Source organism: Jaculus jaculus, chromosome 3, assembly GCF_020740685.1.
Source record: "Jaculus jaculus isolate mJacJac1 chromosome 3, mJacJac1.mat.Y.cur, whole genome shotgun sequence".
NCBI lineage: Eukaryota > Metazoa > Chordata > Mammalia > Rodentia > Dipodidae > Jaculus > Jaculus jaculus.
This window is the reverse complement of record NC_059104.1, coordinates 98759718-98903896: the sequence shown is the minus strand read 5'-3', so window position 1 is coordinate 98903896 and position 144179 is coordinate 98759718. Positions and strand designations below refer to the sequence as shown.

Here is a 144179-nt window from a genome sequence, read left to right as displayed (position 1 = left end):
GCACACACCTTTAATCCCAGCACTCAGTAGGCAGAGGTAGGAGGATCACTGTGAGTTCAAGGCCAGCCTTAGACTACATAGTGAATTCCAGGCCACCCTGGGCTAGAGTGAGACCCTACCTCAAAAAAAAAAAAGTAGACATTTCAAAATTAGGTCTGTTTCACTCAAATCCCTCATCCTACAAGATGGGAAAGTTTATTATTTAAGGGAACTTTTGTGAACAAGTTCAAGCAACTAAATAACAATAACTGTTAGAAATAATTAAACCAGCACTTCTCAGGGCAAGGTGCCCTGTGGGTTTCTGACTCACTCCCTGAGCAAGTGTACCTAGGCTGACTTGACCGGCCTCCCATGAAGACATTGGGAAGATCCTTCTGTGGATTTTAACCACTGCTTATTACCTTCAGCATCATGTCTGGGAGAACCTTATAGATTTATGCTTGTTTCTCAGTGCAGAAACGTTGGAAAGGGTTGGCGGTGTTTCCAGTGTGTTCTGATGCTGGAGAGAAGCCCTTTGACATCACCTAGTGAAGTTGTTGAAAACCTTCCACCACACCTCACTGCCGGAGTTAGTGTGGTAGAGCTTTTCTTCTCTGGGAATCCTGGGAGAGAAAGAGATGTGGGCAAAACGACCTTTGATATTTTCCAGTAGTTTAGAATCATACCCCCATCCCCAGGGGCAAGTAGAAGACTAACATCTTAGTGTTCTTAATATACATATATATTTTGAAGCAGGATCTTGTTATGCAGCCCAGGCTGACCTTACATTTGTGGTGTTCCTGCTTCAGTTACCCAAGTGATGGATTTGCAGGCATGTACCACCATGTCCACCATGCCTTACCCCTCTTGTTCAGTTACTATTTCTACTCCCTGCTAGAGCGCAGGAGGTCAGAACTGTCCCCTAGACCTCAGGAGTGACACCACAGAAATCAGCCCAAGGTGGAACAGTCAGTTTACCAGGACCCTACCTGTGGGAAAGAAGGTCTTAGCTTGGAGATCTTGAGCAGGGATAGTGTAAGTCCTGAGCAGCCTTGGGCTGTGCCCCAGGGCTCAGTTCTTCCAGAGACCCCTTAGAGGAATCATTTTCTCATTACTGTGATGAAAAACAACTTAAGAAAGGGTGGGCTTATTCTGCTCACTGTTTGAGGTTACCAGTAAGCACATCATGGTGGAGAAGTCATGGTGGCCGGAGCTTGAAGCAGCTGGCCACCTTCAGACCACAGCCAGGAAGCAGACAGCAATGTCTGCTGCTGCTCAGCTAACTTTCTACTTTATATACAGCATAGCACCCCAACCCATGGAATGCTGCCCCTCACAGTTAAGGTGGCTCTTTCTATCTCTGTTAACCTAATTCAGATAATCCCTCATGGGCTGGAGATATGGCCTAGTGGTTAAGGCGTTTGCCTGCAAAACCAGAGGACCCTGGTTCAGTTCCCCAGGACCCACATAAGCCAGATGCACAAGGTGGTACACGTGTCTGGAGTTCATTTGAAATGGCTAGAGGCCCATTCTCTTCTCCCCTGTCCCCCACCTCCCTCCCTCCCTCTCTCTCTCTCTCCCTCCCTTTTACTCTCTCTCTCAAATAAATAAATAAAAATGAAATATTTTTAATTTTTGTTAAAAGATAATACCTCACAGGCATGGCTAGAGTTTATTTTCTTTTTTTATTCAAGGCAGAGTTTCACTCTAGCCCAGGCTGACCTGGAATTCACTAGTAGGTGTGCACCACTACACCTGCCTCTTACTTCTTTTTAAAAATTTAAATATACCTATATTTTTAATAATTTTATACATGTATATAATGTGTTTTGATCACATTCACTCCCATTAACCTCTATGACCCCCCCTTCTACTCCCACTGAACCTTTTCTTCTTCCCAAATATTTCCCCTCCAACTTATATATCTTTGTGCTTGTGTGTGTGTGTGTGTGTGTGTGTATGTGTGTGTGTGTGTGTGTGTGTGTGGGCATGCGCGCACGTGCTGTGCGTGACCCATTAAGAGTAATTAGGACTGGTTACATGAGTGTAGGTAAGGGGCTGTTCACTAGAGCAAGGGCTACTTACCACTGATGAAGATGATTCCCCCTCCCCATCAAACATTAATTGCCAATATTTCTTCAGGAAGGGGAGGAGCTTCATGAGGCCCCTCCCCACCCATGGTGGACTGTTGACAGGCACAATCTTCTGCGGTCTTGTGCAGGTAACACAGTTGCTGTGAATTCATGAGGGCAGCAGCATGTCATGTCCGGAAGATAGTGCTCCACAGCACTCCTCCCCATCCACTGACTCTTCCATTCTTTCTACTCTCTCTTCCATCATGTTCCTTGAGCCTTGGCGAGGCTAACATAGATGTCCCACTTAGGGCTGAACACCCAGCAATCACTTATTCTCAGTGGGGCTCTTTATTAACTACCTCCTACTGCAACAAGGAGCCTCTCCAACACAGGCTGAAAGAGCAGCACTAATGTATGGTTATAAACATAAATAAAAGATTGGAAGCTATGTTATTTACTCTCTCATTGCTGTGACCAATACCTGACAAGAAGCAACTTCAGGAAGAAAAGCTTTGTTTCAGTTTTCAGCTCCAGGTTACGGTCCATCACAGCAGGAAGGCATGGCAGCAGAGCTGGAAACAACTGGTCACATTCAGTCCACAGTTAGGAGGCAGAAAGAAAAAACAAAACACTGGTTTTCAACCAGTTCTCTCAGTTTCATACAGTCCACATGCATCTGCAGTTTATATGCAGTAGCAAGAGGTCCTGATGTGCCCATTCTCATTCCCAATCTCTCTCTCTCAAATAAATATATAAAAATAACATAATAAAAACACCCAAGTCAGGCATGGTGGCTCATGCCTACAATCCTAGTACTCGAGAGACTGAGGCAGGTGGATCACCACAAGTTCAAGGTCCACCTGGGCTAGAATGAGACCCTGCTTCAAAAGGAGGAAGAGGAAGAAGAGGAGGTGGATAAGCTGCCAGAGCAGGAGATGGTTGCAACATATTAAATACCAAAATAATTTTATATTAAGGCAACATCTCTACATATAGAATCAAATAAGACTAAAAGAACACATACACTACATGAGAATTTCCAATGCCCATGTTAGACTATCACATTTCCTCAGTCATCAGTCTATAATCTCAGCTCTTGGAAGGCTAAGGCAGGAAGCTCACTGAGAGTCCCAGGCCAGCCTGGGCTATAAAACAAGACCTTGTCTCAAAAATAAAAACTGGCCAAGGGGATGGCTCAATAGTTAAAGAGACTTGCTTGCAAAGAGTATGAGCCCCAGTTCAATTCCCCTGAACCCACAAAAAGCCAAGCACAAAATGGCACATGCATCTGTAGTTCATTTGCAGTAGCAAGAGACCCTGGCATGTCCATATGCGCTCTCTCACTCTGTCTCTCTCTCTCTCTCCTGTCAAATGAATAAATAAATTTTAAATAAATAAATGAAAAGTATGCCAAGGGGCTGGAGAAATGCTTTAGCAGTTAAAGAGCTTGCCTGCAAAGCCAAAAGACCCTGGTTCAATTCTTCAGGACCCATGTAAGCCAGATGCAAAAGGGGGCACATGTGTCTGGAGTTTCATTTTCAGGACCTTGAGGCCCTGGCATGCCCTTTCTCTCTCTCTGTCTCTTTCTCTCTCTGTCTTCCTGCCTCTTTCTCTCTCAAACAAATAAAATATATTAAAAAAAAATAAAAGAATGAAGGAGAAGCTCAGGAGGCAGAGGTAGGAGGATCACCATGAGTTCAAAGCCACCCTGAGACTACATAGTGAATTCCAGGTCAGCCTGGGCTACAGTGAGACCCTACCTTGGAAAACATAAAACAAAACAAAACAAAAAAAAGATGCCAAAGCTAGTGGATCATTCCTTTAATCCCCAAATCTGAAAGCCTAAGACTGGAGGATAGCCATAGATTCAAGGCCAATATAGGTTGCATAGAATCTTCCAGGCTACTCTGGACTACAGGGGGTAAGACTGTGTCACAAAAAAAAAAAAAAAAAAAAAACAAGGGCTGGAGAGATGGCTTAGTAGTTAAGGTGCTTGCCTGCAAAGCCAAAGGACCTAGGTTCAATTCCCCAGGACCCACATATGGCAGATGCACAAGGGGGCGTATGCATCTGGAGTTCGTTTGCATGCAGTGGCTAGAGGCTCTGGCTTGCCCATTCTCTCTCTTTCTCCTTCTCTCTCTCTCTCTCTCTCTCTCTCTCTCTCTCTCTGTGTGTGTGTGTGTGTGTGTGTGTCTGTGAGTGTCTACCTGCCTATTTCTCTCTCTCTCTCAAATAAATAAATAAAAATAAAATATTTTTTAAAAAGTAAACAAACAACAAAATATGTATTGCACAAGTTAATTTGGCTGATGAACAAACTTTATAAAACCTGCAGTCCCACATGTGGGCACAGACGCCCATCCAAGGAAGCACAGGACAGGCCTCAGTGGAGCTGGTGGGTACCTGAAGGAAACTCATCCAGCACCCTGCAACTCCACTCCTATAGTAGAAATCAATGGACATGCTCCCATGTCACCCAGATGGCCAGATGGGTCCATTCAGCAGCGCTGGCTCAGGGAAAGCAGGAAACCTTCACATCAGGCAGGTTGGGGAGCTGGTGCATTCAGGAAGCACGAATTGCCACTATGGTCTTACCTGGTATTCGGCAGGACTCAGCAGGCACTGGCCCACTACAGATTCAGTCTTGGTCTGCAATGTCACCTCCCCCTTGGTACCCAAATGTCCTTACAAAGACCAAGGGCTCCTAGAAGGGACCTATGGGTAAGAAACACTCCTTGAAGTCAGAATACATGTAGCGTCTAACAAGATGTCTAAGGCCTAGAAGCCTTGAGCCCAGAGCTGGTCTGGAGCTGCAGCTGTATCTGGGCTAGGTCTGAGGCTGGGCTGGGCTGGGGTTGAGGCATCTGCTGTTGCAGCTGGCGCTTGTCTACGCTGGATGCTCGCCTGGGCCCTATCTATACCTGTGACCATCCCAAGCCTACTCAAGGCTAGAGAAAGTGGGCTCTAAGGCTGAGAACATACCAAGGGACAGTGTTGAGGAACATACCTGAAACCCATGGGACCTAGAAATGCAAGGTCTGCATTGGCAGACTCAGAGACAGAGATGTGGCCTCTGGGGCAGGTAGGTGGGCCAGCATGAACTCCGTGACTGGTGAGAGTAGTGTGGACTCCTGAGTCCACAAGGAAGTCATTCTAGATGTTCCCGGAGATGCCACCGAGAGTATGTAGGCCAGTGGTTCTTGAATCAGACTTGGCCTTGGTGATCCTTCACATTAACCCTTGCCGCCAGGGCCACATAATCTGTGTACATTGGGTACTTGCACTTTTTGACGTGTTCTTTGAGCTCAAACCATAAAACTTGGTGTATTCCTGACACTGTCTCCTTGGGTAGTTAGGGAGTACTGAGTGCTCTGGAGACCATGGGCCAGGCTTCCTGTGTAGCAATGGCCTCAGGCCTGTGTCTTGAGAGGAAGCATAACAACTGGGCTAGGGTACTGTGTTCCCACCAAGGCTGGCCACCTTAGTCCAAGTGCCCCTTGGGCCTCAACATTCAGAGCCCATGAAACCACTAAGCTCTTGTATCTTGGTCCAACTCCATCATGGTGTTTGAGCTGGTTGTTTAGATTTGAGAAGTAGCATTTGGCCTCTCTGGTCTTTAATTTCCTCATTTATAAAATGGAATTTTAACTCCATACTCTTTAAGAGATGGTCCATGAGCATCCAAGAGGCCTTGAAACCTTTAACAAACTTTGTTGAGCACCCACAAAGTGTGAGACACTGTGTTTGAATAGAGGGGCTTAAGTGGAGTCTCCCTTAGAATGTTAAGGAAACTAGAAACATGCTCAACACATGTGGCACAAAGAGAATGGGACAACTGTTACAAGAAGAACATGGAGTTCGTTACAAGTGGTGGAACAGGCAGAAGGGATACTGGGCCTATGAGTTGCCTGTGATTTCTATGGGCAGTTAGAGGACAAGCGGTTGTTTCCAATCTGGAAGGACAGATGAAATATGGGATGAAGGCAGGGTATGCCCTACAGGCCCAAGCATTGATCTGGAAACAAGAACACTGTGGGAGGTTGCCTGCCCACAAACTAGAAAGGACCACGGATGGAAGTGGCAACCCCACAGGCCACCAGGGAGCGGGATGGGACAGGAAACACCTCAAGACTTGTCACAGAGACTCTTCAGGCTAAGACACCACACTCTCAGCAGGACTATCCACATACTAGCTCCCTCCTACCACCTCTCCTTGCCTCTCCAGCTGGGCCATGGTTCAGAGCTAATTAGCAGCAATCAGCTCAGCTCCCCATCCCCACCCCTCTGCCAAGCTGGGACTTGGGGATCTCTGAAGCTTCCTTTCCCTCCTGCAGGGAAGACACAGCCGGCAGCTGCAGGCAGGGGATGGGGGATGGAGGGGGTGGATAATAGGGAGGGAGCAGAAGTGTTTAGACCCAGTATCCTGTCATAAACTCAACAAACTAGACTTGGACTGCTTGGACTGAGCCTCTGTGAACAAGAACTCCTAGCAAGAAAGTGCTTGTAAAAGCTTCTTCACATGGGGTCTCATTAGTTTAGTTCCCAAACAACCGTGGCAGAAGGCTGCCACGCATCATCACCATCATTTAATGTCTTTCCTCCTTGGTCATCTCTCATATTCACTAAGGACAGGGACTGTGTTTGCCTTATCAGTGCTGCATGTCCTCAGTGCTACAGACAGGGCCCAGTATAGGATAGTATTCAACAAGTAATTGTGGCTGGCTGAGTGGATAGATGCAAGGACAGATGGGATAATGGATCAATAGGCAGAGGGACAGATGATGAATTATCCTATTTTACAGATTATGAAATTGAGGCACATTGCCAAGGCTCTTGGTTTTCCACCAGGAATAGATGGTAAGATCCTATTGCTGAAGACTCCACATGCTTGGGCTACAAGGTCACTAAGAAATCAAACAGGAGCTGAGCTGAAAACCTCTCCCTATAGAGCAGCTGACAGAAAGCTGGAAAAAGCTATGCTGCATGCAGCTCTATGGGAGAGAAAGAAGTCATCAGTGGTGATAAACAACAGTGGACACTGCAAGCCTCAAGTTGGGCCATCCAGGCCAAATGAGCCAACAGATGAAAGAGTGGCATGTCTGTTATGGGGGAAACCTACCCAATCACTCATTAATTGGACTAGAGGCCCACTCCATGGGAGGAAATACATGCCTGGTACTGAAAACCTATGACAGCCCTACAGGTGTAACACCTGTTGATGTCTGGCTAAATGTATGTATTATGCTCACCAAAATGCCCAGTAAGCAATTCTTTTAATGTTCATACTCCTATATTAATGCTAATCGCACTTTTGGGTTAGAGAAGCTTCTCTTCTCATACAGAAGTGACCTCTGGGATGACTCAGAAAACGCCATACTGTTGAGAAGAAGTGACCGAGGAGTGTTCAGCACTGAACCATCTCTATCCACCCTCCAAGGCTCAGCACTCTGAGACTACCCACTGAAATCCAGGTCAACCTGGGAAGAGGGAGACTCTACCTCAAAAAGAAAGTTAAAAATAAATAAGTTTTATTTTTAAAAAGCAAAGAAATTGAGGCAGGCCAGGTGTAATGGCTCACACCTGTAATCCTTGAGGCTGAGGCTGAGGCAGGAAGATCACTGAGGGTGCCATAAGATGAGTTCCAGACTGGCCTGGGCTAGAGTGAGACCCTATCTCAAGAAGAAGGCAAGAGAAGAGGAAGGGAAGGGAGGGGAGGGGAGGGGAGGGGAGGGGAGGGGAGGGGAGGGGAGGGGAGGGGAGGGGAGGGGAGGGGAGGAAAGGGAGGGGAGGGAAGGAAAGGGAGGGGAGGGAAGGAAAGGGAGGGGAGGGAAGGAAAGGGAGGGGAGGGGAGGGGAGGAAAGGGAAGGGAAGAGAAGAGGAAGAAAGGAAGAGGAGGAAACTTAGGTAAAAAGAAAAGGCAACTTACCAAGACCAGTGAGGCAGCTAGGGGGCAGTCAGGACCAAATCCCAGTTGACCAGCCTCCCTGTCTAGTAGACCTCTCAGCAAAGAGCAGGCTCTCTTCACTGGTTTCTTGAACATTCTCAGCTAAGACAGGCCCCTCTTTTTGAGGGTCCAGCTCCAGTCCTTCCCAGGACAGGAACTCAGAGGCTAAGCTCCCACCAATTCCACTTCCATCAAGAGTGGGGTTTCTAGAGACAGTAGCCTTGACATGTGCAAACCCTCTCCAGTTATCAATCAAGAAAACCCAGCTTCTGACTGATGGAGGGCGACAGCAGCCTTCTGCAGGAGCTCTTGCCTGGCCTGCCTCAGTTTCAAGGGTGTACCCTGTATATCTATGGTATAAGGTGCCCACACTGGCTTGGAGTCACATGAATGGACACATTAGCACCTCCAGATCCTTCACTTCTGCTCACACCTGCCTCTGTTCTCTTCTGACTTAGCTACCAAGAGGCTACACTCCTCTACTCTTGGGCTCCTAGTGACATAGACTAAGGTGATGTGGGTCACATCCATGCCTCTGAAGAATCCCGGCATGGGGGCTAAAGCCCCAGCTGTGACCCAGCTCCACCCAGGCTACCCACTTCCCCTCTCGCCCACCGTGCTCTCACCCACTGAGCTGTCTCCCCAGTCTATTTGCTTACTTTGGTTTGTTTTTTTTTTTTTTTCATTTCACTTTGTTTTATTAATATGAAGATGTGTGTGGTGTGCACGCATGTGTGGGTACAAATGCATGTGTGTGGAGGCTCGAGGTTGGCATCAGACATCTTCCTCAATCACTCTCCAACTTATTTTTTAAAACTTATTTATTTACTTGCATGATGAGAAAGAGAGAGAGAAGAGCCAGAGAGAGAGAGAGAGAGAGAATAGACACTCCAGGGACTCCATCCGCTACAAACTCACTCCAGATGCATGCACCACTTTGTGCATCTGGCTTAGGTGGGTACTGAGGAATCAAACCTGGGTCCTTAGGCTTTGTAGGCAAGTGCCCTAACCACTGTGCAATCTCTCCATCCCTCCACCTTATTTTTTGAGACAAGTCTTCCACTGAACCCAGAAACCACCGATTTGGTAGTCTGGCCAGTCAGTGAGTATCCTCGTGTTTCCGTCTCCCCAGAGCAGGGTTACAGGGGTGCGCCTCCACAGCCAGCTTTTGCCTGGGTACTAGATATCCAAACTCAGTTCCACATGCTTATGCAGCAAACATGTTACCCACTGACCATCTTCCCAAACTTTCATGTGCAGAAAAGGGCTTACCGTTAGAGGTGTTCTTGGCTTCCAAAAGCTTAAGACTTACTGCCTAGAGGCCCCATCCCATTCTGCCTGCCCAAGACAAGGTCAGTCCATTGTTGCTGTGAATTTCTCATTCCATTGCCAGTTTGACACCTATATGAACTACAAGGGGATTGCTACTTTAAACATCTTAGCATCACAGACTTTAGGCAACTTTCCCCTGACCCTGGCCTCGGCCCCAGGCCTTATCACTCCAGCAGACACTCAGAATGGAACCAGGAGCAGCCCTCCTACCAAAACAGAGCCTGAGGCCTGTGACCAGCAAGGGTGACCCTGAGCTCTACACACAGGAAATGTCAGGGCTGTGAGCAGTTAGAGGTCAGAGGGCCTGTGATTGGAGCCATAGAACTAGGGACCTAGAAAAAAGTAGATGCCCATAGAATCCTGATGTTAACAAAGGACAGATAGTCATTCAAAATACTTTACTCCTTCCATGTACCCAACACGGGAGACACGAACATAGACAAGATGCAGTCCATTGGGATAGTATTGTACTTTCCATTGCATAGAAGTGACCACTGAGGCCCACGCCTAATGCCTGTCTGTAGCTAAACAATAGGATTGAGGGTTGGAGAGATAGCTCAGCAGTTCAAAGTGCTTGCTTTCAAGGCCTGCTGGTTGGGGTTCGATTCCCCAGTACCCAAATAAAGCCAGATGCACAAAGAGGAGTATGCATCTGCCATTATTTTTTGTACTGGCAGGAGGTCATGGGGAACCCAGTTCCTCCCCATCCCACTTGCAATAAATAAATAAATAACTTTAATTAATTATAAAAAAAATTCAGGCTGGACAGGTGGCTTAGCGGGGTTGGAGAACTGGCTTAGTGGTTATAGCACTTTTCTGTGAAGCCAAGGGACTCAGGTTGGATTCCCCAGGACCCACGTAAGCCAGATGCACGGGGAAGTACATACATCTGGAGTTTGTTTGCAGTGATTAGATTCCCTGGCACACCCATTCTCTCTCTCGTTCTATCTGCCTCTTTCTCTCTCTCAAATAAATAAGTTCAATTAAATTTTTTTTTAAAAAAAAAGAGATGGCTTAGTGGTTAAGGGACTTGCCTGCAAAGCCTAAGGACCCAGATTCGATTCCCCAGTACCCACATAAGCCAGATGCACAAGGTGGCACATGCATCTGGAGTTTGTTTGCAGTGGTTAGAGGCCCTGGTGTCCTCTCTCTCTCTCTCCGTCCCTCCCTCCCTCTTTCTTTCTCTTCAAATAAATAAATTAAAATTAAATGAAAAGCCTTAATAGGTTGATATTGTATATATGTAATTACAATGATTGTAATGGGGAGGTAATATGATGGAGAATGGAATTTCAAATGGGAAAGTGTGGGGGTGGGGAGGGAGGGAATTACCATGGGATATATTTTACAATCATGGAAAATGTTAATAAAAATTAAAAATAAATAAAAAAAAATAAAAATGCACAAATTTTACTAAATGTTAAAAAAAAATAAATGAAAAGGGACTAGAGGTATGGCTTAGGGATTAAGGCGTTTGCCTGAAAAGCCAAAGGACAATGGTTCAATTCCCCAGGACCCATGTAAGCCAGATGTACAAGGTGGCACATGTGTCTGGAGTAGGTTTGCAGTGGCTGAAAGCCCTGGTGTATTTTCTCTCTCTCTCTCTCTCTCTCTCTCTCTCTCTCTCTCTCTCTCTGTTTCTCACTCTCTGTCTCTTTCTCTCTCAAACAAATAAATAAGGGCTGGAGGAATGGCTTAGCAGTTAAGGTGCTTGCCTGTAAAGCCAAAGGACCCAGGTTTGATTCCCCAGGACCCATGTTAGCCAGATGCACAAGGGGGCACACGTGTCTGGAGTTCCTTTGCAGTAGCTGGAGGCCCTGGTACACCCATTCTCTCTCTCTCTCTCTCTCTCTCTCCCTCTTTCTCTGTCAAATAAATAAATGTAAGATATCTTAGATAAGACTCAAGTGCTCCTATCTTGCCCACCAAGGCTCAGAGAACATTGTGGAAGAGGGGTGGAAAGTTTGTAACAGGGCTGGAGAGATGGCTCAGCGGTTAAGGCACTTGTCTGCAGATCCCACGTCAGACAGACACGTAAGGTGGCTCAAGCATGCAAGGTGGCACATGCACACAAGAAGGCACATGCATCTGGAGTTTGGCTACAGTGGCTGGAGTCCCTGCGGTGCCAATTCTCTCCCTCTCATAAAAAAACTTTTTAAAGAAAGTTTGTAACAGCCTCAGAGTGGGTGGACACTGTGCTTCCCCCACCCCTGCAGAGACTGACTATGGCCTCTAGGTCCCCACAATAAATACCAATAACCCCAGCAAAGAAGGCCCTCAGCAAAACTAGGGCCAAGGAGAGGGGACTCTAAGAGTACAGTTATTTTATTTATAAAGGCAATAAAGCCAGGCATGGTGGTGCACATCTTTCATCCCAGCACTTGGGAGACAGAGGTGCGAGGAATGCCATGAGTTCAAGGCCACCCTGAGACTACATAGTGAATTCCAGGTCAGTCTGGGCTACAGCAGACCCTACCTTGAAAAACCAAACAAACAAACAAAATCAATAAATAAAAACATTCAAGTGTACCGGTTTCATTTGTTGGGTTAAGGATTTGCCATACTTGTCTCCAAGGCCGTGGTACCATATGACCACCAGACCCCTGAGGCCAGCCTCCATGTGCTGCTCTAGATACCACTGAATGGCAAGGAGGGTTACCTGCCAGTGGGCAGATGCCTATGGTACCAAGTCTCTGCTTTTCCCAAGGTACATGCAGGGTTCCTGGCAAATGAGGGTACCTGTGGGAGGGGAGGGAGACTCAGTCTTGCATGCAAATGAGGCAGGTGCATAGTTAATTAGCATGGAACAGTTTCATTAGGAGATGGAACTTTGTGGCTATTTGTACTACAGGGGGGAAGAGTAAAACATCAGGAAGGGGACAGAGAACGGGGGCTGTGGCTGCTCAGGCCCAGCTCTGAAGCTGATATCACTGCCCTCTGCCAGTGGCTGCCCAGGATGGCTTCAGCCCCCAAATCATAGACCAGGGCATCCTGGAGATCCTTTTATCTTACAGATTATATTCCCTGAACTGGGAGTCCCCTGGAAGTTGCAGCAGCCACCCCTGGTTGCTCAGGTGTGGGGAGGGAGGCAGGCACCCCAGAGCAGGTTCCCCACATCTGAGCAGCCACTTCCCTATCTGATCTGATCTGAGATCAGTTCCCTTGTCTCCAGGATGGTCTTAAAGGACTCTGTGGCAGAGGGATACTACAGCTCCCACCCCTCCCCCAACACCCATTCTTTTTTTCTATTTTTTTTTTGTTCATTTTTATTTATTTATTTGAGTGTGACAGAGAGAGAAAGAGACACACACACAGAGAGAGAGAGAGAGAATGGGCACACCAGGGCTTCCAGCCACTGCTAACGAACTCCAGATATGTGCACCCCCTTGTGCATCTGGCTAACGTGGTCCTGGGGAGTCGAGCCTCAAACCGGGGTCCTTAGGCTTCACAGTCAAGCACTTAACCACTAAGCCATCTCTCCAGCCCCCCAACACCCATTCTTTTACTACAAAACTGAGCAAGGAAGACACAGCAAGGCTTCCAGGAGCCTCCATGGGTACCAGCCATGAGGTGTGCCCCAGCCCACCCTCAGCCCTGGTTACATTCCCATGGACAAGGGAAGCCACCTCTTGGGGCTAGAAAGATGGCTTAGCAGTTAAGGTGCTTGCCTGCAAAGCCAAAGGACCCAGGTTTGATTCCCCAGGACCCATGTAAGCCAGATGCACAAGGTGGCGCAAGCATCTGGAGTTCATTTGCAGTGGCTGGAGGCCCATTCTCTCTATATATGCCTTTCTGCCCACCCCCAACCCCCACCAAACAAATAAAACAAAATAAAGCTTAAAAAAAGAGAGAAGTAAACTCTCGAAGGAGTCCATGTAAGCCTTCCCGACCTGCCTCTGCTTCCCTTTCTACCTGTCTTCTGTTCTCCACATTCCCCTGTGCTCCATCCTCTGGGCACTTCCAGACAGCATGCATCCATGCCTCTCACACTTGTGCTGCTCCTGCTCTGATGGTTTGCTCATCTTCTGTCTTACCTGCCTAGAGACCTCCTGATCTGGGAGTGCACAGTTTAAATATTCCCTCCTCTGCAAAGCCTTTCCTAACTCCCACCTGCCCCACCCTCCCCTCTCCTATGAAGCTGGCGATTTTTCTTCTCTGTGCTCTGCATAACGTGTGCTATGATTATTTGCTCACCTGATCAACTCTGGCCATGAACAATGAAGCCTTTGAAGGCAGACACCATATCTTCCTTGTTTCTATATCATTAAGTTCTGGACTACATGTTAAAAGCTTGTCAAGTGAATAAATCTTTTGAACTGAACATGATCGCAGATACTCACCTGGACTAATCTCAACCATTCAAAACAAGACACTTATTCCCTTCCTAAATCTGTAGGTCAAATCTTTGAAGTGGTCTAGGGGCAGGGGTAGGAGTGATCACCAGCAGGTTGAGTTTGCAGGATCAGGCAGGCAAAGACAGAAGCAGGTTCTAACTGGGAGCTCACAGAGCAGCGGAACACAAGCCACAGCATAGGCCAAGAGAGCCAGGACAGAAAAGACACAGAAGGAAGGAGAAGGAAGGAGCAGCCTCACCCTCAGCTGCAATGCTACCCAGAACCTGCCAACTCCAAAGGTAAGACCCCAGATACCAAACTTTCCCAAGAGTGTCATCTCGGGCTGGAGAGATGGCTTAGCGGTTAAGCGCTTGCTTGTGAAGCCTAAGGACCCCGGTTCGAGGCTTGGTTCCCCAGGTACCACGTTAGCCAGATGCACAAGGGGGCGCACGCGTCTGGAGTTCGTTTGCAGAGGCTGGAAGCCCTGGCGCGCCCATTCTCTCTCTCTCCTTCAATTGTCTTTCTCTCTGTGTCTGTCGCTCTCAAATACATTAATTAAAAAAATAAAATAAGGGCTGGAGAGATGGCTTAGCGGTTAAGCGCTTGCCTGCGAAGCCTAAGGACCCCGGTTCGAGGCTCGGTTCCCCAGGTCCCACGTTAGCCAGATGCACAAGGGGGCGCACGCGTCTGGAGTTCGTTTACAGTGGCTGGAAGCCCTGGCGTGCCCATTCTCTCTCTCTCTCTCTGCCTCTTTCTCTGTCACTCTCAAACCAATAAATAAAATTTAAAAAAAAAAATAAAATAAAATAAAAAATAAATTAAATTAAATTAAATTAATAAAAAAAAGAGTGTCATCTCCCTTAGGAAACTTGCCTGAGTCCTATTGCTGAACCCACACAGAAGGGGCCCCAGGCCTGCAGAGCCTATGACAATAGCCTACCCAGTAGAAGCCCCTACTTCCCAGCATCCTCTCCCCATCAAGCTGGTTCCCATTCAGAGTAAGGCGGGAGAAGGAACAGATCTGAGAGAGCCCCAAATCCCTCTTCCTCCACAGACAAGTGGCAGGAGCAAATGATCACACTCACTGGCAAGAACCATCCTGTGGGCAACTAGTACGGGCACAGGGTGTGGCAAGAGGGCAGGCAAGAGGTGGCTAGGAGCCTGAGGACAGCAGCAGACCACATCAGGATTCGCTGATTCCTACCACCCTCCGACCACAGCCCTGCCCTGCAGCCTGCGCCACCCTGTGTGTCACCAAACCCCATTCCCTAACTCTAGTAACGCTCTCTCCTGCTGCTGCCTGACTCTCCTGAGTGGCACACAGGGCACTCCTAGGGCACTCTGAGATTTCAGAGGGCACAAGGATAAACTGGCACCCTGTGATGGTCACTGCAGGGCTCATATGGGCTTCATTAAGTGCTATACTCCAGATGTTTCTTCTCCTGACCGTGAGCAGGGGGCCTGGGGTGCCGTCTCTGGGAGCTGGAAGCAGAACCACATTCCCATGACATGGAAGAAGGATGACAAGTGTAGGTGCTCCAATCACAAGAGCCTCTGAGGAGCCATCCTAGTAAGGTTCCATGCTGCTGTCAGGCAGAGACTGCTGCCTCTTGTATTGCTTTGCATTGCTGTGACAAAAATGCCTGAATCTAAGAAGGGTTTATTTTGGCTCACAGCTTGAAGGATGCAGTCCCTCACAGCAGAGAAGGCTTGGCAGCAGGAGCTCAAGGCAGCTGGTCACATTATATCTGCACTCAGGACATAGGGAGAGATGAATGCTTCCCGCATTCTCCTTTTTATTCAGCCCCAGACCCTAGCCCAGGGGATGGTGTCACCCACATTCAAGGTGGTTCTTCCCTCCCCAGTTAAACCTTTCTGCAAATACAGCCAGAGATGTGTTTCGTGATGAGTGTAAATCTAGCCAAGATGCTAATAAAGATAAGCCATCACACCCCTTACCGTACCATGCAGAGGCATGTCAGGGAGAAGTCAGCTCCAAGGAAAGGGCTAGCAAACCCCCATTTAAGATCTGGACATGTCAGAACAAGAATGTATCAGAGGGCTGGAGAGGTTGCTTAATGGTTAAGGTGCTTGCAAAGCCTAAGGACTCATGTTCTGCTCTCCATGTAAGCCAGATGCACAGAGGTGCAAGCATGCAAGATCACACACGTGCACAAGGGGACAAACACATCTGGAGTTTGATTGCAGTGGCTGGAGGCCCTGGCATGCCAATTCTCTCTCCCTCTCTCCCGCTCTCCTTTCTGACACATTAAAGTAAAAGGCAAGCCTCTTAGGCTTGCACCAAAAAAAAAAAAAAAAAAAAGAGGGCTGGAGAGATGACTTAGTAGGTAAGGCACTTGCCTGCAAAGCCCTAGGACCCAGGTTCAATTCCCCAGCACCCATGTAAGCCAGATGCACAAGATGGTGCATGCATCTGGAGTTCATTTGCTGTGGCTGAAGGCCCTGATACACCCATTCATTCCCTGTCTCTCTCTCTCTCTCTCTCTCTCTCTCTCTCTCTCTCTCTCTCTCTCTCTCTTTCTCTCTCTCTCTCTCTCTCCCCCTGTCTCTTTCTCTCTCTGTCTAATGAAATAAATAAATAAATAATTTTTTAAAAAGGAAGTATCAGAGCTGGATAATTCAACACCAACTCACATGTAGTTAACACCTACTTGGAACCAAGTGACTTCCCCCAGTTGAGTCAGCCCCAAGAATCCCAAAGCATCACAGTCACCTTGGCTTCTTTACTGACTGTATCTCCTCAGGGGTGGCAACCCTCCACACCAAAGGCCCATCCTGTGCCCCTGCCTGCCCTCTGCCACAGTCACTCAGACATCAGGTCCTGCCTTTTCTTCTTGCAATCCCTCTCCTTCTATGGATCTGGAGTTATACCTGAGCCACAGCTCTTATCTTTCACAGGTTGCTATAGCAACCTCTGGGTGGGGACCCTGCCTCCAGCTGTGCCCATCTACACACCGTTGCTGAACGGGTCTTCCTAAAGTGTGCCCCCTACATAAAGTCCTTTCCTCTTCAGGGCCCGTAACTTAGTATCACAATTCCACAGAACGAAAGCTTCAGCCTTCTTCTCTTCAACACAGTCTATCCTCCAGCCATCCAAGCCCCTTGCCAATCTGCTCTTGTCCTTCATCTGGACCTCTGCACATGCTATTCCTTTGTCACTTTCCCAACACTCTAAAACTCTGTGGTGGTTTGAATGACGTGTCCCCCACAGCCTCATATGTTTTGACTGCTGGGTCCCCAGCTGGTAGCAGTTTGGGAGGTAGAGCCTTGCTGGAGGACGTGTATTACTGGGCTTTGGACCACATAGTCCAGCTTCCCCCTTGCTGCTTCCTGCCAGTTGCTGTGGTAAGGTACGATGTTCAGCCTTGGCCCTTGCACCCTTTCCCTGCCATGACAAGACTTCCTGCAAAACTGCAAGATGAAGTAAACCCATCCCTGCCAAAAGCTGCTTTTGGTTGGGTGTTTCAGAAATGTGACGAGAACTAGTATAAACTCTTTGAAACCATCTGAATCTTTGTATCCCGAGCACTTGGAACATAGACATGGTCTTAATTAATTAGTAAATGGATGAATGAAAATAAATAAGGGGTAGTGAAAATTCTCATGAAGATCATAGAATTTTCCCCACTTTATTTATCTGTGGTGCTAGGATTCAAATCCAGGGCCTTGTACATGCTAAGTAAGCACTCTATCACTAAGATATATCGCCAGCCCTGAATTTCCCCCATCTTGAAAATGAGGAAACAGATTCAGAGAGATGAGAAAACTTGCCCAAGGTCTTCCTTAGAAGAGCTCAGGAAGATCCAAGACAGAAGCAAGAACAGAACTCAGGAGGCGTCCAGGCAGCAGGGATCAGGAGCGAGCTGTGGCCAGAGCAAGGGCTGGAAAGGGGAGGCTTTGGAAGACCAACACGTGTGGTTGGAAGACAAACAGATCACATGGAATGAAACACCTTTAGGGCCTGGGGGTTCAGGCAGAAGTCAGGGGTTGGGCCTGGGGCGTCAGTAGGAGAGAACTATCCTCACTCAGGAACCAAAAGAGGATCCAAAACATGAGATGAGAGTGAAGGCAGGATGCTAACTGGGGAGGGGATGGGGACAGGGCTCTGGTCACAAGGCTGCGTGCAGGCTGTGAAGCCCAAGATAACTGAGTCCTCAAACAGGAGCAGCCTCTTCTCTTCCCTAAGGTCCACTAGGGGAAAAATGTTTCATTATTCAATTACAGTCTCTAGAACAGAAATTTGGGGATCTAGGCTAGGCATTTGCCCTATGAAAACCATTGTTTCTTAGCCCTCTAAGAAAGGGGAAACCTTTGCTCCTCCTTGGGAGAATAATAAAGGTCCAGATAAACTGTCAGAAGTGTGGTTAGCGCTTGTAATCCAAGCCCTGGGGAAAGGACAGGCCGGTCCCTGGGGCTTGCTAGTCAGCCAGGCTAGCCGGATTGTTGAACCAATAAGAGAACCTGTCTCACAAAAAGTGGTGCATGCCTTTAATCCCTGCACTTGGGAGGCAGAGGTAGGAGGATCACCGTGAGTTCGGTGCCACCCTGAGACTACATAGTGAATTCCAGGTCAGCCTGGGCTAGAGTGAAACTCTATCTAGGAAAAAAAAAAAAAAAGGAAAAACATATAAAAAATGTATGTTGTGTTTTTTTTGTTTTTTGTTTTTGGTTTTTCGAGGTAGGGTCTCACTCTAGCCCAGGCTGACCTGAAATTCACTATGCAGTCTCAGGGCAGCTTCGAACTCATGGCGATCCTCCTACCTCTGCCTCCTGAGTGCTGGGATTAAAGGCCTGCACTGCCACACACAACAAAAGAAGTGTAAATAGGGCTGGAAAGATGGCTTAGCAGTTAAGTGCTTGCCTGTGAAGCCTAAGGACCCTGGTTCAAGGCTCAATTCCTCAGGACCCATGTTAGCCAGATGGACAAGGGGTCGCACGTGTCTGGAGTTTGTTGGCAATGGCTAGAGGCCCTGACGCACCCATTCTCTCTATCTATCTATCTATCTATCTATCTATCTATATATATATATGCCTCTTTATCTGTCGCTCTCAAATAAATAAATAAAAATTTAAAAAAATTTAAGTGTAAATAAATAAAATTATGTAAAATACATTGAAAAGGGCTGGAGAGATAGCTCAGCACTTAAGGCTCTTGCCTGTTAAAGGCTAAGGACCAGAGTTCAATTCCCCAGTACCCATGTGTCAGGGTTCTCTAGAGGAACAGAACCAATAGAATGGATTACATTAAAAAGGGAATTTACTGGATTAGTTCACAGCAGTCCAACAATAGCAGATTGCAGGCCTGAGAGTCAAGGAACCTGGTAGCTGCTCAGTCCACCAGGCCGGATGCCTCAGCAGTCCCAATCCAGAACTGAAGGCCTGGAGGTGTCCTGGAGAGACGCTGCTCTTCGGTCCATGCTGCTCTTCAGTCCATACTTGGAAGCAGCAAGCAGTAGGCAGGCAGGTACAGGAGGGGAGAATACCTTCCTTCCCAGAGCTTCCTTAGATAAAGCCTCCCCGCTCCGAGAGGGCCGCCTACCCTGGGGGAAGGATTCCTCCTCAGTTAATCCTTCCTAGAAGCAACCTCAGAGACCCACTTATGAGGAATATCTATGGATTCCTAAACAGATCAAGTTGACACAAACTTAACCATCACACCACAGTAAAGCCAGATGCACAAAGTGGTACATGCATCTGGAGTTTGTTTGCAGTGGCTAGAGGCCCTGGCATGTCCATTCTTTCTCTGTCTCCCTACTTGCAAATAAATAAATAAAATAAAGTAAAAAAAGGTAGACAGTGACTGAGGAATGACACTGAAATTGTGCTTGGGCCTCAAGATGCACCCACACACACACACACACTTGCACACATGAAAATACATACACACATGCAAAAAAAGGAAAAGATAAGAAAAGGTCAGCCAGGCGAGGTGGCACGTGCCACCAGCTACTCAGAAGGCTGAGGAGGGAGGATCGCTTGAGTCCAGGAGTTCTGGGCTGCAGTGAGCTATGCTGACCCGGTGTCTACACTAAGTTTGGCCTCGATATGGTGACCTCCTGGGAGTGAGGGACCACCAGGCTACCTAAGGAGGGGTGAACTGGCCCAGGTTGGAAAAGGTCAGTGTCAGATGACCATATGCTCCTATTTCCCACCCCCTACCTCTGTTCTGAGTCCAACTCATCTTCCAAAGCCACCTCCCAACTTGACCCTTAGAGACCCCTTCCCGACTGCTACAATTTCCAAGCCCATTTCTCCTGGCCCCAGAAGAAGAAGCAGATGTGTCCGCTGATGCCCTGTTCTGCTCCAGCTACTGGGACCCCAGGGACCATCTGCCCTGGAAAATACTGACGCTTCTATGAGGCAGAAGGAGTTCAGCCCCCTTCACGCCCAGCTTTGCAGCCATCAAGCCAATGCAGGCCAAGCCTCTCAGGGGTTGCCTATGGTAGGAATCTTGCAGGTAGACTCACCCTGGAGAAGGGCCAGTCACTGGGCTCAGAACACTTCCTTGGCTCCACTGTGTCCCCAAAGACTTGGAAACTGGAACTCACCTAACCTGGAGGCTCCACACAGCATCTCAGGCCTGCGCCGCCTCACTGTGACATATGACACCCAACACCTGACTCCACGTGCCTTCAGTCTACCTTTGGGATCTACCTGGCTTCTGGACAAAACAGGACATACCCAGCAGTCCCACATCCAGGGGTCTTGTCACTGCCAGCCCCGGCCTGTCCGCACTAAAGAGCTTAGGTGACAGGTGACAGCTAGTCAAGGCCAGTGGAAAACAGCAGGGATGCTTTGAACAGTATCTGCCCTTCTTGGTGACAGTCTTCTTCCCCTCTTCCACCCCAGCCCTGCTGCTCAGCCAGTTCCAGTCAAGCCCCGGGGCGACAGAAGATCCAGCAGACAGCTGGGGCACTGGCCACATACTCCTCCACCCTGTCAGAATGCGCTCCGTCATTGGGTGCTAATTAAATCCCCCTAATGAGGAAATAAGGATGCTGGAGCTGGCTTTGCCATGGCCTCCCCGGCCCACCGCCCTCGTCTCTCCATTGGACTTATCACTCGTCACAGGATGTTTACAATAATTTTTAATTTGTGCAATTATTAATCACTTTTCTATCTGCCTCATTTGCATAATAATTAGTCATCTCACTGTTTGGCATGCCTGTGAATGACAGTGTTTTAAATTGAATTAAGATTTTAATATTCTATTTTCCTGCTTTCTTCCCCTCCACACGCTAATCAAACTCAGGTTTGGCAGCTAGAGGGAGGGTATCGGAGGAGGTTGGCAGGCACTGGACTTGGCCCACTCTGTGCTCCTGAGAACTTTGGGGAGCAGGTCCTGTGGAGAAGGCAATAGCAGCCAATCTCACCCAAGCCTGGTGCTGAGGGGTTAACCGAGCCATGGCTAATTGAGCAGAGGTAATGAGTGAGGAGTGGGCAGAAACCACCTAGGAAGGAGGGTTACACTGATTCAGCAGCACCAGAGATCAAGAATAATGCTTTTGTTTATTTTCTTTTTCCAAACAGGCTTTTTGTGAGAAGTTGGAAAATGCATTACAGACCAGTAATTGATCCCTGGCTACTAGTAGAGGTTAAGTGTGCTGACACCAAGTCCCACAGGTAGGGAAGGAAGCTGAAACAGTTTAAACTCATTGCAGTTCTCTCAATGTGCAAGATGACAAGTCTCTGTGCTTACTTTAATTCCCCTCCCACCCCCCATGCACCAACAGGCTCTCTGTCCAGGCTAGGTGCCTCATGGACATGCAGCAAGGAGTGCGAGGTTTGAGAAGGAGCAACAAGCAGGGGCACGTGACCCTGTGCTGGGGGCAGCCGTGATTACAGGTCTCTTTCAAACCCTCAAGTCCCTCTTCTGACCACCCCAGGACTTCAGCTCCAGCTTGGAAGACGGCCTGGCTCCATCACTGCCTCCCCACTGGTGCTGCTGGATTGCCTCACAGGTTGCCATGGCAATCCCTATGGCTACCAAGATACCCATTGCTGCTCCAGAATGCTCTGCTTGAACAGGATGGCCCTCCCCACCACCTGCTTAGAACACCTCCCTTTTGACCATGGTATGCTCAAAGGCTGCAGAGCCGGACCCTGGCCTCTCCATCCATGTGAGTCAGGAGGGAAGATAGGAGTCAGGGACTGGTGCTGGGCAAGCAATCCAGGGTCAGGCCATCCCTCACAGCACAGTGGCCAGGGACCACACTCCAGCTCAGCCACCAAACCTTTCCTTTGGCCAGAGTAAAGGAAGGACCTCCCGCTGGCACAAAAATGCCTTTTTCTCACAACCAGCAAAGTGTCTCAACTCTGCATATGGGGCAAGAGTGGCAAAAGTTCCCTCAAAGGGGAAGAAGGAAACAGCAGCTTGGGGACTGGCGGGGACGAAGGTGAGCTGGCAGGGCGCAGGCCTCCTCTCCTTCACATGACTCCAGGGCTGATCTGAAGTGCCCACCTGCACATCAGTGGGCCACATCAGGCAGAAAAGGTGGCAGTCTTCCTCAGGTCCTCTCTGGTTCAGGGTTTCCCTGAGCACACGAATCCTCCTGACAGTGTTTCCAAGAGCTCATCTAACAGGAAGGAACTGACCTCAGAGCTGGCTGACTCTGTTTGAAGAAGCAGCAACAAGAGCTGTCAGGGTTCAGGAAATGCACAGCCTCACCCAGGATTGACATGAACGCTGTGCGAAGTCAGACCCGGGGCTGTGAGCAGTGTCCCCAGGCCAAACACAACCTCTTAACCACAGCCAGAGTAAGGAAAAGAGGCCCAGGTGAGCCAGGATCTTGTTCTCTGGCACACTGGCAGTCAAAGGTGCCTAATCCTGTACAGCTCCATCGGCCACAGCCCCGTTCTTCCAGTCCCCTGAACCGGGAAGGAGCATCAAGGTAGCAAAATATATAGCTAGTGCCACAGCAGCCTCTGCTGGCCATCTATGCCTTCCGCTCCTCCCCTACCCTACCCTACACTCCACCAGCTACCCTGTTGGCCAGGCCTAATTATAAATCACACACAGAGAGAGAGAGAAATATCCCAGTTTGAACACAATTCAATCACAATCTACAAGTTCAGGGTCTCAGCGAGCAGAGAAGTTGGAACGCCAGAGCAAGTAAAAGCCCCGCCCCCAAAGTGAAGCCTCTCTCCTGGATCAGGGAAGAGGCTGCTTGACATCCCACCTGAGGAAAGAGGAAACCAGATGTTTGGGAGAAAAACTTGACAGAAGGAGCAGAAAGAGGATTGAAAGGTGTGGGTGATGACGAAGGGAATGACATGCTATTGTCCCATGTGTCCAGCAGATGGCAACAATGAGCCACCTGCAACAACCCATGGCTGTCTCCCAGCTGGGCCTCTGGCCTCCTACAAAGCCTCTCTCCCTCTATCCTGCATGGGGTCAGCTTTCCCTCAAATGACCCCCTAGGCTGAACTACAAAATCAATAAATGACATTTCATTCGCCCACACCTCCCCTCACCAAGAGCTGTGGAAGAGAGGCCAGACGATCAGCTCCAGGGCAGCAAAACTCCTGGACCTCTTCCTGTCGCACTGGTGCCTGCCTGGGTGATATAGGGTCCCAGGGAACCCTTTTTCCTTCTTCCACCCGGATCAAGAGTTCTGAGTACAGAAGTACAGAAACCAATATAACTTTTGTGGTGTGGAAATAAGGCTGTAAAAGCAGGGAAAATTTCTACATGTTCTGTCACTCAGAAATTTATGCAAACTAGCTGCATGGTGATGAACAATACCCACATTACATTAGGAGTCACAGTTGTGGGATTTGGGGTCCTAGAACAGCAGCCACAGCCCCTAATCCACAGAGCCCATTACACAAAGACAGAGCTGAGCTGCTGCCCACAGGTTTCCTGTGCTGCCTCCCCTCCGAAATCCCCCCACCCTGCAAAGCAATGGCCAGACCTGGAGAGGCCAGGGGTGGAGGGGGTCACATCCTGACTAGGAGTAGGCCTCAGTCCCAGATAGCCTCCCATTTTGTCTCTTCAGCACAATGCTAAGAGCCCTCCCTCAGGCACATGGCTGGAGCTAAATTGGACTCTTAAAAAAAATTTTTTTTTGTTTATTTTGGAAAGTGACAGAGAAAGAAGCAGATAGAGAGAATGAGCATGCCAGGGCCTCCAGCCACTGCAAGCGAACTCCGGACGCGTGTGCCCCCTTGTGCATCTGGCTAACATGGGTCCTGGAGAACTGAGCCTCAAACCGGGGTCCTTAGGCTTCACAGGCAAGCACTTAACCACTAAGCCATCTCTCCAGCCCTAAATTGGATTCTTTTTTTTGTTTCATATTTTTTTTATTTTCACAATTTTTATTAACATTTTCCATAATTGTAAAAAATATCCCATGGTAATACCTCCCCCCACCTGCACTTCTAAATTGGATTCTTAAAAAAAAAAATTACAGCCAGGTGTGGTGGCTCGTGCCTTTAATCCCAGCACTTGGGAGGCAGAGATAGGAGGATACTGTGAATTCAAGGCCAGCCTGAGACTACACAGTGAATTCCAGGTCTAGGCTACAGTGAGACCCTACCTTAAAAAAAAAATTATTTATTTGTGAAGGAGAGAGGGCACCAGGGTCTCTTGCCACTACAAACAAACTCCAGATGCATGCGCCACTTTGTATATTCTGGCTTTATGTGGGTAATTGGGAATTGAATCCTGGCCAGCAGGTACTTCAAGAAGTGCCTTTAACCACTGGGCCATCTCTCCAGCTCCTCAAATTGGATTCTTATATCTGCCCTTAGGCCCAGGCATGAGAAGGATTATTGTTAACCAATCCCTAGGAAGATTTGGTGCCCTCAAAAATGTGCAATTGTATTGGCACACCATCCGTAAATTAGCTGCTGAGTTTGCAAGTTCATAGTTGGTTGGTGGGCTGGTTGGTTGGGTTTGAGACAGTGTCTTGCTATTTATTCCAGGTTGATCTTAAACTCACTATGTAACTCCAACTGACCTCAAACTGGTGGTGATCCTTCTGCCTCGGCTTCCTGAGGCGTAGGAATTACAAGCATGGGCCACCATACTCAAGCTGCAAGCTCACATTTGCCCAGTTCATGCCTATAATGAAGTTCCAACCTAGCACTTGGTTGAATTCAGCAAATATTCATTAAATGTCCTATATAGGCTGGGCTTTGGGTTGGATGCTAGATTGTGGCCTCTGCCTTTAATAAACTCTTAAGTGCAGCAAGTCAAGAAAAACACATTAAAGGTCACTGTACTACAAAGAGACCTAACCTAGAGTAGGAATCACACCCAAAGAGGAGGCATTTAATTCTGCCATGCCACCAGTAGCAAGGGAAACTCCAAGAAGACAATGACATTTGAGCTGAGGTGTGATGAGTGAGGAAGTTTTTACTAGAGAGAGGTGGAATGGGGGAAAGTGGATCGTGGTGTTTGGCCAGTACATCAAGTCCAGAGTGTTGGGAAGAAAGGAAGATGTCAGGCTGTGAGGGCCCTGGAGGAAGGCTGAGAACACTGGACTCATCCTGTAAACAAGGGCTTTACCCTAAATCAACTTCCCACAGGCCCCTGACCTCAGCATCCCATCAGGATTGGGAAAGTTATGCTTCTTCCACCCTATTCCCACAAAAAGAATCCCTGTCAGTGGACTAGAGTCATGGCCCAGTGGTTAAAGGTACTTTGCTTGCAAAACCTAACTGCCTAGGTTCAATTCCTCAGTCCCTACATAAAGCCAGATACACAAAGTGGTGCATGCACCTGGAGTTGGCTTGCAGTGACAAGAAGTTCTTGTATGTCTATACTCTCTTTATGTCTGCCTCTCTCTCTCCTCCTCCTCCTCTTCCTCCTCTGCTTGCAAATAATTTTTTTTTAAGAAAAAGAACTGCTGAGGCTGGAGAGATAGTTCAGTGGTTAAAGGTGCTTGCTTGCAAAGCCTGACAGTCCAAGTTCAATTCCCCAGTACCCACATAAAACAAGATGTGCAGAGTGGCACATGTATCTGAAGTTCATTTGCAGTGGCAAGAGGCCATAGTGCACCCATTCCCTCCTCCTCTACTCTTTTCTTCTCTCTCTTCTTTCTTCTCCTTCTCCTCCTTCTCTCTCTCCCTCTCTGCTTGCAAATAAATAAATAAAAATGGTTTTTAAAAACCCTGTTACTGTCTCTCTCATATGTGGATCCTAGCTACAGATGATTGGACTTCTGTGTGAATAGGAAGAAAACTCAGTAGCAAAAGCCAGTAAGTTATAAAAGAGATATAAAGTGAAGAGAAAGGAAGGGAGGGGGCTACTTAATAAGATGGTATTGTATATATGTAAGTAGAATAGATTAATGGGTGTGAAAAGGACCAAGTGAGGTCAGGGGAAGAGATTGAGTAAAGGAAAGGTGGAGGGAGGGCTAATCAAAATCTAAGAGGATATAAATCATACGGAAACCTACTTTTTTGGACAATGGAACATTCAGGAGCTGTAGATTGTTACTAGAAAATATTCGGTGCCCAGGGACGGGATACCTTCCGGTGAGTTGTTGGCCAGGGAGGTCCCTGATGTCCCCAAAACATTACAGGCCATTGCTGAGGCCCTTGCTTTCCCACCAGGAATAAATGGTAAGATCCTATTGCTGAAGTCTCCACATACTTGGGCTGCAAGGTTGGTCCTGGACTCTTCTTTTGGGGGAGGATTTTTATTACTTTTTCAATCTCCATGAGTGTGAAAAATCCTGCTGGAACTGAGCTGAAAACCTTCTCCATGTAGACCAGCTGACAGAAAGCTGGACAAAGCCACACTGCATGCAGTTCAATGGGAGAAAGACATACCAGTAAAGATACTCAACAGTGGACACTGCAAGCCTTATAGTTTGCCAGCCAGGCCAAATGAACCAACAGGTTCCACAGTGGCACATCTGTCATGGTGGAAACCAGCTGCCCTCTAATTGGACTGGAGGCCTGCTACATGGGAGGGAATACATCCCTGATACTGAAAACCTAAAACAGGGGTAGTCATGAACCCTAGGGGTGTAATATCTGCTGCTATCTGGCTAAATGTGTATACTGTGCTCATCAAACTGTCCAGTAAGCACTTCTCTTAATGTTCATACCTAGATATTAATGCTACTCTCATTTTTGGTTAGAGAAGCTTCTCTTTTCAGAGGGTAGTGACCTTGGGATGACTCATGGTGCTGGGAAGAAGTGACAGGAGTGCTCAGCACTGCAATATCTCTATCACACCTTCCAAGGCTCAGGGTCCATTGTGGAAGAGGTGACAGAAAATTTAAGAGCCAAAGGAAGGGTAGGACTCCTTACAACATGCTCCCTCCAGACACAAAATGGCCTGGATATCCATGACCTCACAGTGCCTGACACTACCTACACAAGACCATCATAATAGGAGGAAAAGATCATGACATCAAAATAAGAGACTGATGGATAAATTCCTGGATGCATACCATCTATCAAAGCTAAACTCAGAGCAGATTAATCACCTCAATGAACCCATCACACTCATGGAGATTGAAAAAGTAATAAAAAACCTCCCCAAAAAGAAGAGTCCAGGACCAGATGGCTTCTCAGCCGAATTCTATCAAACCTTCATGGAAGAACTCAAACCAATCTTCCTAAAACTGTGCCACACAATTGAAGAACAAGGAAAGCTACCCAACTCCTTTTATGAAGCTAGTATTACCCTAATCCCAAAACCAGGCAGAGATGCCACAAGAAAAGAAAACTACTGGCCTATTTCCCTAATGAACTTAGATGAAAAGATCCTGAACAAAATACTAGCAAACCAAATCCAAAAACACATTAAAAGCATTATCCACCTTGACCAAGTGGGATTCATCCCTGGAACACAAGGATGGTTCAACATACAGAAATATGTCAATGTAATACACCACATAAACAAGCTTAAACATAAAAACCACATGATCATTTCGGTAGATGCAGAAAAGGCCTTTGACAAGATACAACATCACTTCATGATCAAAACATTAGAGAGAACTGGCATGGTTGGTTCATATCTTAAAATAATAAAGGCAATATACAAAGCTCCAAAGGCCCAAATAATACTAAATGGAGAGAGACTGGAGGAATTCCCATTAAGATCAAGAACAAGACAGGGATGTCCTCTCTCACCTCTGCTTTTCAATATAGTACTGGAAGTCCTAGCTCAAGCAATAAGACAGGGGAAGGAAATAAAAGGGATACAATTTGGAAAGGAAGAAGTTAAGTTAGCTCTATTTGCTGATGACATGATTGTATATGTAAGAGACCCGAGAGACTCCATCCCAAAACTCCTGAAGGTGATTAACTCCTATAGCAAAGTAGCAGGATACAAAATCAATGCACAAAAATCAGTAGCATTTCTATATGCAAATGACAAAGATACAGAGAAAGAAATACGGGACATAGTCCCATTTTCAATAGCAAGAAAAAAAAATACCTTGGAATAATGTTAACCAAGGAAGTGAAAGATCTATAAAACAAAAACATAAAAACACTCAAAAAAGAAATTGAGGAGGACTTGAGAAAATGGAAAGACCTCCCATGCTCCTGGATAGGCAGAATTAACTTTGCGAGGATGACAATCCTACCAAAGGCAATATATAGATTTAACACAATTCCAATTAAAATCCCTACAGTGTTCTTCACAAAGATAGAAAAAATGATCTCAAATTTCATACGGAAAGGCAGAAGGCCTCACATATCCAAACATATCCTCAGCAAAAGAAATACCTCTGGTGGCATCACCATACCTGATCTAAAGCTATATTACAAAGCCATAGTAATAAAAACAGCATGGTACTGGCATAAAAACAGGAATATAGACCAATGGAATAGACTTGAGGACCCGGACTTTGGGTCAAGCAACTATAGCTACTTGATATTTGACAAAGGCCCGAACAATATAGGCTGGAAAAAAGACAGCATCTTCAACAAATGGTGCTGGACAAACTAGATAACCACATGAAGGAAACTGAAACTTGATCCACACATTTCACCATATACTACACTCAAATCCAAATGGATCAAAGACCTCAATATAAGACCAGAAACTCGAATACTACTGGAAGAAAATTTAGGAAGTATTTTCCATGATATAGGAATGGAAAAAGACTTCCTGAACAAAATCCCAGTAGCTCATGATCTTAAACAGTCACTCAACCAATGGGATCACATGAAGCTGAAGAGTTTCTTTACAGACAAGCATACAATAAGCAAAGCCAATAGATTACCCACAGAATGGGAGAAAATATTTGCGGGTTATCCAACTGATAGAGGCCTAATCTCTAGAATCTACAAAGAACTCAAAAATCTAAACAGTAAGAAGTCAAACACCCCACTCACAAAATGGGGCAAAGAGCTGAACAGGCAGTTCACAGAGGAAGAAACACAAATGGCAAACACACACTTAAGAAAATGTTCATCATCCCTAATCATCAGAGAAATGCAAATTAAAACAACTATGAGATTCCACCTTACCCCAATAAGGATAGCAAACATCAAAAAATCAAACGAAAATAAATGCTGGCGAGGATGTGAGAAGCAGGAACACTTATACACTGTTGGTGGGAATGTAGGATGGTACAACCACTTTGGAAAGCAATATGAAGACTCCTGAAAAAGCTGACTATAGAGATACCAACAGACCCAGTTATTCCCTTACTGGGCATCTACCATAAAACCTTCAAACCACAGGCCAGAGAGATTTGCTCAACCATGTTTGTAGTGGCTCAATTCATAATAGCTAAGAGCTAGAATCAATCCAGATGTCCATCACTAGAAGAATGAATAACTAAGATGTGGTATATCTACACAATGGAATTCTATACAGCAGTAAGAAAAAATGACACAAAGAAATTTGAGGGAAAATGGTTGAGCCTGGAACAGATCATTCTCAGTGAACTTACCCAATCACAGAAAAAAAATTGCCAGGTAGTCTCACTCATCTACAGCACCTAACCTGAATCTACCCAAGATACCTTACATACCCAGCAAGCATCTCATGGACTAGACACTAGGATGGATGAGGAGGGAGAGGAGGGCATCAAAGGGGTGGGAAACACTAATCTAGACCCAAACAGCAATGGTACCATAAAATTCTACTTCCTAAAAGGCAGACCAAATGGCTGAACCTTCACCAGGCCCTTACAAGAAAGACCTGAACCACAAGACACTGGAGAGGGTAGGATCAAATCTAACCAAATCTTCTACATCTTCCCTCCCTCTCTCTCCCCTTCTCTCCCCCAACCCCCTCTCTCCTCTCTAACTCTTGGATATTAGTATTTTTTTTCCTCATTTTCTTAGTGGGCACTGACCTGTAAATCCTAGTACCAGCATGGGACTATCATCCACAATGAGCTTTTGATCAGAGATACCTACAAGGTTCCTAAAAGAATGACAGATTTCTGTCAGAGAACTTGATGACCCACCAAAAGTCAGTGGTAAGACCCTATTGCTGAAGACTCCATATACAGCTGACATGTAAAATGGAACAGCATGGCTGGAAGCCAGGAGAGAGTCAGTCCCCAGACAGTCAGCGTGTCTAGTGCCAGAAGGTATGCATGGGCAATGGAGGAAATGACCAATATCTGTCCAAGCAACTCATGGTCTAACCTACTTAGCAACAAATAACCTGTTGTGTGTGATGCCCACACAAGTGCAATAGTGGCACACGGCCATGGTGGGGAACCAAATGTTCTTGATTCAGCTAACTGATCCCCTCAATGGTACGGGACCCATAGCTGGAGCTGGGAAACAAGTCAGAACCATATCCAAACATAAGCCCACTCTCCAATATCAAGCTACCATCAATCATGGGGTACAAGAGGGCCTACACCTATTAAACTCTCTATAAAAAAAGTAAGGGTTATCTCATTTGTCCTGGTGCTAACTTACTCTCTGTTGGAGAATCTGTTTCTCTTTTTCAGATAGATGCAGATCCTAAGGAGAGAGCCACCCCATCATACCTCAAAAGGGCCCTGGCTGAAACTGAGGAAAATTGGCGAAACAAGCAAGAGTGCTGTTTTCCTGATGAACCAGATACCAGCACAAGGGGGAAGGAGACCAACACAGAGAAAAATCAATTCCTACCAAATCATAGAGCCAGAGCCTTAGAGGCCCCCAACACCTCATCACTGAAGCAGACCAAAAATGAACCCAATATGGTTCAGGGAAATTTTGCGGAAGAGGGGGCGGAAAGAATGTCAGAGCCACATGTTGGGGCATGATATGCAGAGACATTTATCATACCAATAACTGTGGGCTAACTCCACAATGCATGACCCATATACATCAACAAGGAGGGGCCATTGGGGAGGGGGTAGGTCAAGGATGAGCCTAATAATGGTACCAAACTGCCTGTATTTGCTGAATAAAAAACTAATTAAAAAAAAATAAGAGACTGATTGAGAGGGGGAAGGGATATGATGGAGAATGGAGTATCAATAGGGAAAGTGGGGGAAGGGAGGGCATTACCATGGGATATTGTTTATAATCATGGAAGTTGTTAATAAAAATTAATAATAATATTTTAAAAAATTTTAAACCCTGTCACTGGAGGAGTGCTCGGCCCTGAAATATCTCTATCGCACCTACCAAAGCTCAGAGCTCATTGTGGAAGAGGTGGCAGAAAGAATATAAGAGCCAAAGGAAGGGTTAGGGTTAGTACTGAACCAGGCAAAACCAATCTTGAATATCTGATGTAAATGCTCCATAGTTTACTTGGTCTAGTGAGTAGCTCTTCTCTAAGGAGCTACTGGCATGATTGAAACCCTACCAGCCCTCGAGTCTCCTCTCACCCAGTACAACCCTGACTCACTCACTCACAGGGAGGAAAAGGTTTTTATTTTTCATAGCTTGTGGTCTCCAGCCTCAAGCTCCTCTCCTGTAAACCAATGGTATTAGCCTTTAATCCCAACACTCTGGAGGCAGAGGCAGGACTGCCATGAGTTCAAGGCCACCCTGAGACGACATAGTGAATTCCAGGTCGGCCTGAGCTACAGTGAGACCCTACCTTGAAAAACAAAAAAAAAAAAAACAAAACAATAACAACAAAAAACAATGTTGCCAGACATGGTGGTGCACGCCTTTAATCTCAGCACTCAGGAGGCAAAGGTAAGAGGATTGCTGTGAGTTCGAGGCCACCCTGAGACTACATAGTTAATTCCAGGTCAGCCTGGACCAGAGTGAGACCCTACCTCGAAAAACCAAAAAATAAAAAAATGTAAGTATTAGCACTAGCTGTGTTGATGGTACAGAAAGTCCACCCACAGTGCCCAGAGCCATGCTAAACAAGCAATAGCTATTTGCTTTGAGGACTAGGCCGTGAAGCAGGGGCTGGGGATTTGAAAAGGAGAGTAAGATCCAGACCAGAGGACTTCACCATCACTAAACAGGATAAATGTTGTCTTCAGAGTGCCATGGAAACTCCAAGAAAGACAGACTCAGTCAGGAAGCAGATCCCATGCTGGGAGCACTTCAAGAGATTGCTAATTAGAACTGGGCAGATGGGGCTCTCTGGAGTCCTGACACAAAACCTGGGCAACTCCCAGCACCCCAGATGACTACTCAAGCAGTGCCTTTGTCAACATTTTCTCTCTTATTCACATGAAAAGACTTTCCAAGTTGTGACTCAGAAGCTAAGTGCCAATCTGAGTCTCCGAGAACAGGCCCCGATGACCCCTGCCCCATCGTCCTCCTCTCTGCACCAAGAAACAGGACAACATGTAGAAGAGCAAAGTGGGATTTCTAGAGACTCATGGTAATGTCACCAATGGCACAGGTAAGGGCCTGGGCAACATGGTTTTATCTCATCCCTCACATCTGTGTAAAGGAGACCTGGGAAGTTTTGACAATAGTGTGGTGAGAACCAAGGGTGTGACTTGGTCACCATGAAAGCTAATTCAATCTTAAAATACGGGAGATGGATCAATCGTTCAGAGCACTTGCCATACAAGATGAGGACCTGAGGCCGTCTGAGTTTGATTCCCTAGGACCCACCAGTCCTATGGGGAACAGAGACCAGAGAATTACTGGAACTTCTGAAAACTCCAGCTCAAGATTTAGAACAAGACACCATCTCGAGGAAATACACAGATGAACAATACTTGAGGATATCTGATGTTCTCTGGCCTCTACACACAAGTCCATGGGATACACACATTTGCACACACATGCACACACTACACATGCAAAAAGAAGCTAAGCTAGGGCTGGAGAGATGGCTTACTGGTTAAGTGCTTGCCTGTGAAGCCAAAGGACCCCGGTTCGAGGCTCAATTCCCCAGGACCCACGTTACCCAGATGCACAAGGGGGCGTACGCGTCTGGAGTTCGTTTGCAGTGGCTGGAGGCCCTGGGGTGTCCATTCTCTCTCTCTCTCTCTCTGCCTCTTTCTCTCTCTGTCTGTCACTCTCAAATAAATAAAATAAACAAAAAAATTTAAAAAAAAAAGAATCTAAGCTACAACTTTTATTAGAAATGACATCTACTCTTATCAAAGCACCCTGAGCATTACAGCCTAAGTTTGCTCATGTTCAAGTTAGAAAAGGGTTAATTTAGCTGGAAAATTATGCTAGAAAATGATTAGTCTTGGGCTGCAGAGATAACTTGGTGGTTAAGGTACTTGCCTGCAAAGCCTAAGGACCCATGTTTGATTCCCCAATACCCACATAAACTAGATGCACAAGGTGGTGCATGCATCTGGAGTTCGTTTGCAGTGACTGGAGGCCCTGGTGTGCCTATTTTCTCTCTCTCTCTCTCTCTCAAATAAATAAATAAATAGTTTTTAAAGCCGGGCGTGGTGGCGCACACCTTTAATCCCAGCACTCGGGAGGCAGAGGTAGGAGGATCGCCATGAGTTCAAGGCCACCCTAAGACTACAGAGTGAATTCCAGGTCAGCCTGGACCAGAGTGAGACCCTACCTCGAAAAACCAAAAAATAAAATAAAATTAAATAAATAAATAAATAGTTTTTAATTTTTTTAAAATTTGTAATTTGAGCATTTATTTAAACTCTCCAAATATTATACAAGGACCCTTCTATATAGAAAGTTTTTCTAACATATTCATTAAAATGGCAACTCCTAGGCTCCATCCCAGAGTTTCAGCATCATAATATCAAGAAGTTGGTCCTAGATGTTTTTCATTGACCCTAAATTTGAAGAACTGTTTTTTATTAACTGTAGTTAAAGGCTTTCTAAGGACAGAGCCATTTTGATAGCACTGTGTTAGTGACATTTAGCCTGCTATATAGCAATCCCAGGAGTGATTAAGTCCTTTTCAAGTGAATGAAAATTAAAAACTAATATCAAAGATAAATTATTCTGGTGAAGAAACTGAAAGATACATGGTTTAAGCATAACTTAATTTCAGATACATTTAAATTTGAACATAGACCTTTGCTGTTGATTCCATTTGCTTCTGATTAAAGAACTTAGAAACTTCTAAATGGGAACTCCTGCAAATAAACAGTTTTTAAAATAAAATAATTAGTCTGTTTTTATAATTCTTGGAATGGATAATTCACACAAATGGTAGAGGCACAGGAAAGACTATTAAAAGTGGCTAGAATGGGGCTGGAGAGATGGCTTAGTGGTTAAGCGCTTGCCTGTGAAGCCTAAGGACCCTGGTTCGAGGCTCGATTCTCCAGGACCCACACTAGCCAGATGCACATGTCTGGAGTTCGTTTGCAGTGGCTGGAAGCCCTGGCGCGCCCATTCTCTCCCTCTCCCCCCCCATCTCTCTCTCTCTGCCTCTTTCTCTATTACTCTCAAATAAGTAATAAATAAAAATGAACAAAAAAAATTTAAATGGCTAAAATGAAATATACATATTCCCAGGAGTAGTGACAGAGTAGAAAGTTTTCAAATGTGGGAGGAATGACACGTCTCAGATATATGATTTACCAGGAGGTCCAGGCACCTGGAGTGGGTGTGAAGAGACTCTGGTTGAAGACCCTCTCCTATTCCTCCAGCTCTGCTTCTAGGATTAATATAGTTAGCACCATAATTTCATGAACCAGAAAGGGGGCAGCCACTGAGCTAGTAAAAGAATGAAAAACATCTTAAAATTAATGGTTAGGAATGCATAGAAGTCCTTTATGGTATCTTCAAACTTCAGGTTTTTTATTTTGTGATTCCAGGTTCTGAAAGGGCGCCAGCTGCTGGCAAACCTACACAGTTTACAGAATGCAGCTCAACCCTCTGTCTCAGGACACCTGGTGGATATGGGTGGGGAAGGGAGGGCTGGAGATAAGGGCAGGAGCTTGGGTGCATGTGTGCACCCTCACTCATACATACACAAATACACACTGCACACACTGCACACACACACACACACACACACACACACAGGGATACACAATTGGGTATGAACTTGGCAACAGAGACAAAGCTCAACAGTCTTGAGGACTGAGTATTTCCACAGTCACCCTTTCCCTTCATGGCTGTTATAGTAGGCTGAAGATGGGGACACAGCTGCTGGCAGCTCTTTTCTCTTAGCCAGCACAGTGGCTTTCACATTAAGGAAAGGCCCATGGCAACCTGACACCAGAACCTCAGATCCAATACCCATGTGTCACAGCATAGGTGTCCACTTGGGAGCTGGGTCAAAGTGCTCCCTCTCACCATCTCTGCATGCTCTGTGGTTGTGGGTGACTGTCTTCTGGCCATCCTAAAACCTGGCATACCCCTTCCTCCACTTCTCTCTGCCTCTAGAGGACACAGGGTGCTTCCTGCCCTGGGCTCCATTCAGGCTTCCAGGAAGCAAATGCATCCCCTCCCATAAAGTTCTCTTAACCTGGTCCACACTACAACTGCAGCTGCCCATGTCTATGGCAGGTCAAATAGCTTCAAGCATAGGCTCTCTCCATCCTGCTGTATGCTGACACACCCACCTGATCTGCCTATTCCACCTGACACCAGTTAGTCAAAAATGCCCTTATGGCCGGGCAAAGTAGTGCACGCCTTTAATCCCAGCACTTGGGAGGCAGAGGTAGGAGGATCACCATAAGTTCAAGGCCAGCCTGAGTCTAGGTAGTGAATTCCGGGTCAGCCTGGGCTAGAGTGAGACCCTACCTCGAAAAACAACAACAAAACAAATGCCCTTATGGAGGCTGGAGAGATGGCTTGGAGGTTAAGGCACTTACCTAACAAGGCCAAAAGACCCAGGTTCAATTCCCCATTATCCACCTAAGTCAGATGCACAAGGTAGCACATGTATCTGGAGTCAGTCTGCAGTGGCTAGAGGCCCTCATGTACCCATTCTCTATCTGCCTCTCTCTCAGGAAAAAAAAAATGCCCCTTGTTCACCAGCCAAAACCCACCATCCTTATCCTAATTCCCACCCTTAGGCCACAAACACCAAGTTCAGCCTTCTACTTCTGTCCAATACCTGACTGGCTCGGAGACCGCCTTTTCTTCTTGTCCCTGTGGAAGTGGAGCAACTTCCTCAAAGTCCTGGGGTACAGCCTTGCAGCTTTGGTGTAGGGAGGGAACAAAGCCCCTGACACAGGTCTCCTGAATATGTGCTTAGAGATTCTCCTATCCCTGCCCCTTAGGAGACCAAAACACTCAAACCTGAAGGGCCTGGCATGGTGGTGCACATCTTTAATCCCAGCACTCAGGAGGCAAAGGATCACTGTGAGTTTGAGGCCAGCCTAAGATGAATTCCAGGTCAGCATGGGCTAGAGCAAGACCCTACCTCAAAAACAAACCAACCAACCAGCACACACACACACACACACACACACACACACACACACACACACACAAACCTTAAGTTCAGAATAACTTCTTTTGCCAGGCATGGGAGTGTACACCTTTAATCCCAGCACTTGGGAGGCAGAGGTAGGAGGATTGCCATGAGTTCGAGGCCAGCCTGAATGAGACTCCATAGTGAATTCCAGGTCAGCCTGAGCTAGAGTGAGACCCTACCTCGAAAAAAAAAAAAAAGAAAAATAACTGCTTTTGAAATGTCATGTACCCTTCAATGGGAAGACTACTCCATTTCACTCTAACCCTTGCCAGGTTTTTACTAACCCAGCCTCAAATAAATTCAAACCAGGTTCTCTCTGGAGACACCACTTATGCCCTCCTCGTGCCTTGGTGGGAGATGGGTAGCAGAATATTGTCTAAGGTAGAGGAGCTTGGCCGGCCCTCAGTCTTCTTCTCTACTCTAGGCAGCCCCTCTCCTAGGGATAGACAACCCACCTGCTTGATGACTCTTCATTCAGTCCCTAACAGCAAGAGACCTTAGCTTTTCCCACACAGCAAGAGCCACACTGGTGTTCAGGTAAAGTCAGGTGCATCAATAAGGCTGTGCATGGGCCACAAATGACGCAGGCACACTCTGGAAAGATCTTAAGCATTTTAAGAGAAGATACTATGTGTTATTAAGCACTGACTATATCCCATGTGCAATGCTAGATATTTTATTTCAGATTCCCTCAATAACCTGGAAAGGGATGTATTATCCTAATTTTACAAATAAGGTAACTATAGCTCAAAGGAATTAGTAGATGCTAGGGAGATAGCTTAGTCGGTAAAGTGCTTCCGTCTCAGGCATGAGGAACTGAGTTCAATTCCCAGTACCCATATAAAAATGCTGAGTGTGGCATCCCACATGTAATTCCAGCACTGAGGGGTAGATACAGAACAATACCTGAGGCTCATGGACCAGCCAGTCTAGCCTAACTGAGGAACTCTAGGCCAGTGAAAGACCCTGTCTCAAAGGAGGTGAGCAGTGTTCCTCAGGATAGACCCTGAGGTTGTCCTCTGGCCTACACATACACACACGTTAAAAAAAAAAAAGTAACTTGTTATAAGGTAACACCTGCCTAGTGTCTGATGAGTGGTTGCTATAGAAGATTGACCCCCACTGAGTTCCCCTACTTAGCCCCTCTAACCAAAACGAACTTCTCACTACAGGAGGCAGTAGCAAGAGGTTGCTTTTTAGAATCTGGCATCCGTGGCAGAAATAGCCCCAGGAGATACTGAGTACTGCCTGCAGCCCCTCGACATAGCTCCACTACAGACCCAAGCCTCAAGAATCTGCTACCAGCCTGGATGGCTCCCGGTCAATCCAGCCCACAGAGAGCGGTCCAAGCCAGTCTGTGACGTGCCAAGGGGACAAGCCCTCCCATTCAGGTGAGAGTTAATCTGGTGGATAATGAGAGAAAGAGAATAATTTCATTTCACATACCAAAAAAAAAAAAAAAATCTGAACCCTCTGCTTCCAACCACCTTACTTCATCCTACCCAGGGGCATTCCTGTCCCCCTAGACAGACCTCAGTGGTGGAAGCCACCAGCCTAGGAGAACAGAATACAGAGCAAGAACGTAATCCCCTTTCTTCAGCAGCCCTTCAGGCAATGTCTAGGTACAAGGTCAGCCAGATTGTTCTGGGAGAGTGCCATGCTACCCTCCTCACACCAGCCTTCTCTCCTTCCTCTTCTGGCTGGGTCTGCTAGTAGCCCTGCAGTTTAGTCTTTCAATATTCAAGTGCTTGGCTAGAGAGATGGCTTAGTGGTTAAGGCACTTGCCTACAGAGTCTAAGGACCCAGGTTCAATTCCCCAGTGACCACATGTATTAGTCAGGGTTCTCTAGAGGAACAGAATTACTAGAATGAATTATTTTATAAAGGGAATTTATTGGATTAGCTTACAGTAGTCCAATAGCAGTTGCAGGCCTGAGAATCACCGAACCTGGTAGCTGCTCAGTCCACGTGGCCAGATGCCTCCGCAGTCCCGACTGGCACTGCAGATGGTGCCGGAAAACCTGGAGGCCTCCTGAGGAGCCGGAAAGCCTGGAGGCTTCCTGAGGAGCCGCTGGGTTTCGATCCACGTGGGTCTTCAGTTGATGTTGGTCTTTAGTCCGCACTGGTCTTCAATCCACGCTAGAAGGTAGGGAGCAGCTCCCGCAGCCAAGTGGAAGGAAGGAAGGAAAAAAGGGAACTCTTCTACCCAGAGCTTCCTTATATCAAGTCCCTCTCTGAGCGGGACCGCCCACTCTGGGGGAAGGGCTCACCCTGGGAGAAAGACCTCCTCCTTTAGTTGATCCTTCCTAGAAGCAGCCTGTGGATTACTAAACAGATCAAGTTGACAACACCTTAACTATCACACCACATAAGCCAGATGTACAAGGTGGCACATGTGTCTTGAGTTTGTTTGCAGTGGCTGGAGGCCCTGGCATTCTAATTCTCCCTCTCTATCTGCCTTCTTCCAATCTCTCTCTCTCTCTCTCAAATAAATAATACAATATTTAATATATATACTTATAAAACAATTCAAGTGTTGATGAGGGTAGGCTGCTTTCCTAGTATGCATGAAAGCTCTGGATTCAATCCCCAGCACTGCACAAACTGGGTGTGCTAGTTCATGTCTGTAGTAAGCTAAGCACTCAGGAGGTAGAGGCAAGAATGCCAGAAGTTGGGCTGGGAAAATGGCTTAGTGGTTAAGGCATTTGCCTGCAAAGCCTAAGGACCCTGGTTCAATTCCCCAGGGCCCACAAGAGCCAGATGCACAAGGGGGCAGAGGCGTCTGGAGTTTGTTTGCAGTGGCTAGAGGCCCTAGTGTGCCCATTCTCTCTATCTGTTGCTCACTCGCTCGCTCTCTCAAATAAGTATTTTTAAAAAAAAAATAATAAGAATGTCAGCGGGGTGGGGGGAGGGAGGGAATTACCATGGGATATTTTTTTATAATCATGGAAAATGTTAATAAAAATTTAAAAAATTTAAGAAAAGAATGTCAGATTTTTCAGCTATATAAGTTCAGTGGAGACTAGCCTGGGTGACACAAAAGCCTATCTCAAAAATAATGAATAGTAAGCCAGGCATGGGGGCACACGCCTTTAATCCCAGCACTCAGGAGGCAGAAGCAGGAGGATCACCATGAGTTCAAGGCCACTCTGAGACTATATAGTGAATTCCAGGTCAGCCTGGACTAGAGTGAGATCCTACCTCTAAAAACCAAAAATAATAATAAGAAGAAATAAGAAATAAATAAATAACATACCCTCGGGTGATTAGCTACCTGTGCAGGAGTCGGGGTAGGGTCCAGATTAATCTCATGATTTCTCCTCACAGGAGAGCCCTCAGCATTCTTTCTTTTCCTTTTAGGTGACCACGTGACCATTATCCATCAGATTTCCTTCCATAGCCTTCCTTTTGATGTCAATATTTCCAGGCCACATGCAGGGCAGAAAAGCAGCACCAAGTGGCCACCTACACCCTGTCAGCCAAGACCAGCATGCTAACCAAGCCCCTGAAGGAAGCTCAGTCCTCCCACAGGGCCTAGACAAGAGCAAGCAGTCTGCGGATCAAGTGAGTAGCCAGATATGTCAGTAAGCAGCCTGGGTTGCCCAGAAAGAAACAGCAATAGAAGCAATAGAGCAAAGAACTTACTCCTCAGGAATCTCAGACCTCCCACTAGCTCGGTTTTATCCTGAACCTCTCACTTCACCTAAGATGACAAGCTGTAGGCTACAGTCCTAACTGGGGATTAGCCCTGTATCCTGTGCACCCATGGGAGACTGTAAACCAGGAAGTGGGGTAGCCAGGCTCACCCAGAGACTTGTCCATTCCTCTTGCCTGTTCCGGATCCTGACTTCTCCTCTCTGAAGCCTGCTTCTGCAGAGCTCAGAATGCCAGACAGTTAAGAGGCCCAGCTTGAGCGCAAACCAGCATCATGTGCTTCATAAATGTTCTCAAGTTGTGGATGAAGGGACGGTGTCCACCCCAAATGACCAGGATATCAGCCTGGCAACAAGAACTCTGCTCCTCACCAGCAAAGCCCCAAGCTCCGGTTTTCCAGGCCTATTCTCTAAGCTGTAGCCTCTAGCTGCCCGCCGGGAGGTTTTAGAAACACTCCCCACAGCCCTATCCTGAACTGCAGGTGTCTCGTCCTTTCTGAGTGTGATAACTGAGGAATGCGAAAAGAAACAGAGATAAAACAAATTAAAATTTTTCATTTCCAGAGAAGTAATAAAGGAATTTTAATTTGAAAACACCTGAAATACACTGTTTCGTTGAGACAAACCCATACAGGAAAGGCAAGCAGGCAGGCTGCCAGCACAAGGCCCTTCTGTCTGGTGTGACTGGGTTGGCTCAGGGGATTAATCTCCACCTGTAGATCATATGTTCCTCACCCAGCAAATTCATCCTGTGCATGCTGATAGAAATGGCCCCTGGCTGGCCCACAACTCATCCACCTCAGAAGCTGAGAAGGCAGAAACAGGAGACAGCCATTGTGGGGGCAAGGAGCACAGACAAGTGTGATGGCATCACAGTGCCCAGGGTAAAGTGCCCAAGCTTTTTGCCATGAGGTAATCAGGCGTGGGGATGCGGCTCGGTTGGGAGAGTGCCTGCCTAACCTGCACAAAGCCCTGGGGGTCTGCTCTCCAGTGCTGTACAACGTGGGTGTGGTGGGGCATGACTGTAATGCCAATACCCAGAGTTGAGAGCAGGGAGATTAACAATTCAAGGTCTTTGTTTACACAGAGTTTGAGGGCAGCCTATGCCACATAAAACCCTGTATCAAAAACAGAGTTTGAGGACTGGAGAGATGGCTTAGCATTTAAGTGCTTGCCTGTGAAGCCTAAGGTCCGAGGCTTGATACCCCAGGACTCACGTTAGCCAGATGCACAAGGGAAAGCATGCACCTGGAGTTCATTTGCAGTGGCTGAAGACCCTGGCGCACCCATATTCTCTCTCTCTCTCTATCTGCCTCTTTCTTCCTCTATCTGTTTTGCTCAAATAAATAAACAAAAAAATACTTAAAAAAAAAACAACAGAGTTTGAGGCCAGCCTGAGATTACATAGAGAATCCCAGGTCAGCCTGAGCTAGAGTGAGACCCTACCTTGAAAAACCGAAAAACAAATAAACAAACAAGCAAACAACAACAAAAAACCCAGAAAGGTAATCAGTATGAGGGTCCTAACCCCTCTGTCAGGGGACAGGAAACAAGGGAGTCTACCTCAACCTTGTCTTGGGAGACCCAGAAATGTAGCTTTCCCTGCTCTACAATCATTCACAGATGCTGAGCTACACAGATGACTAAAGTTTAATGTGTGCTTAATACATAGTAAGTAGTTAATGAGAGGCAGCAATAAGACCATTACTCTTTCCCCATACATGCATTTGTCTCTTCCCAGATGTCTTAACTACCTCCTCTGAAGCCCCTGCCACACTCAGGACCTTCAAAACCAAGTTCCAAACAGAAATGACCAATCCTTCCAGGACTGGAAAGCTCAGGCCCAAGGGTACTATAGCGGCAATAAGAAGCCCTAGGGAGGAACTGTGGGGGCAGCAGTCCCCCAGTCTTCCCCTCACCTCTTATCTTGTTCTTAAGGTGATCATGGGTGGTGAGCTGCTAGGAAAGAAACATGATGTTATATTCTGATTCTTTATCAACTCCGAGCAATTTGTGTTGTTTCTTTTTAGAGGAAGGGTTACATGTAGCCCAGATCAACCTCAAACTTGCTATGTAGATAAGGATGACCCCACACTCTGATCCTTTTGCCTCACCTCCCAAATGCTGGGATAACAGGCATGTGTCACCATGTCTGGCTTTCCAGATTTGGGGCAAGACTATCTTCCTACTTGTCAAAAGAAAGCAAAATAAAAATAGACCCAGCCCTGCTTACTAAGCATTAGTAATTGCATTTTTTACCCAGGACAGACTGAAGTCATAGTCCGCTTAATTCATCAGCTGATAGAGCACACAGTTGTAGTAGAGAGGAGGACTTAGACTTTTGTCAGATGACTGTACTGTCCCTTCCCAATGCCCTGGGCTCACAGGTACCACCTGAGGATCAAACTGCCTCCAGGGTCACCTATATGCCCTTGCTTTCTGAAAGGCTGAGACCGTGTAAGCCCCAGCAAATGAACATCAAGTTTGATGCAATTCCTCAGTTGAGTATTGGAAATTAGGAGACTGAGTTCTTCCCAGGTAGAGTAACTTAAGCCTGCCTGGCAAACAAAGCCCATGTCAGTCATAGGAGAGACTTGATCAGTTCCAGGCAGACCTCAAAATCTCTCTGCCTGTTTCCACAGGCCTGCTCCAGAACTTGGGCAGCGACAAAAGAAGACCCAGAGAAAGAGATTGCCTGAATAACCTCTGTAAAAACAGAACCAAAGCCAAGTGTGGTATTTCACACCTGTATTCCCAACATTTGGGAGGCTGAGGCAAGAGGATTGCTGAAAGCTTGAGGACAGCCTGTGCTTCAGTGTGAGACCAACTCAAAAAAGGAAAGGGAGCTGGAGGGATGGTTTGTTTAGTGGTTAAGGCATTTGACTGCAAAGCCAAAGAACACAGGTTCAACTCCCCAGGACCCACATAAGCCATATGCACAAGGTGGCACATGCGGCTGGAGGTCCTGGCACACCTGTTTTCTCTCTTCCCCTCTTTCTGTCAAATAAATAAATAAAAATACAATTTTTTTTTAAGGGAGAAAAGGGAAGGAGGGAAAATGGAAGAAAGGGAGGGAGGAAGGGAGGAAAAATCTTGGCAGAGTGTGTGTACAAAAGCATAATTCAAGCCTTGGGAAGTGGAGGCAGGAGGATCAGGAGTTCAAGATCAACCTCTGTTAGTGAGTTTAAGGCCAGCCTGAGAAACACGAGATCATGTCTCAAGAAAACAATGCACAAGGTAGTGCGTGTGTCTGAAGTTCGTTTGCAATAGCTGGAGGCCCTGGCACGTGCCCATTCTCTCTCACTCTGCCTCTTTCCCTCTCTCAAATAAATAAATTAACCTAAGTCTCCAGACCCCACTTCAAGCCTAGACTCAACTTTCACAGTGGTGGCTCTACCCCATCTTCACCCTGCTCGTGGTGCTACCCACGCAGAGGTGAGCTTCCTCTTTAGGAAGAATGATGACTTATGCATTCTATAAGGGCAGCATGTTCCAGGAGACCAGGGAGAGATGATCAGGGTAATTCTCTCTAAATAAAGAACCAAGCCATCAGTGAAGCAGCTGGACTTCTTGTCAGCACCACCAATGAATTATATTCTATTCAAGCCAGGAGAGTGTCTTCTCTTGTTTTGTTGTCACATTTTAAAACTGAGCTATAATCCACGTGCCATAAGTTCACCTTCTTCTGGATGTGTAAGCCAGAGGTCAGTGCTAGGTGTCCTCCTCAGCTGCTTTGAGAGAGGTCTTCACAGCACCTAGATTTTATGTGAGTGCTGGGGGTCCAAATGCAGGTTTTCATGCTTGTGTGGCAAGCTCTTTACCCGCTGAGCCATCTCTCCAGCCTAGACTCACCCTTCTGACATGTACAGTTCAGTGGTCTCATTCATTGCTTAAGTCTAAATATAAAGCTGGGCATAGAGCTGGTGGCTCATGCTTGTAATCTCAGTACTTAAAAAGCTGAGAAAGGGGCTGAGGAGACGGCTTAGCAGTTAAGGCACTTGCCTGCAAAGTTAAAGGACCTCGGTTTGATTTCCCAGGACCCATGTAAGCCAGATGCACAAGGTGGCGCATGCATCTGAAGTCTGTTTGCAGTGGCTGGAGGCCCTGGCACATGCCCATTCTCTCTCTCACTCTGCCTCTTTCCCTCTCTCAAATAAATAAATAAAAATATTTTCTTTTTTAAAAAAAAAGAAACTGAGAAAGGGGAATTGCTGCAAATTTGAGGGCAGCCTGGGCTAATGAAACCTTGTTTCAAAAAACAAAACAGGGGCTGGAGAGATGGCTTAGCAGTTAAGCGCTTGCCTGTGAAGCCTAAGGACCCCAGTTCAAGGCTCGGTTCCCCAGGTCCCAAGTTAGCCAGATGCACAAGGGGCGCACACATCTGGAGTTCGTTTGCAGAGGCTGGAAGCCCTGGCGCGCCCATTCTCCCTCTCCCTCTATCTGTCTTTCTCTCTGTGTCTGTCGCTCTCAAATAAATAAGTTAATTAATTAATTTAAAAAAAAACAAAAAACAGGGCTGGAGAGATGGCTTAGTGGTTAAGGCACTTGCCTGTGAAGGATACAGGCCCAGGTTTGATTCCCCAGTAACCACATAAGCCAAATGCACCAGGTGGCACATGAGTCTGGAATTCATTTGCAGTGGCTGGAGGCCCTGGCATGCCCATTCTCACTCTCTCAAATAAATATATTTTACAAAAGGGGTGGGGAAACTGGAGATGGCTCAGCAGTTAAAGGCACATATTTACAAAGCCTGATAGCCTGGGTTAATTCCATAATACCCACATAAAACCAGATGCACAAAGTGGCACATTCATCTGGAGTTTGTTTACAGTGGCAAAAAGGCCCTGGTGTGCCAGTTTCTCTCTCTTTCTCTGCTCGCAAATACATTTTTTAAAGATCTAAACCTGAGAGTACAGAAGGCATGGAAAGGAAGAGGGCAAAAGGCTCTGAATGTGAATCAAACAAACTAATAGAAACCTCTTCCAGGTACATAGAAAGGTTCCAAAGCCCATGAGATTCTAGTCAAAATCTACTTACCAGGTGAGTGTCTGGAAAATCTGTGCCACACTGGTTAAGACTACACTTCTGGATCTAGATGGTGATGGGAAGTGGGAGGATTCTGAAGTTTATGTAGGCCCAGGCACTGCTCTCAAATGCAGAAAACGCATGCCACACTGCCCCCTAGTAGCCAGCCTAGGCAGAGAAACTGGAGGAAGAAGTTTATATATTTTAACCAAGGCTGACTAAACAGAGCCTGCCTAGGACAGAATCTTTCTGCTTCCTCTACATGTGTCTCTGCTTGAAAACATCATAAACTCCTTTGTAGAGGGAACTGATCCAAGATTTCTAAAGCACCTGAGTCTAAAATGAGTTGTTCCTAACAAACAGTATAAGGCCCATAAACATACAAATTTAAAATGCCCCCATATGGCATCAAAACCTTGCTGTGCAGAAGGATGTAATAATGGGCTAGGAGGTGTTACTGTCATCTGGGTGCAAGGAAAAGGAACAGCTTGAAGACAAAATAGTCTACAAAAGTATAATTGCAGGTGCTGGAGAGATGGCTCAGCAGTTTAGACACTTGCATGCAAAGCCTGATGACCTGAGTATCTCTCTCTCTCTCTCCCTTTTGCTCTCCTTCCCCCCCGCTTCCTTCCCTGTCCCTCTCTCCTTGTAAATAAATAAAAATATTTTAAAAAGCATAATCTCAGCCAGGCATAGTGGTGCATGCCTTTAATTCCAGCAATTGGGAGGCTGAGGTTGGAGGTTCTCTATGAGCTCAAGGACAGCCTGAGACTAATTCCAAATCAGCCTGGGCTGGAGCAAGACCATACCTCAAAAAACAAAACAAAAAACAAACAAAAAAAAATTTTTTTTTTTTAAAGTATAATCTCCGAAGTCAAAGCCAGTGTCCAGGACCTATATTTTTGAGGGCTGGAGAGATGGCTTAGCAGCTAAGCGCTTGCCTGTGAAGCCTAAGGACCCCAGATTGAGGCTTGATTCCCCAGGACCCACGTTAGCCAGATGCACAAGGGGCGCATGCATCTCAAGTTCGTTTGCAGTGCCTGGAAGCCCTGGTGTGCCCATTTCTTTCTTTCTTTGTCTCTCTCTCTCTGCCTCTTTCTCTGTCTGTCACTCTCAAATAAATAAATAAACACAAAAAAGTTGTGTTTTTTTTTAAAGAGACTTTTTAAAAAAAATTTTTCGTTTTTCAAGGTAGGGTCTCACACTAGTCCAGGCTGACCTGGAATTCACTCTGTCATCTCAGGGTGGCCTTGAACTCATGGCGATCCTCCTACCTCTGCCTCCCGAGTGCTGGGATTAAAGGCGTGCACCACCACGCCTGGCTTAAAAGAGACTTTTGAAAACATCTTTTGGGGGGAATAATTTTATATTTAGATATTTGTAGGCTAACCATGTCCTGCTCACATATTTAATATAACAGTTATCTACTACTGTGTGACAAATTACCTATCCCAGGTGTGGAAGCAGCTTCCAAAAATAACAACTACCAGAATAGGAGGAATACTTACAAATTACATCTGGTAAGGACCTTGTTCACAAAATATGTCCTTTTTTCTTTCTTGGAGTGCTTTATGCACTGAGCCATCTCCCCAGCCCCATCCTTTGTATATTTTTATTTCATGTTCTCTTCCTGATTTATAATTTTTTCTTTCTATGTTCAATAGTTTGTTATGCAAGCCCTTATTTTGAGCCATTACAAATATTTCCTCCTAACTCCTACCCATCTTTAACAGTCATTCTGGGCTGCTGTGCATGAAGTGGCCAAAGCTAGCACATCTTACGGTTTGTACTTTGTGATCTTAATTCAAAAATCTATGTTGGGCTGGAGATATGGCTCACTGGTTAAAGGCATTTGCTTGCAAAACCTGCTGGCCTGGGTTCTAGTCTCCAGTTCCCACGTAAAGCCAGATACACAAAGGAGCATATGGGTCTAGAGTTCGTTTGCACTGGCAGGAAGCCCTGGCACACCCATACTCTACATCTCTCTCTCCCTGTCTGCCTCTTTTTCTCTGCCGCTCTCAAATAAAAATATAAAAATCTATCTTCACACTAAGATCACAAGAACACCCATCACTTGTTCCTGCTAGATTTTATTATTATTTGTTGTTGCTGGAAATTACAAACCCAAGGCCTTGAACATGTCAGGCATGTGCTCCACTACTGAGCCACATCCCCAGCCTTTACCAGCTTTATTTAGATACATTTCATTTAGGTCTTTAATTGACTTAAGAGTTTGTTTTTGTCTTACATAGCATGAGGGAGGGATCCACTCTATTTTTGTCTTTATATTAATAAACTATCAGCTGTATTACCCATCTTTTATCCAGTAATTTGTGATGTTACCTTTATCACACACCATGTCTCCAATATTCCTGAATCTGATTTAATATTAATTCTGTTTTCTCAGAAGAAAGACCTGTCACTCAAGAATTTTATTCACACAGCTTGCTGGATTACTCTCAGAGCCCCCAGAAGTTTATTAGCTGGTATTCTTCCCCAAACAGAATACTCAGGAAATTATTAAAAAAATAAATATGTATTTATTTTAAAAAAGAAAAAGAAAAGCACTAGCCAAGAACCAACCCAGGGATATAGAAACCACTGCTGAAGACAGTGTTGGCACAAAGTTAGGTGCTCAATCCAAAGGCCAGGTCTCAAACAGTCGTCCATGCCAGAACTGATTCAGAAACCTCTGGATGTGTGTGGGCCCTGCTTCTTAGTAATACAGCTGGTGTCTGGCTGTCCTGTGCCACCACCCATAGCACCAAAGGCCTTAGTTACATGTCCTCCACACTCCACTTGTAGGCAAGTTCCTCCACCGCTTTCTTGCTAGCAAGCCTAGCAAAGCGCTTCTGTTCAAATCCATTGGATCTGTAATAAAAAAGAGACACAATGATCAGCCATGTCCCTGAGTATTTATATTATGAACTATGTTCTTTCCTTTAAAATAATGAGTAGGAAGAAAAATAAAGCAGTTACGTGAAAATATTTCACCTACATGCAATAAAATCAAAAGAGCAAAACAAACAATGTAACCTTCTCTTAGGCCTCGTTCAGGTCCTTCGCCACTGTGACAACTATTTCAAACCTTCACCATTCTCTAAAATGGCTCAACTCAGCCAGGCCTGGTGGCACAGGCCTCTAATACCAAATACCTTCTCAGGCAGGTGGATCACAGGTTGTAGGGTCTGCCTGGGCTACAGAGTGAGTTCAAGACTAGCCTGAATAGCTTAGTGACACTGTCTCAAACAGTAAAAAGAGGTTGAAATACTCAATTCCCTATAGGAATTGTAGGATGAACCAAGAGTAAATATGAGGGCTAGGGATGCAATTCAGTGGGAGAGTTCTTGCCTAGCATGTACAAGGTCCTGGGGTCAAACCCCAGCACCACAAAACAAATAAATAAAAATGTAAAGAGATGTGCCGGGCGTGGTGGCACACGCCTTTAATCCCAGCACTTGGGAGGCAGAGGTAGGAGGATCGCCGTGAGTTCGAGGCCACCCTGAGACTACATAGTGAATTCCAGGTCAGCCTGAGCCAGAGTGAGACCCTACCTCAAAAAAACAAACAAACAAAAAATATATAAAGAGTTAAAAAACAGGAGGATATAGTGCTAGAGAGATGACTTAGTGGTTAAGTGCTTGCCTGTGAAGCCTAAGGACCCTGGTTGGAGGCTCGATTCCCCAGGACCCACGTTAGCCAGATGCACAAGGGGGCGCATGCATCTGGAGTTCATTTGCAGCAGCTGGAGGGCCTGGCACACCCATTCTCTCTTTCTCTCTCTCTCTCTTTCTCTCTCTCTCTCTGCCTGTCACTCTCAAATAAATAAATAAAAATAAACAGGAGGATGTAACTCAATGTTGAGCCCTTGCCCAGCATGGCAAGGTCCTGGGTTCAATCTGTAATGCTGTGGAGGAGGGAGTTTCAATTCACCCCTGGCTGATACCCACACATATTATAATTCAGTTGTTCACTAAAGAAACATTTTCTGACTTGTCATTACATATTAACCATTTATAACAGTCACCGACTAGCTCAGCACCTGTCCTGATGGACTTAGGAAGACATTTAGATAATAACAGAAATAAAAAGTGTGAACTACAGTATAAGTATGTGTGGGTGTCAGAGAAACAGAATCAAGATCATACCCAGCTTAGAGAGGATGGGAAAAGGTGATAGGGGCTTGAGAGATGGCTTAGCAGTTAAGCGCTTGCCTATGAAGCCTAAGGACCCCGGTTTGAGGCTTGATTCCCCAGGACCCACGTTAGCCAGATGCACAAGGGGGCACACGCATCTGGAATTCGCCTACAGTGGCTGGAAGCCCTGGCGCGCCCATTCTCTCTCTTTCTCTGCCTCTTTCTCTGTCTGTCGCTCTCAAATAAATAAAAATAAACCAAAAAAAATTAAAAGAAAAAAAGGTGATAGGAAGGATGGACTACAATGGTCAGAAGAGGCTTTATGGAAGTGGTCCCTAAGCTATGTCTGAAAAGAGGGAAGTCTTAACAGAGTGCTAAAGGTGAAGGATGGGACCAGGCCTTTGCTTACCTCTTCAGTCCATCGCATGAAATTCCATGTCACATTGTGCAAACTGTTTATGTCCCATGCCACCCCACAACACAACAAGGTTTGATATCCTATGACTTAGCACATACAAGATTCTCTTCCTTTAACAGCTCTCCTTTCCTTCCTGTGTTGGCTGGTTACTGGCATCCTGTAGCAATCAACTTCTAAGGGAAGCATTCCTGACCACATCCTCCCAAAGCTGAACTTATTCTTCCTTTGTGCTCCCCAAGCACCTTGAAAGGCTATAAAGTTGCATTGACTGACCACACAGTGTTAAAATGAGCCATTTCTCTCCTACATACAGTGACTCTGGGACACAGAGCCTGTCTCTCACTCACTGTGGAATTCCTGGCACCTAATACACAGCTATTTAAAGATGTAAGAAACATGCTAAGATCTTCCCAAAGGTATGATTGAATAACAGAAGGCTTTAGGAAGAAGAAAAATTATGAATGGTACAAATCAACCTTAGAAGCATGAATGGTATTCCAAAGTGTTCATGCATACACGTGTGGGAAATCAGAATTTATTGCTTACCAGATCTGAGTTTATTTATGGGTCTTTCCAACTCCACCATACTATAAATATTTAATGGGTCAAAAACAGAAAACAGTCCAGGCATGGCCTCACATGCCTGTAATCCCAGCACTCGGGAGGCAGAGGTAGGAGGAACGTCATGAGTTCAAGGCTACCCTGAGACTACACAGTGAATTCCAGGTCAGCCTGGGCTAGAGCGAGACCCTACATCGAAAATTTAAAAAAAAAAAAAAAAAACCCTGCCTGGACAAAATAAGCATCGTGAGCAAGTGAGCAAAAGTGGCAGAAACTGGATAGAAGTCTTTGAGGGTCTTTTTTGCTGGAGGGCAACTTCCTAATCTACACAGTTCAAGCAGGCTATAGGCTAGAAGCCACAGGCTAAGTAAGGGGCATGATGTCTTTGTGCATAATGGGAAAAAACACTGGAAAATTAAAGGGAAAACCCAGATAGGGGAAGAGGTGTAAAATGAATAAATTCACAGTATCTACAGACAAAGTCCACCCAAATACTTGATGAACCATTAGACTATGTGTGTGCCAAAGACACCTACCAGCCCCTGAAAGAGCAGCAGTCAGAAACTCAGAGAACTGAACACAGATGTTAGTTGCTGTCCACTGCAAAGGACAGAGTTCAAATTTGGCCATACTAACTGTCTGCCAGGATAAAAACAAACACATTTCAGAGGACTACAACAGAATCCATATCTACACAATGTATCATTTCATAATGTCTAGTAATAATTTAAAAAGAATCAAATATGTAAATCAGTAGGAAAATGTAATACATACTCAAGAAAACGCTGTTAGCAGGTGGTAGTGGCACACACCTGTAATTTTACCACTCAGGAGGCTGACACAGCAGAGTCTGAGATCTAGGCTACATAGAATATCTCCAAAAGAACAAAAAGCTGTCAATACAAACTAACCAGGTCTGTGTCATCTGGTTAATCAAATGTTGCAATCAGCCCACAGGACTTCAAAGCACCAAGGATACAGACTTTCCAATTCAAGAGTAATGTTCCATAATGAATGGGAAATCCCACCAGAGAAAACATGAGCCATTAAGTGGAAATTCTAGAGTGGAAAAAAATATCATAAACCAGCTGAAACAAAAAACCCACAATATGGGCTAGGGATGTAGTTTAACTGGCAGAGTGCCTGCTTACCTAGCATGCATGGAGCCTTGGAAACCATATAAAGCTGGGCATGGTGGTACACATGTGTAATGTGAGCACTTGGTAAGTGGAGGTGGGAGGGTCAGAAATTCAAGGTCATCCTGGGCTACTGGTTGAGCTAGAGGCCAGCTTAAACTACCTGAGACACTAATAGCTAGTAATTGATAAAAAATACAGTAAACAAATCAAGATACAGGTGATCTAAACAGTATTACCCATTTTAACCTAGCAGACAGTTACAAAACAGCATTGCAAGCAGAATATATTTTCTTCAAGTTCAAGTAAAACATTCACAAGTATACTAGGCCATAAAACACAACTTAATAAATTTCAAAAGTTCAAAAGTTCACAGAATATCTTCTCTAACCAAAATGGAATCAAATTGGAAATGAGTAGCAATTAGGTACCTAGAAAAGTCTAAATGCTTGGGATTAAACACATATTCCTAAATAACCTGTGAATCAAAAAATAAAGTATTTGAATTTGAAGCCAGCCATGGTGATGCACACCTGTGATGCCATCACTTAGGAGGTAGAGGCAAGAAGATCAGAAGTTCAAGGCCATCCTTAACTGTTCATAACTCAAGGCCAGTCTCTGCTATAGGACCCTATCTCAATAGTCAACTGGAAAAAAACAGGAGGAGGAAGAAAAGAAGAAAGGAAGATGAAGATGAAGAGGAGAATAATAATAACAATAAATATTATTTTGAAAAAAATCTACCATAAATTCCATAGAACACTCTCAACTTGATAAAGGATAACTTCAAAAAAGCCTGCAGGACCCAGGCGTGGTGGCACATACCTTTAATCCCAGCACTCAGGAGGCAGAGGTAGGAGAATCGCTGAGAGTTCGAGGCCACCCTGAGACTACATAGTGAATTCCAGATCAGCCTGAGCCAGAGTGAGACCCTATCTCGAAAAAACAAAAAAACAAAACAAAACAAAAAAACCCTACAGAACCAGACATGGTGGCACACACCTATAATCCCAGCACTTGGGAGGCAGAGGTAAGAGGATAACTGTAAGTTTGAGACCACCCTGAGACTACACAGTTATTTACAGGTCAGCCTGGGTTAGAGTGAGATTCTACCTTGAAAAACCAAAAAAAAAAAAAAAAAACAAAAACAAAAACAAAACAAACAAAAAAAAAAACCCTACAGGCTTTTACATTATTTGAAATAGGGTCTCACTATGAAGCCCTGGCCAGAGTACAAAAAAAAAAAAAAAAAAGAAAGAAAGAAAAAAGAAGAGAAAAAGGTCATGAAGCTGGAGGGATGGCTTAGTGGTTAAGGTGTTTGCCTGAAAAGCCTAAGAACACAAGTTCAATTCCCCAGTACTCATGTAAGCCAGATGCACAAAGTGGTATATGCACCTGGAGTTCATTTGCAGTGGCTAGAGACCCCAGTTGTGCCCATTCTCTCTGTCTCTCTCAAATAAATAAAATATTTAACAAAGGTCAGGCAAGTACAAGGTCACACATGTCCACTAGGTGGTGCAAGCATCTGGAGTTAGAGGGCAGTGGCTGAGGCCCTGGCATGCCAATTCTCTCTCTCTAAAAAAAGCTTGGGGACTTCTAATTAAGATGCTGGCATAGGAACCACGCCAAAGCAGCCTAGAGGAGAAAATTTAAAAAATAAAAAAAGCAAAATACTCTCTTCTACTAAAAAGTGAAGGGGTATTAGAAATTATCAACCACAGCAGGGAAGCAGGAGAGACTCAGATCATCTAGAGACCACAGAAGTAGGCAGAAATGGCTCCAGCAGCAGTGGTATTGGGTCTGGATGGCTGCAGCCGCCAGGCTTGGCTTGAGCTGGAGGAAAAGCCAGGGGAGGGGATTTTCCACTCACACCAGCCTCCCTGTGAAGGCAGGACACCAGGGACCAGCAAAGCAGCTTGTGAGGAAAAAGATCACCAGGACCAGTGGGAAAACATCAGCTACCATCCACAGCTTCCCCTCGACTCACCAACAATGCAAGTGCCAGCAAGCACCAGAGACCTTGGGAAGGGAGCTCACCTACACAGCATCCAGCACAGGCAATCAGAGCAGCAACCCAGTGACTCAGCCTACCTGAGCCCACAGTGCAAATAATATTCTATGCATCAAGGACCCTAAAGACTCTACCAGCAACTGTAGAGCTAATAAACACCTATAGACATGTAGCAGGATACAAAATAAACACACAGAAATCAGTAGCCTTCTTATATGCTAACAACAAATACACAGAGGATGAAATCAGAGAATCATTCCCATTTACAATTACATCACAGAAAATAACAATAAAGTAGTTGGGCATGATTGCACACACCTTTAATCCCAGCACTTGGGAGGCAGAGGTAGGAGGATCGCTGTGAGTATGAGGCCACCCTGAAACTACACAGTGAATTCCACGTCAGCCTAGGCTAGAATGAGACCCTCAAAAAAGCAAAAAATAAAAATAAAATAAAAAGTACCTTGGAATAAACCTAACCAAGGAAGTAAAGGATCTCTACAATAAAAACTTTAAAAACTCGAGTGAGAAATTGCAAAAAACACTAGGATGATACTGAAAACCTAAAACAGGGGTAGTCATGAGCCCAAGGGGTAGAACGTCTGCTGCTGTCTGGCTAAATGTATATACTATGCTCACCAAACTGCCCAGTAAGCACTTCTCTTAATGTTCATACCCATATATTAATGCTACTCTCACTTTTGGTTAGAGAAGTTTCTCTTTTCAGATAGCAGCGACCTTGGGATGACTCAGAAGGCACCATGGTGCTGAGAAGAAGTGACAGAGAAGTGCTCAGCATTGAAACATCTCTATCACACCTTCCAAGTCTCAGGATCCATTGTGGAAGAGGTGGCAGGAAGAATATAAGAGCCAAAGGAAGGATAAGACTCCTTACAACATGCTCCTCCAGATACAAAATGGCTTAGATATGCATGACCTCACAGTGCCTGACACTACACAAGACCATCATAACAGAAGGAAAAGATCATGATATCAAAATAAAAGAGATACTGATTGAGAGGGGGAAGGGATATGATGGAGAGTGGAGTTTCAAAGAGGAAAGTGTGGGGAGGGAGGGAATTACCATGGATTATTATCTACAATTATAGAAGTTATCAATAAAAATAAATCAATTACTTTACATTTTTTAATTTTTTTTAATTTGAAAAGGTCATGAATCACTACAATAATATGGAAAGTTCCTTGATATGGTTTCAGTTTCTAACCCTCAAACAAACAATTATTTCTCAAAATACATTTTCGTTTTCTACAAACTATGTGAGCTGAATTTACTTCCTACATTTTAATTTTTTAAAATTCATTAGAGAAGGAGAGAGACAGATAGAGAGAAGGAGAGAGAATGGGCACACTAGGGCCTCTAGCCACTGCAGACAAACTCTAGATGCATGTGCCACCTTGTGCATCTAGCTTATGTGGGTCCAGGGGAATTGAACCTGCGGCCTTTGGTTTTGCAGGCAAATGCCTTAACTGCTAAGCCATCTCTCCAGCCCACTTCCTATATTTTAGCTAAATATTTCAGAGTAGACAAATTCAGAACATGACTATCTCCTATTAAGCCAGACATTAATTACATTTGCTAAAAATTAAAACCATTTCATCCTGGGGTTTTTTTTTTTTCATCTTTTTATGTGGACAGTAGCTCTTTTCTTTAAAAAATAGTTGCATTAACATATAGTAATTTTATTCTTTTAAAGTTTGTTTGTTCATTTTTATTTATTCATTTGAGTATGACAGAGAGAGAAAGAGACACACACACAGAGAGAGAGAGAGAGAGAGAGAGAGAGAGAGAGAATGGGCGAGCCAGGGCTTCCAGCCACTGCTAACGAACTCCAGACATGTGCATCCCCTTGTGCATCTGGCTAACGTGGGTCCTGGGGAATCAAGCTTTGAACCGGCATCCTTAGGCTTCACAGGCAAGAGCTTAACCACTAAGCCATCTCTCCAGCCCGATTTTATTCTTTCATAGTGATTTAAATACCCTTTAAACATATCAGTTTTAATCTCTAATATAGTAAAGATCAACATAGATAATCCATATAAATGAAAGCCTCACAGGGTCCTCAATAAGATAATATAATGGGGTACTGAGATTTAAGTATCTGAAAAGCATTGTACTACATGTAAGAATAATGTTCTTTAATAGGCAAGAGGAGATAGGATCTAAGTAGGGTTGACTATAGACAGAAATAGATATAGTTCACCTATCATAGCAGACAGGAAGTTAGAGTACATAGGTGATGTTACCAGAGACTTACTCCTAAAATAGTAAGAGAATCAATGTTCAAGTACGTTTTTTTTTTTTTTTTTTGGTTTTTCGAGGTAGGGTCTCACTCTGACCCAGGCTGACCTGGAACTCACTATGTAATCTCAGGGTGGCCTCAAACTCACGGTGATCCTCCTACCTCTGCCTCCCGAGTGCTGGGATTAAAGATGTGTACCACCACGCCCGGTTCAAGTACTTTTTAAAGTGCTTTTCAAGACATTTTAAAGACACATGTACAAAGTTCCAGACCACAAACCATCATTCACCTCCTGTAGCCCTTAGAAAATATTAAATGTGACCAATGTTCAAAAACCAAAGTATCAGGGCAGGAGAGATGGCTTAGTGGTTAAGTGCTTGCCTGTGAAGCCTAAGGACCCCGGTTCAAGGCTCGATTCCCCAGGACCCACATTAGCCAGATGTACAAGGGGGCGCATGCATCCAGAGTTCGTTTGCAGTGGCTGGAAGCCCTGGCACGTCCATTCTCTCTCCCTCCCTCCCTCCTTTCCTTTCTCTCTCTCTCTCTCTCTGTCACTCTCAAATAAATAAATAATAATTAAAAAAAATAGTGTGTCCACTTCAGATGTTTACACAGAGCTTTTAAAAGTATTCTGGAAAGGAAACAGATGGAGAAATGTTGCAAACGTAAGAAATGGGATTTGTGAGCCTCAAAAGTAAGCAAAGTGCTTCTTGTTCACTTGTGGCTGCAGCAGAGAATGCAGATAAAGTGATATAAGAACAGTAGAGAACCAGGCATGCTGGCACAAGCTTCTATTCCCAGCATTCAGGAGGCTTATGTAGGATCTTGAGTTCAAGGCCAGCTTGGGCTACACAGGGAGAGCCCTGTCTTACCAAACAAAACAATAATAGGGAAGGTTTGGGTCAGGTGGAAAAGAAAACAAAAATATAGGAAACAGACTTACCTGTCAACTCCATCCCAGCGATATCCAGGCCAAATATTAAATCTGTTGGGAGGAGGTGCTGGGCCATTATAGCGAGGCCTCGCTAATAACAGGAATGAGAAAGAGAAAAGTTAGCACCTGTAGAATATATTCAGAGCTGGATGGCAATGGGGGGAAAATTCTACTTGGCATTCCTGCTGTGTTGAACTTAAACCAACTGACAAATACAGAGAAGATCCAACAGTGAGGGACTGCCTTCTTTGCCTGGAGCTATGTACAGGCATCTCGACGATTCTCCCTCCATTAAGTCACCTGTAGCTCCAATGAATCCGATAGTCTCACCTTTCTTATTCTTGTTCTCCTTGGCCTTGTTCTTCTTGATGAGGTTGGCCATGGGGTCCCCCTCTCTTTCTTGTTCCCTCAGCATCCGATCCAGATCTTCGTCATCAATATAACGGGCCAGAGGCTTCTGCATCTCCTTAATCGCATCCTCCACATTCTGTTGCTGTTGCCGGCTCTGGGCAAGCCTAGGCAAAGAAGAACCATCTTGCCTGACGTTGCCACACTACTCTTCAATATATCACAATGCCACTTAGAGCACTTTCTTTCTGTCGTAGCCAAGGCCAAATATTAAGGAGGGTAAAATTCTCAGAGTAACAAGAGGATTATAGTATCTTAGGAGATTCTGCATACCAAATGTTCCTTCCCAATACCAGCTCTGAAGACAAGCACAGCAATGCTATGCTTCAAGCCTATACTCTTCTTTCCCATTCAGTGGTGCCCTTACCCTTTTCCCCATTGGGCATACAGCTCGTCTCGCTCCGAATCCTTCTCTGCCTTTCTCCTTTGTTCCAGACGTTCCATTTTCAAATTCCTCTTACGTCCAGACTTGTCTCGAAATACTGTTTCAGCAAACTGAAACTGAGCTGCAAATAAAAATGGTATATTAAGTCAAAATAAAAACTAACGTTCTAAGGCCAAGCGTGATGGCACATGCCTTTAATCCCAGCACTCGCAAGGCAGAGGTAGGAGGATCGCCATGAGTTCGAGGCCACCCTCAGGCTACAGAGTGAATTCCAGATCAGCCTGAGCTAGAGTGAAACCCTACCTCGAAAAACCAAATAAAAATAAAATAATCTTCTAGCAGTTGATATCAACTGCTTGGGATCTTGATGTTGGACAAGATCTTTTACTTCTAGACACTACCAACATCTAGAATCATATTGAGGAAGGGCCTGAGAATTGACAGTTTTCAGGACAGAAAGAACCATAGACCTAGGAGGTTAAAGTGATGCAGAATCATGGTAGCAATGAAAAGTTTAAGCTAACTGATACAACAAGCTACACTTAAGAAAGAAGGATGGAGCCGGGCATGGTGGCACACACCTTTAATCCCAGCACTCGGGAGGCAGAGATAGGAGGATCGCCGTGAGTTCGAGGCCACCCTGAGACTCCATAGTGAATTCCAGGTCAGCCTGGGCTAGAGTGAGACCGTACCTTGAAAAAACCAAAAAAGAAAAAGAAAGAAGGATGGCCTGGAAAGATGATTTAGCAGTTAAGGAGCTTGAAAAACCAAAGGACCAGGTTCCATTCCTCAGGACCCATGTAAGCCAGATGCACCATGCATCTGGAGTTCATTTGCAGTGGCTAGAGGCCCTGGCACACCCATTTTCTTTATATGCCTCTTTCTCTAATAAATAAATAAATTTTTTTTTCAAAAAGCACAGAAAGGAGGGAGCCAGCCAGGGCAGAGAGATGACCCAGTTAAAGGTGCTTGTTTACAAAGCCTGATGGCCTGAGTACCCACATAAAACAAAATCAGGTGCATAAAGTGGCACTGCATTTGCACTTCATTTTGCAATGGGAAGTGGCCCTGGCATACTCATTCCTCACCCCTGCCCCCACCTCTCTACTTATAAATAAGAATATTTTGAAAAAAGAAGCAGCAGCAATTGCTGCTGCTGCTGTTGTTACAGGGCTGGAGAGATGGCTTAACAGTTAAGGCGTTTGCCTGCAAAGCCTAAGGATCCAAAACCCACGTAGGCCAGATACACATGATGGCTCATGCACTTGGAATTATTTTGCATTAGCTGAATACCACGTTGTGGTCCATTCTCTCTCCCCACTCCCTCCTCTTTCTCTGATAAAATAAAATAAAATTTTAAAAGGAGTAATAAGAAAAGAAGCTACATAAGCCTAAGCTAGCCTCTACCCTTTTGCATGCTCACCTCCCAATGCCATCGTTTCTTGGTCCTGATTCCTGTGTTCCTGCTGCTCTCGCTGTACGTCAGTTACCAGGCCAGTTTTAGCCCCAGAATACATATGTGCAGCCTGTGCAATGAAAAAGGAAACATCCAATACCAATGACACACGATAGCAGCCAGCTTCACAGTTTTGGGGGTTTTTTTGCTTGATTTTTTCAAGGCAGAATCTCGCTCTAGCCCATGCTAATCTAGAGGAATTCACTATGTAGTCTCAAGCTGGCCTGCAACTCACATCTATCCTCTACCTTGGCCTCCCAAGTGCTGGGATTAAAGGCATGTGCCACCACACCCAGCAGAGAGAGTAAGAATGAGAATGGGTGCACCAGAGCCTCTAGCTATTGCAAACTCGATGCATGCACCACTTTGTGCATATGGCTTTATGTGGGTACTGAAGAATCGAACTAGGTCATTAGGCTTTATGGGCAAACATCTTAACCACTGAGCAATCAATCTCTCCAGCCCCACAGTTCTATTTTTGTTTGATAATCAGCAATGACCAGACCAAAACTCTAGCTTGATATTCTCACTATTGGACATAGAATTCACAACATGGAAAAAATACAATTGCATTTTATGGAAGCTAAGGTTTATCTTGTCCAAATCTCATAGATATTAAATACCAAAAGAAGTATTCAAAACTGTAATTAGTTTCACACAAGATTCATGCTATCGATTCCACTCTGCAAACTACAAGCCTAGGATTGGAGAGATGGCTCAGTGGTTAAAGACACTTGCTTGCAATGCCTGAAGGCCCAGGTTCAATTCCCCAATACCCATGCAAAGCCAGACACACAGAGTGGTGCACACATCTATAGTTAGTTTTCAGTGGCAGGAGGCCCTGGCACACCCATTCTCTCTTTCCTCCTCTTCACACTCTGTCCTCTCAAAGAAATGTGTGTGTGTGTGTATACACACACACATACATATACATATATTTACACACACACTCATATACATATACATGTGTATGTATGTATGTATTTTTTTAAGGAAGACCACAAACTAAATGCTACAATTTAGTCTATGAAAAGAGGAAATTTTCTGGGTGTAGCTGTGCATGACTGTACTCCCAGCACTTGAGAGGTGGAGACAGGAGAATCAGGCATTCAAGGTAGATTTTCAAGTAAGTTTGAGGACAGCTTGGGCTATGTGAAACCATGTCTCAGAGCAACAACAAAAAAGAAACAGAACAAATTGTGGAGATATTAAAAGAAGATTTGTGGAATTACAAGGCTATAAAAGGCAGAAACTTCCTGGGAAATCTGATACAGGCTGAGCACCTCTAATTCAAAAACTTGAAACCCAAACCTTTTTGAGCATATCATTATGGCCATATAATAAATACAATAGAAGATATGACCACAAGAAAATTTTCTACTAATCTCCATTTTGTATCAAAATAGCAACCCCCAAAGTTTCATATTTTAGAGTATTTCACTTTCTGAGATTCAGATTAGAGATGCTTACCTCATCAAGTCAATGCAAATAATCCAATATATGAAAAATTCTGAAATCTAAAACAATTCTATTTATTTACTCATTTATTTTGGGGGGGGGTGTTGACACAAGGCCTCATTAGAATCTAGCCCAGGCAGGCCTCAAACTCACAGTGATCCTTCTACCTCACCCTCCCTGGTGCTAGAGTTAAAGGCATGCACTACCATACCTGGCCTAGAACACTTTTAGCTAAGGGATACTCAACTTGTGCTTATAAGTCATCTTGGCAGAATAATAGCCAGTATTATCTTTGGAGAGAGAAAAAAGCTCCAGAACTCCTTTCAATTCAGATTTACTGTACTGCCTCTTAATCTTCTGGCTTGATCCTCTGTGGGCTCACTTTAAGAGAGAACACAGCTCCTGAAAATCCCTACCTTCTTCCTAGGAGGCGGACTCCTCCGAGGTGGAGACAGGTCAGAATCAGATGACTTGCTCCTCCTTTTCCTCCTTGGTGGAGAGAGATCAGAATCAGAACCCTGGCATCTCTGTCTATTCCGTGGAGGAGATAGATCCGAATCAGAACCTTGGGGTCCTAGATTTTGTCTTTGCCGTGGAGGAGAAAGATCTGAATCTGAGGTTTTAGGGCCAACACCTGGGTAGGAAAAAGGGTTCAAAGTGACTCTGATGTTCCTGAGATGAAGAGTTTATATGAGATTTCCTAGGACTAGAAGAAACGTCTAGATTAATGTTGTGGCAAAGCTCTGTGGCCTGGTGTAGGGTGCTTGCCTAGCATGTTCTGAGGCCCTTGTTTTGGCTTCTAACATCAGGAGAGGCAGGAAGGATGAATTAATTCCCTTGAAAGAACCTTAAAAAAAAGAACTTACCAAGCTAAGGTACAATACTTATTTAGTCCTAAGAAGAATTATCCCTAACCAAAACACAAGTATAGATGACATGGGAGAAGACTCAAATCAAAGGCAACTTTCTAAATCACAAGGCAGGATATGGACTGGGCTTCTATCCTCTCATAACCAGCCTCTAGCTTCTGCGATGATTATCTGAGCTCTCAACATACTATCTTTACTCCAGTTACCCCTACCACTCTGCCCAAGAAAATGGGCAAAACAACTTGAGGGTGAGTCCTCTGTGGGATTACAAAAGTCACAAAGACCTAGAACATGGTGATGTCCTTACACTAAAGAATAACAAAGTATTTTCATTTTAAAAATTAAAGCTGGGCTGGAGAGTTGGCTTAGCAGTTAAAGTACTTGCCTGCAAAGCCAAATACCCAGGTTCGATTCCCCAGGACCCACATTAGTCAGATGCATAAGGTGTCACATGTGTCTGGTCTTTGTTTGCAGTGGCTGAAGGCCCTGATGTGCCCATTCTCTCTCAAATAAATAAAAGTTTAAAGATAAATAAATTAAAATTAAAATTAAAGCTGGGCTGGAGAGATGGCTTAGCAGTTAAGGCACTGGCTTGCCTGTGAAGCCTAAGGACCCAGATTCAACTCCCAAGAATGCACATAAGCCAGAGGCACAAGGTAACACATGCGCACAAGGTCATGCATGCACACAAGATGGCACACTTCTAGAGTTTGGTTGCAGTGGTTAGAGGCCCTGGCACACCAATTCATTCTCTGTCTCATTAAAAAAAAAAAAAAAATAGAAGTACCTAGGGATAAAAAAAGATGAGAGTAAAAACTTTTACTCAATAGGCCTATTCTAGATGACAACATTATAATTCACCTTCTAAAAGGCAAGCTAAGATGTGAACCAACAATTTTAAAAGCACTCAGACCTTCTGACCTACTAAATACACTGCTCAACTTCCTAGGAAACCTGTCTAGATGGAATCAAGTTTCCAGGAGATCAGAAGCAGACAGAGAGATAATCACAGGAGTGCCAGAGTGTGTGTACATGGATGATCACCACACAACTGTACGAGCAAAGTTAGAAATAACCAAAAGCATGCAATATTAGGGAAATGGCTGTAGTATAATACATAAAAATTCTATGAACACAGAGATGAAAATTCTGTTCAGTACAGACAGCAGACAAAATTACACATGCAACAGTTATGTTCTGCACAGCTACACAAAATGTGCACACCAAAAAGGACTCAAAGGGCATTGGCTACAATACTAATGATGGCCTCTGAATGACAGAAATGTGTGTCATGTTATTGGTTTGTGTGTTTCTGTACATTCTACAGTTTCTGCAACAAAAAGGCAGTAAGCACATTGATGTGGAGTAGAAAGAATAAGTAAAATACATAAAAAATTTCCCTCAACCTCTGTAATCTTTCAACTCTCCTAAGCCCAGCCTTTCTTTTTATCAAAGAAACACTCTCACATTCCCTGGGGTTAAGCTCCTCCCTCATGCAACCACACACTCCCCTTTATAATCAAGCCACTGCTTACCTCCAAATTGTGATTTCGCTTGCTTTTTCCGTGGAGGAGAAAGGTCCGAGTCATACTCACATTTGATACTCTTTAAGAGGGATGGGTGAGAGGGTTCTGGACCCTTCTGGTGTGAAGTTTTGCTAAAGGACCTTTCTGGGGCTTTACTACTTTTGGTTCTGGACAGGGAATTAGCAACATTAGGTGGCAAATCAGGGGAGTCACGATGGGCCTTCCTGAGATGCTGTGTGTTTGAAGAGACAAGAGTCCTCCTGTGTTGGGATGTGTCAGGGGAGCGGTGACGGGCCCTTCTGGGGGAAGAGACACCTGTGGAACCATGATGAACTCTCCTATGAGATACACCTGAAGAATTACGATGAGACTTCCTTGGGGAAGAAGGATCTGGAGAAATTTGATGGACTCTCCTTGGGGGTGAGGCATCTGATGAGTCATGGCGGACCCTCCTGGGAGGGGACGGATCTGGCATATCTTGACGAAACTTCCTAGGGGAAGATGGAGCTGGAGTATCTTGACGGACCCTCCTGGGAGAAGACGAATCTGGGGCATCATGACGGGCCCTCCTGGGAGGAGATGAATCTGGGGCATCATGACGGGCCCTCCTGGGAGGAGACGAATCTGGGGCATCATGACAGGCCTTCCTGGGAGGAGATGAATCTGGGGTATCATGACGGATCCTCCTGGGAGGAGACGAATTTGGTGTATCATGACGGACCCTCCTGGGAGGAGACGAATCTGGGGAATCATGACGGACCCTCCTGGGAGGAGACGAATCTGGGGAATCATGACGGACCCTCCTGGGAGGAGAAGGATCTGAAGTATCATGATGGGCCCTCCTGGATGGAGACGGATCTGGGGAATCATGATGATCCCTCCTGGGAGGAGATGGACTTGGGGAATCATTACGAACCCTCCTGGGAGATGGATCTGGTGTATTGTGGTGAACCCTCATGGGAGGAGATAGACTTGGGTCATCATGATGGAACTGTCTATGTGAAGATAGGTCTTGACTGTGACCTAAACACAAAAGCAAACAGTCAGATCCCATTAAGTGCTCTGTTCACCCTTTACTTAGTTTCAAAAGATACCACATTGCCAGATGTGGTGGCACACACCTTTAATCCCAGCATTCAGGAGACAGAGGCAAGAGAAAGATGCAATGAGTGAGTTTGAGGCCTGCCTGAGACTACAAAGTAAATTCCAGGTCTCAGCTACTCAGAAAGTCCAAACATCTGCCTGGCGCTCTTATTTAGGGGCAGTAAACTAGCACTCACAGATTGAGTATAACTCCTCGTATATGCCTACCAAGTTCCCAATGTACAAAACATTTTAAGCACCTTTTTCATAGTATAGCCTGCAATGTAATCAGGGTAGGTAACTTTGTTTTACAGATATGAAAACAAAGGTTCTGAAGAACTAAGTAATTTCTTTTCTAAGGTCACAGTTAATAATACAAGAAGACAGGCCATAACCCTGGTGTTTTAATTCCCAGTCCAATTTTTCCCCCAAGCCTCATTTATAGTCTACCTATTAGCTTCTACTGATACTTTACAGTTTTGCTCATTCTTCTTTCAAAAGACAAACTATCATTGAGACCTGTACACATCAAAATGACATTTATTAAATATTTAATCCATGTCATCATGCTCCTTGTTAAAGGTGGGGAAATTGGCTCAGTGCTTAAAGGCACTTAGTTGGTTTGGTGGTTTGAATTAAGTATCTCCCATAAACCCATGTATTCTGAATACTAGGTCCTCAGCTGGTGGCAATTTGGGAATTGGATCCTTACTGGAGAAGGTGTGTTGCTGGGAGCAGGCTTATGGGTGTTACAGCCAGCTTCCCTTGACAGTATTTGGCACACTCTCCTGCTGCTGCTGTCCACCTGATATTGGTCAGGAGGAAATATCCAGCCTCTGTTCATGCCACATTTTCCCCTGCCATCATGGAGTTTGCCCTCAAATCTGTAAGCCAAAACAAACTATTTCCAGCTGCTTTGGGTTGGGTGCTTTCTGACAGCAACAAGAAAGTAACTGCAATAGCTAGAAATCTTGCCATCCTGGGATTAATTCCCCAGTATCCACATAAAGCCATATGCACAAAGCAGCACATGTGTTTAGAGTTCATTTACAGTGGCAAAAAGCAATGTATCCATTCTTTCTCTCTCTTCCTTTTCTCTGCTTGCAAATAAATAAATATTTATTAAAAGAGTAGGGAGGCCGGGCATGGTGGCACATGCCTTTAATTCCAGCAAAAATTTGGAAGGCAGAGGTAGGAGGATTGCCATAAGTTCAAGCCCACCCTGAGACTACATAGTGAACTCCAAATCAGCCTGAGCTAGCATGAGACCCTTTCTCAGAAAACCAACCAAACAAACAAACAAACAAAAAAGAGTAGGGAAATCACAAGGGGAAAAAAAAAAAATCAATCAGCTGGGCATGGTGACATATGCCTTTAAACCCAGCACTCAAGAGGCAAAAGAAGAAAGATCACCATGAATTCAAAGTTAGCCTAGAACTACAGAGTAAAATCCAGGTCATCCTGAGCTAGAGTGAGATCCTATCTTGAAAAAAAACCAAAAAAGGAAAGAATCAAACATTTTACTGATTACCTATTTACCTATTATGTACCAATGTTTTATAGTGATTACGTAACTCAAAGAGCTCTAACTGCCCAGTCAGTTAACATGTAGTACTGATACAAATTACATAATTCTCACAAGTCTAGTAAAAAAATATTATTCCCATTTCATAGATATAGAGCTGATACTCAGATTAAACAATCTAGCAGTCATACAGCTAATATGTGGTAAAGTAAATATCTACAACCAGATCTGCATGACTCCAGAGTCCATATGTTGTTAAGGGAAAAACATGTCAGACACAAAGGCATAAATAGTATAAAATATTTACAGCAACTGGACCATTTTATATATTTTATTTATTTATTTACGAGAGAGAGAGGCAGAAATAATGGGTACATTAGGGCCTTTAGCTGCTGCAAATGAACTCCAGATGCATGTGCCACTTTGTGCATATGGCCTATGTGGGTCCTGGGGAATCAGACTTGGGTCCTTTGGCTTCACAGGTAAGTGCCTTGACTGCTAAGCCATCTCTCCAGCCCAGCAACTAGAACATTTTAAAATTCCAGTTCCTCTTCTCCCTCTATTTCTTGCCATCAAGCTCCATGGCCCAAATACAAAAATAAATAAATAAGTAAAAATAAAATCCTGCACTTCACGGGCTACCTGATAGGAATCCTTTCCAAAAGTACTGATGTCAATGGGGAACCTGCATCCATGAAGTTGATAAATTTCATGACATTCATAAAAAGGAGGAAGGGTATGGGCTGGAGAGATGGCTTAATGGTTAAGGTGCTTGCCTGGAAAGTCAAAGGAACCAGGTTTGATTCTCCAGGACCCATGTAAGCTGTAAGCCAGATGCACAAGGTGGTGCATGCACCCGGAGTTCATTTGCAGTGGCTGGCAGTTCTGGTGAGCCCTTTCCCCCCATACCAAAAAAAAAAAAAAAAAAAAAAAAAATATATATATATATATATATATATATATATATATATATATATGTATGTATGTATGTATGTATGTATATATATATGTATGTATATATATATTTATTAAACAAGGAGGAAGGGTAGAAATCAGTGTGGATATTTCTAGTAACAAAATAGGGTAGGGAGAAGCCAGGCATGGAGATGTACTCCTTTAATACCAGCACTCAGAGAGGCAGAGGTAGGTGGATCATTATGAGTTTGAGGCAACCCTGAAACTACACAGTGAATTCCAGGTCAGCCTGGACTAGAGCGAGATCCTACTCAAAAAAAAAAAAAAAAAAATTGTATATACATATAATATATTTATTTTATTTGAGAGAAAGAGGTAGAGAGAGAGAGAATGGGTATACCAGGGGCTTCAGCCACTACAAATGAACTCCAGACGCATGTGCCACTTTGTGCATCTGGCTTACATGGGTCAGGGGGAACTGAAACTGGGTCCTTTGGCTTTGCAGGCAAACGCCTTAACTGCTAAGTCATCTCTCTAGCCCCTAACTGACATTTTTACAATGTTTTGTTTTTACTCTCTACAGCTGTAGGACAAATAACTTAATGGTAACAAAAAGACCACAGAAAAACATCCTGAGACTCCATAGTGAATTCCAGGTCAGCCTGGGTTACAGTGAAACCCTACCTCAAAAAAAAAAAAGGTAATTCTTTCATCCTTCATATATGAAAAATGAGTATGCATCAGGAATAAACTGGAGTTAAGCAACTATCAAGAAACAAAAACAGGCTGGAGAGATGGCTTAGCGGTTAAGTGCTTGCCTGTGAAGCCTAAGGACCCCGGTTCGAGGCTCGGTTCCCCAGGTCCCACGTTAGCCAGATGCACAAGGGGGCGCACGCGTCTGGAGTTCGTTTGCAGAGGCTGGAAGCCCTGGCACGCCCTTTCTCTCTCTCTCCCTCTATCTGTCTTTCTCTCTGTGTCTGTCGCTCTCAATAAATAAATAAATAAAAATTAAAAAAAAAAAAGAAGCAAAACCTAACTGTACAGCATGATAGCACACTCCTGTAATCTCAGCGCTTAGGAACCTCAAGCAGGAGGACTGCTACAAGTTAAGTCCAACCTGAACTGCACGAAAGCTTGTCTCAAAAGATAAGAAAGGCTGGGCATGGTGGTGCACACCTTTATTCCCAGAACTCAGGAGGCAGAGGTAGGAGGATAGCCATGAGTTCAAGGCCACCCTGAGACATGGTGGAATCCAGGTCAGACTGGGCTAGAGTGAAACTCTACCTTGAAAAACCAAAAACCAAAAAAAAAGAAAAAAAAAAAAAGAAGCAATAGCAGCAAGACCCTTGTTTACAAAAGGGGTAGAAGGGAAGCCAGCTTATTTCCACTGGTTATATTACTGCTAGGACCAGGTTTGTATGTCTCTAGTCCATGTTCCTTAGTAAGCAGGGCACCCCATTAGTCCTAAGAAAAGGGGGAATGTATATATGTAAGTAGAATGATTGTGATGGGGAGGTAATATGATGGAGAATGGAATTTCAAAGGGGAAAATGTAGGGGGGGAGGGAATTACCATGGGATATTTTTTTTATAATCATGGAAAATGCTAATAAAATTTTTTAAAAAAATAAATAAATAAAAAGAAAAGGGGGAATGACTGCTATGCCCCAGGGGATGATTTATCAGTGAACAGTAGTAGGGTGCAGGAGTCAAATACTATTAGCAATGAACCAAAATAAAGCTTTTCTCTTAAACCAAAAAAAAAAAAGGTCTTCACACAACCAGATGTGACAAACAAATTGTATTGTTTTTGCATGTATGCACTATCTGTGTGGATACACACACTTTTTCAGGAACAAACCTACAGCAACTAGAAGACCTCAGATGTAGTGTCTCATGCACTGCCCACTTTTTAAAAAATTAATTATTTGCAAGAGCCAGGCGTGGTGGCACATGCCTTTAATCCCAGCACTCGGGAGGCAGAGGTAGGAGGATCACCATGAGTTCAAGGCCACCTCGAGACTACATAGTGAATTCCAGGTCAGCCTGGGCTAGAGTGAGACCCTACCTTGGTAAAAAAAAAAAAAGTAACCATTTGCAAACAGAAAGTGGGGTGAGGAAGAGAATGGGCACCAGGCCTCTGCAAAAGAACTACAGACACATGTGCCACTTTGTGCATCTGGTTTTACATGGGTGCTGGGCAAGCGAACCTGGACTGGCAGGCTTTGCAAGCAAGCACCTTGAACCACTGAGCCATCTCCCTGGGCCCTATCTATCTTTTTTGAAACAGGGTCCCTCACTGGTTTGGAACTTACCAAGTGGGCTAGCCAGCAAGTCCCAGGGATCTTTCTGTTTCCACCTCCCCAGCACTTGTATTACATGCTCAACTTTTTTACACAGATTCTGGGGATCAAACTTAGATCCTCATGCTTGCAAGGTTGGTATGTTAATGACTAAACTGTCTCCCCAATCCACCCCTCAATTTTTTCTTTACCACTTAAATTACTAACATAGGAAACAGCCCCAGAGTAACCAAATAGATGAATCTGCACTGTGAAGTGCCAATATTTAAGGAAAAATAGAGAAACCTACTCACAAATTGAAAAGACAAAACATTGGACCCTGACCTCAACATGAGTCCTTTCAATCTAAAAAAGGAAAGAGGTAAAAAAAAAAAAAAAAAAATTCTCCAATCTCTTTTCCTGTTCTCACATACTCCTCCCATTATCCTCCACTGATCAAGTGTTCTTTAATCCTGAGCCAGAGAGAAGCATATCTGCAAGGCTCCTGAGTCATGTTCTGACTCCAATAACCTGAACACCAGGAGGAGCAACAGGGATGTGTGGTCTCTAATACCCACATACTACTATTTCTGAAGGAGTCCTGAATTCTTTTTCCCACTGTATTTTTCAGATCAATGACAGTGAAACAAACTATGCAGCCCTTTAAAAGTATAGAACAGAAACAAAACAAAAAGGTCTACCCTATAAGTGGGAAATTTACCTTTATCTCTTGTTGAAACTCACCTCCCAGAAGCTTCCATTTGGCACTAGAGCGAAAGGCTTCCATCTGCTTCACCTCTTCTGGACGCTCATCCACAAACTCAGCCACCTGTGGGAGTGAGGACACGAAAAACCGAGATTCCAGCCAAAGAGCACTGTCTCATGAACTTGAAGCTCTAACCATTCCTGTCCCCAACACACCAGTGCCCACATATCCAAAGCAGCCATGAGAAAGCTGCAGTGGTCCTGTTATACTTGTTCCAAGTACCTAACTTTCACCGTACTGACTTAACTGTAGATCTTTAACTAATTGATTTTCCCTTCAAAGTTTAATTTTTTTCATTACTTATCATTAACCAAGGACTTCGGGCACTATGAATTCTTTATTTGTGGGTAGTCAAAAGGATAGGTCTTGGGACTAGAGATATTGCTGAGTTGTTAAGGTGCTTGCCTACAAAGCCAAAGGGCCTAGGTTCAATTCCCAGGACCCAGGTAAGCCAGATGCCCAAGGTGGCACATGCACCTGGAGTTCGTTTGCAGCAGCTGGCGTGCCCATTCTCTATCTGCCTTTCCCTCCTTCCTTCCCTCCCTCCCTCTCTCTGCTTCTCTCTCTGTAATAAGTAAATAAAAGTTTAAAAAAATTCAAAGAATAGGTCTTGAATCCAACCAAAGGGAATTACTGAAATATAAAATTATTGAATGGTCAGGGGTTTCCTATCCTCCAAACTCCCAAACAAATCAAAATCTCTAAGCTGGGCAAGATTGTGTACACCTTTAATCTCAGCACTTAGAAGGCAGAGCTCATAGGAGGACAGCCGTGAGTTAGAGGCCAGCATGGAGTAAGTTCCAAGTAAGCCTGGACTAGAGTGAGAACCTGCTTTAAAAAACAAAACAAACAAAAAAAAAACTTCTCTATAGTAAACTTCATAAATGATCACTCACTGAATCTCTCACAGGGTACTTCCTGATTAAAAACCTATCTTACGAAGCATACCACTGCGGTTTTTGAAGGGTTAATTTTTGTTTCACTGGACTCCTGTCTACCCTCATATAACTTCTTCCCCTCCATCCTAACTATGACCTTTGATGCAGATAAACCACTTTCCACAAGAGAGACTTTTAAAGACAGCTGGCATAACAAATTTAGTCACAGTGTAAGGCACTATGTTCTATAGTTATATTATTTCACTCCATCCTAGAACTAATCCTGCAAAGAGAGACTCAGGGGCACTGTATTAGCTACTTTACTTGTTGCTGCAACTAAATACCTGACAAGTAGTAGTTTAAGCAAGGGCGAGTTTTGGATGAACAGCTCAAGGGGTTACAGTACAGGCAGGGAAAGCATGACAGCAAAAACATAAAGCAGCTGGTCACAGTCAGGACAAGAATGTAATGAACACTTATACCCTATTAGTTCCCTCCTTTTTATACAGTCCAGGACACCATGTAATGGTACTGCCTACATTTAGGGTAAATCTTCCCACCTCCAATAATCTAATCCAAAAAATCCCACACAGACATGCCCAGAGATGTGTTTGCATGGTAATTCTAAATCCCATCAAGTTGACAAGATTAACCATAACAAGGACTGACCAACACACTGTGACTCAGAGAAATTAGATGACTCAGTGTCACAAATTAGAAAGTTGCAAGACTGGAATTCAGATCCAGGTCCTAATTCCTCTCTACTGCTTCACCTCTCTCAAGTCTAACCAGCATCCTTCATAAAACTTAGTTTTGAGATGTCACCTGGAATTCACTATGTAGACTCAGGGTGGCCTCAAACTCACAGCAAATCCTCCTTCCTCTGCCTCCCGAGTGCTGGGATTAAAGGCATGCGCCACCACACTCGATCCAGTTTTGAGATATCTTCCTGGGTACTACCAGCATAGGCTTTCAGGTAGTATGAACTGAGAGCTTTGACAAAGTATTTCAAGCTTCAGTTGTAAAACAAAAACTCAAAAGATTGCTCTGGCAACTGAATGAGATGCATTGTATAAGCTTAGCAGTGCTTAGCATATGGTCAAGAAATTATATCTTCATCAAGACCTTTCATCATTCTTATGTGTTACTGCTATCATTATCATCATACTTCTTGTGTTACCATTATTAGTGGTCCTGGTGATTTTGCATTTAAAAAATGAATTCCAAGTCAGACATGGTGGCACACGCCTTTAATCCCAGCACTTGGGAGGCAAAGGCGGGAGGATTGCCATGAGTTCGAGGCCACCCTGAGACTAAAAAAAAATTCCAAAACCAAGATATATTTTAACCAGTACAAAAAGCACTGTGCCTAAAGCCTCCTGTTTATCACTGTTTCTCTTCTAATTACCAAAAATTATCATTTTTAAATCATCTATTTTAAATAATATTTATTTACTTATTTGAAAGAAAGAGAATGGGTGCACGAGACTGGGCACACCAGGGTCTCTAGCCACTGCAAATGAATTCCAAACACATATGCCACTTTGTACATCTAACTTGTGTAGGTACTGGGGAATTGAACCTTTGTCCTTAGGCTTCACAGGAAAGTGCCTTAACCACTAAGCCATCTCTCCAACCCCTAGATCATCTATTTTAGAATTTTGCTGGAAATTAACATTATATATGCTTTCTGAGAGTTCATCTTTACCACTTTGTATTACAGCATAGCCAATCCATAGCTCTCTGCTTTTCTACCTGATTTTCAGAAATTCTCAGCAGTGGTTCCATGAAAATACTAACAGAAAGTCCTCAGTCTATGCTTTCATCCACATAGCTTTACTCATCCTTCAAAATTCATTCAGATCTTTACATCTTTCATGACAACTCATAATGGAATAAATATTTTATTCATTCACTTATTTATTTATTGGAGAGAGAGAAGGAGGCAGATAGAAAGAAGGGGAGAATGGACATACCAGGGCCTCTAGCCACTGAAAACAAATTCCAGATGCATGCACCACCTTGTGCCTCTGGTTTATGTGGGTACTGGAGAATCGAACCTGGGCCCTTAGGTTTCACAGGCAAGTGCCTTAATCACTAAGCCTCTCCAGTCCTCCCAATGGAACATATCAAAGGTTGTGTCCTCTCCCATGCTCTGATAGCACTTGATACCTATGTTGAATGTTTCTCCAAAATGTATCTTATTATTGAAATTATCTGAAATTCAGTCTCTCATTCTAGGGCAAAGCCTCTAATGTTCAGATATTATGTTCTATTCAACTATGTACCTATAGTACTTAGACAAGAATATATAATTTTTATTTTATTTTGTTTTTTTGAGGTAGGGTCTTACTCTAGCCCAGGCTGACCTGAACTCACTCTGCGGCACCAGATTAGCTTTAAACTCCTGGCAATCCTCCTACCTCGACCTCTGAGGTTGGGATTAAAGGCATACACCACCATGCCCAGTTTAAGAATATACAATTTCAAAGTTTAGTTAAAGAATAAAACAAGCAAATAAAAACACTTCCTTTAATTGGACCCAAACTTTTTAAAGTAAATTTCAACAAACTGAACCATAGGAAGTTCTAACTATGCCTTTATCGTTGCTGTTCGCATTTGTAGGCAGATAGGGCCCTCCACAAACAGCGCAGTGTATACATTCTTCTTCACTTACAATTGGGTGAGGACCACTTAAACTCATCACAGCTGAAGATGCATTTAACACACTGAACACAGCAAACCACCAAGCTTAGCCACATAGTACACTGTGGAGGACTGCTTGTATCTCCTCGTGACTGGAAGCCATGGTTCACTGCCATAGCCCAGCATCATGAAGGGGTGTAATATTCAGATAGTGCTAACCAGAAAAAAGATCAAAATTCAGGGCTGGAGAGATGGCTCAGCACTTAAGGCACTTGCCTGCAATGCCTAACGACATGGTTCAATTACCCACTACTCACATAATGCTAGATGTATGCATCTGGAGCTCATTTGCAGTTGCTAGAGGCCCAGTGCATGTACATGCGCTATCTCCTTGAAAATAAAAAATTAAGTTTTGAGAGCCAGGCATGGTGGTGCATGCCTTTAATCCCAGCACTGGGGAGGCAGAGGTAGGAGGATCACAGTGAGTTCGAGGCCACTCTGAGACTACAGAGTGAATTCCAGGTCAGCCTGAGCTACAGTGAGACCCTACCTCAAAAAAAAAAAATAATAATAATAATAAAATAAATAAATAAAAATTAAGTTTTGAGCCAGGCGTGGTGGCACATGCCTTTAATCCCAGCACTTGGGAGGCAGAGGTAGGATTGCCATGAGTTCAAGGCCACCCTGAGACTACATAGTGGATTTCAGGTCAGCCTGGGCTACAGCAAGACCCTATCTTGAAAAAAACAAAAATCAAAATTCAAAGCACAGTTTCTGCTATATCTTTACCACTTTCATACCACCGTGAAGTTAAAAAATCAAGTTGAATCATCATTAGGTTGGGACCTCTGCATAAGTATCAAGGAAGAAGACATCAAGCAGCTCTTTGGAAAATGTCACCTCTTCTCTCCACTCATTTCCCCCATGGGAGTTGAGACTGAGAACCTTACATCATTTCAAAGTCCTGACAAGATACATACCACAGGCAAATCTCCATCCTCCTCCTCTTCCTTCTCCGGCTTAGAAGTAGAGATAGTTGCCCAGCTCACATCATCATCAACAATCCGCATTCTAAATGGGAAGAAATAAGAAGCTCAAAAAGAAACACTGAGGCTGGAGAGATGGCTTAGTGGTTAAGGAACCTGCCAAGCCCAAGGACAGAGGTTCAATTCCCCAGGATCCACATAAAGCCAGATGCACAAAGCAGCACATTTGCATGGAATCCATTTGTAGTAGCAAGACATCCTGGTGCTCCCATACTTACTCTCTCTCACACACATACTCTCTCTCTCCTTCCCTCTCTCCCCCTTCTTTCTAATGTAAATAAATATTTTTAAAAATAAAATATAAGCTTCAGACAAGAACTAAGACATTCCTTTTTATTTTATTTTATTATTTTATTTATTTATTTTTTTTTTTTTGGTTTTTCGAGGTAGGGTCTCACTCTAGCCCAGGGTGACCTGGAATTCACTATGGAGTCTCAGGGTGGCCTCGAACTCATGGTGATCCTCCTACCTCTGCCTCACAAGTGCTGGGATTAAAGGTGTGCACCACCACGCCCGGCCATTCTTTTATTTTTTAAACAAGGATTTTATTTATTTATTTTAAGAGAAAGAGGCAGAGAGAGAGAGACTATGCATACCAGGACCTCTAGCTACTGCAAACTCTAGACTCATGTGCCACCTTGTGCATCTGGCTAACGTGGATCCTGGGGAAATGAACCTTAGGCTTCACAGGTGAGCATCTTAACCACTAAGCCATTTCTCCAGTCCTATTTTTATTTTTTATTTTCATTTATTTGAGAGAGGCAGAGAGAGAGAAAAAGAATGGGGAAATCAGAGCGTCTGGCTATTGCAAAGGAACTCCAGGCACACTTACCACTTTGTTCACCTGGTTTATGTGAGTACTAGGGAATCAAACCAGTGTCATGAGGCTTTGCATACAAGTGTCTTTAACCACTGGGTCATCTCTCCAGCCCATCATTCTTTTATTTGTGTGTGGAGGTTTTTTAAAGTTATTTACTTATTTTGGGGAGAGAGTAAAAACAAGAATGGGGCTAAGAGTGCTTGCAAAACCTGATGGCCTGAGTGATGCTCCAATACCCACATAAAAACAGATGCATGAAGTGGTACATGTATCTGGAGTTCATTTGCAATGTCAACAGTCCCTGTCATGCCCAGTCTCTTTCTCTGTCTCCTGCTAAAATAAGTTTTAAAACACTAAAAAGAAAAAAAAAAAAAGGAGAGAAAGAACGCACGCACACCACCCTTCTTGTTGCTGCAAATGAAATCCAAATATAAGCAACACTTTCTGCACCTGGCTTTACATGGGTACTGGGACACTGAACCTGGGCCAGCAGGCTTTGCAAGCAAGCGCATTTAACCACTCAGCCATCTATCTCCCCAGCCCAGCTTTTTGTTGTTGTTGTTAAAGAAAGGGATTCACTATGTTGCCCAAGCTGGTCTTGAAGTCTCTATCCTCCTGCCTCAGCCTCCCCACTGCTGATACTGCAGGAGTGTACCAACCCCATTCATAAGGCATACTTGTTCACAGAGGCCTCCTCAACACAGTTGTCATAACTAACACAGGAGAAAGTCAGTTTTCAGGGATTCGGCAAATGCAAATTCAGCCAACCACAGATTGCAAGGACCAAGGGAACAGAGGGAAAAAAATCACGTTTACTAACCAGATACAAACTGACTATAATTCCCTGAATAATATAACAACTAATGACACAGGATATGCACTGTACTGGGAATTATGAATAACCTAGAGGTGCTTTAAAATAAACAGGAAAACTAAGGAAAAGGCCCTTGCTTGCAAAACTTGCAGGTCCAGGTTCTATTGCCTAGCACTCACCTAAAGTCACATACAAAACGTGCAAATATCTGGCACCGGCAAGAGACCCTGGTGCACCCATGCGCATGCACGCACACACACACACACACACACACACAAATAAAATGCAAATATTTTAACATATAAACACAGGAAGATATGCATAATTTACACACAGGTACTATACCATTTTGTACAAGGAACCTGAGTACCTGAAGATTTAGGGATCCGCACACTGTATTCACTAAATGTTTGTAACATAGCTGAACTGTGCGGGAAAAGTCATTTGAAAAAGCAGGGACACATGATACAATATCTCTAATCATCACAACCATTCAGTACAAGCAGTACTATTCAGCAGTACTTTCTTTAAAAACTAAGAAACTGAGTCTGAGAGAGATGAACTACCTTGCCAAGGCCACATAGCCTTGGTTATGAAGTAGCACAGCTATGATTCAAATTCTAATCAATATGATACTTTCACTATGTGCCCTGCCTATAAAGAATACTTAAAAGTCAGAGATGGACAGAAAGCAAGAATATGCAGAAATCAAACTAAAAAAGAAAATGGACTAGTCCTTTGGAGTTCTATCATTTTGCCTGGTATATTAATTTCCTATGGCTGCCCATCAAACCTAAAACTGGATGGCTTAAAATAACAGAAATAGGGCTTGGGGAGATGACTTAGTGGCTAAAGGTACTTCCTTGCAAAGCCTGCCAGCCTGAGTTCAATTCCCCAACCACCTACATAAAGCCACACAAACATTTGATTGCAGCTGCAAGAGAGGCTGGCATACCCATGCCAATGTGTGTGTGTGTGTGTGTGTGTGTGTGTGTGTATATATATATTTATTTTTTTATTTTTTTTTTTCTTAAAGAACAGAAATAGGGGCCGAGAAGATGGGTCAGTCAGTAAACTACTTGCTACACAAGCATGAGGATCCAGATTCAGATCCCCAACCCAAATGGTAGTCTTGGTGATATAGAGGTGGAGACACGAAGATCCCTAGGGCTTGCTAGCTAGCTAGTCTAGCTAAATAGAAAATAAGGTGGAGGGCTGGAGAGATGGCTTAGCAGTTAAGGCACTTATCTATGAAGCCTAATAACTCATGTTGGACTCTCCAGATTCCACATAAGCCAAACACACAAGGTAGGTGAAGCAAGTGCAAGGTCACAAATGCACACTGGGTGGTGCATGTTCTGGAGTTTGATTATAGTGACTGGAGGCCCTGGTGCTCCAATATTCTCTCCCTCATTAAAAAAAAAAAAAATAAGGGGCTGGAGAGATGACTTAGAGGTTAAGGCACATGCCTGCGAAGCCTAAGGATCCAGGTTTAATTCTCCAGGTCCCACATAAGCCAGATGCACATGGTGGTACATGCGTCTAGAGTTCATTTGCAGTGGCTGCAGGCCCTGGTGCACCCATTCTCTCTCTCTGTCTCAAATAAATAAATAAAAATAAATCTTTAAAAATAATAAATAAATATAAGTAAAAGTAAAAAAATAAAATAAGGTGGAGAGTGATTAAGGAAGACACCCAACATAAACCTGTGGCCCACACACACACATGTGCAAAAAAGACTAAAATTATATTCTTTTATCAGTTCTGGAGAATAAGCTTAAGTGAAACCCAAAATTAAGGTGTTTGCAGGGCCATGCTCCCTAGAAGCCTCCTGGAGAGGAGTTTTCTTTGCCTCAGCCTCTGGTAATCTAGGCAGATGGTGGCTACTGGCATTATAAATCCAAAGTAAGGCTGGAGAGATGGCTTAGCAGTTAAGGCCCTCATCTTAACGCAATACATTTGTATAGATCCTATTTCTAAATGGTATTCTAAAGTTTCCAGGGGAGAGAAATTTGGGGGAATGGGAAACTATTAAATCCAATTCAATAGCAATTCTCTCACAAGTTTCACTGTAATGTTCGGAAGCTTAAATAAATGCATTGATGATTTTTTTTATTTATTTACTCATGGGGTGGGGGAAGAGAGAGAGAATGGGTACACCAGGGGCTCCAGACGCATGCACCACCTTGTGAACCTGGGGAATCGAACCTACGTCCTTATACTTCGCAGTCAAGCGCCTTAACCTCTAAACCATCTCTCCAGCCCTCCAAATTCTTGCTAAAGGGTCTGGCGCATGGCTAGAACTGTTTAAATGTTGGGTGTCAGAGCAGTACTAGTAGTTCCAGGTCATATCCTGGGTGTTTGAAGACTAGGGAACGGCCCGCAGACAGGTGTGGGCTCCTCCAGAGCCAAGCGGCGAGGCTCTGAATGAGCCCCACGACTCGCGGGCACCACATTCAAACTCTACTGGAGGGAACTATAGGCTGCAGGCGGTTAGGAGAAGTGAGCAAACTTCCAGCCTGGCCCGGTAGGAAGGTGCGGCTCGGAGGAGCGGGCTACGAACCCGGTGGCGGCGGCGGCGAGCCGGGCCTGGTTGCGCGGCCCGGGCCCAGGCAGTGGTCGAAGGCGCCGGGAGGGAAGCGGAGCCGGGCGGCCCGGAGGGGACCGGTGAGCGCGCGGCGGACCCGCCCCTGCCCGTGGTTGGGACTCACCCCTTCCCGCCGCCGCCGCTCGGCTTCGGCCGCTTCTTGCGCCGCTTACGACCGGACTCGAGGCCTCCATCGACGCCAGCATCTGCCCGGGACAGGTAACGCTTCAGATACTCAGCCTTGGAGAGCAGCGGAGCTGCAGCCATCGCAGCAGCGTAGGCGAAGAGACGGCTCGGCGCTGGGGACAAAATTCTCCAACGCGAACTAGACCGCGACAGCTGGGGAGGTGGAGCCCGAGGCGGAAGTCGAGGAGTACGCTTGAAGCTGTCAGGCCGAGGCGCGATCCTCGGGTGACGCTCTGGCCGCCAAGGTGGAATGCTCGCCTCTGGGGCCCACGCTACAGGCCTCTGACCACGTAGCCTAGTTTCTTCTCCACCCAACATACTGCAGCAAACGCTGTCCCAGCCGAGAAGCCTCGCACCAACCCACACAAAATCTCGCCTCAGAAACTTCGAGCGCCAAGGCCCCAAGGTACCCAGGCTTTACAGCTGCGGAGCACCGGCTTGAAATCGGGCCGTAACTTATTAGCTACCATGGGCAAGAAGACTGAGAAACGGTACTGTGCCAAGTTCATGAAACGGCATCTGACAGTAACCAGCTTTTTTAAAAAACCATTTATTTGAAACAGAAGTGAGCTGAGTAGCTCAGCGGTTAAAGCAGCTTGCTTTCAAAGCCTGACTGTCAGGGTTTGATTCCCCAGTCCACATGTAAAGGCAAATGCATAAAGTGGCTGGAGTTAGTTTGCATTAGCAGGAGAGGAAGGAGGCCATAGAGAAGGAATGGGAGTAGGGCCTTCTGCCTATAACCACCATCCCTGTTTTTTTGTTTTTTTAATGCAGTCTCATTCTAGCCCAGGCCGGCCTCAAACTCCGCGAACCTCCTACCCCTGCTAGGATTAAAGGTGTCCACTTTTATGCAGTACCTGGGATCAAATCCAGGTGTTGTGCATGTAAGGGAAGCGCTGTGGCAACCCAGCTACAGATATATGCCTTTTGCAATTAACTCAAAACTCACAAAACTCTTATAAATGCTGCTAGCATCTGCATTTCATACCCCAGGAAACTGAACCGTGGTAACAAATCAGTCTGAGTTGACCACAAAGTAACATTGGCTATTTTTGCCTTACAATTGGGAATGTTTTGAAAATAAAATGGGCCCAATATTCATGCATGGAATCCCAGCACTCTGGATGCAGAGGCAAGGTCCACAGTTCAAGACCAGCCTGAGCACACAACTAAATCATCATAAACACCACTGCCATCACTACCACTCCCACCCATGACACAGGTATACATGTGTGTCACAGACCTAATGTACAAAAAGCCTGCAAAACATAGGAGGATGTCTCAAAAACATGCTTACATTTTATCCTTGTAGCTGTCACTGAATCTACATGGTCTTGGGCAGACATTTTCTCACCTGCCCTGTTCTTACAGTGGAACCCTCCCCATACTTTGTCATCTACATGTTTCCTTAGGGTCCTAACAGAGCTGGATCTAAGACAAGACAGGTACCTAAAGAGGATTTCATACAGATTTTAATACACATATGCCATATGTTAAGGACTAAGGAACAAGACAGTTAACTAGAGGTAAGCTGCTATCCCAAGAAGTTTTATAACATGAGAATGCACTGAGCAATTTTTTGACAGTGCCCTAAAATTAGGAGACGAGCCCTAACCCTATCCTCTCCCAGCCTGGCACCTAGTACTCAGTCTGCCACTTTAGAAACTCTGGCTTGCCTTTCCTAATATCTGGATGAAGTCTCGGAAGTCGCTTCATATCAAACTCACAAGAATCAGTATGCACCAGAGTGCCATTTTTTCCCTTCACAATGGAAAATGAATTTGAAATGGGCTTATCTTCATAGAGCATGCATCTCCCATGGAGAAGTTCTTTCAAGTGACCAAACAATACATCAGAAGGCTGTCTGGTCCACTCAGGTTCTTGAGTCAGTCAGAGTCAGGAGAGACATATAAGAGGCCTAAAGGATTAGAGCTTATGATACCATTTTTGCTAATCTGAGTCTCCAAATTCTCAAGACCTTATTCTTGGGCTACAGAGATTGCTTAGTGGTTAAGGCACTTGCATGCAAAGTCAAAGGACCCAGGTTCGATTCCCCAGTACCCACATAATTCCAGATGCATGTGTGTTCATTTACAATGGCTAGAGGCCCTAGTGTGCTCATTCTGTTTCCCTCTCAAATAAATAAAACTTTTAAAAAGACCTTATTCTTGTCCTGACAAAAATATTTGATTGCCCCCCCCCATCCCTAGCCTTCTCTTCCTCACCTCCATCCTTTATAACTCATCACTCTCTGACATGCTCTTTGCTGATATTGTCAGTTTTCTCCACTCCACATGTACCCACTGTTCTGTGGTGTGCCTGGTATAGACATGCATGTGTTGAAGAAGTAACAGCCAGCTCTTTCCCCAATGGCAGTGCCAACACTGGAGAAATTTCTGAGAGACCAAGTTCTTCCCCCCCCCCCTTACTTATTTTATTTATTTGTTTATTTTTGAGGTAGCCCAGGCTCACCTGGAATTCACTATGTAGTCTCAGGCTGGCCCTGAACTCACAGCAATCCTACCTCTGCCAACCAAGTGCTGGGATTCAAGGTGTGTGTCACCACACCCTGTATTTCCTCATTTTTTTTGAGAAAGGGTCTTAATATGCACCTCAAGCTGACCTCCGTCTCCCCAGTGCTGAGACTATGGATGTTCACCACCACGTTCAGCTTAGAAGGCTGGAGTCTAACAGTATGATATGTAACAAAGACAATGAATGCAAAGGCCAGTGGGATAAAAGCCATCATTTTAATGGAAACTTCTTTACCTTCTTCCTGCCTCTGAAGAGTTCCTGCTGCAAGTTAGTACTTTATGTGCCAAAGACAACTCCACACCCCAACTGTAATTGTCTTTCACCTTCCCCAGCTTCAGAGGTCCAACATTAGAAAAAAGAACACTATGTAGAGTAAAGGGCTGATGGGCAAAAAGTGATCAAATGTCTTATAATTGGTTTCTTCCCAGGCAGATTCAAGACCTCCAAAAGAAGGTCAAGTAACACACCAGGCTTGCACTTGCACTACAAGCCATTTAAAACGCATTCGTGTATCTCTGACTCCCCACCACAGGCAAGGGCTAAGAGACGACACTCATCTTATTCTAACAGTACCATATACCCCTGCAGTGCGTGAAGCATTACAGTGGCCTGGGAGCTGCCCGTTGCTACCGCTGTGGGGCCAGGCCTGATTCATAGCCCTCTGTCTTCATGTCATTGAGCCCGAGCTCCTCATTCTGGTCGAAAGTGCGCTTGTACCGCTCCACCTTCATCTCTGGATCATCTTCCGGGGCATACACATTCTGCAAGGTCAAGGGTAAACATAAGGAGTGTACCATCCTGACATTCCCCTTCCACTTTCCTAAAAACTTTCTGAATTTTGGAGGGCCTCCAGTCCCCATGGCATGAACCAGTGGGCCACAAGAAAGAGCCACATGGGCTAGGACTAGGAATGCCTGGCTGTAAGTGGAATCAGGAAGTCTACTAAAATATTATGCAATATAACCCAAGATCATGTTCATGATATACAAGTACTCTACTAAGCTACATCCTGGCCCCTAAAATGTTCTGTATCAGGATCTTCTTATAAAAAAAACATAAGACAAGGGCTGGAGAGATAGCTTAGTAGCTAAGGCATTTTCCTGTGAAGCCTAAGGATTTAGGTTCAATTCCCCAGTACCCACGTAAGACAAATGCACAAGAGGGTGCATGCCTCTGGTGTTTGCAGTGGCTAAAGGCCCTGGCATGCCCAGTCTTTCTCTCTTCCTGTCTCTCAAATAAAAGTAAAAAAAAATTTTTAAATCATAGATAAAATTCAGCATAGTGGTTCACACTTGTAATCCCAGCACTCAGGAGCTAAGACAGGAAAAGCACAAGTTTAAGGACAGCCAGGCTACACAGCAAAACTCTATATTTAAAAAAAAAAAGAAAGAAAGAAAGAAAAACAGGCCAGGCGTGGTGGTACACGCCTTTAATCCCAGCACTCAGGAGGCAGAGGTAGGAGGATCACCATGAGTTCAAGGCCACCCTGACACTACATAGTGAATTCCAGGTCAGCGTGAGCTACAGTGAGACCCTAACTCAGGGGAAAAAAAAAAAAAAAAAACGAGTGAGAGCTGGAGAGATGGCTTAGTGGTTAAGGCACTTGCCTGCAAAGCTTAAGGATCCAGGTTCAATTCCCTAGTAACCACATAAACCAGATGCATAAGGTGTCCCATGTATCTGGAGTTTGCAGTGGCTAGAGGCCCTGGTGTGCCCTTTCTCTCTCTGTATCTGCTTCTTTCTCTCTCTCAAATGAATATTTTTAAATAAATAAAGATTAAAAAAATATAACAATGGTCTTAATCATGCAAATAACTTAGACCCTTTCTGCCTGACCTATTAGTTTCATTAATTAAATAGGGCTGGTGCCCTGAGCCCAATCCCCAGTACTTAAACAAAACAATAAAAATTGCTGAAGTTCTATCAATCACCAGATTGTCTGCCCAGCTAGCTTAATGCCTCAGTTTTCCTATCTTGGTCTCTGGACAGAATCATGGCTGCTCATTCTACAACAAGATTAGCAGAATGTAAACTCGAAAGCTGAAGAGAAGAGCTAGACAGGCATGCTACAGGAAGAAAGACCTTGTTTTCCCATCTAACCTATCTATTTACTTAGTGCAGTACTGGCAATAGAACCTAGGGCCTTGGGCATGCTAGACCAAGTGTTCAACCCCACTGCTATATTCCCAGCCCTCTTTGTTTAAACTTTGAACCTGGTCTCACTAAATTGCCCAGGCTAGCTTTGAACTTGCAATCCTCCCCCTTCAGCTTCCTAAGTAGCTGAGAGTACAGGTCTGCACCAGCATATTTGGTTTATTTTCCTTTCGTTAAACATTTGAAATCCTTCCCCCCCTTCCCTTTGTCCCTTTTGAGACCATATGAAGTTCTCTGATGAAGCAGTCCATGTAAACTGCTTTCTCAGTTCTAGGGCTACCATACATACAGTGAAGGTCAAAAAGTGCATCTCCATGACATCTGTACCTGCAAGTAACTGTTTCCTGCTACATCGTTCATAATAAAATGGGCCTTCATCTTCCCCGCAATGATCTACAAGAGAGAGAATACAGTAGAAAAGCTTTACACAGCTTCCAGAGGGACTATGACTGCTAGCACGAGCCAACCCAATTTACATCGTGTAGTCTCCACAGTTTGAAGAGCTGGCAACGGAGTGTCTCTGGAAGTGGAGTAAAAGAATCTAAATTAGGAACTGTCCAAAAGCTATCAAAAGGCAACTCAACATCCCAAAATTGCCAACAATGGTGTTTGCTTCTCCAGAGGAATTCCCACAGCCTACAGCCACTGAAGCAGCGGCAAGTAGGCACAAGAGAATTACAAAGGAAGCTAAGTAGATGCAGGCTTACTGGAAACAGGCAGACACACCCCCAGTCAACTTCCTACAACCAGTCCTCATACGCTGTAGATACACTTTCACCCTAAGACAGAAAGAAAAACAGCTCCTCAGTGGACTCTCACCAGCCCAAGAGGAAAGCTTCAGTGCTTCTGGCACAATGACAGTCTCAACAAAACTACCATCTAAGCTCCTATGGTAAGCCTCATGCCAACCAGGCTCATGTCCTGACTAAGGGTGTTAGTTCTCTATTGGTAAACAAGCAATAACTGGATATTTGAGCAAGGCTCCTAACACTTAAAGACAGGAAATTAAATTAGGAGGTGGGAGAGGTGGCTGAGCAGTTAAGGCACTTGCCTAGTAAGCCTAAGGACCCAGGTTTAACTCCCCATAACCCAAATAAGCCAGATATACATGGCGTCACAAGCGTATGGAGTTCATTTGCAGTGGCTAGAGGCTCTAGCGTGCCCATTCTCTCTAATAAAATAAATAAAAATTATATATGCAGGGCTGGAGGGATGGCTTAACAGTTAAGGCATCTGCCTGCCAAAGGACCCAGGTTCAATTCCCCAGGACCCACGTTAGCCAGATGCACAAGGGGGCGCATGCATCTGAAGTTTGTTTGCAGTGGCTGGAGGCCCTGGCATGCCCATCCTCTCATTCTCTCTCCCTCTTTCTCTGTCAAATAAATAAATAAATATTTTAAAAATTATATACATATGATCATTAAATTGGGATGGGGGAAGATAGACATAAAGGAAATTGAAACTATGCAGGGAGAATAAAATGGCAAAAAAATATGAAGATAAACTTTCTTTTAAAAGGCTTTTTTATGGGGGAGGGGGTCAAAGACAAAAATATTAGTAGAAATGAAAAATTCAACTGAAGGGCGAGAAAATAGAGATTCTCTCCCAGACCACTAAGGTGCATTCTTGTAATCCCAGCATAGCTGGGAAGCCTGAGACAGGATCAAACTGGACTTTTATTTTAAGGGGGAGGGGGGGAAGCAGGGTATGGTGGCACACACCTTTAATCCCAGCACTCAGGAGGCAGAGGTAAGAGGATTGCCATGAGTTTGAAGCTACCCTGAGACTACATAGCGAATTCCAGGTCAGCCTGAGCTAAAGTAAGACCCCACCTTGAGAAACAAAACAAAAATGGGAGGGGGGAGTGGGCTAGAGAGATGGCTTAGCAGTTAAAGCACTTGCCTGCAAAGCCAAAGTACCCAGGTTGGATTCCTCAGGACCCACATAAGCCAGATACACAAAGTGGTGCATGCACTTGGAGTTCATTTGCAGCAACTAGAGGCCCTGGCACTCCCATTCTCTTCTTCTCCCTCCCTCCCTCTCTATCTCTCTCTGCTTCTTTCTCTCAAATAAATAAATTTTGTTTTGTTTTAAGGCTAGGTATGATGGTGTGCATCCTTAGTCACAGCACAGGGGAGGCTGAGGTAGGAGTACTGCCATGAGTTTAAGGCCAGCCTGAGACTATATAGTGAATTCCAGGTCAACCTGGGCTAAAGCAAGATTCTACCTCAAAAAAAACAAAACAAGAGGTGAAGAGCTGAGGAGATGGCTCAGTGGTTGGAGGTACTGGATTGCCTTTTGTCTCATGTTTAATTCCCCAGCACCCTTGTAAAGCTAAATGTAAAAGTTACACAAATATCTGGTGTGTGTTTGCAGTGGCAAAAGACCAATTCACACACACATGTAAATAAATCAAATGTATTAAAAAAAAAAAAAAAAAGGCTGGGCATGGTGGTGTACACCTTTAATCCCAGCACTTGGGAGGCAGAGACAGGAGGATCGTTGTGAGTTCGAGGCTACCCTGAGACTACAGAATGAATTCCAGGTCAGCCTAAGCTAGAGTGAAACCCTACCTCAAAAAAAAAAAAAAAAAAGGATGAAATACTAGAAAAGCTCTCTTTTGGCTTTTCACCTTTCCTGAACAGGTTCCTGCTTTGTTAAGAGGCCCTCATCTTGACCCTTGTAGGCTGAGTTGGAGGGAAGGAACACACCTACTCACACGTGGGCTATCTACCCCCTCCTGCCTTCCACATGGCAGAAGCTCTCTGTACTTTCTTCTCTTAATCTAATAAAGTCTATTTACATCTTATAAATGGAAAAGAAAAAAGAAACTAGAAGAATCCCTGCCATGATGACTAGATGTCCAGAAAAAGCCAAGAAATAGATAAGTAACTTCTAGTTTGCAGGAGCGCCAGATCTACAGTGGCCACTGACATCTCACCTGATCCAACTTACGGCTGAATGCCTGCAATTTCTCCGACCGGTCAGGATTCGAACTGTCGCCCAGTGTGAAAGGGTTCTTGGTTACCTGCAGCAAATGACAACCAAAGTGCTAGAATACTGGCTTTATGGTTATTAGGTTCAACCACAAAAGATGCTGTCATAGACACTTCATCTCCATTTACCCCACACTCATTAACAGCCACTACTGGGGGGTCTATATGACAAACTGGCAATGTGAATCAAAATCAAAGAAAGTGGGGCTGGAGAGATGGCTTAGCAGAAAGCTTAAGGACCTAGGTTCAAATCCCCAGTACCCAAATAAGCCAGAAGCACAACGTAGCACATGCATCTAGAGTTCATTTGCAGTAGCTAGAGGCCCTGGCATTTACATTCTCTTTTTCTATCTGCCTCTCACCCCTCTGTCTCAAATAAATATATTTTTTAAAAATTTTTTAATCTAAGAATTTTTTTAATCTAAGAAACTATTCTTACAATATCTAATCCCAATAATTTTTGACTTTTCACCTTTCCTGAACTTCCAGGTCCCTGCTCTGGTAAGCCTCTCTCATCTCAATCCTGCTGGGCTGAGACGGGGAAGTGGGCAACAGCCCTACTCCCATGTGGGCTCCCTACCCTCTCCTGCCTTCCACATGGACAGGAGCTCTCTGTATCTTTGGAGAAGAAATGCTAAAACAATGCATAATTTAGAAAGATAAGCAGGGCATAGTCACACATGTGCCTGTAATCTCAGCACTTGGGAGCTTAAGCAGGAGGATTATGAGTTCAGATCCAGCCTAAGCTACTTAGCAAAACTGTATTTAAGTACATAAATAAAAGGTAAAATTGCCTGACATGAGAATCAAGTGAAAATAAATTAGTCACATCTATGTATCTGCAGGGGCGCAGGTTCTAAAAAGCCCTACACCAAAACTGGTGGATATTTAGTCCCTTACAGCAAAGTATTTCTTTAGAACCTATACATACCCTCCCATAGATCTTAAATCATCTCTAAATTACTTTTAAGACCTAATGCAATGTAAATGCTTTGTAAAATTATGCTATTATTTAAGAAATATAAACCAAATTGTATATATGTAAGTAGAATGATTGAGATGGTGAGGGGATATGATGGAGAATGGAATTTCAAAGGGGAAAGCGGGGAAGGGGAGGTATTACCATGGGATATTTTTATAATCATGCAAAATGTTAATAAAAATTGAGAAAAAAATATAAACCAAAAAAATCTGCACAGATTCACTACAGATAAAATTTTCCTCCAAATAGTTCAAACTGTACTTGGTTAGGGAAAACTGATTACATGGACTTAGTTAGTTACCATACACATGCATATATGTTTTGGAGATGAGATAACAAAAATTCCCTCATCCCTTATTTTGTTTCTGTTGATTTTTTTTTTAGTTTTCTGAGGCAGGGTCTCACTCTAGTCCTGGCTAACCTGGAACTCACTCTGTAGGCTCAGGCTGGCCTCTTAATTCATAGCAATCCTCCTGCCTCAGTGCTAGGATGAAAGAACACCATACCCAGTCCCTATTTTGCAATGAAATAAATGACTTACCCAAGATTACAAAATAGTACACTGTCCTAGAGTTAAGCCCAGGAATTTTCATTCAAAATTTCCCATAAACTTCTCTTCACAATCTAAAATAATACTTAAGTCTTCTGAGCCAGCTTTAAGGCAAAGAAACCTCCAGTTATCAATACTAAAACTAGAATTTGGGGGAGGAGGGTAGTGTTGAGATAGAGGTCCCAGGCTGGCCTCCAACTCTCAATTCTATTACCTCCCCAAATGCTGGGATTACAGTCCTGTGTCATCTTCAAACTTTTGAGTTTTTCTAGCCTCTTTCTACATCCTTACTGCTGAAAGAAGTTATGTATAGTTTATCAGACTCACCAGTTCTCGAATGTCTTTCAGCAGTCCTTCAAGAGTCGTGAACTTGCCCCCAAGGACACCCATTCCCAGTTCAAATTCTAGCTCTGGGATTTCCACACTACACGTTTCAGACTGAAAGAGGTCAAATTAAGGTTTAAATCAGGGGACAGCACTGTAAGTCAGAAAAGCATCTGAAGCCTTAGTTTTGATCCCCCAGCACCACATACACACACACAATTTAAGTCAGGAGCAGAGAAAGCCACCAGAGGCCTCCTCATAAATACTAACAGTGACAAATTGAGGACCAAGTCAGTGTCCTACTTTTCTCTAACTCCTCCATTAAAACCACCAAAATAAACTGAAACTCTGAGTCACAATTACAAGTTCAAGTATCCTATAATGAAGGGTCAGAAAGGCAAAAAGCTTCACAGAGTTGCCAAGTCATTGACAAGAAAGTTAGGGACTCCCCTCTGAATCTGCAATTCCAACCATGGATTAATATATCAGGAGGGACCCTCATATACAGGGAAGTAAAGAGGACATGAGAATGATCATTTCCAGCCAGGCCTGGTGGCACATGCCTTTAGTCCCAGCACTGGCTAGGCTGACTGACTGCTGTGGGTTGGAGGCCAGCCTGGGACTACCAAGTAAGTTCTAGATCAACCATAGCTACAGTGAGACCTTACCTCAAAGCAAAAGAAAACAGGGCTGAGGAAATGGCTCAGTGGTTGAGGTGCCTGCCTGAAAAACCTAACAACCCAAGTCTAATAACCTAGTACCCAAGGTAAAGCCAGATGCACAAGGGGGCACATGCATCTGGAGTTCATTTACAGCAGCTAGAGACCCTGGCACACCCATTCTCCCTCCCTCTCCTGTGTGTGTCTGCAAATAATTAAAAAAACTTTTTTACAAAAAGAAAATAATAAAATAAAAATTTCCCTAGATAGAGGCAGTTGCAAGGACAATCACCTTCATAGGCAGGTTGTTACCTTGAGGAGATCTCTGGTCATGTCTGAGGGATCTGTGATGTGGAGGGTGATCTTGGTGCCCAAGGGTTCCACTGCTCCTCCAGATTTTACCTGTACAGACAGAAGTCAAGAGCACCACCAGAGAAGACCCCAAGCCTCACCTGGTGCCCGGAAGACCTCAGACTTGTGTAGACTAGACTTCCAGTTAACTAGCAACTACCACAGACAGCCTTCTAAATCCATAGGGACAGCAGTGATTAAAACCACCAATACCAAGAGCTTGCAAGAAAGCTTTGGCCAGCCCCAGTATCATGCCAAAATTAAGCACAAATTGTCAAGAAACCCTGAACTTGTCTGTTTTAAGTTTTTTGTATTTTTTTTTTTTTATTTATTAGAGATGAGAGAATGGGCATGCCAGACCCTCTAGCCACTGCAAACAAACTACAGATACATGTGCCACCATGTGCATCTGGCTTATGTGGAAGCAAAAGAATCAAACCTGAGTCCTTAGGCTTCACAGGCAAGCGTCAACTGCTAAGCCATCTCTCCAGCTCTGAACTTATCTTTTGAAAAAATATAACTCTTGGGTGTTAAAAGAAACTTTAGAGCATTTTGGTTCTCCCCTCCACTCTATGCAATGTCATCCCCTTTGTAACATTTAGGTTTAAGAATTTAATCAAAGCCGGGCGTGGTGGCGCACGCCTTTGATCCCAGCACTCAGGAGGCAGAGGTAGGAGGATCTGCATGAGTTCAAGGCCACTCTGAGACTCCATAGTGAATTCCAGGTCAGCCTGGACCAGAGTGAGACCCTACCTAGAAAAACCAAAGAAAAAAGAATTTAATCAGTAGCTGGGCATGGCACAAGTCTTTTAATCCCTGCACTCAAGAGGCAGAAATAGGAGGATCCCCATGAGTTCAAGGCCACCCTGAGACTACATAGTGAATTCCAGGTTAGCCTGGGCTAAAGCAAAACCCTACCTTGAAAAACCAGGAAAAAAAAAAAAAAAGAACTTAATCAGAGCCAGGCAAGGTGGCACACACCTTTAATCCCAGAACTTGGGAGGCATAGGTAGGAGGATCACTGTGAGTTCGAGGCCAGCCTGAGATGACACTGATTTCTAAGTAAGCCTGGATTAGAGTGAGACTCTACCTCAAAATAATAATAATAATAATTTAATCAGTGGCTACAGAGATTGATTAATGGTTAAAAGCACTTGCTTGCAAAGTCTAACAGCCCAGGTTCAATTCCCCAGTACCCATATAAAGACAAGACACACAAAGTGGTACATGTGTCTGGAGTTCATCTGCAGTGGCAAGAAAATAAAATAAAATAAAATAAAATAAAATAAAATAAAATAAAATAAAATAAAATAAAATAAAATAAAATAAAAAATATTTTTAAAAAGAACTTAGGGCTGGAGAGATTGCTCAGCAGTTAAGAGCACTTGCTTGCAAAGCCTTACAGCCTGGATGTGATTCCCCAGTATCCTCATAAAGCCAGATACACAATGTGGTGCATGTGTCTGGAGTTCATTTGCAGCAGCCAGAGGCCCTGGTGCACCCATACTCTCTCTCCCCTTGCAAATAAATAAATAAAAATAGTTTTTTAAAAAGAATTTAATCCGAGTGTGGGATGTTAACTCAGTGGTACAGCATGCCTGATAAGTAGGACCCCCCTCCAAAATAAGTAAGTGTACTCATTTACACTTATGCTTGAATACACTTGGGGTAAGAGACTTACAACCCCCAGAGTGCAGCCCAATTTTCAGACAGCTTTATTACATTCTTCATTATGGAGTCCAATATCTGCCCAAAAACACATACCCCTCTGAGAAGTAGGTCAAAATTCATTTGGACTGGAGAGAGAGCTTAGCAGTTAAGGTGCTTTCTTGCAAAGCCAAAGAACCCAAATTCAATTCCCCAGGACCCACATAAGCCAGATGCACAAGGTGGTGCATACACATGGAGTTCATTTGCAGTGGTTAAAGACCATGGCGTGCCCATTCTCTCTCTAACAAATAAAATAAAGTTGGAAAAAAAAATTCTCTCTTCCAAGTGGTCAGCCTTTCACCCATCTTACATAAGCTATAGTACTTCCAAGTTTTCTTCTCTAAGCTAACTTCCAGCTCCTTCAAAGACTCCTTACCCTACACTAAGCCTCAAAAAACATCCAACTACCCACCTCCCATCCTGAAGCAGTAGATTTAGGAAGTGACTGATACAAAGGGATTATTCTCAAGCCAGCTTTCTTTGCTCACCTCATTTGTTCGATGCCCACAGCTCTCACAGTTGGTAGCCATGATGATAACCTCTTTAAAGTGGGGGATTTCTGGAGACAGAATTAAGGAAACCTGCTTCCAGGAGAGCAAGACTCCACCTCTAAAGAAAAACAAAGCCAAACCTCACACACAGATGTTGGTCCCAAGACTGCAATAAACATATCTTGAGGAAGCCTAACTCCAGAAATGTACAAGTTTTCTGCCCATGTGACTACTCATAAATATTTAAGGACATGGCTCTGGCCACCACAGTAGCCAATATATGTGATGTAACCAAAGGTATCCTCCTCCTCCTCTCACTGTGGATAAAGCACTCCCTTGCCCTAAAAGGAAGGCCCCCATCTGAATAAAAGGGTCATGCCTGAGTCAGACAATGAGCAACCCAACCACTTGACAAAAGATACGGACAACTTTCATGTTGGTCTGAGCCGGGGCACTGCACTCCGGGCAGTTTGTGTTGAACTGTAACACCTGAAACACAGTGTGAGGACACAGGGTGAGCCTTCAAAGGAGGGACATTTGGGCAAAAGAGATTCAGTTGCAAAGACAGTAGGGTTCATCCATGCAGGAATACTTAGGTGGTGATAAACCGAACACCAACCAGTAGCATCAGTTTCAACAAACAACTGCTATCCTCAACAGAAGCCAACATGACTCACTTCATTTTTGAGATCTTCTTCTTCCACTTTCTTTTCTGGTGCTTCTGCCTAAAAGAACAGAGACGCAAACCGAAGTTGGCAGGCAGACCTCAGCCTCCCCAACACCTTCCCTTGCCTGGGGAGGGGGACTATATCTTTGCTCTCCCTTACACGTGCATGTAGAGAACAGAGGTCAGTGTCCATTGTTGCCCTCAATCACTCTCCACCTTATTTTTTGAGACATGGCCTCCTGACTGAACATGGAGCTCATTTATTCAGCTAGACAACCTAGCCAGCAAGTCTCAATGATCCTTCTGTGTCTGCCTCCTCAGCACTGGGATTTCAGGCAAAAGCCACCACAGCCAGTTCTTACATGGGTGCTGGCAATCTCAATTGGGTGTTCATGCTTGTATATCTAACACATTACTGACTGAGCAGCTCTCCAGCCTAACCTTTGCTCTATTAGGTGCCAACTCATGGGATGGATGGAAATGCCAGAAGGCAAAGCTGCAATTAAGGGAAGGACAGAACTCAAGGCAGGATCCCAGTGAGTGCCATCCTCTCTGTGAAGCTCCCCCCAAGTCCTGACATGAGCTCGATGAGAGGGACAAACAAGCTGAGATAGGGTACATGGGTCAACATTGCCACCAAAGTAAATTTTCACTGACTCTCAGCAACCCAGAGCACAAAACAATTCCAGAACATTCCTTAGACTCCTTCATTCCACTTACCTGGATACCCAGCATCTCAGCCTGCTCTAGGGTCCGGGTGTAGTGTGTGACCACCAAGGCATCATCTTTCTGAGGAGCATGTGGGTTTTCTACAAAGCTGTTCCCTGAGGGATCATCAATGACCTAACAGAAGAACAAAGAGAGTAACTATAATAAATACTATGCAACCCTCCACCCACCTTCAGACCACCATGAAAAAAAAAAATTCCAGCCAGTCTTTATGATCTCTCCTTTGCCTCCCTATAATGAAGGCACCCATAATCCCTCAGTACTCACCAGAGTGAAAGGGGAAGCCACTAGCTTTAGCTCCTTCAGTTTGACAATGAACTCATCAATTCGTTCAGCTATGGTATCTTCAAGTACCTGTCATAAACAGAGTGAAAGCCTCAGTCCTAATGGTACCCCCATGCCCAACTGCTATGCACACATCAATCCCATTAGCAGATCAACATCTGTCTTGGTGTAAATAGGAACACAGTAAATCAGACTTCACAGTAAGATGAAGCACTTTCTTACTTGCTCTACCATTTAACCCAAACATCAGGTTAGGCATATAACAGTCAATAAATAAATAAATAATAAATAAATAAATAAATGATTAATAAATAAATCTGATGGGACTCTAACCAGTTATGAACTGCTTAAGCAATTGTATTATTTCTATAATAAGATAAAAGACCCAGGGAGCCACAGATGACCCAAAGGCTCTTCAAAACTTATGTCACACCGTCTGATATGAGGCCTGGATATATAGTGTGGAATGGACATGGAAAGGATAGTAAGTTGAGCATACATGACATCGTGGCCTGTACAGCATCCTCGTATGCTTTGCCAAAATCTTCCCAAACTTTCAGAGTACAGCTGCATAGGAAGCTGACTCTATTCTGACAAATAAGAAATTTGTTGAGCTGCTGCAGTTAGAAAAAGCCAGCTCACCTTTCGTGTGGGTTGATCCTGCTCTAGGCCAGAGATTGCACGACTGATCAATCCTTCAACAGTGGTCAGAGCTTATGACAAAACATAAAGACATGTGAGTCTAAGCATTGCTATCCATGTATGTGACCCTAGGAAATTCACTTAAAACTCTCTAGGCCTTGATTTACTCATCTGTTAAGGAAGGAGACCAAGTACTAGGCTCCCTTCATTTTAATAACAGTGATGGTAATATTCTTAATGTTTTTATTGTTTGTAAACAGAGAGAAAGGTGGACAGTGAGTATGGGCACACGAGGGTGTCCAGCGGCTTCAAAGAAACTCCAGATGCATATACCACTCTGTGCATCTGGCTTTATATGGGTACTGGAAAACTGAATCTGGTCCAGCCAGCTTTGCAAGCAAGAACCTTTAATCACTGAGCTCTCTCTCCAACCCAAACACATAGCATACATTTTACCTCAGCATGTTTGTTTTTGTTTTGTTTGAGGAGCATCTTGCTCTAGCTCACACTGACCTGGAATTCACACTGTAGCCCCAGGCTGGTCTAAGACTCACAGTGATCCTCCCACCTCAGCCTCCCAAGTGCTATGGGTTAAAGGTATATGCCACCACACTGGGCTAGTGATGGTAAAATCCTAAAACAAGCACACCAGGGTCTTAATAATGCTCTTGCTATTCTGAACTGTTTTACCCTGAACTGTTTTACCCTAACGCTCTTCGCATGTCAATCCGCTAAAAATCACAATGATTATGCAGCCAAACACGGGCCCCTACGCCTGGCACCAGGTCTCAAAGACCTGATTTTTTAAACTTTTTATTGAGAACGTTTATAAACAATAACCGTAATTCCCTCCCAGTAGTCCCCCTTTTCCTCTCCCAAAGATCCCTCTACTGAATCCCTTTTTTTTTTTTTAATTTTTATTAGCATCTTCCATGATTATAAAAAAGTATCCCATGGTAATTCCCTCCCCCCTCCCACTTTCCCCTTTTCCCTTCTTCTTTTCAACAACTCTCTTCTGTTTTGATATCATTTTGATGCCATCATCTTGAGCACTCTGGAGGCAGGTAGGAGGATCACTGTGAGTCTGAGGCAAGCCTGGGACTACAGAGTGCGTTTCAGGTCAGCTCGGACTACAGAGTGCGTTTAAGGTCAGCCTGGGCTAGAATGAGACCCCACTTTGGGGGGAAAATAAAAGACCTGATCTTAAACTTACATCCTTTCTGACTGAAAGCTGGAATTTCAAAGTCCAGTTCGGGGATCCTCGTGGTGGCACAGTCAGTCTTCACCACTTCTCTGTTCATGTCCTAGGTAGAAAGAAAAACTTTTCATCCCAAGAGGTCGATGATACAACTTCTCAGGAAATAAACCAGACTGTTCCTCTCCACCACATCTCAGCCCGGCCCCAGCTGTTTCCTCCTCTCTCCACCAGGGAGGGTGTAGACAACTTCAGTATAGAAGGTGATGAAAGCAGTGTCCAGATGTTGAGAATATTGTCCGTTAACGATTCCTGCTCATTTCACCCCTGTAACAAGATTCACCAAACACTTTCACCAATCTTTCAGATCAGCGGAGCTGACCACAGCACCAGAAACATTTGCAAAGGGAGATACCAAGGACTGATCACAGAGAGACTTGCGATCCGCTTGGCCTGCACAGGAGCTCTCTCAGGGATAGTGGGGTCCTTTCTCTGGGCTCCGCTCACCTCCTGGCTCCTAACAGTCAAAGTGTATCGCACTCCTTGGTCCTGGATCCTACCGGCCGACTGGATCTCAGTATTGTTCCAGCCACAGTGCTCGCAGGAAAAGGAGCTCACAATTATTTCTCTGAAGAAGGGGATTCTGGTGAGCAGGAGGCGCGTCATGCCCTGGGAAGGCAGCCGACAGGGAAGGGAAGAATCAGAGGAGCTCGGGTTCCCCGCCCTACTCCCCAGCCCCGGCCGTCGCGGCAAGTACCCTCCCGCCCGGGCCTCACGTTGCGGTAACAGTTCATGCACAGCGACTCGATCTCGGTGGGCTGCTGCTCCTCGTCGTCGGCGCTGAACGGCCGGAACAAGGGTCCTGCGGAGGACGGCCGGGCAGGGGCGGCCGAGGGGGCGGCGGCGGCCGCGGGGGGCCCGGGCTCCACCGCCCCGCTGGCAGCCATCACCCACACACGCAGTTCACGAGCCTCAGCTTCCGCCTTCCGCAGCTGGCGAGGCCCCACCCCTTCCGCCGGTCTCCTGGACCTCACTTCCTCTCCCTGCTGATCCCGCCCGTTCTTAAAGAGACCGCACACTCTGGTGGCTAACAAGAACTTCCGGCTCCAATACTTCCATAGCCAGCCAGGGCCGTCTCAGCTCAGCGCTCCCTTCTTCCAGAACATGCTTTCAGACCCAGGGCAGACTTTTGTTTTTATTTTGTTTTTGTTTCTTCCTCCATCGCAGTGGCTCCACCGCACAGGAAGCCTAGCTGTTGGTTCATAAGTCTATCTACAAAAGCCTGGAGGTCAAGGGGACAGGCTTGCCCCTGGGAAGCCAAGGAGATGAGCTCCAAACTGGGCTTGCTACTACTGCCTGTTGCTAATCCAGACTCTGCTACGGCTCCAAATACCCTCTTGTGCTCTCACCTTCGGTCCCTCAGTCTCCCACTCCCTTTCTGATCTTCTACTCCCTATTTCTGTCCTCATAAGCACTTCCCCAAATTCTAGCCTTAAATACATAACTTTTTACTCCCACACCACATCCCCACCACATCTGACCCCAACTGACTCACGTCCCCCTATTTCCTAACAACAAAACAGCTTTTGGGGGGTAGATTTTTCCTTGTGGCACATCCTCTCCATATCTTGGCCCAAAACCCACTTCTGTGGCTGAAAGTAGCTGTGCATCCAGAATGTCAAGGATGACCAGGTTGCGGCATACACAGCCCATATTAATATGGGGCATGTGCTGGGGCTGGGTTGGTGCTAGAATACTACACAGGGCCAATTGTGAGCTGAGCTGAGAGGAAAGGACACTGGACAGGTCAGGGCATTGCAGAGGGAAAGGGGGATTGACCGTTTCCATCTCATCCCCTATTTCACAGTTCCCAGGTGACCTATGATGCCTCTGTGTGAGTGTGTATATGAGGAAAGGAGTTTGTGGGTCCCCAAAAGAGGGTCAGTGAACCGGGCATGGTGGTGCACGCCTTTAATCTCAGCACTCGGGAGGCAGAGATAGGAGGATCACCATAAGTTCAAGGCTACCAAGACTACATAGTGAATTTCAGGTCAGCCTGGGCTACAGTGAAACCCTACCTCAAAAAAAAAAAAGGTCAGCCACAAAAAGAAGCCATTACGGGTCTGGAGCAGCAGGAACAAAGGGGACCCACCACCTTGGGAATTTCAGATCCACCAGGCCACAGCTCCTCCAGTGAAAGCTGGCATTCCGTGCACACTGTCCTGTGTAAACACGCTGCTGAACAACACTGGACCAGAGCGAGTCTCTAAAACACCTGCCCCGCAGGTGTGACAGTGTCTAGCCAGGAGCTGTGAAGCAGAGCTTGCAGGCGTGTACCCCTTGTACAGACCAATGGAGGGAAGACTCAATGAGAAAGAGTGACAAGGGATGGCGTGGATAATGGGCGTGCTTTGAGGAGAGAGGTGAGGCAACTACTCTCAGACATGATGCAAATGAGAGTCACACCAGGCCAAAAGCTTCCATCATAAACATCTATTTCATTTGAGCCAGAAGTCAACTGCAGCCTGGGAGTTAGGAGGGAGGGGCTGAAGATGGAGGGGGCTCACACTCTGCTCCCCACCGGAGCAGATTTTAAGAAACCCCCACAGTGTGGAAGGCTCCGTCCCTTATTTGGGTGCAGACGTATTTAAAGAACTAAGGGCTCTGACCCCACCACTTGTACCCACTGGCATCACAGCCAGCAGGGCGACACGCACACGATCACATGCTCCACATGCTCTCCCACTGTCGTCTTCTGCTCTCTTCCATGCCCCCATCAGAAGCTGCCATGGTAGCCCCAGGGGGGCAGGAGCTCCTCTGCGGACCCGCTGTAACAGTAACCATCAGGCAACCGGAAGTGGCAAGTAGCCAAACCCCAAGATAGGCTTCCAGCACCAGCACATACCCAGACACATTCTGCCCACTCCCTCCATCCCAAATGAGCACCGGAAGCTGGGTTTGTAAAGCCTGGTGAGTGTAATGCATCTGGATGGGAGGATGGGGGTGTTGAGGAGGCCAGACATGCCAGGGACAGTGGCTTCTTTCCACCGCCTCACCTAACCTGTGCGGGACCTTCCGCCCTCCGCCCAACGCGCCATGCTAGAGGACCAGATCCAGAGCTCTTTAGACCAAGAGCTGGGGAATGGACCTGACACTCAGGGCTCCCCCAGATGACTATGGCCCTGGTCATGAAGGCTGTAGGTGATGTCTTCCCATAGGTCGTCGAGTCGGGTCTGCAGTTTGCTCAGGGCCTTGGCAGTGTCTGGGTGTCCCAACTCGGAGGCGAAGGCGCTGTGGCCTGGCGGGGGTGGCGCCAGCTGCTGCTGGACCTCCTCTGTCTCCTGGTCGATGGCGCGAGTGAATGCGGCGATCTGGAGGAAGGTGTCATGACGGAAAGCCTGGAGTTTCTGGCGGACCTCCTCAGAGAGCATCTGGGGGTCCGGGGAGGTGCCCTCCTCGACCCCATCGGCGCTGGCGCGGACGAAGGCGCTGAGCTCCTCGCGCAGCTGGTCCAGGTTCTGCTGGATGCGCGCGTGCAGGGCCTGAGCCTTGAGCGTGAGTTTGGTGGAGAGCGCCTGCACGCAGCGGCTGAGGCGCGCGGGGCTGGCGGCGGCGTGCGGAGCCACGTTGCGGTGGAGCTCCTGCACGTGGTGCCCGATGCCCGTCACTAGGCGTTGGGCGTAGGGGTGGAAGAGCTCTTTGACACGACCGGTGTGGTGCAGCACACGCCTCTGCATTTCCTGCATCAGGCTCAGCGCCTCCTCCACGCCCCCCAACAGCTGGGCCTTGGTCCCTTCTCCCACCAGGCGCAATTGCTCCTGCAGCTCCTGCACGCGCAGGCTCACCTGCTCCATCAGCTCCACCGTGTAGGGCTTCAGCTGCCGCCGCAAGCCCTCCAAATTCCAGCCCACGAGTTCATGCGCCTCGGCCATGTAGGGTTCCAGGCGCGCCCTCACCTCTTCCAGCTCCTGCTGCAGCTGCTGCCGCATGACTTCCGGGTCCTGTGCCAGCCCGGGAAGTTCATTCCCTGGCCCTCTCAGGGGACCCAGCTTTTCCAGGAACTTGTTCATGTTGCTGAGGTCCTGCTCGAAGCTGTCTTTCAGGCTTCTGGAGGAGATAATCAAGCCATCAGACTAGTAGCCCTGATTACCTTCTTCGCCCCCCAGCTCATCACACACCAATCCTCTGGGGAAAACCGAGGGCAGAGGGAGTGGTCCCAGAGCAGGAGTCTGGAGTCATAATTCCCAGCCAAATACAACTCCTTACACACGAACATTGTGCAGGCAATTCAGTCTTACAACACCATGCAAGGAGGTCTCTCTCTCTCTCTCTCTCTCTCTCTCTCTCTCTCACACACACACACACACACACACACACACACATGTGCCAAGCCTCCTGTCATTTGAAACCTCTCCCGTTATTCTAGTCTCAGGTGCCCACGTCTCTGGGCAAGGATACTGCAGCTATAGCAAGGAAAGGGCAGGGAAGCCAGCCCCTTAGCCCAAGAGCCCAGGAAGGCCTGGGTGTACCTGAAGGACAAGCCCATCTGGCCCCCTGTGACCCCAATGAGGAACACAGAGCTGAGCAAACAGGAAGCACATCTTTCTACAACCCAGCTGCCTCCTTCCCACCCACCCACACCCTTTGCCACTTACTCCTTGGCCAGCTTCTGTGCCTGGCCTCTGGTGCCTTTGCCCCTGCTGCTCTGGCTGAAGTAATCCCAGAAGCTCTTCCGTGCCTGGGTGGTAGCAAACACTGTAGATAGGGATGGAGTGAGTAACATTCTTTCTCTTCTCCCTGGGGGAGCAGACCCCTCAGTCCAGCTCCCCCACACACATCACACATCACACACCACACACACACTGAAGTCAGGCATAAGCCCACCTGAGAGAAGAACCAAGGCCCAGGTGAGGATTGCAGCCATACTTGCCATGATGCACTCAGAAGAAAGATGGATAGATGGATGGAACCTGGTCCGGGAAGAGCAAAGGAAAGATCTAGACTCAGAGACCCTGCTCTAGGGGTGACCTGTCCCAAATCCTGATAGCCTTTCCTTGGCATGTAGGGAACACACAGCTATGGGGGCTCAAGAGAGTGAGCTAGATGACGAGAAAGATTAGGAGGAGTGGGGTGTCTTTTTCAGACATATGGGTGGTGCTCCTTGCTCACCTCAGATATTATAGTAAAGATAGTTCCCTACCACTTCCTCTCCAGTGCCCTTGCTCCCTTGTTCACCTGTCTTCCTGTCTCTCATTTCATGGCTGAGAAAATTGAGGCATACCCAAGGGTGGTAAGTGGTCTATGCTAACAGGCACTTGTAGCTCTCTCCTAAGGCCTCCTGACATTCCCTCCCTTGACCCTACCTCCCTCTGTCCCAAAGCTCACCTGCTCAGTTCTGGGCACAGAGAGAAGACATTCTGCTTTATACTCCAGGGGCCTGGGCCTCTGACAACAATTTCTCTGAGCAAATACCACGTGGAGGTTCAAAGAAGGTTGACCTCAACTCCCTCCCACAGCTCACTTCCCACCATTCTCCCGGCACTGGGAGGGTTAAGAAATTCCCCAGTATCAGGGGGCTGTCCCAGTAGAGAATGCTTTTGGGAGCATTGACTGGCAGTGGGCTGAACACTCATCCCATTCTCCTCAAATCCTGTATCCTGCTTGCTGCCTCGTCCATATCTATGGTCTGTTTGTGTGCTGAGGGCCCAGGTCTTACTCAATCCTCCAGGGCACTCTGCCCCAGCCAGCCAAAGGGATGCTGTCCAGCAGCCAGCCAGCCAAAGCCTCAACAAGCCTTCCCTGCGCCATCACAGCCACTGGGGGTGGCCTGGGAAAAGCCAGCATTTATGGGGTTATGAAGCCTCCTGTCTCTTCATGTATGAAATAATCCTGGATCAGGCAGGGGAAGGCAAGCACAGTAAAGATAGGCCAGCAAGGAGTATCTAGGCCCCAGGGATTGGACAGGGAAGGACTCTCCCCACCTGGAAAGGTTGGACTCCACCCACTGGGCCTCTGAGGAGGGAACGTCCCAAAGCCTGGATCTTTCCCTGTTGACAAGCCCACAACATACACTTGCACACACAGTCCCAAGCTTTTCATTGATGCTCTAAAACATACCATGCATTAGTCCCCTGGTCTCCATTCACACTTCTATTATAACCTCAGTTGCCTCCCACCCTAATCCACTCATAACCTCTTGTAGCCAGTGCCACAGCCCTCCCCCAATCCACCCTCTGCTTGGCCTGGCCCAGTCCAGATCCTATCTCACCTCTTGCCGCACAAAACCTTGGCCATTCCTGAACATGCCACCTCTCTGACCCCTGTACCTTTATACATGCTCTGTTTTCCTCTGCTTGAAGTAATTTATCCCCCCATAGACTCTTTTATTTCCAAGACTTAGTTTGTATTAATTGAGGTTGGTCTCAGTGCTCTCTCTCTGTGTCTCTCTCTTTCTCTCTCTCTCTCACTCTCTCTCTCTCACACACACACACACACACACACAGAGAGAGAGAGAGAGAGAGAGAGAGAGAGAGAGAGAGAACTACAGTGCTTATCATGTATGACATGTAGCTGAGAGTTCTGGGAGTGTGGGGCATTTTACTAATTCCTCTCTGTGCCCCACTTTGCATGGAACAGGAATGAATGTGTAGGAAGATGGGTGATTGAATTCATTCATTCACTTGGTTAAGGATCTGGGGTTTGGGTGCATTTAGTGTCCTGTACAGCATTATGTGGGAAAGGCTATGACTAGAATTGAACCCAGTTCTGTGACTCTGGCAGCTTGGGAGGGTAGGAAGACCTGTCTCAGGTCACAAAGGACCTGTGAGAGCAGGTACTGAGGGGTACCTCATGAACAATCCTTTGGGAAGGTGGTGACATGAAAGGCTGGATGACTGTCACATGCTGTATCAGCCACCCCTCCCTGGGACAGAGGTTGAGGGCCTGGTGAGGAGAGAAGATGGTACACACATATGATGTACATGCATACAGGAGGGCATCAAAGCAGCAGAGCTGACAGCACTTGATGACTGATCAGATGAGAGACTTGAAGTGTCAGAAAGAACCCTGATGCACAGGTGTCTGGACAGCAATGTGAATGACTGTTCCTTTCACCGGCAGCACACTCTCTAACAGACGGAAGGAGGAGCAGGCCTCGCAGGAAATGGAGGATAATTACCAGCAGTCCTAACTTGAGCCAGGCTGGGTTTCTGCAGACCTAGAGCCAGCCAAGCTGAGGTCTAGTTGCACAGCAGCTGAGAGGCCTTCTAAAAGAAAGAAACAGCTGGGAGTAGTGATGCATACCTGTAATCCTAGCATGAGGGATGGTGCTGAGGCAGGAGAATTGCAAGTTTGAGGCCATCCTTGAATACATAGCAAGAGCCAGTTTCAGAAAACCAAAATTAAGAAAAAGAAGCAGCAGAGGGAACTACCACCCACTCACAACACTTTAGTCATTAGAGAAAGAAAGGAGACTCGTGCGCTGAGGAGACAGTTCAGCCTCGCAAGCATAAGGAACTGAGTCTGATCCCAGAATTCATATAAAATGCCAGGCACTGTGGCTCCTATCTGTAATCACAGCACTGGAGAGGCGGAGCCAGGAGGATCCCTTGAGTTTGCTGGGCAACTAATCTAGCTTAACTGGTGAGTTCTAGGCCAATGAGACTGTTTAAAAAAGAAAAAAAAAAGGAAGATGTTCTTGAGAAATGACACCCATTCCTCTGGCAAGTGTGTGTGCACACATACACACACACAATAAAGGAGACTCAGGTGTGGGGATGTAGCTCAGTTGATAGATTGGTTGCTTAGCATGCACAAAGCCCAGGGTTTCATCCCCAGCACCACATAAAAGTAAACATGGCCACCGGGTGTGGTGGTGCACACCTTTAATCCCAGCACTCAGAAGACATAGGAGGATCGCTGTGAGTTCCAGGTCAGCCTCTGAGACTACACAGTGAATTCCAGGTCAGCCTGGGCTAGACAGAGACCCTACCTCAAAAAAGAAAAATGAAAGCAATCATGATGGTGCATGTCTGTAATCACAGTGGCAGGGAGGTGGAAGCAAGAGAATCAGAAATTCAAGGCCATGTTTGAGCAAGTTCTAGACCTGACTTGGCTCCATGAGACTCAATAAAAATAACCAAAAACTGATGTGAGCTCTTCATGCTTTTCTCTTCCTTTCCAGAGTGGAAGTAAAGAACCCCAAGATGGCACTGTTGCAAGAAGGAAATGATCTACCTTCTGAGTTCCTGCTTGGAATAATATGTGGGGGGCTTTGCATGACTGAGAAATAGTTTCTGCTGTGTTGTGCCACTGAGATTTGAGATTTACTTACTACCACAGTGTAGCCTAACTTACTCTAATACAGAGCCTAAAGGGCAGTTAAAGAAGTAGATATGTGAACAGAATAGAAAAAACTTACTGAAAGCAAGGGTATTAGTAAAATAAAGAATGCAGCATGGAGAGATACCCAAAATAACTGTGGGTTAGAAACTAGGAGTGTAGGGCTGGAGAGATGGCTCAGCAATTAATGTGTTTGCCTGTGTAACCTAAGGACCCAGGTTTGATTCCTCAGGATCCACATACACCAGATGCACAAGGTGGTAAATGTGTCTGGAGTTTGTTTGTATATATATACGTGTGTGTGTGTGTGTGTGTGTGTGTACATACATACATATATATAATATTCTCTTAAATAAATTAATTAAATATTTTTAAAAGAAACTAGGAATGTCAGTGGTATAATGTTGGACTAGCATGCACAAGGCCTTAGCTCTATCTCCAAGCTACCAAAAAAGAGAAATAAATAAAAATTTACTTTTGCTTTACAAGGCTCTTCAAGTTCCTTTTGTCTCAAGGCTCTACCATTCCCATACATGCATGAGTTTGTCCCAAGTACCAAACACATGTAATACCAGCACTTGGGAGATGGACAAAAGAGGACCAGAAGCCAAGACCATCCTCAGGTACATAGTGAGTTGGAGGACAGCCTGGAATACCTAAGACACTGCCTCAAGCAAACCAAAAAAAAAAGAAAAGAAAGAAAAAGAAAAAGAAGAAGCCAATTACGAAACATCATGCATTGCATGAGATGTCCAGAAAAGAGATAGAAATAGTTTGCCTTAGATGGGGAGGGGACATGATGGAGAATGGAATTTCAAAGGGGAAAATGGGGAGAGGGAGGGTATTACCATGGGATATTTTTTATAATCATGGAAAATGTTAATAAAAATTGAGAAAAAAAAAAGAAATAGTTTGGGCTGGAGAGATGGCTTAGCGGTTAAGCGCTTGCCTGTGAAGCCTAAGGACCCCGGTTCGAGGCTCGGTTCCCCAGGTCCCACGTTAGCCAGATGCACAAGGGGGCGCACGCGTCTGGAGTTCGTTTGCAGTGGCTGGAAGCCCTGGCTCGCCCATTCTCTCTCTCTCCCTCTATCTGTCTTTCTCTCTGTCTGTCACTCTCAAATAAATAAATAAAAAATGAACAAAAAATTAAAAAAAAAAAAGAAATAGTTTGCCTTGAGCTGGAAGGTAATGGATAGGAAAAAATGGAGAATAATAATGGATGTAGGGTTTCTCTTTATGATGATGATGACGAAAGTTCTACACTCAGCCTGGGCTACAGCCAGACCTTACCTTGAAAAATAGAACATTTAAACTTAGATGAAGGTGGTCATTGTCCAACTGTGTGAATATGCTACAAAACATTACATTTGAGTGGTTTTTACTGTCCACAATTCAGACGCTTTGAAAATCTGGGATTTGGGCTGGATAGATAGCTTGGCAGTTAAGGGCACTTGCTTATAAAGCCTGCCGGCATGGATTCAATTCCCCAGTACTCACATAAAGTCAGACCCACAAAGTGGTGCATGCATCTGGAGTTCATTTGTACTGACAAGGGGCCCTGGAGCACCCATATGCTTGATCTCTTTTTCTCTTTCTCTCTCAACCTCTCTCTCTCTCTCTCTCATGAGCATACATGAATATAAAATAAATAAAAATTTACATCTGGGATTCTGTAACTGAGGGGAAAGCCAATAATGGAAATTCAGGGACAAGGATGATTTATAGCCCCTACCACAGCCAGAGGAAAGTTTTGTGAGTAGAGGTGCATGGCTTCCTGCCATGACAGATGTCACTGCACTGAGGGATGATAGCTGGATTTTCTAACTCTGCTCTGGTTTTTGGTGGTGGTGATCTTTTTTTTTTCCTTTTTTTCTTTTTTTGAAGGAGGGTCTCACTCTAGCCGAAACTGACCTAGAATTCACTATGTAGTCTCAGGCTGGCCTCAAACTCATAGATATTCTCCTACCTCTGCCTCCCAGGTACTGGGATTAAAGGCATACACCACCAGGCCTGGCATGATTGTTTTTTAAAAATATAAAAATAGGGGCTGGAGAGATAGTTTAGCAGTTAAGGTGCTTGCCTGCCAATCCTAAGGACCCAGGTTCACTTCCCCAGTACCCACACAAGCCAGATGCAAAAGGTAGTGCATATGTCTAGAGTTCGTTTGCAGTGGCTAGAGGCCCTGGCATGCCCTTCTCTGTATATATCTGCCTCTTCCTATCTCTCTAATAAATAAATATAATAATATAAAGAGAGACAACATGAATTGGCTAAGATAAGAACTTTAATACTTTATGCATTGTGGGTAGAAATATAAAATTATTCAGCTACTGTGATGACACTGTTTGATGGTATCTCAAAAAGATAAATCAGCAAAGCATGATGGTGTATGCCTTTAGTTCCAGCACTTAGGAGGCAGAGGTAGGAGGATCATCATGAATTCAATTTCAGTCTGAGACTACAGAGTGAATTCTAGGTCATCCTGGGCTAAAGTGAGACCCTACCTCAACAAGCCAAAAAAAAAAAAAAGGAGAAGAAAAAATTAGCCAGGTGTGGTGGCACACACTTTTAATCCCAGCACTTGGGAGGCAGAGATCACGGTGAGTTCAAAGCCACCCTGAGACTACATAGTGAATTCCAGGTCAGCCTGAACTACAGTGAAACACTACCTCAGAAAAAAAAAAAAAAGAAAGAAAAAGTAAAAAAAAAAAAAAACGCTTTTATTTCTGGGCATAAAAAAATGAATAGAGAGTGGAGAGATGACTTAGTGGTTAATTGCCTGTGAAGCCTAAGGGCCCATGTTCAACTCCCCAGATCCCACATAAACCAGATGCACAGGTGACACAAGCGTGAAAGGTCACACATGCCCATGAGGTGGCACACACATCTGGAGTTCAACTAGTTTGTTCTATTACAATGGCAGGAGACCCTGGTGTGCCGATTCCCCCCCCACACACACACACAATCTGTAGTACTGGGATTAAAGACCTGCACCACCACACCCATATATATTTTGCATGACAAAACAATCCTACATTTCTACTACTCAGCTGGAGTTTTGATTTGTTTTGTTTTATTTTGTTGTTTTTTTTTTTTCAAGGTAGAGTATCACTCTAGCCCAGGCTGACCCAGAGTTCACTCTGTACCCCAGGCTGGCCTCCAAATTGCAGTGATCTTCCTACCTCAGCCTCCCAAGTGCTGAGATTAAAGGCACCAACCACACCTGGCTTCTACTGTTGGCTTTTTTTTTTTAATATTTTTTATTTATTTTTTTGAGAGAGGGGGAGAGAAAGAGGCAGGTAGAGAGAATGGGCTTACTGAAGCATCCGGCCACTGCTAACAAACTCCAAATGCATATGCCACCTTGTGCATCTGGCTTCCTAAGGAATCATACCTGGGTCTTTTATTTATTTATTTATTTGAGAGCGACAGACACAGAGAGAAAGACAGATAGAGGGAGAGAGAGAATGGGCGAGCCAGGGCTTCCAGCCTCTGCAAACGAACTCCAGATGCGTGTGCCCCCTTGTGCATCTGGCTAACGTGGGACCTGGGGAACCAAGCCTCGAACCAGGGTCCTTAGGCTTCACAGGCAAGCGCTTAACCGCTAAGCCATCTGTCCAGCCCATACCTGGGTCTTTAGGCTTCACAGACAAGTACCTTAACTGCTAAGCCATCACTCCAGACCCTTCCCCTTTTTTTGAGGTAAGGTCTTGCTCTAGACCAGGCTGACCTAGAATTCACTACATAGTCTCAGACTGGCCTTGAACTCACAGAGATTCTCCTACCTCTGCCTCCCAAGTGCTGAGATTAAAGGTGTGCACCACCACACCTGACTGGTTGGTTGTTGTTTTTTTGTTATTGTTATTTATTAAGTAGAAACTTTGTATGGACACATTATGTGTTTGTACCCTCTTTTTTTGTTGTTGTTTGTTTTTCAAGGTAGGGTCTCACTCTGGTTCAGGCTGACCTGGAATTAACTCTGTAGTCTCAGGGTGGCCTTGAACTCATGGCGATCCTCCTACCTCTGCCTCCTGAGTGCCGGGATTAAAGGCGTGTGCCACTGCACCCGGCTCCTTCTTTATTTTTATTTTTTTAATTTTTTACTTGCAAGCAGAGAGAGAGAATGGGCATGTCAGGGCCTCTAGTTGCTGCAAACAAACTTTAGGTGCATGTGCCACTTTGTGCAGTTGGCTTTATGTGACTTTAGCTCAGGCTGATATGGAATTCATTATGTAGTCTCAAGGTGGCCTAGAACTCACAGTGATCCTCCTACCTCTGCCTCCCAAGTGCTGGGATTAAAAGCGTGCACCACCACGCCCAAATTATTTTCTACTTTTTTAAACATTTGAATTATTTATTTGCAAGGAGAGAAAGAGCGAGTGCGAATGGGTTCATCAGGGCCTCTAGCTGCTGCAAAGGAACTCTAGATGTATGTGCCACTTTGTGCATTTGGCCTCACACTGGAACTGGGGAATCCTTGGATTTGTAGGCATGCGCCAGAACCACTAACCCACCTCGCCAGCCCTTCTACTGGTTTTTGATGAGAACTCACACTTAAAGATTATGCTCTAAATTATAGCTGCACTGGATAGTCTATTTCCAACCCATTTCTAAAACCCTTTCTTAGGTCTTTCCTGGAAGAGAGAAGGGGCACTTGAAGCCACATTGAATGCCCTTCTCCCAGAGGGCCCAGGTGAGAGCCAGCCAGCGTGAGATGGAGGGAGAGTCCTTCACTAGCCAAAGGCAGGTGCAGAGGGAAGCCGCGGGGTTTCACGCAGCTTCTGTCAGGCTGAGGTGGTTCTGGCCTGTAATGTCAGCGCTCTGGAAATGGAGGCAGAAGGATGAAGGGGAGTCGGCGGCCAGCCTGGGCTACAGGATGAGACTACTTCAAAATGAAACAGACAAAACAGCAGCTTCTGGCTGACCTTCTTAGGGACCCTGGGGCTTTGGTATTGCACACAAATCCTTCCGCGAGCTTGCATCCAGAGCTGTTCACAGGTCAGCTTTTGGGACTCATTCTTTCATTTAAAACTATTTTATTTGTTTGTTTATTTAAGAGAGAGAGAGAGAGAGAGGGAATGAGTATGAGTGTAACAGGGCTTCAAACCTGCAAACAAACATGTGCTACTTCCCGTATCTGGCTTCAGGTGGGTACTGGGGAATCGAACCTAGGCCAGCTGAGTAATGTCCCCAGTCCAGAACTCTCTCTTGCAGTATGACCAGTACCACTTTAATCTTCTGCACTAAAGTCCTTCCTGTAGCTTCTGCTTTTCTCACACCCTAAATTGATCTGGGGGTAAATGCAAGACACTCTTACTTCCTTATTTGTTAGCCTGTTGTAGTTTCACTATTCAACATGCTTGGGATGGTTGGAGAAATAGGTACATGTAATATGATGGAGAATGGAATTTCAAAGGGGAAAGTGTGTGGGGGGAGGGAGGGAGTTACCATGGGATATTTTTTTATAATCATGGAAAATGTTAATAAAAATTAAAAAAAAAGAAATCGGTACATGTGTGTTTTGTGCTATGTGTTCATGGGATTAGTTTTTACAACTAAAAATTCTTCAAATATTGGCAATCTCATATAGTTCTATCTTATAAGTAGGTATGTCATCTGTCTAGTTCCCCACTATATTCCCAGTATGTGGACCAGTATGCATTACATGGCAGAGTTGCTAAAAATATACGTATTGATGAAAGGACTACTTGGAAGGAAGTGTTCAAAACAAAGGGGAACTAAGACCAAAGAATCACGCCAAACGGGAAAGGACAGATCAAAGATGAAGCATTCTCCAGTCTTTGCATTATCTATGGAGAAGATAGAAATATTGATCATATTTACACTTTGTTAGGTCGGGCAACAATAGTGAGGTTTTAAGGAGAACCCATTAAAAGAACAAAAGGAAAGGATAATTTTTAAATTCTTATATGGGGAAGAAAGACCAAAGGGTATCAGACTGACCTCTAGTGAACAATGGTGGATTGATTGTGTGCATTAACCTCAGCTATTTCCTGAAAGCTCAATAAAATGGCGTTAAAGTGCACTTTTGAAAAACATTTTTGATTAAACAAAACAAGACAGGATGGGAGGGAGGGCAGACTGGTCCAAAGGAGGAGCTGAGACTTAATACCTTTTTAGAGTTTAATAGATGAGTTGGAAGCACTATGTCAAGGTGGCATAGTGGAGTCTGAAACCAGGAGGGGATGGGCAGCATGGTGGTTTGATTCAGGTGTCCCCCATAAACTTAGGTGTTCTGAATGCTAGGTCCCCAGCTGATGGCAATTCAGGAATTAAAGTCTGCTGGAGGCAGTGTATTATTGGGGGCAGACTTGTGAATGCTATAGCTAGCTTCTTCTTGCCAGTATTTGACACACTCTTCTGATGCTATTATCCATCTGATGTTGGCCAGGAAGTGATGTCCACCCTCTGCTCATGCCATCGTTTTCCCCTGCCATCATGGAGCTTCCCTTCTAGTCTGTAAGCCAAAATAACCGCCCCCCCTTTTTTCCCCCACAAGCTGCTCTTGGTCAGGGGTTTTCTGCCAGCTATTCAAACCTGACTACAACAGGCAGTCTCCAGAAATCTGGAGAACAAAGTGAAGTGGTCCCGTCTATGAGCTTCTGGGGGTAAGGGCTGTGTCTGGACACAGACTACATGACAGAAGTCAAGGAAGCAATGGAGAATGGGAGATAAAGATGCTCTTTGGTTGTATCAGTCACTTTCTCGGTGCTGGGACAAAATACCTAATGAGAGACAACTTAGGGAAGGAAAGGGTTTATTTAAACTTACAATTGCTAGGGGATGTTGGCTCATATTAGCATATCAGCAAAGAGGAAATAGAAACTGGCAAGCAGGGCTGAGCTGTGTCACCTTAAGGACTACCCTCCGTGACATGCTTCCTCCATCAAGGCTCCATTTCCTAAAGGTTGTCTCCTACAGGGTATCTTCCTGAACAGTACTGACAACTCACTCAAAAGCAGTGGTCTATGGGGCACAGCTTACATTTGAACCACCCCAGTAGTCTTTCAAGGTCTCTAAGGGAGGGGCTGTTCTGCACTGCCCTGCTCTTACAAAGGATTCAAGGCCATAACCAAGGTGGTTTGAGTTTTCCTGGCAACAGTGAGCTCTTAAACTGACCGAATCTATCCTAACAATTTGGAAACTAGAAAAATTCCAATCAAACAGTAGTCACTGGGCATTCTTAAAAGTTAAATTTTGGGGGTTGGAGAGATTGCTCAGTGGTTAAGTCACTTTCCTGCAAAGCCTAATCACCTGCGTTTAATTCCCCAGTGCCCACATAAAGCCAGATGCACAAAGTGGCACATGCATCTGGAGTTCACTTGCAACAGCTAGGACCCCTAGTGTGCCCAGTCGCATTCTCTCTCTCTCTCTCTCTCTCTCTCTCTCTCTCTTTCCCCTTGCAAATAAATTTTTTAAACATTTTATAATTTTTTTTTGTTTACTTTTATTTATTTATTTAAGAGCGACAGATGGAGAGACAGAAAGAGGCAGAGATATATATAGAGAGAGAATGGGCACACCAGCGCCTCCAGTCACTGCAAACAAACTCCAGATGCATCGTGACATTATGCATCTGGCTTCAATGGGTTCTGGGGAATTGAGCCTTGAACTGGGGTCCTTAGGCTTCACAGGCAAACCCTTAACCACTAAGCCACCTCTCCAGCCCAATTTAAAAAAAAAAATTAAGGTAAATTTTGAATTGACAAGCAAGAAAGCAAGAAGCCCCCCTGACTTGTATGTCCAAACTCTCACAAAACTTAGAGACAACAGTAATAGATCGTTTTGTAAATGTGGGTGAAAATAGCACGAAAAATGTGGCATCTGGCTCCACAGCTGTTTTCGTTGATCTTGCTGAATGTGGTCACCAACCCTCTGCCAAAGGAACAGAAATCCAGAGGCTTGCTCTCTGGCAGGGAGAAAGTATAGGTGTCTGGCCTATGGAAGACAGGGTGGCAGGAGGCTAGCTTCTTATATGAGAAAAAGAAAGAAAGAAAGAAAGAAAGAGAGAGAGAGAGGGAGGGAGGGAGGGAGGGAGGGAGGGAGGAAGGAAGGAAGGAAGAAAGAGGGAAGTCAGGCTTGTGTCACATGCCTTTAACCCTAGCACTTACTTAGTAGGCTGAAGTAGGAGGATCACCCTGAATTCTAGGCCAGCCTGGGCCTACATATTGAGTTCCATGTCAGCCTGGGCTAGTGAGAACCTACCTTGAAACAACTATCCCCCTCCAAAAAATAAAATAAAATAAAATAAAATAACCAAGGGGAATAGGGAAGTAGTGCAGTTGGTAAAGTGCTCATGTACTACGCATGAGGCCCTTGGTTAGATCCCCAGCACCTCATAAACAGGGTGTCGTGGTACACACCTATAATATTAGCACTCCAGAGGTATAGGCAAGAGCAATAGAAGTTCAAAGTAATTCTCATCCTTGGCAACATAGGGAGTTTGAGGCCAGCCTAGGCTAAATGAGACCCTGACTTAAAAAGACAGTACTATTTTCTAGATACAAAGTGGCTGTTGTACTCACGACGTCACAGTGACTGTTGTTACCTGCACAATATAAGACCCATCAACACCCCATCCGGAATGGTAGAAGAGGGAAAAAGACATCAGAGTAGGACTGAGAGGGAAACTGTGCCACACCTTGATATCGGCAGCTGCTGTTGCCGAGCTGGAATTACTCAGGTACATGTGTTCAAGCCCAGCCCCTTCCAGATGCTGCATCCAGGTGTGCTGACTTCCAGATTCAACCCTGTACCCAGAATAAAAAGCCTGGCTACTCATGAGGCTTTGGGTGGGATTTTTCCTCTTTTTGTTTATCTCTCAGCATCTGAGGTTTTTTGTCACCAGTAAGGTTTTGCCGCCAGGGTGGGAAAGAATATACATGGGCCCTTAGACCAGGTGGATGTATCCATTCCGCACCCTTTGGTTCTCAGACTAACCTCCCCTGCCATTCCCCTTCTTTGGTCTATGGACTCTCCCTCACCCTTCCTGAACTTGATGGACTAGAATGTAATAATTCACAAAAATATTTTTAGGCTAGGCATGGTGGCACATGCCTTTAATCCCATCACTCGGGAGGCAGAGGTAGGAGGATCGCTGTGAGTTTGAGGCCACCCTGAAACTACAGAGTGAATCCCAGGTCAGCTTGAGCCAGAGCAAGACCCTACCTCGAAAAACAAAACAAAAAACAACAAAAAATGTATCTGGGGGATTACAATCAAAATAGGTTATCCACGTGTATGAAAATTGTCGATAAAAAGTGGTTAGAGTCTGGGCTAGATAACAGCTGGAAGGCGCCTCCAGCAGAACAAGCCAGTGCATTAAAGTAAATAAAACTGGCACAGAACTCCGCTTGGAACTTGCCAAGTGCTTTGTAAGTGTGTGTCCGCTCCTTTAGGCTTCTTATCAATGCTGGGGGAAGGAAAGGCCACATGATCACATCACACAGAGTGAAAAACAGACCCCTGCAGTGCTGAGGTGGGACCTGTGGCCAAAATGCTGACCAGCTCAAGTTTGTCTTCTAGGAAGGAGCTTACAAGAGAAGCTTGACTAACCTAAGAAAACAGACCTAATGAAACAAACATTTGAGCACTGCCTAGGATCTGCATGGTCCTTACTAAAATGACTAATGAACTCCAGACCATAATCAGCATCTTTTTTCTTCTGACTTACTATGAAAATGTAACATGTATATATGTGTGTGTGTGTGTGTGTGTGTGTGTGTGTGTGTGTGTGTGTGTTTACCATCACCATTATATTCAACCCTTGGTTTCAGGGATGGTTAACATGATATCATATTTACTTCTTTCCTTATATAAACACTGGCACACCCATTCTCTCTCTCTCCCCTCTCTCAAATAAGTAAATAAATAAATTTAATTTAATTTAAAAAGAAAGTTTGTATATTACATTTGATTGTTATCCACTACCACAAACTCTTCCTTTTTTTATTTTGTAACTGTTAGAAAAGGACCAGCCACCTATTGTGAAGAATGTTCCATAGTCTCAGTTTGATTGTTTTTTATTTTATTTATTTTTATTTTTTTTATTATTAAAAACATATTTTGTATGGATGCAACATGTATTTGTGGTGTAATTCTCCTCATTTCTCTGTCTTCTATGTTTCTTATACACTGAAATCTAGATTTGAAGGCTCTGTTATGTTTAGATTGCTTGTTTATATAGGGTCTCACTACATAGCCAGGCTGGACTTGAACTTGCAGTCCTCCTGCCTCATCCCTTCCAGTGCTGGGATTACAGGTGGGCACCCCCAAACCCAGCTCAGATTATGTTTAAAGACTATTTTAAAGATGAGGTAGGTGTGGTAGTATGTGCGTTTAATCCCAGTACTCAGGAGGCAGAGGTAGGAGGATCCCTGTGAGTTCAAGAGGCCACCCTAAGACTACATAGAAATTCCAGGTCATCCTGGGCAAGAGTGAGACCCTATCTTGAAATCAAAAAACCAATAAGTAAATAAAAGATGAGGTAGGGACTTCACACTACATTATATCAGGAGTCAGCACATGATGTCTGCTTTCCCCCCTGTGAGACAGCCTAGAGTTTACTATGGGGTAAGACAATCACTCTTAGTTGGGAAGACATGCTATTTCTATTTTTCTTGGTTATTAGTAACAATCATAACGCCTTCATTCCTTGAGATTCCTTGGCAATCTGACAAATTCAGGATGTTAAAAAGTATTTGTGAACCAGGCATGGTGGTGCACACCTTTAATCCCAGCACTCAGGAGGCAGAGGCAGGAGGATCGCCACGAGTTCGAGGCTACCCTGAGACTCCATGGTGAATTCCAGGTCAGCCTGAGCTAGAGTGAGACCCTACCTCAAAAAACCAAAAAGAAAAAAGAAAAAAAAGGATTTGTGGGCTAGGGAGATAGTTCAATGGTTAAGAGAGCTTGCTGCTTAAACATGACGGCCAACTCAAGTTTTGTTCCCTCTGGACCTCATAAAAAGTGAGGTATAGTCATGCACATAAGCCTAGTCTTCAGGGGACAGAGACAGTAGAATCACTGGCACTGGTTGAGTGAAAAAAACAACAGCTCCCTATTGAGGGAGAGATCCTGTCTCAAAGAAGTGTGCGGTTGTATGACAGACAAGGGCATCCCAAGTACTCTGCTGGCGCCATTCAAAAGAACATAATACACATAGATGTACATATACATGTATAAACACCTCATCACACATACTACACATACACACATGTCCATGTGCACCTGCACAACAAGAAAAAGAGAAAGCATTTGCACAAAAGCATACTGACATTCCTAATCCTCTCACTCTTTTATTCAGACAAACAAATGGACATTTCTATTACTTTTTGGTCGGATTTAGGCTTCTAGTAATTCTTTGTCCAAAACTAAGTAAGTATATGCATATATATTTCCCTTCTTTTTTAAAATATTCTATTTATTTATTTAGAGAAGGAGAGAGAGAGAATGGGTGCACCAGAGCCTCTAGGCACTACGAATGAACTCCAAATGCATGTATCACCTTGTGCACCTGACTTATGTGTGTTCTGGGGAATCAAGCCTGTGTACTTGGGCTTCACAGACAAGTGCCTTAATCAGTAAACAATCATCCAGCCCATTCCTTCTTTTCTTACACAAAAAGCATTATTTATATATATATTCTCTTTCTTTACATTTAATATGGTATCCTGGAGTACTCATTAATTTTTCATCCCTGAGTCAAACTCCCCAACACAACTAATTTAAGGAGGGAAAGCTTTGTTCTGGCTCCTGGTCCACTGCAGCAAGGAAGGTGTGGCAGAGTTCATGGCAGCAGGAGAGTGGCAGAGGTGCTTTAGGTCAGGAAGAAGAGTACTCTAGACCTGAATTGTAGTGGATATAACCTTCAAAAGCCCAGGCTTAGTGATCTACATCCTCCAGCTAGACCCCATGTCCCAAAGGTTCTAAACCTCCCAAGAGCCACCAACAGTTAGAGAGCAAGTGTTCAGACAACATAAGCTTATGGGCACATTTCGCATTCAAACCTTACCCTAGTAATTGCTCTGTATCTATTCAGAATGATGTACTGCTATATGGTTTTCAGTTAGGTGGATACACAATGTTTATTAAGCCAGTCTTTTTATTGGTGGGCATTGGTCAATTTTAACCATTTGCTATATCTGCATGTCAATGAGATTTTTATCATGGTTACAAAAAAAAGATTATTTTACCTTCTGGTTTAAGAGGTTTCAGTCCATGATTGCTTGATATTGTTGCCATGGGCCTATGGTGGCATACTACATTATACAGTGGGCATATGGTGGAGGAGGCCTGACCACCTCATGGTAGCTTGGATATGAAAGAGAAGGAGCATCTATGGTCTTCACATCCCCTTCAAGAGCCCAGCCCTGGTGACCTGACATCCTTCCACTAGGCCACACCTCCTGAAGGTTCTGTAACCTCCCAATATTGGGGACCAAGCCTTCAACACATGGACTCTGGGGGATATTTCAGGTCCAAACTATAGCAATGTAACACATAATGCCATGGTAAGTGATTTTCTGTGCATACTGCTTCCCTCATATCTATGGAGATGTTCTTTCTGGATAGGTACTTAGAAGCACAGCTGTTGGATCAAACATGAACGTACGTGTACTATTGGGTGTTGCCAGATTTCTCACTCAAGGTTTGCTATTGCTTTGTGAAATCCACATGTCAGTTTGGCTGGATTAAGAATCACCTAGGAGGGCTGGAGACATGGCTTAGTGGTTAAGCCCTTACCTATGAAGCCTAAGGACCCCGGTTCGAGGCTCGATTCCCCAGGACCCATGTTAGCCAGATGCACAAGGGGGTGCACGCATCTGGAGTTCGTTTGCAGTGGCTGGAGGCCCTGGCGCGCCCATTCTCTCTCTCTCTGCCTCTTTCTCTCTCTGTCACTCTCAAATAAAAAAAAACAAACAAAAAATATTTAAAAAAAAAAAAAGAATCACCTAGGAGATACACCTCTGGGCATGTATCTGCAGGACATTTCCAGAGTGGTTTAACTGAGAAAGGAAGGCCAACTCTGAATGTAGATAACACCATCCCATAGCCTGGAATCCTGTACTGCATTATTTTATTTTATTTTTTTTAATTAGGGTCTTGTTCTAGTCTAGACTGTCCCGGAATTCACTCTGTAGTCTCAGGGTAGCCTTGAATTCATAGCAATACTCCTACCTTTGTCTCCTGAGTGCTAGGATTAAACATGTGTACCACCAGGCCCAGCCTGGACTAAATTTAAAAAGGCAAAAATAAGGCTAAGGAGATGGCTAGTGGGTAAAGTATTTGTTGTGCAAGCATAAGGACCCGAATTCAGACCCCCAGCACACACATAAAGTCCTGGGCATAATGACACATGCCTATATTCCTAGTACTAGGAGGCAGAGACAGCAGATCTCCAGGGCTTGATGAATAGTTTGTCAAGCCAAATGAACCAGCTCAAGGTTGAGTGAGAGACCCTGTCTATCTGAAAAATATAAAGTTTGGCAGAGAAAGAAATGTGAACTTGTTCCCAGGTCCCAGGTCTGGATATTGCATTTGTTAAAGAGATTGCTACCAAGAAGGATGGACCAGCTGCTATATATCTGGACAATGGGGAACATGCCCCGAGGGCAAGACTCAAGAATTTAAAAATTCTTATTATTCTTATATTATTATTTTGAAAGGAGGGGCCCTAAAAGAAGAATGCTACAGAAGTTCTCTGCTCCTCAAGGTCAAGTTTCATTCCCATCTGGCAAAATACATTTCATAGTGTTGCCTATGTTGTACTGGAAACATAAAAAATGATAGAAATTGGGCTAGAGGGATGACTTAGCGGTTAAGGTGTTTGCCTGCAAGGCCAAAGGACCCAGGTTCGATTCCCCAGGACCCACATTAGCCAGATGCACATGGGGTACACAGGTCTGGAGGTTGTTTGCAGTGGTTGGAGGCCCTGGCATGCTCATTTTCTCACTCTCTCTCCCTCTTTCTCTGTCAAATAAATAAGTAAGTAATTTTTAAATGGTAGAAATTGCAGAGGTAGGAGGATTGGTGTGAGTTCAAGGTCAGCCTGGGCTAGACTGAGATCCTACCACAAAAAAAACAAAAAAACAAAACAACAACAACAATAACAAAAAACCTCTTTGGGCTGGAGAGATGACTTAGCAGTTAAGGATTTGCTTGTGAAATGTAAGGACCCAGGTTCAATTCCCCAGAACCCATGTATTCCAGATGCTCATGGTGGCACATACATCTGGAGCTCATTTGCACTGGCTAAGTGTCCTGGTGCACCCAATCTATCTCTCTCTCTCCCTCTCATAATAAAATAAATAAATAAAATATTGTTTAAAATAGTACAAATAAAGGACTCTTGATTATACTACAGTTCCATAGACTGACTGATGGGGGACAGGGCAAAAGTTCCTGCAAGAGGCCCTGTGAGATCATTGTACGAGGGTCTGAAGATAAGCCTTAGATTGCAGTGGAGGCCCCAGTATGTTGGAGATGCTAGGACCATGAGATGTCTATCAGAAAAGTCTGTGGGAAGCCGGGCGTGGTGGCGCACGCCTTTAATCCCAGCACTCAGGAGGCAGAGGTAGGAGGATTGCCATGAGTTCGAGGCCACCCTGAGACTACATAGTAAGTTCCAGGTCAGCCTGACCTACAGTGAGACCCTACTTCGAAAACCAAAAAAAAAAAAAAAGAAAAGAAAAAAGAAAAGTCTGTGGGCCTCGGTCAGATTCTGCCCAAGAGAGAGGCTGCAAGCAGCAAAACAGAAGAGGTGGGCTGTACAAGCCTAGATGATTTCATCACAAGTCCCAAGTGCCAAACAAGGAGTTGCAAGATTTGATGTTTGACCTGCTTGTTGCATTATGAGTGCAACTCTGGAATTGGCTGGACCTCACCCAGAGTTGGCTCAAGAGTGTAAAAGTGCTGGGCGTGGTAACACACGCCTTTAATCCCAGCACTCTGGAGGCAGAGTTAGGAGGATTGCTGTTTGAGGCCACTCTGAGAATACAGAGTGAATTCCAAGGTCAGCCTGGGCTAGAGTGAAATCCTATCTTGAAGAAACAAACAAACAACAAAAAAAGAGGGTAAAAGCAGCCAGGCATGGTGGCACATGCTTTTAATCTCAGCACTTGGGAGGCAGAGGTAGGAGGATTACTGTGAGTTCAAGGCTACCCTGAAGGGGGAAAAAAGGAATGTAAAAGCATAAAGTCTTGTGAAAGACTTTGCTTTGAAAACAGAATTCCAGGGATACCTGCTCACAATGGAAGTATTCTGCATTCAGCCATGCAGACACTTAGAGGCCACTGTAGTCATGGTTCAAGTGGGTTTGAGCTTTTGGCAGACCTCAGCATTATCCACGGGATCTAATTTTGCAGGCATGCAGAATGGGTGAGTTATGGGGTCACGGAGTCTTCCACCCAGATTTCAAAAGAAAGCCTTGGAGGTAAGGCATGTGTGACAGGACCAGAACCATTGTGGGCAGCCCCTGAAGGAAAATGTGTGAAGTAATGACATTGAAACCTATGTTGTCATGGAGACCTCAGGAAGTGAGAAATGCTAGGAATATGGAACATCTGCCAAAGAAAACCACAGGCAATGAGAAAAACCATCCCAGTTAAGAGGCCAGATCATAGAGGTGGGATTACTCCAGCCTCACATTATGCCACCACATGCCCTGGCATATGCCAGGTATAGAGCTATAAGAGCTAATGTTTTCCCTGCTGCATTGTGGTTTTGCTTTTGGTTCCATTACTCCTTTCCATGCTCATTCCTCCCTTTGGAAATGAGACTTTGGACTTGAACTTTTGATTGGCTTTTTGGTGCTTTTTGTTTTGTTTTGTTTTGTTTTTTTGAAGTAAGGTCTTGCTCTAGCCCAGTCTGACCTGGAATTCACTATGTAGTCTCAGGATGGCCTAGAACTCATGGCAATTCTCCTACCTCTGCCTCTCAAGTGTTAAGATTAAAGGCATGTGCCCGGCTGGACTTTGACTTTTGAGCAGTGCTGGAACTGTTGACACTTTGGGGACTCTTAGAGATGGACTAAAGGCATTTTGCATTATGAGATGGACATGATCTCTAAGGGGCCAGGGATGGAATGTTATAGCTTGGATATGAAACATTCCTCACTAAACTCATGTGTTGAAGTCTTGGTTCTCAATCAGTGTTCAGAGGTAGAGCAATTATTTGTTTGTTTGTTTGTTTGTTTTATGAGGCAAGCCCAACAGACTGGCTTTTTCTTTTTTTTTTTTTTTATGAGAGAGAGACAGAGAATAGATGCCACAGCAGACAGCATGCTGGAAGATGAAAGAAATACTATGGTAAAGTTAAAAATGGGCATGGTGGTACATGCTTTTAATCCCAGCACTTGGGAGGCAGAGTAGGAGGATCACCAAGAGATCCTGAGAGTACGTAGTGGATTCTAGGTCATCCTGGGCTAGAGTGAAACCCTACCTCAAAAAAACAAAAAAAATAAAATAAAAAAAGCAACAATACATGGAAGAAATAAATTATTAACTACAATCAAATTAAATCGATTGAGTCCACCGAGCAAGACTGCAGAGTTAAAATGCTACAGCTTATTAGCCTTTTGGTTATTTAATTTCTCCATGCCTCAGGTTCCTTATTTGTAAATAAGAATGATGTTAGTACATAACTGTAGGATCTGTGGCAAATAAGCAAACTACAGAAGGCTACAAACAAGTGCATATCACTGTATGCCTCGTATAGCACGTGAGCCAATGCTATAGTGACATAAATACACACACACACAAACACTAAAGCCACAATGGAAAAGTGGCTAAGCCGTTGCAGCACAGTAAGAGAGGAGCAGGGAGGAGACACAGAAGGGGGAAGGAAATAGAATTGGGTTGGATGGATTTCTCCTATGGATCATGAGGTCACTGGGGGCATGACAAGTCCCAGGGGAAGAAAGATAGTCTACTAGGAGCCAGACACCTGAGTTCTCAGTGAACGCAAGGGTCAGCCATGGGACAAAGAGAAGAGCATGGGTAGAAGAAGCCAGTCTCTAAGACAACATGGTCTTTTTTTAACTGATTTATTTTTTTTTTATTTATTAGAGACAGAGAGAAGGACACAGAGAGAGAGAGATTGAGAATGGGTGTACCGGGCCTCCAGCCACTACAGATGAACTCCAGATGCATGCACCACCATGTGCATCTGGCTTACGTGGGACCTGGAGAACCAAACCTAGGTCCTTAGGCTTCACCGGCAAGTGCCTTAACCACTAAGCCATTTCTCCAGCCCAGACGTCATAGTCTTAAACTGCAGCCTTGCCTGGAGGAAGCCAGGAAATACAAGAGGGTCCCAGGAAAGTCCAACATGCACCTGGGAGGGTGTAGCCCTTAGGGCTTTCAGACAGGGAGAAAAAGCCAATAGTGATGTCGTCACAGGGGTTTAGATGGGCTGTCAGTGTGTGTTAGACATGCCCAGCGCCTGATGAACATGCCCATTGTCACCGAGGCTGACACCACTGGAGCCTAGAGGAGCGGGAACACGTGCTACGTGCCAGACGCTTTACCCTGTCCTAGAGATAAATAAGATACAAACCCCAATTAGTGTGCTAGAAAAAGGGTGAGGGGCTCAGTGTGGCTAGGCGTGGTGACAAGAAGCAGCAGGGAACATACCCTGGGCAAAGTCTGGACCAAGAGGGCTGGAGAAGAGTGACTGACAATAGTCCCCTCTACAGGGCGCCTACCAGGCGCCAGTGTCAACTTTTAATATTGCCAATGTGCAAAGCAACACTCTAAAGTCAGGATTGGCAAACTTTTTATTTACAGAGAAATCAAGGCTGAAAGAACTTTCAAATCCTGCCAAGGTCTTACCCTGGGCCAATTCCAGGCCTATCAGACTCCGAAGTTCAGCTCAGGGCACCGCCTCATGCTCAGGAGCTAAGCCAGGCCTCTACTCCTATTCAAAACCACAGCCAAAGCTTCTCACCAGGAGAAGCCATTGAGAGCACATCGAGTGGAAGCCAAGTTCTTGACAGAGGGCCACTGGGATGCAGAAACATGTGTTACCTGATGTGGGCTCAGGAAGAGAAGCCCAGGGCCAGCCAAAGGAGGAACAGCCAGCCCAGGTACAGCGGCCAAGTCACCTCTAAAAGTAAAGCCGCCCCTTCTTCCTTTTCCCATCTTGGTCCTAAACATGTCTCCCTTAGTCTCCTGATCTATTGACCCCTGCAGAAGCAGAACTCTAGCTGAAGCTGGGACACCAGCTCCTCGGGCCTTAGGCTTGCCACGCTAGCCTGTTTGCTCTCTTAAATCATGGCCCATGGTGTCTGGGTAGCACACTCTCAGCCTGATGTTTATGTCAGAAACACCTGCCTGGTGGTGCAATGCTGGGCCAGTGACGCTGACTGATATCACGAGATGTACCAAGCACAGCGTGAGTCAATACGACACCAGTGTGCTGAACAAGATAAAGATTGCCATTATTTATTTGCTCAGATTTTGTTTGTTGAGCCTCCTGGGCATCACCAAAGATCTGCGTTTATGGAAATGAAAGTTGAGATGTTGATAGAGAAGGCTTGGTGTAAAAGAGAAGCTAAGGACTGGGCAAAATGAAAATAACCGCAGGAAATCATGGCCTGACATAAAACACACTCACAGAGGTAGTTAACCTGTGAGATCTGACCTTCACATTGGCTTCAGATTCCTGGAAGCCCAGGTAGAGGGGAATTCAGTCAGTTACATAGTTGTCAAAATCAGAAAGGAGTCATGCCAGGTCCATAGGACAAGGCAAACCAAGTTGCAAAATAAATCATACTCTGTGGGAATATTTATTTATTTATTTGAGTTTTGAGACAAGGTCTCGCCATGTTGCCTAGGTTAGCCTCAAACTCCCAGACTCAAGGGACCTTCCCACTCCAGTCTACAGACTTGCTGGGACTACAAGCTGTCTGTGGGGCTCTACGAAGGAGGCCCTTTGGATTTTATTAAAAAGGTCACTGGCTGTGGATGAGCACAGGCTTAGTATATGAAAAACCCTAGGCTCAATTCTTAGCACACCTCCACAGAGACACACACGCACAGAGAGAGAGAGAGAGAGAGAGAGAGAGAGAGAGAGAGAGGGAGGGAGAGAGGGAGAGAGGGAGGGAGAGGGAGAGAGAGAGGGAGAGAGAGAAAGAGAGAAATGGGAAACGATCATCAAGGAAAGGGACTTTTGCATAAGAGCAAGGAAAAGTAGCCCCATATATATGCTCCCGGTGGTCTGAAGCATCCATGGGTAGAAGAATTAAGCAACCTGGCTTTTCTGAGCATGCAATCTCATTTATTAAAATACTAGAATAGGGGTCTGGTGTGGCGGCACATGCCTTTAGCCTCAGCACCTGGGAGACAGAGGTAGGGGGCTCGCCATGTGAATTCCAGGTCAGCCTGAGCTAGAGTGAGACCTTACCTCGAAAAACAAATAAACACCAACAACAAAAATCTAGAATAGGCCAGGTGTGGTGGCACACACCTTTAATCCCAGCACCCCAGAGGCAGAGGTAGGAGGATCACCATGAGTTTGAGTCCACCCTGAAACTACATAATGAATTCCAGGTCAGCCTGGGCTAGAGTGAGACTCTACCTCAAAAAAAATAAAAAAAAAAAGGAATACAGAAAAAGTAAGTATAAAGTACAGGTAAACAAATAGAAAAATAATCACCATAATTTCATCATTAATACTTACATATTCTTCCATGTTATTTATTTGGCCATGTTAACACATTGTTTTCAAATTTATTTTTGTTTGTTTGAGGCAGAGTTTCACCCTGTAACCCAGGCTGGCCTCAAACTCACAGCAGTCCTACTATTTCAGCTTCCCAAGTGCTGAGATTAAAGGTGTGAGCCACCATGCCCAGCTTCACATTTATTTTTGTCAGGTCAAGTTGTTCAGAAGCCTGACTTCCCATTTAAGGGCATAGCATATATATGCATCTATGTCAGCAAGCAACCATTTACAATATGACCTTCTTATTCCTGCTCTTTTCACAACATGGTTCTATTTATTTATTTATTTATTTATTTATTTATTTATTTATTTATTTATTTATTTATTTGTTTAAGAGCGACAGACACAGAGAGAAAGACAGATAGAGGGGGAGAGAGAGAATGGGCGTGCCAGGGCTTCCAGCCTCTGCAAACGAACTCCAGACGCGTGCGCCCCCTTGTGCATCTGGCTAACGTGGGACCTGGGGAACCGAGCCTCAAACCGTGGTCCTTAGGCTTCACAGGCAAGCGCTTAACTGCTAAGCCATCTCTCCAGCCCTTTTTTTAAAAATTTATTTATTTATTTATTTGAGAGCGACAGACACAGAGAGAAAGACAGATAGAGGCAGAGAGAGAGAATGGGCGCACAACATGGTTCTTGATGAGCAATGATATGGGAGTACTATGATTTGCCCACCAATGTCCTCTTATTGAATTGTTTCTTTTTTTCTAAATATTTTTATTTATTTGAGAGAGAGAAAATGGGCACACCAGTACCTCCAGCCACTACAAACAAACTCCAGATGTACCTTGTGCATCTGGCTTATGTGGGTCCTGGGGAGTCAAACCTGGGTCCTTTGGCTTTGCAGGCAAACATCTTAATCACTAAGCCATCTCTCCAGCCCTCCAATTTCCATTTTTATTTTGTTTTGTTTCAAGGTAGGGTCTCACTCTAGCCCAGGCTGACCTAGAACTCATTCTGTAACCCCAGGCTGGCCTTAAACTCATGGTGATCCTCCTACCTCAGTCTCCTGAATGCTGGAGTGAAAGGCACATGCCACCATGCCTGGCTGATTTGTAAAATGATAAATAACATTGCAATGCTCATCCTTATGGCTAAATATATGTACTATGTGATTATTCCCTTATAATGATACTTTTCTGGGCAAATAGATTCCTGTCCACAAACCATTTGCCATTGCTAATGAAGCCTTCCTGGCACCACTGACTTACACACAAGAGGAAAGACACATGGTAAAGCCTTCAGCAATCTGTCTAGGCTACTTCTGTGGACAGCCAGACCAGATTGACACATGGACCATAAGCATGTAATTTGAAACCTTTCTAAGGCCAAAGTGAAAAGATTGCTTGTTTTAAATAGGGACAGGAAGGGGAAAGAAAATCCATAGATGACATTTTGGAAGCTAGGATGAACCAGTTACAATGAATTGAGCATGTCTAAGAATGGTGATCTTAGGCTGGCAGCAGGGAAAGATGAGCTCCAGTATATCCACCCCATTAGATTCACAAACCACTAGGCAATCATACTAAAGCAGCTGCTAGCCCAAGACACATATGGGTAGGAATTAGAAATAGCCTCCTCCTTCTTAAAATACCCTGTTGCCATCTGCCAGAACTGTGTTATGACACATACACATACACAAAGACATAAAGATAAGCATGGTGGTTCATGCCTATAATCCCAGTACTTGAGAAGTAGAAACAGCAGGATCAGGAGTTCAAAGCCATCCCCAGCTACATAATAAGTTTGAGGCCAGCATGAGTTACATGCAACCACACACACACACACAAACACACACACACACACACACACACACACACACACACTGTAGTAGTTTGAATGTAAAGTGTCTCCTATAACCTCATGTGTTTGTGAGTAAGCCTCATACTTATTTCCCAGCTGGCAGAGCCTCTGGGTGGAGACTTGCTAGAGGAGATGTGTCATTGGGAATAGGCGGTATGGTTTATTGGGTGTCCATTATCTTGCTTTTCTACTTTGTTCCTGCTTTTGTGACAAGATGTGATGCCTGGCTATCTACTCATGCCATGCTTTCCCCATCATGATGAAACTTTTTCCCCTTAACAGTATAAACCTAAAATAAACCCTTTCCTTCCAGAAGCTGCTTCTGGTCAAGTGTTTTGTTTTGGCAATGAGAAGTTAACTGCTGCAGAAAATTGGTACTGAGAAGTGGGATGTTATTGTGATAAACCTGACCATGTGGCTTTTAGTCTTTGTTGTTGTTGTTGTTTTGAGGTAGGGTCTGACTCTAGTCCAGGCTGATCTGAATTCATTCTGTAGTTCCAGGCTGGCTTCAAACTCACAGCGATCCTTCTATCTCTGCCTCCCAAGCACTGGGATTAAAGGTATGTTCCACCTTACTGGGCTGGTTTTTAGTCTTTTGGAACTGGTTTGTGGAGCAATAAGGAAGGATTTGGAACTGTGGACTAGAGAAGCTCTATAATACTATAAGCAGAGTTCAGTGGGACATTATGGTGAGAGTCATAAAGACCAAAATGCAGAGAGAAGTTTGGACTGTGGAGGCATGGCTTATGAAGTTACACAGTGGGGAAAACTGACTTTATCTGTAATTGGGCTAGAAGCAGTTCATGTGATATTCTAGCAAGGAGGCTGGCTATGTTCTGCCCATGTTCAAAGCTGAATTTAGAAGCAATGGACTAGACTTCCGGTTAAGAAGTAGGTACCACGCCAAAGCAGCCTAGGGGGGAAAAAGACCAAAAAAACTCAGCAAAATACACACTTTTACTAAAAAGTGAGGTGTATAGGAAATTGAAGTAGAAGAGTTATAGAGCATCCAGAGCCTGCATAGGCGGGAAAAGCGGCTCCGGCAGCTTGGCCAACCGCCGCAGCCGCGGTGCAGCAGAAAACCTCCAGACTCGGCTCGAGCCGCAGGAAAAGCCAGGTGCGGGATTTTCCCCTCACACCGCACTCTCCGCAACTCAGAAAACGTGAGGGGAGAGCGGCAGTGAGCAACGGAGGAGCAGACTGCGAGGTAGAAGAACACGTGGAGCAGCGAGACAACCAGAGCAGCCGCAGCTCCCTCCCCTCCCCCACCGCCTGAACCCAGCTCCAGAGAACAGAGCAGCAGCCCAGGACCCGGCCACGCCAACTTGGGCTGACAACGGGACCCAAGCAGGAGCAGAGTTCGGGAGCAACATCAGCGGCTCCAGCACCGGTACCAGTGGCCCCAGCAGCAGCAGACCCAGGAGCGGCAGCAGCGGCAGATCCCGCAGCAGCAGCTTCAGGGCGAGCAGCGGCAGTGGACACAGCAGCAGCACCTTCAGCAGCACTGGTGGCTCCAGCAGGGGCAGCTACAGCAGCAGCAGAGGCAGCAGAAGCGGCTCAGTTTGCCCCGTAGGAAAAGCAAGTGCCCAGCTCCAGAAATCAGAACAGCAGCCCGACGACCCAGGCAGCAACTTGACTGAGACCAAAATCACCCAAGGTAACTGGGATTGCACCAGGAAAGGGTCTCACTTGGTCACAAGCTGACTTGGATCCCTCAACAGACCAGAAATCTAAACCTCTTTGTTGATAGAGGATCTGGTCATTATAATAACTACTCTTGCATACATACTCGGGGCTGTTTCTGATTGAATGTGTACAGTGTTTAGTTAAATTTTAGAATCTACCTGTATTTTATTCCACTCAGCCTGCTTGAATACTCCTATAGCAGGGAAACTCAACCCCTAAGAACATCTTTGTAGATACTCTGAGAGTCTTAAGAGCCACACCTAATACCTTAAGGTCCTACCCTGAAAATATATTACATCAAATCAATTGATACAGCTAAGAATACACAGCTAGCTAGAAAATCCAAGCATTAACTTAATCCAAGATGCAAAAATATATACATTATAACACTAGAAGCAATGGACTGACGTGTTTAGTGAAGGAAAGTACAGACTAGAAGGATGTGAAATGTGTACTATAGCACAGGAGGAAATGTGAACCAGCCTCAGGTCCCAAAGACTGCAGCCTCTTCAACTAGAATTATTTGAGAGATTACCACCAATGAGACTGGGCCAGCTGCTCTGTGTTGGGACAATAGGGAGAGTATTGACTCTTGAAAGAAGGAGATCCAAAGGCAGACTGCTGAAGGAGTTTCCTCTCATTAAAGTCTGGCTTCATCTCCTTTAGATGAACAAATCCGGCAGCATCATCTACCTGGTACTAGTTTTGGAAGCATGAAGATGCTGGAAATAGAGGGCCATGGGTTATATCATGGTTCAAGAGCCATTGAGGCTAGGCAGTAGGAGGCTGGATTGAAGTCTCTGTAATGAGGTCCTGTGAGATCATATGTGAAGCAGCTGTGAAGATGAATCTCAGGTAGAGATACCATAATTTTAGAGATGCCAGGACTATAGTCAGGTCACCAAGGACAGCTGTTGGCTCAGGGTGGAGACTTCCCAAGACAGGGATATTGAGCAGCGCAACCAAAAGAGAAGAACTGCCTCAGCCTTTTGAAGCCCAGGTGATTTCATCATGAGTTCCAGGTACCAAACATGGAACAGCAGAATTTGGTGTCTGCCCTGTGGTCTTCTATCTTTGGTTTGTCTAATATTCCCTTGCTAGGCCCCACTCTTTCCTTTTGGAATGAGAATGTTTACTCTGTACCACTGTGTATTGACAGTATGTAACTTGTATTTTGATTTTACAGGACTCACAGTAAAGACACTGTCTTGAGTCTCAGATGAGACTTTTGGATTTTGGATTTTGAGTAGTGTTGGGACTGGTAAAGACTATGGGGACTTTTTTAAAAATTGTTTTTTGTTTATTTATATTTATTTATTTGAGAGCAACAGAAAGAGACAGAGATGGAGAGAGAGAAAATGGGTGCGCCAGGGCCTCCAGCCACTGCAAACGAACTCCAGACGCCTGTGCTCCCTTGTGCATCTGGCTAACATGGGTCCTGGGGAATTGCTCCTTGAACTGGCATCCTTAGGCTTCACAGGCAAGTGCTTAACTGCTAAGCCATCTCTCCAAACCCCATAACTAGCATTTTTACATGCATATTGCACATCCAAAGTCATGCCCTCATGCTTGTATGGTATTAACTTTACCCAGTTAACTATCTCCAAAGTGACTATGGGGACTTTTAAAGTTGGTCTGAATGCAATTTGTATCATGAGATGACCATGAGTCTATGGTGGCTGGGGGCAGAATGCGGTGGTTTGAATATACTGTCCCCCCATCGTCTCATGTGTTTATAATTAGGCCTCATACTTAATCCTCAGCTGGTAGAAGCATTAAGAGGTGGAGCCCTGCTAGAGGAGGTGTGTCCTGGGAGTAGGCCTTGAGACTTTTGTAGTCCAGTCCATTTGTGCATTCATTAGCTTTTCTACTTTGTTCCTGTTACAAGATGTGATGCCTGGCTGTCAACTCCTTCCATGCTATCCTCACCACGATGAACCTTCCCCTTAAAACTGTAAGCCAAAAATAAACCCTTTCCTTCCATGAACGGCTTCTTGTCAGGTGTTTTGTCCCAACAACAAGAAGGTAAATGACTAGATAGAGATATATGCTTTTTATATTATATATATATTATATTATATATTACATCTGCTTTATATGTATATAATACATATGTATGCAAATATATAATATCTGCCTTGTGAAGAGGTCTCCTCAGGATTGTGCAGTGTATCCATCACATACTATATAGCAGCCCTGTGCTGGAGGCACTAATTGCCACTGAAGGTAGAGGCTGCCATACAATGTGAAGTGTCTAATTGAAGCTATTTAAGAAGTTAAAGCTTTAGCTCTCAGCTTGATAGAGGACTAAAGATTTATTCTCTAAAATAGAAAAAGATTAGACTTTGGAAAGGGGATGCCAGGCATGGTAGAAGATAGGTGATCTGGACTAGAAACAGGAGAGATAAATGAAGATCCCAACACAGTGGCCCAGACCTGACTCAGGAGGCTGAGACAGGAGGTCATTTGAGGCCAGAAGCTTGAAGCCACTGAGCCATCTATTCAACACCAATAAATTTTTTTTTTTAATTTAAGTGATGGAGAGATGGCTTAGTAGTTAAGGCGCTTGCCTGCAAAGCCTAAGAACTTATGTTCAGATTTCCAGGTCTCCGTCCGCCAGATGCAATGACTCAAGCACGCAATGTCATGCATGCACACAGGGGGCACAAGCATCTGGAGTGCATTCATAGCAGGCTGAAGGTCCTGGTGTGTCCATTCTCTCTCTCTCAAAAATAAATAAATAGAAAAAAGCACAAAACTGACTTCCGGCCAAGATGGCAACCACCTAGCTGCACTACAGACAACAAGGAAAAAAAAGATAGATGCAGATCCTAAGAAAAGAGCTGCCCCAACATACCTCAAAAGGGGCCCAACTGAAACTAAGGACAACTGGCGAAATAAGCAAGGGTGATGTTTTCCTGTGAACCGGATACCAGCACAAAGGGGAAGGAGATCAATGCAGAGAAAAATCAACTCCTACCAAATCAGAGAGCCAGAGCCTCAGAGGCCCCCAACACCTCAGCACTGAAGCAGACCAAAAATGAACCCAACATGGCTCAGGGAAATTTTGTGGAAGAGGGGGCGGAAAGAATGTCAGAGTCACATGTTGGGTCATGATTTGCAGAGACATTTATCATACCAATAACTGGGGGCTAACTCCACAATGCACGACCCATTTTCATTAACAGGGAGGGTCTAATGGGAGGGGGTAGATCACAGATGAGCCTAAATAATGGTACCAAACTGCTTGTATTTACTGAAAAGAAAACTAATAAATTAAATTTTAAAAAAAAAAAAGCACAAAACTGCCCCGTAAATCTTCCAGGCTTTCTACCTCACCATGTGTCTGTACTCACCTCTTCATATATACTTCTCCTGTAATGCCATCTTCCACACTGTGATTCAGCAAGTAGGTCCTCACAAGAGACTGAGTCAGTGGAGTATGGTGGTTTGATTCTAGATGTCCCCCATAAGCTTAGGTATTCTGAATGCTTGGGCCCCAGTTGATGGCAATTTGGACATTAAAGCCCCTGGATGCAGTAAGTATATTGTTGGGGGCAGCCTTATGGGCATTAAAACCAGTTTTCCCTTGCCAGTGTTTGGCACAATTTCCTGCTGATGTTGTCCTTCTTATGTTTGCGGTGAACCCCCTGACCAGCAGGAGAAGAACGACCAGCAAACGAAGATCCTTCTTGATCACACTTTATTGGAGAGCCTCTTGGTTAACAGGAAAGCTGATGGCGAGGGGCCAGGGGTGCAGGAGTGTAGCTGCTTTTATAGGGCAGAATACTATGGGGCGCCTGCTGATTGGCTGCCATAGGCTCACCCGCCCACAGGAGCCACGGGATAGGCTCAGGACAAGGTGCTGCCCAAATAAGGAATTTGTTTACCTCAAGACTGGCAGGAAGCTAGCGCCATTTTGTAATGGCGTCTGCATTGGCTCCCTACAATGTTGACCAGGAGGTGATGTCCACCCTCTGCTCATGCCATCATTTTCCCCTGACATCATGGAGCTTCCCCTTGAGTACATAAGCCAAAATAAACCTTTTTTCCCACAAAAAAAAAAAAAATAATTTTTTAAAAAAAGGCTGGGGGCTGGAGGGATGGCTTAGCAGTTAAGGCATTTGCCTGCAAAGCCAAAGGACGCTGGTTCGATCCCCAGGACCCATGTTAGCCAGATGCACATAGAGGTGTATGCGTCTGGAGTTTGTTTGAAGTGGCTGGAAGCCCTGGTGTGCCTGTTCTCTCTCTTCCTGCTTCTCTGTCAAATAAATAAAAATAAAATACTTAAAAATAATAATAATAATAAAATAAAAGATAAAAAATTAAAAAAGGCTGGGCGTGGTAGGAGGATCGCTGTCAATTCGAGGCCACCCTAAGACTATAGAGTGAATTCCAGGTCAGCCTGGGCTTGAGTGAGACCCTACCTTGAAAATTCAAAAGAAACAAACAAAAAAATTAAAAAGAAGCCAGACATGGTAGCACCCACTCTTAATCCCAGCACTATGGAGGCAGAGATAGGAGGATCACTGTGAGTTCAAGACCACCCTGAGACTACATAGTGAATTCCAGGTCAGCCTGGGCTAGAGAGAGAACCTACCTCAAAAAAATAAAAGTGCAGGAGAGATGGCTTAGTGGTTAAGGCACTTGCCTGAAAATCCTAAGGACCTAGGTTCAATTCCCTAGTGCCCATGTAAAATCCAGATACACAAGGTGGTCCATGCATCTGGAGTTCATGTGCAGTGGCTAGAGGCCTTGGTGCATCCATTCTCTCTCTTTGTCTGCTTCTTTCTCTCTCTGACTCTCTTAAATAAATAAAGTAAAATATTTTAAAAAGAGAGAAAGAAAAAAGGCAGGGAGGGAATGGAGGAGGGAAGAAGGAAAACTAGACGGGTCTACATAGTTGTCAAAGATGGATAGGGTGACTTGTTTAGAGGTATGTTAAGTTGACTGTCAGTGTCGGTGTTCAATACTAGGCAGGACTTATTCACTCAACAATTTAGTTATGGGCTAGAGAAATGGCTCAGTTGTTAAAGGTACTTGTTTGTAAAACCTAACAGCCTGGATTTAATTCTCCAGGGCCCAAGTAGAGCCAAATGCACAAAATGGTACATGTATCTGTAACTCATTCGCAGTGGCAGGAGGCCCTGGCACACCCAATCTTATTCTTTCTCTCTAACAAATAATTTTTTAAAAAAGAGGGGCTGTAGAGCTGGCTTAGTGGTTAAGGTGCTTGTCTACAAAGCCTAAGGACCCAGGTTCAATTTCCCAGTACCCATGTAAGCCAGATGCACTAGGTGGCGCATGTATCTGGAGTTTGTTTGCAGTGGCTGGAGGCCCTAGCACTCCCATTCTTTCTCCTCTCTATCTGCATCTTTCTCTCTCTAATAAATAAATAAATAAAAATTATAAAACAATCGAGTTGTGACCATGTGCCTTGCTTGGTGATAGGCTTTGTATATTAGTTAAGCTATTGCCTGTTTATTAAATCACTCCAAAACTTAGTGTCTCAGAACAACAGTGGACAATCATGATCTCACAGTTCCTGTGGCTCTGTCCAGAGGCTGCAGGAGCAGCAGGGATGTGAAGGCTGGGCTGAGGTGAGGGGTCTGTTTCCAAGCTGGCTCGCACGGGGCTGGCGAGTTGGTGCTGGCTGTTAGGACCACTCTTCAGTTCCTTCCTGAAAAACATTCCCCATGGCTTCTAGAGTGTTCTCAGGTACTGAAGCTGCTTCCCAAGGGGGGGGGGTGTGTCCCAGGGGAAGGAAGCAAGGAGTCCCAGTGCCCTTGCTTGGGAACAGTATGCCTTGACTTCCACAGTGACTCACTGATGTCCCAGGTCAGCTCTCTGCAATAGGATGGACCACACAGGGTGTGAATACCAGAGCTGAGAATGCCAGGGAGCAACTGGGAGGCTGATACCACACTTCCATCCAGTGGGGGAAATTCCCTCAAGAAGCGATTCAGTGTCATCAGCAGAGATGAATGTTTGTAACCACACAACTAAGCAACAAAAGAGTTCTTAAACTCATTCATTTATTCAATAAATGTGTATTGGGCTGGAGAGATGGCTTAGCGGTTAAGCGCTTGCCTGTGAAGCCTAAGGACCTCGAGGCTCGGTTCCCCAGGTCCCACGTTAGCCAGATGCACAAGGGGGCGCACGCGTCTGGAGTTCGTTTGCAGAGGCTGGAAGCCCTGGCGCGCCCATTCTCTCTCTCTCCCTCTATCTGTCTTTCGCTCTGTGTCTGTCGCTCTCAAATAAATAAATAAATAAATAAAATTTAAAAATAAATAAATAAATAAATGTGTATTAAACACCTTCTAGTAGGGGCCTGAGCTCAAGAGGCCACTGGAGTTCTGGAGAAATTGTTCAGCAGTTAAGGCACATGTCTACAAAGCCTAACTACTAACGTTCAATTCCCCAGTACCAATGTAAAGCCAGACGTACAAAGTGGCCCATGCATCTGAAGTTTGTTTGCAGCAGCTGGAGACCCTGGTGCACCCATTCTGCATGTGTGTGTGTGTGTGTGTGTGTGTGTGTGTGTGTGTCTGTCTGTCTGTCTCTCTCTCTCTCTCTCTCTCTCTCTGCTTTAAAGTAAATAAATAAATATACTTTAAAAATAGGTCATGGGCCTATAATTATGATCACTTAATAGAGATTATGCGTAAGGGATTAGACAGAGATATGGCAGTTCTCTCTTATCCTGTGGTCTGCATTGCAGGTCCCAGATCTTTTGCCCCCAGATCACTAATTCATGTGATTGGTTAATTTTGGCTGCCAACTTGATTTGATCTAGAATCACATAGGAGACAAATCCCTGGATCTGTCTGTGGAGAATTTCTAGGTTAGGTTCATTAGGTGGGAAGATCCACAATAACTGAATGAAAAAGATTAAAAAAAAAGATAGATGCAGCTAAGCATCAGAATTCATCTCTGTCTCTGTTTCCTGACTGCTGATACAAGGAGTGACCAGCTGCTTCATACTCCTGTTGCTGTGTCTTCCTTACCATGATAACTGTATACTGGAACTATAAGCTAAATTAATCCTTCCTTCCTCAAGTTGCTTTTGTCAGGTATGTCATTGCTAGTATGCCCACCATCTCAGAACCAGTAGCTCATACCCTCCTGCCCTGGCAATTCTAGGATCTCTAATGGGCCCCTCCATTACCAGCCACTCATCATCTGTGACAGAACAGCCATGTCCCCACCAGCATATCCCCAGACATGGACCTCAAGGTTGTTGTTCCTCTCTGTAGACCTGTATTCCTTCTCCTAGGGCCACAGAGTGTCCCATTATCAAAGTAGGAGGGCACAGTGACCTCAAGCAGGAGTTGCTTTTGATCCTGCCAGTACAATCCCTCAAAAGCAGTAGCAAAAGCTATGGGCACATGAAAGCAGGTCCTAAGAGCCCTCCCTGTGCCCTGATCAGGGCCACTAGGGACACTGGAGTCCTGGAGGGTAGTGACCCACTGCTGTTCTGAGAGGCCTGCTGACTTTTGAGCTTGGAGGATGGCCACAGAGGTGTGGCCAATGTCTCTGGCTGGTATAGCACCCAGTGTTCCAGGACTCCCACTGCCCACTGTGGCACATGCCTCCTGCTCAGTGGAGAGTAGTGATAGTTATACAACACTGTGAATATAACTAATGCCACAGAATTGTGCAGCTAAAAATGGTTAAAATGGTAAATTCATGATACATACTTATATCACAATTTAAAAGTAATACTGAAGAGCCAGGTGTGGTGGTTCACACCTTTAATCCCAGCACTTGGGAGGCAAAGGTAGGTGGATCACCATAAGTTTGAGGCCATCCTGAGGTTACATAGTGAATTTGAGGTCAGCCTGGGCTAGAGTGAGGCCCTACCTAAAAACAAAAACAAAAACAAGAAAACCTCTATCTGTCTCTTTCTCTCTCTGTCACTCTCAAATAAATAAATGAAAATAAAAATAAACTTTTTAGAAGGGCTGGAGAGATGGCTTTGCAATTAAGTGTTTGCCTGTGAAGCCTAAGGACCCCGGTTGGAGGTTTGATTCCCCAGGACCCACATAAGCCAGATGCACAAGGTGGAACATTCATCTGGAGTTCATTTGCAGTGGCTAGAGGCCCTGGTGTGCCCATTCTGTCTGCTGTCTCTCTTCTCTCTCTCAAATAAATAAAATAGTTTTTAAAAGATTATGAGGGCTTGAGAGATGGCTTAGAGGTTAAGGTGCTTGCCTGTGAAACCTAAGGAGTCATGTTCGAATCTCTAGGTCCCACATAAGCCAGATGCACAGTGACATAAGCATGCAATAAGCATGTGCACAAGGGGGTGAACATGTATGGAGTTTGTTTGCAGCAGCTGAAGCCCTGGCACATCCATTCTCCATCTCTCCCTCTCTCTCTCTCTCCTAATACCACAGAAAGGTTATGAGAATGGCTGGGCATGGTGGTGCATACCTTTAATCCCAGCACTCAGGAAGAAGAGATAGGAAGATCACTGAGAATCCAAGGATAGGCTGAGACTACATAGTGAATTCCAAGTCAGCTTGGGCTAGAGTGAGACCCTATCTCTAAATTCAAATGAACAAACAAACAAACTAAGATGACAACAACAACAAAAATATTACAATACTGGAAATGCTGAATACAATGTGTGTGGTGGTTTGAATAGATGGCTCCCAATATATGCAGGATTTTTTTTTAAGTTTGTAATTTAGATCTGCAGCCACCTGGCTGGAGGATGTGTCACTGTGGGTGGATCCTAGGTTCCAACCCTAAGGTGTGGAAGTAGATTTGGAATTCCAGTCTAAAGATAGGTAAAGTGTCTGAGCTTTGCTTGGAATTCCTAAGTGTGCTGTGTGGTGTGGCTTTTGGGTTTTGGCTTGTGGCTCTTCTCTCTCTCTGCTTGAACCTGTGAAAGCAAGCGAGCTTCTTCTGCCATTATGGAACTCCCCTGAATCAGTAAGCTTCAATAATATCCTTCCTTCACAACTGTTCCTGGTTTGGAAGTCATCTAGTGGCCTGAAGCTGTCTACTACAGAATTGGTACTGAGAGTGGGGGAGTGTGTGGCTTAAATGAATCTGACCATGTGGATTTTGGTCTTCTGGAACTTTTGTGTTGGAGGAATGGACCCTGGCAAGCACATTCTCTCTCTCTCTCTCTCTCAAATAAATGATAAAAATAAAACAAGCCAGGTGTGGTGGCACACCTCTTTAATCCCAGCACTTAGGAGGCAGAGGTAAGAGGATCGCCATGAGTTCAAGGCCACCCTGAGACTCCATAGTGAATTCCAGATCAGCCTGGGCTACAGGGAGACCCTTCCTCAAAACAACAAACAAACAAAAATTATAGAGAAGAAAAGAAAGAAGAAAGAAATCACTGGAACTGCCTGAGCTGAAAGCCTTCTCCCTCTCTATTAACGAGCTGTCAGGATACTAGAAAGAACTTTGTAGCATGCAGCTTTTAGGAGGAGAAAAGTCATCAACAGTCTTAGCCAGAAGTGGACCCTGCAAGTTCTATGACTGGCCAGCAAGTCCAAATGTATCAACTGGTGCAATGGCGGCATATCCATTTGGTGGAAATCAGTTGTTCTCTGCTTGGATTTGAGACCCTTCCATGAGAGGGAGTTCATGCCTGCTACTGAAAACATAGTCAAAAGCCTATGGCTGAGGAGGTCATAAGCCCAAGGGAGAAAACTACTACTGCTGTTTGGCAAAATGCATGTACGAAGCTGTAGCAGACAGGTTCAGGTTTGCTGAGATGAACTTCCAGACCAGGGACAGTTATGGAGGAAGGGATATTTATTGAAGCTTACAGATCTGGGGGAAGTTCAATAATGGCAGAAGCTGGCCTGCTTTCACAGAACCAAGCAAAGACAGAGAGAGAGAAGCACAAGTCAAAAAGCCAAAAGCCACACAGCATACTTCAGGAACTCCAGCTAGGCACACTTTACATATCTTTAGAATGAAATCTGAAACCCACCACCACACCTTAAGATCCACCCAGTGACACTCTGCCTCCAGCCAGGTGGCTGCAGGTGCAAACGACAGAGTAATAAAACACTCAGTATATTGGGGGCCATCTATTCAAACTACCACATAAGCTCACCAAACTGCCTCTAAATGCTTTTGTTTATGCACACATGTTAATGTTTCTTTCATTTTTGGTTAGAGAAGCTTCTCTTTTCAGATGGTAGTGACCACTGAGGTGACTCAAAACTCTTCAAAGTGCTGAAAAGGAGTGTTCAACACAGACATCTCTATCATACCCTCCAAGGCTCTGAAGAGGTGGCAGAAAGAATATAAGACTCAAAGGAAGGGGAGGACTTCTGTCATTCAGGTACAAAGTGGCCTTGATATTCATGACCAAAGTGGCTGACACTTCCTACATAATGGAAGGGGGAAAATTATGGCATCAAAATAGAAGAGACTAGCTGAAAGGAAGAAGGGATTTGCTGGAAGGGAGATTTGGTAGATGGGGAGGGGAACGGTAGGAGAACATTATGATCATGATATATTGTCTATATTTAGGGAAGTTGTCAATAAAAAGTTTAAAACACTTGGCTGTACTTTCATAAGTAGAACAATTTAATTTGGGTGTGGTGATGCACACCAGTACTCAGGAGGCTGAGACAGAAGGATCACAAGTTGAAGGATAGCCTGGACTATAAGACCCTATCTCAAAATAAAATAAAATAAAATTAGAGCTCGAGAGATGGCTTAGTGGTTAAGGCACTTACCTGCAAAGCCAAAGGACTCAGGTTTGACTCCCAAGGACCCACATAAGCCAGATGCGCAAGGGGGCACACACATCTGGAGTTTGTTTGCAGTGCTGGAGGCTCTGGCATGCCCATTCTTGCTCTCTCTCGCTCTCTCTCTCCTTGCCTATTTCTGTATCTCTCTCTCAAATAAATAAATAAAATATAAATAAATAATAAATAAATCATATTAAAGGACTCCTTAATAGGCTAGGAGAAATAGCTCAGTTGCTAAAGTGCTTGCCTTGCAAACATGAGGACCTGAGTTCAATCCTCAGTACCCATATAAAAATGCCAAGCATGATAATGTGAGTCTGTAATCCCAGTTCTGGGGTGGCAGTTCTGGGACTAACAGGCCAGCCCTATATAGCCTAATTGGTGACCATGTAGCAAATAAGAGACCCCATCTCAAAGGAGGTGGATGGCAGTCCCAAGTATGGTACCAAAAGTCGTGTTCTGACTGCCACAGACATGTGCATGCACACCTGCACGTACGCTCATGCACCCACCTACACACATACAGTCATTAATAACTGAAGAACTAAAGAGAATGCAAATAAATCATATGGAATCCTCTGGTTTCAGACAATGGAACACTCAGGAGCCATAGATCATTGTTAAAAATTTTTCAGTGCCAGGGATGGGATACCTCCAGTGAGTTGTTGGCCAGGGAGGTGCCTAATGCCCCAAAACATTATACGCCATTGCTGAGGCCCTTGGTTTCCCACCAGGAATAGATGGTAAGACCCTATTACTGAAGACTCCACATACTTGGGTTGCAAGGCCACTGAGAAATCCTGCTGGAACTGAGCTGATAACCTCCTCCATGTAGACCAGCTGACAGAAAACTGGAAGAAGCCATTCTACATGTAGTTCAATGGAAGAAAGAGATACCACCAGTGAAGATACTCAACAGTGGACACTGCAAGCCTTATAATTGGCCAGCCAGGCCAAATGAGCCAATGGGTGCAATAGTGGCAGGTCTGTCATGGTGGAAACCAAATGCCCACCAATTGGACTAGAGGCCTGCTCCATGGGAGGGGGAACATATCCCTGATACTGAAAACTTAAAACAGGGGTAGTCATGAGCCCTAGGGGTGTAACATCTGCTGATGTCTGGAAAAATGTATATACTATGCTTATCAAACTGCCCAGTAAGCACTTCTCTTAATATTTATACCCTTATATTAACACTACTCTCACTTTGGGTAGAGAATCTTCTCTTTTCAGATGGCAGTGACCTTGGGAAGACTCAGAAGGTATCATAGTGCTGGAAAGAAAAATGAAGTTATGAAATTTGCAGAAAAATGGATGGACCTGGAAAGGATTATACTAAGTGAGGTAACCCAGGCCCAGAAAGCCAAGCTCCACATGTTCTCTCATATGTGGATCCTAGCTACAGATGATTGGGCTTCTGCGTGAGAAGGAAAATACTTGGTAGCAGAGGCCAGTAAGTTAAAAAGGAGACATAAAGGGAAAAGAAAGGAAGGGAGGAGGATGCTTAATAGGTTGATATTGTATATATGTAAGTACAATGATTGTAATGGGGAGGTAATATGATGGAGAATGGAATTTCAAAGGGGAAAGTGTGGGGGTGGGGAGGGAGGGAATTACCATGGGATATATTTTTATAATCATGGAAAATGTTAATAAAAATTTAAAAATTAAAAAAAAAGAAGTTACTGGAGTACTGAGTAACATCTTGATCACACCTTCCAAGGCTCAGGGTCTAATGCTGAAGAGGTGGCAGAAAGAGTGTAAGAGCCAAAGGAAGGGTAGGACTCCGTACAACATGCTCCCTCCAGACATAAAATGGCCTGGATATCCATGATCTCATAGTGCCTGGCACAACCTGCACAAGACCATCATAAGAGGAGGAAAAGATCATGACATCAAAATAAAAGAGAGACTGATTGAGATGAGGAGGGTATATGATGGAGAATGGAAGGGGAAAGTCCGGGAGGGAGGGAGGGTATTACCATGGGATAGTTTTTATAATCATGGAACATGTTAATAAAAATTGAGAAAAACAATAAATGAAGAAATAAATCCTCAAACCAGACCAGAGCTTTTTTTTTCCCCTTCAATTCAGGATCTCGTGGGAGATCAGAGAGCAGCTGTCAGATGGTATCTGGATAGAGCCAATAGGGTTAATCACTCAAGCCCAAGCACATGCCACTCTCCTCAGATGTCCAGATTCTTAGCTCAAACAGAGGTCCTGGGGTTGACTGGGCCTCAAGAGGCTCAGTTCACATACTGGCTCAGAACAAAGGCTGCCTTCCTTGAGAGACAGACCTAACTCCACTGACGAGTGAGTGTCCTGCAGAGTAGCAGGACTGAGCAGAGCAGAGCAAGGGTAAGGACGTGGCTTCCATGGGCCAAGGCACAGGAAATCTTGCCAAGAAAAAGGTTGTGTGGAGTAAGGCTCTTAACTGCTAGCTACAGACCCCTGCTCTGGAAGATGTGAACTATAGCTGAATTTATTGAACTATGCTAAGAAACTTTTAGGAAAATTGTAGAAAAACTGAAATATATGGCTTTGAAGGTAGACAATAGGAAATATAAGGGAGAAACATGGTCATGAGTATCCTTCATAACCACCAGTGGGAACAGCTGTGATGCCATTACTGGGCCACAACAGCCCAGTGTCCTTGGCAGCCATTGCCTACTACAGCCTTCCCATCCTAGCTATATGCACTGGCCCAAGGCAAAGGAGGTTAGAAGGCAAGAGGCATTGGCATTTTGTTTTCAAGTTAGGGTCTTAATCTAGCCCAGGCTGACCTGGCAGTCACTCTGTAGTCCTAGGCAGGCCTTGAATTCATGACAATCCTCCTATCTCTGCCTCCTGAGTGCTGGGATAGAGACAAGGCCTCACTGTATACCTCTGGTCAGCCTCAAACTCATAATCTTACCTGAGTCTCCAGAAGAGAGCCAGTCATGGTTGCATATATATGCCTATCATCATAGCACTTGGGAAGTAGAGAACAAGAGGATCAAGAGCTCAAGGTTATCTTCAACTTCATAGCAGTCTGGACTACATGAGACTCTGTCCAAAAACAGCAACCAAAACAAATAAACAACTCACCAAAGAGAAATTTTCCCACCAAAGCAAGGGAGGTTCTGATGCTAAGCAATTGAGTCCTATAATGAACCTTGGTGGCACATGAACAACACACTGGTTTCTCATAGTGCTGGAGGTTGGACAGTCCAACTTAGAGGTTCCCAAAGTGAGTGTCTAACAGAGGGTAGCTGCTTGGCTCATAGATGGCGCCGTTTACCTGCAAAAGAGGAAAACTATCTCTGAAGCCTCTTCCATAAGTAAGCACTCCATTCCCATTCATAAGCACTTCCTGAAACTCCCCCTCTGAATGTCATCACCTTGGTGTTCAAACGTGCTCTAGTCAACACATGAATTGGGTGTGGGGGATCCAGCCCACTGCAGCAGTCAAAAGCAATTTTGTGACCAAGAAGCACCAACCAGGTCGGTGAGCCAGGAGAATGAAGGCCACTAGAAACATCCTAGCTCAGGAGAGAACACGTGTGTCTCCTCCAGGTAGACTAGCACTGTGGCAGGCCCCTCAGAGTTGGGTGGGACAGTCCTGGTCACAGTAAGAAAAAAACAAAACAAAACACAAACTCGGCAGTCTCAACCAGGACCCATGAATCAAAGTCTGGGGGACGCTGGGGCTCCTGGACGGATTGTTTTCCTATACAACCCTTGAGGGAGGTTTGAGCGAGGAATAAACCAGTTCTTCCACATTTATTCTGTGCCTGAGCATAAGCTAAGGATCTGGCACCCCACATTTTCTTGGCCACTCAGAGGACTGCTCTGCTGAGGACAGTCACTGCTACCTTGGAAAAGAAGCTTAGCTATCTGCCCAAATCATCCAGTAGGCAGTTAAAAAGTCAAGCTTCAGAGTCTGGCATGCCTGACTCTCAAGAGGTGGGCCCTGAGGCTGGGCCAGGGTCTAGGAGCTGTATGGCTCACACTGAAGGAAGCTTAGAGAGAGAAGGAGGTCCAAGACCTTCCTCCCTGGAGCTCCGTGTGGCAGGTTCCAGGTCCCTTCCAGAACATCCCCTGAGGGAACTTCCCCTACTCATGAGGAAAGAGGTAACTGACAGACCTGACTCAGAGGTGACAGCCATTATGTGGAGACCTTTGGTGGAAAGGCCTGGTCTGGCTCTTCTCTGGGGCTTCCTTTTGGGGAATCTGTGAGTCTCCAAGAGTTGGCAAGCAGAGACAATAGGTACCCACCCCTGGCTGTGCCGAGGAGACCGCTTAAGCCTCTTGAGATCTCTGTCTCTTACCAGCAGCTGAAGCTTTGTCCAGGACAATTTAGGAGGAGGGTCCTGGGAAAAGTGTCCCCACACCCTGTAGGCTCCAGCACCTGCATCACTCTCACTCCTCATACTTGTCCACACCCCCAAAGTGTCCATTCCTCAACTCTGGAGACCACAGGTGGAGAAATTTCTCAAGCAAGCATGAACATTTTTAGAATGAGGTGAGGTGGCCTGGGTTGGCCTGACTTTCACATTAATAAACTCAAAGATATAGGTGTTTCTATGCAAGGAAGGGCTGTCTCCACTGCAGTGAGCTCTTCAAGGCCAGGGACTGTGTCTTGCTGGCCTCCAGGTGTCTCTATAAACATGAAACCAGGCAGGCACACAACTCCACAGAAGCTGTTCATTCACTGCCTGATGCTCAGAATCTTGACCAGAACCTTGAGAACATTGTTGGCTAAATGACTATCAATGGGTCGTATGTTTTGTCTTCATATGGTGTATGACATCTTTTCCATGCACCCTCTCCAGAACAGCAGTGCTAGTTCCTCCTATGGTCTCTCAATCTCTCTTTTCTTTTTGGGTTTTTCAAGGTAGGGTCTCACTCTAGCCCATGCTGACCTGGAATTCACTATATAGCCTCAGGGTGACCTCAAATTCACAGAAATCTTTCTACTTCTACCTGCTAAGTGCTAGGATTAAAGGTGTGCACCATCACATCCAGCCAGTCTCTCTTTTTTATTTTATTTATTTATTTGCAAGCAGAGAGAGAGAAAGAGAAAGAGAGACAGAGAGAGAGAGAGTGAGAGAGAGAGAGAGAGAATGGACATGCCAGGGCCTGTAGTTACTGCAAATGAACCCCAGATGCATGTGCCCCTTGTGCATCTGGCTTACATGGGTCCTGGAGAATTGAACCTGGGTCCTCTGGCTTTGCAGGCAAATGCCTTAACTGCTAAGCCATCTCTCCAGCCCCCAGTCTCTCTCTCTCTTTTTTAAATGTTTTATTTATTTGAGTGGGGGAAAGAGGCAGAGAGAAAGAGATAATGGGTGCGCCAGGGCCTCCAGCCACTGCAAACGAATGCCAGACACACATGCCCCATTGTGCATCTTGCTTACATGGGTCCTGGGGAATTGAACTGGGCTCCTTAGGCTTCACAGGCAAATGCCTTAACCACTAAGCAATTTCCCCTCCCAGTCTCTTTTGTAATGTGTCGGTGCATATGTGCGTGTGGCTGTGCATGCATGTATGCACATGTAGAGGCCAGAGGACAAACATAGGTGTCAGCTGCAGGAATGTCGTCCACCTCCTCCTTGAGACAGGGTCTGTCATTAGCCTGAAGTTCACCCATTAGGCTAGACCAGCTGGCCAGTGAGCCCCAGGGATCCTCCTATCTCTGCTTCCACATTACTGGGATTATGGGTGTTCACCATGCCCGGCAGTGAGTACTGAGGACCAAATTCAGGTCCTTGCATTTTCAAGACAAGTACTTTACCAGCTGAGCCATGTCTCCAGCTCCGCCTCCTATAGCCTCGTCTCCCTGCACTCAGCATCCTCCAGTCTCCTCCTGCCTGCTGAAGCTATGCTTTGCCAAACAGTGCTCTTCTCTCCACCTCAAGCCGGCCACAGGGATTCACATGGAAACCAGACAGGGCTAATTTCTCAGCAACTTTATTGGGTAGCCATAAGGGGCATCACTTTCCACCGGACATGTGTCCTCAAGCTCATACCAGAAGTGCTTAGTGACAGACCGGCAGACAGGTGGCAGGGCGGGGCAGGTGTCTGCCTTGGTGAGGCCAGGACACCAGGGACAGCTCAGCTCTGCTGAGGGCTGAGTAGGCCCGGCTCTTGGACCTGCTCTGGGAGCGGGAGGGCTAAGGGCTTCTCCCGGCTCTCCTCCTTCTTCTGCAGGGCGCTGAAGAAGGAGCTGACCTTGTCGCGCAGGTCTTTCTCCAGGAAGCTCAGGTGGTTTACCCTGTCCCCCGCATAGGGGCCCAGCTGCTGCCTGAACTGCTCCATCTGCTGTACCAAAGCTCTGTTGACCATCTCGCCATAGGACTCCACATTGAGCCTGAACTCTTCCACCTGCTGGTCCAGCTGGCTGCTCAGCTCTGCCAGCGACTGCTGCAGCCCCTCCGTGTTGCCCTGCAGCTTGCTGTGCACGTCCTTCACCAAAGGGTTCAGTTTCTGCCACAGCTGGTCAGCGTTGGCAGAGATCTTGGCCTGGAGCTCCTCGGCGTTCTTCTTCATCTGGAAGGCCAGGCCCTCCAGCTGGTGATTGAGCTTGTCTTGCGCTTCCTTTGCAAAGGGGGCCAGGTTGTGGCGCAGCTCCTCCACATTCTGGTCGATTTTAGCCTTGAGCTCGTTGGCACGGGGCACAAGGTTCCTTTTGAGCTCCTCGACGTTCCTGTCGATCTTGTCCTTGAACTCATTGACATAGGGCATCAGGGAAGCCTGCAGGTTGTCCACATTCTCCCGCACTGAGGTCTCCATACGCTGCATGTAGGGAGTCAGTTGGCGCCTCATTTCCTCTGTCTGTGTGTTGACCTGGGTGTGCAGCTCCTGAGCGTAGGGCTCCAGGTGCTGCTGCAGCTCCCGCACTTTGTCACCAATCATCTGGCTCACTTTGTTGGTGTGGGGCATCAGGCGGGCACGCAGGTCCTCCAGCTCCTTTTGAATCTCCCCCTTCAGCTTCTCTGAGTTCTTGGTCAGGTGTTCCTGCAGCTCTGTGGCAATGGGCACCAGCTGCTTCTGCAAGTCACTTGTGTATGTATTCACGTCCCCAAGTTTGTCCTGGAAGAGGGTGCTACAGAGGAAAGGCACAAGAGGGTCGCCATTACACTTGGCATGAAACACACTTGTATAACTCTCACCTTATATACACCTGCCTAGGGCAGCGTGTGTGTCAGCGGGTACTGAGACCACTCATCTTTTCCCTCATGGTCCACAGAGTGGGTCATGACCTGAGGGACTACTGTCACTTTACTTCTCTGGATCTCCTACTGAGTGTGAAGGTGCTTATCTATCCATCACATGACTTAAGCAGTTTGCTTTCCTTCTTTGTCTAGGAAGTGTAGGACTGGACTTTGACATATCTACCAGCCCCAGATCACATTGTGCAATAGAATATTCTCTACCT

At 45.1% G+C, this 144179-nt stretch overlaps 4 protein-coding genes across 4 annotated transcripts in view; all 4 read right to left on the bottom strand.

Annotated features, from left to right (window-relative positions):
• Positions 1-47491: 47491 nt before the first annotated feature.
• Bud13 (BUD13 homolog) lies at positions 47492-78303 on the bottom strand. Its single transcript, XM_045146581.1, has 10 exons — positions 78122-78303; positions 73711-73801; positions 69185-69269; positions 62646-63659; positions 60658-60875; positions 58751-58853; positions 57310-57448; positions 56865-57049; positions 56544-56625; positions 47492-47948 (listed from the first exon to the last, which is right to left on the bottom strand). The coding sequence occupies exons 1-10, from the start codon at positions 78262-78264 to the stop codon at positions 47855-47857; spliced, it is 2154 nt and encodes a 717-aa protein (XP_045002516.1). The 5' UTR covers positions 78265-78303; the 3' UTR covers positions 47492-47854.
• A 2611-nt stretch (positions 78304-80914) lies between these two features.
• Zpr1 (ZPR1 zinc finger) lies at positions 80915-95400 on the bottom strand. The gene is made up of 14 exons (XM_004666442.3): positions 95230-95400; positions 94961-95122; positions 94472-94562; positions 93259-93329; positions 92599-92685; positions 92323-92445; positions 91613-91660; positions 91358-91424; positions 90933-91003; positions 88696-88785; positions 87728-87838; positions 85814-85900; positions 83200-83265; positions 80915-81479 (listed from the first exon to the last, which is right to left on the bottom strand). Exons 1-14 carry the CDS (start codon positions 95398-95400, stop codon positions 81345-81347), a joined length of 1380 nt encoding a protein of 459 aa, XP_004666499.2. The 3' UTR covers positions 80915-81344.
• Positions 95401-97608: 2208 nt separating this feature from the next.
• Positions 97609-99386, bottom strand: Apoa5 (apolipoprotein A5). The gene is made up of 3 exons (XM_004666441.2): positions 99338-99386; positions 99109-99208; positions 97609-98560 (listed from the first exon to the last, which is right to left on the bottom strand). The coding sequence occupies exons 1-3, from the start codon at positions 99384-99386 to the stop codon at positions 97609-97611; spliced, it is 1101 nt and encodes a 366-aa protein (XP_004666498.2).
• A 43309-nt stretch (positions 99387-142695) lies between these two features.
• The window catches only part of Apoa4 (apolipoprotein A4), a 2425-nt gene continuing 941 nt past the window's right edge, over positions 142696-144179 (bottom strand). The window contains exon 3 of the mRNA XM_004666414.2: positions 142696-143846. Coding sequence (XP_004666471.2) covers positions 142856-143846 — 991 coding nt within the window. The 3' untranslated portion in view covers positions 142696-142855. The remainder of the gene's footprint in view (positions 143847-144179) is intronic.

Excerpts from the sequence above, each read along its gene's own strand:
- Bud13 (XM_045146581.1), bottom strand. The coding sequence starts at position 78,264 with ATGGCTGCAGCTCCGCTGCTCTCCAAGGCTGAGTATCTGAAGCGTTAC. Across the intron at positions 63,660-69,184 it reads CAAATGGAAGCTTCTGGGAG|GTCACAGTCAAGACCTATCT; the intron begins GTGAGTTTCAAC and ends TTTTGTGTTTAG. Across the intron at positions 60,876-62,645 it reads AGCGAAATCACAATTTGGAG|GTGTTGGCCCTAAAACCTCA; the intron begins GTAAGCAGTGGC and ends TTTCCTACCCAG.
- Zpr1 (XM_004666442.3), bottom strand. The coding sequence starts at position 95,400 with ATGGCTGCCAGCGGGGCGGTGGAGCCCGGGCCCCCCGCGGCCGCCGCC. Across the intron at positions 93,330-94,471 it reads AGCTTTCAGTCAGAAAGGAT|CTCTGACCACTGTTGAAGGA; the intron begins GTAAGTTTAAGA and ends TTTTGTCATAAG. Across the intron at positions 83,266-85,813 it reads TCAGCCGTAAGTTGGATCAG|ATCATTGCGGGGAAGATGAA; the intron begins GTGAGATGTCAG and ends TCTCTCTTGTAG.
- Apoa5 (XM_004666441.2), bottom strand. The coding sequence starts at position 99,386 with ATGGCAAGTATGGCTGCAATCCTCACCTGGGCCTTGGTTCTTCTCTCA. Across the intron at positions 99,209-99,337 it reads GGCCTTGGTTCTTCTCTCAG|TGTTTGCTACCACCCAGGCA; the intron begins GTGGGCTTATGC and ends CCCTATCTACAG. Across the intron at positions 98,561-99,108 it reads GCACAGAAGCTGGCCAAGGA|AAGCCTGAAAGACAGCTTCG; the intron begins GTAAGTGGCAAA and ends TATCTCCTCCAG.